The 144,179-nt window shown below is 36.9% G+C and overlaps 4 protein-coding genes and 1 non-coding gene across 8 annotated transcripts; 2 read left to right on the top strand and 3 right to left on the bottom strand.

Moving 5' to 3' along the window:
* Positions 1–11,022: 11,022 nt before the first annotated feature.
* LOC105052393 (AP2-like ethylene-responsive transcription factor At1g16060) lies at positions 11,023–14,080 on the bottom strand. Its single transcript, XM_010933188.4, has 7 exons — positions 13,513–14,080; positions 13,274–13,356; positions 13,072–13,080; positions 12,792–12,880; positions 12,548–12,672; positions 12,344–12,420; positions 11,023–11,640 (listed from the first exon to the last, which is right to left on the bottom strand). The coding sequence occupies exons 1-7, from the start codon at positions 13,728–13,730 to the stop codon at positions 11,138–11,140; spliced, it is 1,104 nt and encodes a 367-aa protein (XP_010931490.1). The 5' UTR covers positions 13,731–14,080; the 3' UTR covers positions 11,023–11,137.
* Positions 14,081–44,969: 30,889 nt separating this feature from the next.
* Positions 44,970–55,669, top strand: LOC105052394 (ABSCISIC ACID-INSENSITIVE 5-like protein 2). Its single transcript, XM_010933189.3, has 4 exons — positions 44,970–45,108; positions 45,805–46,836; positions 46,984–47,055; positions 55,116–55,669. Exons 2-4 carry the CDS (start codon positions 46,003–46,005, stop codon positions 55,194–55,196), a joined length of 987 nt encoding a protein of 328 aa, XP_010931491.1. The 5' UTR covers positions 44,970–45,108; positions 45,805–46,002; the 3' UTR covers positions 55,197–55,669.
* A 1,899-nt stretch (positions 55,670–57,568) lies between these two features.
* Positions 57,569–57,649, bottom strand: TRNAL-AAG (transfer RNA leucine (anticodon AAG)). The gene has a single exon. It is a non-coding gene; the product is annotated as a tRNA-Leu (tRNA).
* Positions 57,650–60,171: 2,522 nt separating this feature from the next.
* LOC105052395 (protein RETICULATA-RELATED 3, chloroplastic) lies at positions 60,172–61,754 on the bottom strand. The gene has a single exon (XM_010933190.4). The coding sequence runs from the start codon at positions 61,664–61,666 to the stop codon at positions 60,569–60,571; it is 1,098 nt and encodes a 365-aa protein (XP_010931492.1). The 5' UTR covers positions 61,667–61,754; the 3' UTR covers positions 60,172–60,568.
* A 26,118-nt stretch (positions 61,755–87,872) lies between these two features.
* LOC105052396 (uncharacterized) lies at positions 87,873–98,421 on the top strand. Of its 4 annotated transcripts, none has more exons than XM_019853165.3 (7): positions 87,878–88,020; positions 89,227–89,299; positions 89,409–89,892; positions 92,125–94,183; positions 94,729–94,935; positions 95,984–96,328; positions 97,693–98,421. In XM_019853165.3, exons 3-6 carry the CDS (start codon positions 89,522–89,524, stop codon positions 96,299–96,301), a joined length of 2,955 nt encoding a protein of 984 aa, XP_019708724.1. In that variant the 5' UTR covers positions 87,878–88,020; positions 89,227–89,299; positions 89,409–89,521; the 3' UTR covers positions 96,302–96,328; positions 97,693–98,421. The 4 variants fall into 4 exon arrangements, with proteins under 4 accessions (XP_073100570.1, XP_019708724.1, XP_029122657.1 ...); XM_010933192.4 differs by having other exon boundaries at positions 87,890–88,299; XM_073244469.1 differs by lacking the exon at positions 89,227–89,299 and having other exon boundaries at positions 87,873–88,020; positions 89,511–89,892.
* The last annotated feature ends 45,758 nt before the right edge of the window (positions 98,422–144,179 follow it).

Genomic DNA, 144,179 nt, shown 5'->3' with positions numbered 1-144,179 from the left:
TATAATTTAGATTTGATCTAAATTTTTACATATATGATATGTGAGTAGATTAGATGATCCGATTAGCAAGTATTTGGATTAGGTTGATCACCAGACTATCCGATCATAGGAGCAAAAAGAATTTAAAGGCTCTCACTTTCTATTCGATAGGATGCTCTTATGACGTGTAGGATTGTCATGTGATTTAATCCCATGAAGAAGAAAGCGAAAGGAAAAACTTACTTTCTGCAAAATCCTAAATGATGAAACCCTCAGATTTGTTGTATGTGATACAAAATTTGAGTTGTATGAAAAGTAAAATATCTAATCTATATGATTAAAATTATTTTAATCATAAAAAATAAAATTTAAAATCATAAAATATTTAGATATGATATAAAGTTTGTTATGATTGATTTTATTTCAGTTTATGTGAGAATTTTCAGATATGAAACTATGTGATACTCGTTGGCATGCCAACTGAGCTGACTAGTTTTGAACTATATCAATCCAGTCTCCTGATTTAATTGGTTCAGTGCTAACTGACCCGACCCAATTATCTCAGGCCGAATAGTGATGGTTACTATTCATGATCGTTAGTCGACCAAGTATCAGACTTAGTCGATCCACTGAAGTGATCCAACTTAGTTCAAGGATGAGCCATTCTAGTTTTCAAAATAAAAAATTTTGTATAAAACTGATGTAAAATTATTTTATAAAATTAAAATGATTTCAATTAATAATCTTAACCCATGTTAATGCTATACTTAATTAAGAATTAAAAAATATACTTTAGATCTAGAATTATAATTAAAGATCTAATAACATTACATAAAATATGAGGCATGCATGAGTTAGCTCAAATCAGGTCCTTTTAATTGGGTTAGACCTAAGGTCAGAATCAAAGACTTAATGGACTAAAAAGAGTAGTTAATCAAATCTAACCAATAGTTGATTTAGATTAGATCAAGGGTACTCTGGATCAAACATAATAGTTGTAGTTGATCGAGTTCATATCTTTGATTAAACCAAATGGATCTTAATTGAGGCTCAAAGATTGAGCCCGAGTCATCGGACTGATTAGATCACTAGGTGACTCAAGTTGATCCATGTCGTTAAGATTAATCAGTATGACTAATTTAGGTGCCCATAACTGACTTGTCTCTAGTCCTTCTCATGACTTGGTAAAGTCAGTGGGAGGATTAATGACCTGTCGATTGGATCAGCTAGTCACTGGTCCTTTACTTGATTTGGTGAAGTCAGTGGGAGGATTTATAACTTGCAGATCGACTGATTGCTTCTAAAATGCATTAATCAAATCTTCTAAATTATTAGGTCCATAAAATGAGATAGTTATGGAGATAACTAGATCATAGCCTCCCATTAAGGTACGTGATAATGAGTTCAAGATTTTAAATAGGCATTGGAAGCGCCACACGCCTAGTGTCTATTACGTATTGAAATTATCATCCATCATATGACATCTTATTGTACCTTTAGATTAATGCTCATGTTGGCTGAGCCACACTCGAACTTGGATATCTGTTTGTTGGATGCACTTGATGTTGTCATGTTAATGGTTGGATCTAACCAGAATTTTTAATGGAGGTGTCACACGCCCGCTGAAGAGATACCTAGGGCAAAATCTGATTGCTAGAAATTATTTGAAGAAACAATTGGTTATGAACCTACCCATGGATGTACTAAAATTGGTCGAGCCACACTCGGATCCGAATACAGTCTGTATGGATTCTAGTATCCATTAAAGAATTAAAGTAATTTCTCAGATTAAAGATAGAGACTACCAATTCGTATAAAATAATGAAAGAATCCTTAGACTAAAGTCCAAATCTTTAGACTTAAAATAGTTCGTATACTAATAGGTCAATTGTTCTCTTTTCAGAAATGGCTAGAATATTATCGTTTTATTCACTGTTAGACAGTGACAATGTTCTTGGATCTAACTACGATAGCCAATATCAAAAGTTGAATATAATTTTTTGAGTGAATTGATCAAAAAGTTTCAAGCTAATCCAAACAGGCTTAAAAGAAAAATCAACAAATAGTTGCTGATCAAGATAGTTATATGATAACTTCTTGAAATTTTTTAATTGGTAATACTACTACCTGAGTATAGGATACTGATAGTACAAGTCATATTTCAAATAGTTACAAAAGACTTCAGGATAGTAGAAGGTTTGAAAACAGTGAGAGACTCTTGAATGTAAGAGATGGAAGTCTGTTCCAGTCTTAACGTTAAGAATCGTCGAGCTTATTTTCAATCCTGAAGATATCATTTTAAGTGATTGTCACTATTATCCAATCTTATTGATGGGGTCAATAAGAATAATTACTGCAATATCATTGTGAATGATACTACAATAATGAGTGGGCAAATTAAAAATGATATAAACTCAGTACCATAATCTGTTAGTGTAAAGTATATATCTAACTAGCACTCTAGATTAGATAATGTCACTGAAGCCTATCTTTAGCATAATTGACTTAGTCACCTTTTATTAGAAAGGTTGAATGAGCCAGTGATATTCTGAGTTTAATATATATTGATGAATTTGCACTCATGAACATAAGTGCCAGAAGAGGGCTTACTACTTCATTAAAATCTCTGACGATCTATCTTGACATAGGTGCGTCTTGCTTATAAAGTATAAGTTTGAATCAGTTGAAATGTTCAAATGATTCCGTAATAAGGTAGAAAAATAAACTATAACGAGTATTAAAACTTATCGGTTAGATCGATGAGGTGAATGCTTTTATAATAAATTTTTTGATATATCTTGAAAAGAATTAGATTCTCTCAATAGATCTCTCCTGCGATACCACTATTTAAAATGATGTATAAAAAAAGGAATCAAACTTTGTTAGACATGGTTCGATCTATTGTGGATTTACTGGTTTGTCTGAGGTTATATTTTAGAGACTACTTGATATGTGCTCAAAAATATTCTGAGCAAATCAAAACTCTATATGAGATATGGACTTGGGAAATTTGATGCTCTCTTATCTTAGGATTTGGAGTGTCAGACTTATGTGAAATGTTTACATACCGACTAGCTTGGATCTTGATCTGATAAATACTATATTAAAGATATTCTTTCTACCTTCTTAATAGACATAAGATGTTCATGAATCTTAAGATATTTTTTTTAGAAAAGAAGTTCCTTGATGAAGGAACTGATACCGTTAAGACCAAGCTTGGTGAAGTTTGATAGGTAGAGGAATCGATTCTGACATAAACTAATAGAATCAGAGTTGGTCTAGAGCCTGATGTAAAGGCATCTCTGAGTAGATACGGTAGAGTACTGTGTCAGCCAAATAGCTACTTCGGTTTCTAAGTTTGGAGAGAAGATTTGATCTCCCATACTGATGCCATACAGGGATCTAACTTTGAGAAGTGGCTTGAAGCCATTAAATCTGAAATAAAATTCATGAAGATCGATAATGTATGGATATTCGTTGATTCACCTGAAGCGGTAAGACCCATAGGATGTAAGTGGATTTTAGATAGATAAGAGGTATAGACGGAAAGGTGGAGACCTATTAATTCTGTCTGATTTTCAAAGGATTTCATCTAAGTTATAGTGTTGACTATGACGAAAAATTTTTCTTGTGGCAATCCTCAAGTCCATTCAGATTGAATCAAGCTTCTCGAAGTTGAAATATATGTTTTGAATGTATGGCTTCATTGAGAACGAAGCAAAAGCCTGTACGTACAAATGGACTAATAGTTCTGTAAAAATATTTTTTGTGTTGTTTGAATGAAATTCTCTTAATCGAGAATGACATCCCTACATTATAGAGAAAAAAAGCTTGATTGTCATATCTGTTTTTCATAAAGATTTGGAAGGTTATAAGAACCATCCTTAAGTATTTATAAAATACTAAGGACCAATGGCTCATTTATGAAGAATTTGATGTAAAACCTGTAGAATATTGATTCCAGTTTTTAATCAGATCGAAATGACAAAATTGTATCAAGTTATATTTTTATCCTAAAAGGAGGGCGGCATGCTGAAAAAGTTTCATACAATATTCAGTAGCCAGTTTGTTTTACAATACGGAGTTCTTTGCGGTATTTGATGCTGGTAAAAAAGTTATTTGGTTATGGAAGTTCATTAACGAGCATAGAGAGGCACTCTCCATTGATGGTCCAGTCCTTCTGTATTGACAGCAGTACTGGAGCCATAGCTCAAGTTGAAGAACTGATGTTTCATCTAAGAATCAAACACTTTTTGTATTACAATCACCTTGTCTGATAAGATCGAAATAAAGTCGACTTTAGGAAGATCGATCGAAAGAAGAATTTGACCGATCCACTGACTAGAGCAATCGGATCTACATAGTTCGATGCTCATAAATGGAAGATGGGTATCTGATACCAATTTGATTGGCTTTAGTCCAAGTGGAAGTTGTTAGGAATTATGTCCTAAAGTCAATCTTTTAGGTTGTAGATGATTGTGCTCCATACATGTATATGAATTATAAAATGATAAATACTATCTGGTAAGATTCATCATAAGAAAAATATTTTTTTAAATAGAACTCATATGTTATGATGAAATCCTTAGAGCTACTTTCAAAATGATAAAAGAGGATTTATCGTATGGTTCTTAAATTCTGCTCGCAACCAAATGATACAATTATTACAAGGATGATAATTATATCGAGTGTAGGTCGTTGTGTGCTATATTAGTTGGTTGTCCTCTTAACCAAGGATATGGTGACACGGGTATGACATATGGATAATATATAGGAGTATATTTCACTGAGCGTGACTACTATCGGAGCAGTCTACTCAAGGGTTGCTCTAATAGGATATGGGTATATGTGTCCCTCTGATCTGAGGCTGCCTTGGTGACTTGCAAGCAACTCACTGTGCTTTAGTGCCAGACTATTCGAATTTTTAATTCAGTGATGAAAAATTTTTGGATACAGTCAAGTACTTGTGAAGTCTGAGTGTGAGTCAAGATGAGATTGACCGTTCCAAGTAAAATTAGAGATGATGCATCATTGTGTTTCAATTTAGCACAACTTTGGCCAAAATGATCCTAGTGAGGAGTCACAGAATTTTTGAGATTAAGACATAATGTGGACCACTCATCCTGGGTTGACAGTTTAATCCTATATCATCCTTGAGCAACGAGTGTCAAAGGGATGAATTATACGATAACTATATCCACATGAGTTCTAGAGTGTTGCTGGACATACATTCGACCTATCCAGACATCGAAAATTATTACTAGATGATAACATCGATTAGTACAGAAATTATTTTTGTGCTACCGACTTAAGTTCGAACCTATGGGGTCACACACATAGAAGTACCGTCTGATCAAATAGCTGATCGACGATTATGAATCATTGAAGGGTTTAATTATCAATGTGATTGATAATTAATCCTATGCAAAGGTTGCAATAAATTATTTACTAATTATTGATAAATTAAAAAAATAATTAATTAATAATTTGATTGTTATTGACTTAATTTGATTGAGCAATGGGGATTTGATCAAATCTAATTGAATTGGATTCAGTTAGGTTTGCTTTAGATTGATTGGATGCAGTCCTATTGGATAATAGGGCTTGTTCCAATTGATCTTAGGGATGCAAATCAAATTTTGAGTTGAATAAAATTTAATTAGTTTTATATATGCTTTGATTAGATCAAACCTTATTGGATAATAGGTTTGATTGGATCAAGCCCTATTATCAAATGCTTCCCTGATATCTATTAAGATGAGAAGAATCAATCTCTAGATCAATGAGATTTTGATCTAACTAATTTTCTAATTAAATTAGGGCCTAATTGATTTCATAATTGAGTTACGACCTAATTAGTTAATTTATTATAACTAATTTTTAAGTTAGTTAGGATTGGATCCAAGAATTAGTTAGAGCTTGACCAAGATTCATTAGCCCTATTTGGAAAAGGACTAAACCAACTAAACCCCATCTATTTAAGTAATCCTCCATGCCTCCACTCCCTTTCACCATGAGCATTCATGCCCCATATAAGGTCCCACGTCCTACCCTCTCTTTCATGATAAAAAGTGGGCATTTTCTCCTCTTTTGGTCGCCAAAAAAAAGGAGGGGTGTCCAAGAGTTGGACGCCCCATATCCCATGCATCTAGGCTTCCTTCCCAACCCCTTTTGAAGAAATTTTGTGAGGCTTTTGCTGTTGATTCTTAGGTATCAAAGAGGGCTTCTCTTGCTAGTTCTACAGCAAAAAATTGGAGGAAAGAAGTTTTTCCCAATGAGAGAAAGAGAAGGAAGAAGAAGGATCTTTTTTCTTGTGCGCAGCCTTGGAGAAAAAGAAGTTCTTCTTCTAGATTTTTTTTATTTTTTTTAAATAAAAATCAGATTGGATTTGATTTTTAATATAAAAATTTAGAAAAAAAATATCAAAAAAATCTGGTTGGATGTTAGGGGCTTCCTACAGTTCTAGATCAAGGAGAAAAAGAGAGAAGAAAAGAGAAAAACGGTTTTTCTCTTGGGTCTCTCTTTTGGGTTCTTCTAGAGCTTAGAATTTTATATAATTTTTAGCATGAGAAATCAGATTTGATTTGATTTTTATCATAAAAAATCAGAGAAGAAATTTTTTTTTTTAAAGGTGTAAAAAGAAGAGAGAAAGGTTCTCTTTTGTGCATGGGAGAATTGAAAAGAAAAGATTCTTCTCTTAATCTCTATCATAGAGATTTGATATGCAGATCCAGAAAGAAAAGGAGAGGGTCTCTTTATTCTTCATCTTCTTCATGTTCCTCTTAGATCAGCTAAAGTATGGTGTCTTCATGAGCTAGCATTCTCAAAGAGATCGATCAGCACATTGGTTTCGTTTGGATACCTGAAGAGGCCGGACACGTATGCGGCTGTCGAGCATCATGAAGAATCAACTATCATAGATTTCGAATGTGATGATTTACTATCCGTACTTAGATATGAAATTTTGAACTCAATTCATATTTAGATATGATCTAAATATAATTTAGATATGATCTAAGTACATATAGATGTAATCTATACTTGTTGAATTTTAGATTTCAAATTTACATACATGCATATTAGTTCATGTCATGGATCCTGTATGATAGTTTTAGATTTGATCTATATATGCATTGTAGATTAAATTATTTAATCTATGTATATTCTGCTATAAAATTTTAAAAATGCATGCACAAAACCACCACACTTCTCTTCAACAAAGGCATGATGTAGTGGTTTACATCACAGGAAGCATCCAGGGGCGTCAAGGATCCTGATACTGACAGGCCTGTGAGTGAGTCTCCTTGAAAAATTTTGAGAAAGCTTTTTTAAGGGTTCTTCTAGTTGAGGGAGATTTATGTACGAAAAGTTGAGAGTATGAGGATCTCCTCTTGTACTTGTTTCTTTCTCATAGTGAAGCTTGCATGCCCCATAGAAGTAACACTTAGACTATTCCACATACTTGATTGTGTGTTCTTGCTTTTATTTCTTCTTTCTTCTTGCTACAATGAGTGATACAGAATCCTGTCCAACAAGTGTTATCAGACCTAGATGGTGTCAGGATGGTGTTGAACCCCAACAAGTGATATCAAAGTTAGGAGGTACCAGCACAAGGTTGCAACAGCGGTGATCAAGATTGAAGATGGAGAAGACAGGCGCAATCAAGATGGAGATCAATCGTGAAAGGTTGATTGATGCTCTTTTGTACAAGGAGGAGCCGTCTACATGAAAGATGCCAGCAGAAGTTCAGTACGAGGTGGAGCTTCAGGTGAAGATGGATCGAGCACGAGATGGAAGACTCGGAAGGATGATAAGCGACATCGCCAAGTGGCTATCTCGAGCAGATCTCAGATCATATAGGATGAAGATGGGATCAAACGGCCTAGCTAGACTCCTATATTTGACCATCTATGAGTAGCAGGTATTTATCCTAGGGCATGGGGGCGAGAAGATCCAAAAACTCTCAAAGTTAGGTAGAGGTTGAATATCGAGTCGAAGTAGAGATTATTGAGAAAAATATCTCAAATTCGACCTACAAAAAGTCAAAATTCAAATGTAGAGAAGTCCAGTTTAAAGAGCAGATCATGAGGAGCTTGAAGATGTGGCCTGCAACACGCAGCCTAGTGGGGCTTGCAGCATGCAAGCCCATAGGAAACCAGTAGGCTGCAGCTGGGCACGGCCTAGGCCCAATGCACGAGCTCGACCTAGGCACCGCGGGCCTGCCACATGCAGGCACGCAGCCCAGCGGGCGCATAGCCCAATGTGGGGCATGCTGCCCTCTTCATGCAGTCCATGCGTGGTGCGTGGACCAGCCTGGTTTCACCACACATTTTGCATGGTCTACGATAGTTTGAGGCATTTCTTGCCTTGCTTCTCGTAGTCTATCATGGTCCATGGTGCTGATTTTCGTGATCGAATGGCTGTGGGTGCTTGCGGTCATGATCGGATGGGTCAGGAAGCTTCTGGAGCTCTAATTGAAGTATAACTCCGATCTGGGCTCGGATTGAGGTCTTTAAAAGGCCCTGTGGGCAGCAAAACTATGGGAGGCTCAGGCAGCAGCCAAGAGAAAGTTCGACAAGCACTGAGGGTGTGCTATTGGCAGAGCAGATGCAGACAGAGCACCGACAGAGAGTCGGTGGCAGAGCAGAGCATCAGGAAGCGTGCAATAGAGGCATGATGTGGCAGTTTGCATCATAAAAAGTATCCAAAGACGTCGAGGGTCCTGATACTGATAAGCCTATGAGTGAGTCTCCTTAGGAGATTTTAAGAGAGTTTTTATGAAGGTAGCTTTTAGTCGAGAGAGGTTCGTGTACAGAGAGTTGAAAGTGCGAGGATCTCCTCTTGTACTTATTTTTTTCTCATAGTGAAGCTTGCATGTCCCGTGGAAGTAACACTTGGGCTATTCCACGTACTTGATTGTATGTTCTTATTTTTATTTCTTCTTTCTTCCTACTACAACGAGTGGTACTGGATCCTGTCTAATAAGTGGCATCAGATCTAGGTGGTGTCAGGGTGGTGTTGGACCCCAACAACACTTTGAGGTCGAATCCATGATGTGTCAAAGTCCCAAAATTGCTTGATCAAGATAAAGAAGTAGCACTCCTTCTAGTTATGGACCAAGGAAGGAGCACCACAGAAGAGGCATTGCCTCGACTGAGGAGAGGCATACTATCATCTAGCCTTCTTAAGGTACTCCTTAAACAAGAAACACATCCTAAACATGTGGATGGTTGGTTCAGCTATGAGAAGGAGACAGTGCATGATGAAAGCTACTATTAGGCACTAAGAGTTCGACCCATGCAACAGGGTATGATTTGGAAGATCCTAAGCAATTCTATAATAAAAAGATGGAGAGGTAACCTATGACCGGCTTTTAAGGACTCTTCGTAAGGCTCGATCTAACCTCGAGAAGGTAGGGCAATCCGCTCCTCGATCTAACCTCGAGAAGGTAGGGCAATCCGCTCCTCGAGACCGACGAGCTCTAGTTTAAATTCTGGAGGGATCTGATATCTAAGGTGCAGGATCTCAAGTCCTCTTAGGTGAGGATGAAGGCCACCTAGAAGGGGCCAAAGCTAGGCATTACCCTAACCTTAGCACCAACCGAGGAGCACCCGACGTTGGATGTAGGGTCCCCATAGGCGGGGTTGTCACCCAAGGACCAAGTGGATGGGAATGAGCTCGATATGCTCATCTCTAAAAATACTCAAAAAGGAAATAGAAGAGAAAACCAACCTAAGGAGAAGACAGCCAAGCAAACCCAAAAGTAGGACTTCGGAGCCGGATGTTAGAGCTCGGCTACGACCGAGGTGGTGTACAACTATCGGAGACGATCACCAAAGTTCATCGAAAATCGCCTAAGGCACCCACCCCTTTCTTTTAGAGTCATAAAACAATGCAAATGAACTAACCAGGGGTGAAGCGGTGCCTATTTATAGAAGCTCGAACAGCTTTGATCTGGCAACGATTCATCTAGCCACCACTGATGTCCGTCAGTGGCAGCTTTTGACTGGCCATGATAGGGCTCACATGGATCTGGTGGTTCTACGGCTCAGATGGAAGGATTCAACCCAGTGGTGTGCCGATTTTCAACACGTATCAATGACTCAAAGGATGTCTCGCATGATAGCTCGTCAACTCGATCTCGATCTCAGGTTAATACTCTCCTCAACTGACCTCAGCACGAGCTTAAGCTCGAAAGTGGAGGGCATCTATTGTGGACCACCATACCTCAGCCTCGATCGATCATTCCTCGGCTCTTGTCGAGGATTGGTGGAGTTCAGACTTCGATAAGATATGTGAACAGGAAACTAGTTTCATCCAACTTGAAGACAGAAACAATGTGCTTGCATAGACATGTTACAAATGATAGCTCGGACATCAGCGTTAACCAAGGTGCTTGGTCTTTGGCCCTTATCTGAGGTGTTTGAACTCGTACCTCGATCAGGATGAGGTATTTTGATGTTAGCCAAAGCTGATCTAAGGAAGAGATGCATGAGGCAGCAATCCTGATTGAAAAAATCCCCCACCCTCACAATTCTGGAAAGTCTAGATAAAGAAAGAAATCGCTAGAATAAAATCACACTCTGAACGGAAATAATCGTTGCTAGCTTGATCTACACACAATAATTAAAAATTGATAAGTCTTGGAGACATGTGCTACTTCAACTCTCCCTCTATAAATAGAAGGGTATGGGGACCTTCAAGATAAGCTCTCAAAAATTATTCTCTCTTTCTCCCCGTTCTTCATCTTCTAACTTGAGATTTAAGATTAGGATTTTAAAAAGTCTATGCGGTTATATTTTAACAAATCATGTGTATAAATTAATATTAAGGTTATAAAGATATAATCAGGTCATAAAAGAATTATCTTTTAAAGTAGTTTCACATTGGCTATATATTTTGAATATTTATATAAGATCAAAAAATTTAAATAATATTTTTTGATTAATTTTTTTATATGAAATCTTGCATTGAAGTAAATCCTAAGTACTTACATAGGATCAAAAAAAATTAAATAATATTTTTTAAAATTAAGATTTAATAGAAAAATAAAATTATCATATATTCAATTTTCTGCCAACATTCTCCATTACGTTAAAACATAAACATCCTCCCTTCCTGAAGGGATAGGAAACAGACTCAAAGACATACGGGATTCCTAAGAGCATATACTAATCTGAAGGGGGTGGGAAACTGAGTTTACTTGAGATTCCATGTCCTCCTTCGCACCACCGTCCTTTATTTGCCCCTCCTCTCTTGTCAAAGTCTCAAACCCTTCAAAGAAGTGCTCAATGTCATCCTCAAAGCCGATATTGCCGGAGATGTCACGGAGATCGTCGGAGCAACCAGTGGTGAGATCAAGAACAGAATATGCATCAAAAAATTCATCCATGCTAATGATACTCGATGTGATGGTATCCAAAATGTCATCACTTGGCACGGTCTGATCAATGAACTTGGTTGGTTCCATTGGCACGACCCTGGCCTCTTGAAGTGGGCTAAACTCCTGGTGTCCTTGCTCCATCTCAAGCTTTGGTGGTAGCTCCATAAATGGCCGAGGGCAATTCACATAAGAACAACTATCAAAGTTTGTCACTGCATTTGGCCCTTTGAATTGTAGAGCAGCCAGATCATAAGCTTGGGCAGCCTCCTCTTCAGTCTCTAAGGAAGAAAAATGTGCGAGTCTTATAAAAATATGTAATAGCAATAATTAATTAATTAATTCATCTTAACTAGTTATTATTATATATTTAGTACCAAATGGTCCATGTGATAATCTCACACCTGAGAATTTGAAGTACAAAGAACTGAGAATTTGGTAATACACCAAGTAAAGGTGTATAAGCTCAAGCACATGAATGCTCAAATCTACAATGGGCAAACCAAAGGTGGAGATCCGACAGTGGTATGCTAAGGCCACGAGGGGGCCACTTTATATAATGAACACACGTGTATCTCACGTGTAACCAGCAAGGGTGTTCACGTGTTGCTTACAGTAATACATGGTGGCTCACATGAGTTAAGAGAAGATTAAAAAGAATAGTTGCATTAAAAGAGTTCAGTCAAAAATCTTAAATGCTACAACCTTTGCATAGGGATTTATGGACTCTTCTATAATTGGCATGACGTGAAATTTGAAGTCTATATGCTCCCAAGTGATGCATCTAACTATTACTCCTCTACATTTAGAAGCCTCACATTTGAGGATATAAAATTGAAAAATAATAGGATTGTGAAAAAAAAAAATGGAGGTGATATACTGCATAAAAAGTTTGTAACGGAGGGTAAAGATGATCTGGATGACGACTATTAGTCCAAAAATTAAGAAAAATTAGAGAGCATGAGGGTGAGAAAATATATATACCATATGTTCCCAAGTACAGGTATTTGTAGCCAAGTACCAGGCCAAGCCTGGCCTCCCACCGGCCATTGTTGTGATGCCTGCCAAAATCCGGTGATGTGCATGAGATGCCACCACAAAAAAGGTCTAGTTGAAAGCACTAGTTATTTAAATTTAATATTAAACAGGATATTTTTATATATTATATACAAAAATTCTATGATCAACCTGGCCACCCCACGGTACTTAGAGACTCCCCTGGCAAAGCCGTTGCTTCTGCGCCTAAGAGAAGCCACCCACTCTTCTCTGGACATGGTTTGCATCTCCCTATACTCTCCTGTATACATTTCCACCTGCATTTAATATAAGAAAAAAAAATTTTCTATAGATGATCTAAAAAAAAAAATTTCAAATAAAGTATTCATATGAAATAATAACAAAACAAGAGATTATCTTTTTAATAAAATCTTACAGGAAAATTTAAGATTGCTTCAGGACCGCAGAACTTAAGGGCAGCTAAATCATGAGTTCGGGCGGCGTCCACCTCAGCATCATAAGCTCCTACAACAAATTAACCAAACCATTTATGTGAAGAAAAATAAAATAATTAAAAAAAAAAAACTATAAGAGAAATCAGAAGAAGTCTAATTGAAAAGTAAGAATGGTTTTGTACTTCATGAATTTTATTAGTGGGAATCACGGGAATGCCACCGAAGTTGTAGCTTTTTTTATCAGACAGGATTGTGGCTTACCCAAGTAAACTATAAACGGAGACGTGAGGCATCAGGAGATGATACCGATCCAGATCACCAGGCAGATCCCAAGGAAAAAGAATAAGGGAACAAGTTCAGTCAGCTCTAAAAAAGTCGAGTCCAAAGCTATCAAATAAAATAAAGAACAACCGCATCGACTTATTATTTGTTTCATCTCAAGATCAGTGTTGGTGCTCTCTACCTTGTCTGCCTCTCTTGTTGTGGAGGGGGTGCTGCCAATTCTTGTCCCACAGGTGAGCTTCAAATCTCCCAGTCCATCGATGCCTAATGACATGCATTCAAAGTTAGCATCAAAATGATACATATATGACACAAAAAAATCATCTCAAATTCACAAAGAAAAAGGTTTATTTAGAGCCACCTTACAAAGAAATAAGGCAAGATTTTTTTCTTTTTTTTTTTTTTAAAAAGTTGGTTTACCTTGTGACTCCTCTGTAGATAGAGCTTCTTCTCCTGATACTTTCTGAATGGGCTTTATCTGGGTTCTTACCTTTCTTTTGCTTTGGCTTGGACTTCGACTTGGACTGGGGCTTGTTCACAGGGATCACATTGGAAGAAGAAAGGGGTGCATAGTTGGAAGGTGAAGAGGAAGAGGAACGAGATGATGGGGGAGGAGGAGAGGGAGGAGATTTCTTCATGTGGGTACTGTTCTAGTACCTAAGAAAAGGAAAGGAATTCTAGCTTGTTTCTATTATTGGGTTGGCTGATGGTGGTTCACCAAAGAAGGGATTATATATAGCGATGGGAGGAGGTGGAGAAGAAAAAGGAGGGAGTGGGCGGTTTGGCACTTGAGCTTTTTGTGAGGAGGATTTAACCCCACCTTTGGAGTGCTGAAATGGATCCGAAGGACAGAGTTGGGTGCTTGTTTAAGGTTTAATGGGGGTCTCCTTTTAAAAACCCACCATTACTTAGCTCAGAAGAGTCCAAAATCCAAATGACTCCAGGGTCGGCAAGTTGGCCGCAGGGGTTTGTATGAGAGAGCTCTAACACTTGGCCAAAAGGTTTCCCATGCTACCAAGGGAGCCCGTGGTCTCCACTACTCTCTTTTGCTCAAGCTCAGCTGGCCTGTGTCGGAACCCCTCTCTCTCTCTCTCTCTCTCTCTCTCTCAAGCAACCGTTCGACTAAACCGATGACTTTGAATAAGTAATGTGCAAGTGAAATAAATGGTAGCCTAACATTCTAAGGTTGCGTGTGGTGGCCGGCAATCTCTTCAGGTTGTCGGCAATTTAAATTAGACTTATCAGATTACTATATTTGATATATTTTTTGAATGATAATATAGGTTACTTTGATAATTTAAATTACTTCTCAATAGATAATCCAAATTACTTTGGAGAGGAATGATTATTCAGATTATTATTTCTGTGGTAATCTTGCAATATAATTTTTGAACAAAATTATCCTCATCAAAAAAATCAAACAAAACCTCTCTTTTTTTTCTTGTGAAGCCGCTCCTCTTCTTCCCTCAACCTCTTGCATCACAAAATCTAGCCCCTTTTTTTTGTTATAATGAATTCATTTTTTACTTGTCTCCGTATTTTAACATGCAATTTAATGAATATTTTTGCTAAAATTTTTTGTTAGGTTTCTGAATATTTGAATAAATATTTTATCCAATTTATTTTTTTATTAAGATGATTTTGAGTGTAAGTCATAATATATGGACTTTTAATAGATTTGACTTAAGAATATTTTGAAAATTTGACTTCATGTTATGAATAACCTAATTATTTTACCCAACATGTCAATTAAGATTCTAAATAATTTTACTGTGATATTTCTTATGTGTATCAAATACAGTAATCAACATTACTGATAATTTAATAGTAATAATCTATCTTGCTGGCAATCCAAATTATCTTTCAAAATTGTCTTGCGATGCACCAAACACAACCTAAGTAAAATGATGTATTCTAGTAATTACGTGATGGTCATGATCATTGTCCGGATGGCCTTATTTGCAAGTCTAAAACATTTTTATGCTAATGCTCCCGGGCTATCTTCAGGGTCTCATGATTTAATTTAATGGGGTTTTTAAGGCTTGGTCGACCGCACCTTAATTTTTAATCTCTGTTGGCTAATTTTAAAACTTCTAGTTCACGGTAAAGTTAAGTTAAACTTCCGGTCCTTATATAACCGAAATGCCCTCCATAAATATGATGTTTTCTGTTAATTTTGAGCTTGCATGCAAGGTGCCAAAGGAGTTAGTGGGCCGATATGGAGAGGGAAGGCAAGAGGGGGGTCGAGGAGGCCGCCCTTGTTGGCAACGTGAGTGAGCATCCATACTGTGATGTACTTTTTGTTTTTTTGGTAAGTTATTATGGTGTACTTCTAAAGCATCACATCACTTCAAGAGATTTTAGAGTTTAGATTCTAATTTCAGAGCTAAGACAAGCTAAATGTAACCAAGTCCTTATGGAACACTAAAGCATCACATCACTTTCAGTACATCAAAGCTCAACAGCAATAATCATCTATTTCCTCTGTAGAATCCATGAGAGACCAAAATCTTTCGTTATCAATCATCATATCAAACCAAAGAATCAGATTAATTAGTGCATTATTAAAATAAAGTATCAAAGAAAAAAAGGTATGCATTAATACACCTGTGCAACATTTTTCATGCTGTTAATGATGTCAAATAAATAAATAAATTGAGAGAGAGGATTCTAGATGATACCAAAGATGCTATGAATTGGGGCTAAAAAATGATGGTGATACTGATCTCAGTTCTAAGTAAATCTCCCTAAAGGAAGGTTAATGCCTCCAAGTAATTCGCCACTGGGATCCGACATTCACGGGCCAAATTTTGAGTGATCCATGTGTTTGGACCCACCTATGTTTTTAGATTCATTGGATCACAAATAAAGATGACAGTTTTGGCCTATGGTGTATTGCACCAATGATGCATATTTAACATATGGCTCAGAACATCATTAACATAATATGGCACACAATTATTATGTTCTAATATATAGTTATTGTAATTTGATACATATTTAATGTATCCCAATATATAGTTAATATAACATAGTATATATATATATATATAGTAATTTAACATAGTACACAGTTAATTTAGCATGATATATATAGTTAATTTAGCATGATATATAATTAAGATATCATAGCATATTGTTAATCCAGTATGATCATATACAATTAATCCAATATAGTACATAGTTATTTTAAATATACATAGTTAATCCAATATGGTATATAATTAATTTAGCATGATATACAGTTATACTAGCAGGGTTTATAATTATTCTAGCATGGCATACAGTTAATATAGAATGGTACATGGTTAATCTAATATAGATTAACAATGTACTAGGATAAAATAACTATACAATATATTTATTTAATGATGTACCATATTGGACTAACTGTATATTATATTGGATTGACTGTGTATTAGGATAAAATAATTGTTATCATATTTATTTAATTATGTACCATAAAATAATAATCATGTATCATATTGAATTAACTATTTATCAAGCTAAAATAACTATATAGACTATGACATTTTAACAGTGTATCAAGATAAAATAACTATATATCATATTTATTTAACTATATACCATGATGCATTAATTATATATTATGTTGAATTAATCATGTACCATGTTGGATTTAGTTATATGTACCAACCTAAAATAATTGTGTACCATACTTATATAACAGTACACTATGATATCTTAACTGCATACCAAGATAAAATAATTTTATACTATATTTATTTAACTGTGTATCATGATATATTAACTATGTATCATGTTGATTAACTATATATCATATTAAATTAACTAGGAACCAGGCTAAAATGATTGTGTATGATATTTATTTAATTGTCTACCATATTCAATTAATCATGTGCAAGACTAAAATAATTGTATACCATATTTATTGAACCATGTATCATGATATTTTAACTATGTATTATACTGGATTAAAAAATTATATGCCATCATATATTAATTGTATAAATATTGAATTAATCATATACCATATTCTAGAGGATGGAGTTGTTTTGTCCTTTATTTCTCTTTGAGTCATGACAAGTTAATCAATTAAACTACTCAAGTAAGTCACCATGCAATTACAAAGAAAAAAAGGAAAAGTAAATATCTATTGTACATATGTTAGCTCCAATTATCAAAGTTATTATACATGACTTGATAATAAAAAAAAATATTTTTCAGTAAAGCAATTATAATCTCAATGAACCTCAAACATTGATATACCCATATGCAATCCATTATCTTCTTAATATTAGCTTTACCTACTTTTTAAGTTTTGCATCATCTCCAATACATCCACATATCAAAAAATGGTTTATGCCCTCCTCATAAATTGCAAAGATAATTAAAGGAGACATAATCTTTTTCTAATAAAGATTGAGAAGCCAGCTTTACTTGGAGATCATTTTGGAGAATTGTAAGTAACAGGAAGGTGGGTGGAGGGGGTTAAAGATGAGTCTTTGGAGTTTAGGATGACAACAGGAAGGCCAAGAGGGGTGACGTTGGGCTAGGGCATGGAGACAGTGATGATGAGCTTAGCAATAGAGTCATTAACCTGCTTGAAAATCTCAGCAAATGGTGTAGAGGGGGTTGACAGCAGTGGGGATGATGCTGAGGGAATGGATGGTGAGAAAGTAGATGGAGAAATGGAGAGAGTTAGCCTAGAAAGAAGATAAGAAAAATGTTGAGGGAGGCAAGGCTAGCGATGGGGGAGAAAACGGTGAAGCGGAGCAAGAGAAAGATGCGGAAACGACTGGAGACGTTGGCATTAGTGAGGGTGAGGCGATCGAGGAAAACAATGATCGATGAATGAGGAAGGGGAGCATGGAAATGGCTAGGTTAGAGGGGAAGGTGATGGGGGAGGGGGGGTGCTGAGCCATAGCTGGATGACATTGCCATTAGAGGAAGAGGAGAAAGAGTGAGTTGCTACCATATGATGTGTATTCAGTCAGTTTAGATTTAATCATGATTAATGTTTGATTTAGAAGTCTAAATAGCTAGGGCACTCCACAGGGTATTTTTAGTTTTACCATACTTAAAATCTCACCTCAGGTATGATGTTATAAAATGGTCCATTTGGGGATTAAAAAAATAAATTTCTATCAATAGAGATTTTTTGTTACGATGCATCTTATAGAAGGATCACGAAATAGATATCTGTTTAATTTATGTTAACCCAATAATCTAGAATTTTCATGCTAAATTTGAATTCTTATGGAAAAATGTACGATAGCTACATGATGAAAGATGTATAATTTAAAAAGTAGGATAGTACGAGCCCAAGTATAAAGGGTGTGAAAGAGATGAGAACGAAGCATAGCATTTTCGAGTTTCCAAAAAGAATTAAGTATGGAATGACTAAAAAGTGAACACTGAAAAGCCGAAGTGACGTATGTGAAGAAATAAAATTTGTCTCGTAGGGTCCAATCGTATCCAGATGGCATATAACTCATCGAGTGCTTAATCCCGAAGTGACTTTTTTCTTAGAAAAAAAGGCGAGAATAACAAAATGAATGAATGATTAGCTCAAGGTATTTTTGGAGAAAATGATGAGTTAAGATTTTGATTTATCTCTAGACATGGTGAGTTGGGTGAATATATGAGTTTTCTTAAGATCTTAAGCCATATTATCAAAAATGATATTGGATTAGGGCATTGTCTAAGTTTTCTGACTGCATTCCGTTCATGCATGATCACCTTGAGAATCCTACATCATATACTGAGCAAGTGTTAAGGACCCAACATGCCATGCACGTATGAATCCCATAATGCACCGCGAAGGACAGTAAGGTATAGCACAAAGAATTTATTTTCTTTGAATATCTATTGTACTTAATTAATCATAGATAAAATAATGGCTATTAAAACAGTCTTTGAGTGGGTTTGTTATGATATATATATATATATATATATATATATATATATATATATATATATATATATATATATATATATATATATATATATAGAGAGAGAGAGAGAGAGAGAGAGAGAGAGAGAGAATTAGAGATAAAATTTTAGATCTATTTTCAACTTAAAAGTAGCTCTCCAAATAAATTTTATGTAAAAATACCTATCCATTCCAAATATAAGTTAAAAACAACTATTTATTTTGGCTGAAATTATCTTTATATCTTTATACTCTTATACCATTTAAAATATTACAGTATTACATTATTATAGTATAATATTTTTTTACAATAAGATAGTATTATATTATATTAGTGTAGTATTTTTTTATAATAATATAATATTATTTTATTATATTATATTAGTATAGTATTTTTTTATAATAAAGTAGTATTATATTATCATAGTATAGTATTCTTTTATTGTAATATTATTTTACGATAATACAGTGTTGCTTTATAATAATATAGTATAACTTTATAATAATGCAATATTACTTTATAATAGTATAGTATTATTTTTATTATAGTACAGTATTATTTTATAATAGTATAATATTACTTTATAATAGTGTAGTATTATTTTATAACTGTAAGAATAATTGGATCATTTCATCCCATTTGCATAGTTACTTTTAAGTTATGTTTCAAATGAATAGGATCTTTTACTTGAAACTTAAGTGAATTGTTACTTTTAAGTTTAAACTCAATTAGATATTTTTCATTAGTTACTTTTAAGTAATATGCATTCATACAATCATTATTTGATATTCATTTGTTGCCCAACTATGCAACCCAAGAGGGGGGTGAATTAGGTTTTTGAAAAATTTAAACTTAACTTACTACTGTGAATAATATTTAACAATGAGCAAGATAAGTATGGAGAGTGTAATTTATGCAAGGTGTAGAAGTTGGATGCAAGAATGCAAGAGGATAAAGAAATTTAAAAGGAGAGCAAGTAAGCACAACACAAACAAGAAGATTTATAGTGGTTCGGTGCCAACCTTGCATCTACATCCACTTTTCAAGCTCCTACTTGGGAATTCAAATCTACTAAACTGTATTCAACCCGAATACAACGTCGGAACCTCCGACTCTAGCTATTCCAAGCTAGAACACTTATTTTTCGGGTACAAACCAACCCAATACAACATCGAAACCTCCGACTCTAGCTATTCCAAGCTAGAACACTTATTTTTCGGGTACAAACCAATCCAATACAATCTGATTCAAGATTCGGATCAATCTTTCCATATTTTGGAATCCTTCTAAAATAAAAATAATAACTCAAAAAGAGTATTACAGTTAATTACGCAGAAATACAGATGAAGCTCCTTTAATGAGCGAAATAAACCTTTAAATACACTTTACACAATTAGAAGGAAGCTCTTTCTGATTTTCTCAAGGTGGTTGGAGACTTGAATGAGCTCTTGAGGAGTTGGTGAACTTGAAATGAAAGCTTCTTTAACTTCAAGAGGGCTCTTTGCTTAGGACTGAAATGTATGCTTGAAATTCTCTTCAAAACCCTTCTCTTATTTTGATTTCCTCCTTTAAGTGTCTTTTATAACTTCAAATAATGGTGGAGAGTAATCTGAGTTGAAATAGAGCTGTTAAAGTATATTAAATGGGCATTAAATGCAGCCAAAACGAACAAAAAACTAGCTGTTGCGAAACTTTTTCGTCGCAGGGGTCGACTCATAGGGTCGACTCATGCTCATGAGTCGACTCATGGGGTCACAGGGGTCGACTCATGGGGTCAGCTCATATGGTATAGAACAAAAATTGACAGTTCTGTATTTTTGGCTTGCACAACAATAGAGGTTGACTCATAGGGTCGACTCATACACAGGGGTCGACTCATGGGATCGACTCAATTGGGTGTGCCAGCTAAAAATAACGTGCCATTCAGTCTCTTTTGCCATGTGTCGACTCATGAGATCGACTCAAATTTATAAACATGATTTTCTTTCAAAATACACATCCAAAAATATTGAAATTGCCTCCAATAGATTAAAAATCTTGTGTTCTTGCTCTTGAGACTTTCAAATCAGAACTTGGTAAAATTATGATTTTGCCCCTGAAATACAATAAATCTTTTTTCAAGCCAAAATCATTAGTAATCCTCCTCAAATACTTTGTAATCATCAAAATCAATTCAAGGAGCAACAATCTTCCCCTTCTTGATGATGACAAAATACTTGAGCAAAAGCATATATAAAGTATTGAACATAAATTTCAAATTTATGAAGATGCATCACTTAAATATTATAGTCAAGTATTGGAACGAAATGCATCATAAGCAGTTTTAAAATAAATTTAAAATTTGCTATAAATCTGAAATTTGCTTATAAGTGCATTTGCCTGGAAAGAAAAAGCTGATTTTAATTCTTTGGCATATGATACATGTGCCCATTTGCTTAACAATTTACTTATTGCTCATTCTTTAATGCTTATTTCTCAATCTTGATTTTGATTTTTGCTTATTGTTCAATCTTTATTGCTCTTATTGCTCAATCTCGATTTCAATTTTTGAATTTTTGCTTAATGTTCAATCTTTATTGCTCTTATTGCTCAATCTCAATCTTAATTCTCTACTCCTCCTTTTTGACAGCATCAATTGAGATTCTCTACTTTTCTTTTTTTGAATATATTTTCTCTATTCCTTCCTTTTGATGGGATCAATTTTACTTCTTTAGCTTCCTTCTTTGATTGCATATTTTTTTTTTATTGCTTATTATTTTACTCCCCCTCAATATAGCAAACATAAAAGATATATCAATTTGTTCATTTAAAAGATATTGCTATTCAAGTATTTCATAATTTAAAAGCAACTCCATTTGATCACATTCAGAGATATTTATTGAGAGTCAAAGTCTATATATATATTTCCAAAGGATGAGTGAGTACAAAGATGTTTCAATACATAAGTGTTGACTTAGAGTACTAAAGACATGGATAGAAACTATCCAAGAGTCAATCAATCAACATTGCATTACATGACCTACAAGATAGATCCTAGACAAAAACTAAAGAAAAGACAGACTACACTGGATCTAATAGATATCATGACTGGATGGATCGGAGTCTGATGAATCAGAGATGGGGTGAGGAGATGAAGGATCATATCCACGAGCTCGACCTCGACCGCGACTGCCTCTACCACGGGTAGAGGTGCCAGCATGAGTGGACGGGTGAGAAGATCCTGAAGACTGAGAAGCAAAAGACTAAGCTACAAGAGAGAGTCTGATGGTGTCCAGAAGGTTCAAAGCTCTCAAAATAGATTATAGCAGTGCAGTGAACTGAGTGGAAACATGCTCACTAGAGCCCCTGATCTCTCTCCTCAGAAAGTCAAAATCACTCTCTAAGACTCCTCGCAGTCTGGCTGCCTCCGTAGATAGGTCTGAGACCTCAGTGATGTCCTCATATGATTGTGGATGGGCTAGAGCTAATACTTGCCTCTGTAAGTCAAATACTCTACCAGTCAGCCTCACTACACAACCCTCAAGCTGCTCGATGCGTACTAACTGATCAGAAATCATCTGGAACACAGTGGAGATGTGGGGGATCAGTATCTGATCAGATACATCGTGAGATGTCGATCCCTGAGCAAAAGCTAAAGTACCCAACTGACATGATAGTATGGAAGCTACACGCTGAGATATCATCTCTATCTGATCATCAGCCAATCTGATCTCTGAAGGATGTGCTCTGCTGTCCGACTGCTGAACTGAAGTGTGCCTCCTCACAGACTCTGACAGCCCAGCCTCAAGGTCAGAAACAAACTGAATATCTGGAGATACAGCCCTGTGATCACGGAGAGGTGATGATGGTCCTTCCTCCTCTTCTCTGTCCTCAGCTCTCTCTTCCACACTTTTTGTCTAACCACCATCAGTCTTGAAAAATCTCATGCGGTGCAGAGTATGGCGATTGATAGTGTCGGAGTGAGATAGCCTAGCTACTGCCTCCCCCTCAAAGCTAACTCCAAACCTCCTAAATACTAAAGTGAGAGCCATACCAAAAGGCAAATGTGCCTTGGACCTATTCAAGGTCTCTCTCATAGCCTCAATCATCAATGCCAGGAGGTTCAAGGGGGTTTGAGTAATAACATGATACATAATGCCGATATCCCGACCAGAGAGAAGATCATGTCTACCACTTCCAGGGAAGAATAACTTAGTTACCATTTGATGTAGCAGTCTCATCTCAATGGAAAGAATCTTAGCCTCTAATTTATTTAGGCTTCCAATGAAGGTTCTCCCTAGAATAACATTTATTCCCTCCTCTTTAACTGGGAGTTCCATATTTGTGTATCCCTCACAAGGTAAATGAAGAATTTTCCCTAAAAGCATAGGATCAAGGCTAATTTCAATACCCTTTACTGTAGTTTTTACTGTTTCATTGCTGTAACCCAAATTCAGATAAAATTCTCTAACAAGATCCACATAAGTATTTTCTTTTGGGGAGCAGTAGAATTTCCAACCTTGATCCTTAATTTTTGATCCGATAGAGAACCCTTCCTTTTCAAAAAATCTGAAATCAATGTTTTTGCCGGGTTCTACCTTCCTATCGGAAAGGGGTACCTTACTGGGGCTGATTAGAGACCGAGTTGTAGCTGGAGCAGATGCAGGAGCAAGGATTGAAGCAGAAGTGGTCTCGGTTACTTGTCTCTTCCGCCGCACACTTTCTTCCAACCCGCGAACTGATTTTCTCCTCTGTGGAAGCTTCATCTTCGGAGTCATTTGCACAAGCAGAGCTAGCAAGGAACTTAGGAGAGCAAATGTGGGAAGAGATAAAGGGTTTTTAGGGGAAGGATAAGGATTTTGGAGAAGAGGAGTGTTGATTTGGAGAAGACGGATAGAGTCTAAGGTAAGCTCGACTCGCTCCAAATGGAGAAGAAGAAAAGGGAGGAGCTTGGTTCCAAGAGGGTGATTTAGAAGGTGAGATACGGTGGGAGAAGAGTTTTGGGAAAAAAAAAACTTGGGTTTGAGGAAGAAGAGAGGGAGTCTTTTGGCTTGGTGGAAGGAAGAAGACGAAGAGTTGGATCGGCTCAAGGGAGATTTTCCAACAAAAAGAAAGCACCCGAAGGATTTAGTCAATATTACAAGTCTATCCTAGGGTCGACCCTGGGGGTCGACTCATAGCACAGAGAAATTCAGAAAAATGATGAAACAATTTCAAAAAAAAAAATTGAAATATTAGGAGAAGGATGTTTACTTTTGATCATGAGAATATTTATTTTGGGCTTTTGAGCTCAAAAAAAATGAGAATTAAGCTAAAAGAATTTTTAGCATTGATATCTTGGAATCAGAGAGACAACTAAGCAGATGGATCAAAGATTCTTAGTTCTCTCCTAATTTCACAAAATCTATCTTCACTTAAGGCCTTGGTAAAGATGTCAGCTAATTATCTTTCAGTGCAAACATAGTCAAAAATTATGTCTTTATTTTGGACATGTTCTCTTATGAAATGATGCCTGATTTCAATATATTTTGATCTAGAATGTTGAATTGGATTTTTAGTGAGACTTATAGCACTAGTGTTATCACATCTGATGGGAGTTTCATTAAGTTTGATACCAAAGTCTTCGAGTTGTTGCTTAATCCACAAGATTTGAATACAACAACTTCCGGCTGCAATGTATTCAGCCTCGGCTGTAGACAGAGCTACCGAATTTTATTTCTTACTAAACTAAGAGATTAGGTTAACTCCAAGAAATTGACAAGTTTCACTAGTACTTTTTTTATCTAATTTACATCCAGCAAAATCGACATCTGAATATCCTATTAAATCAATTAGTGAGTCCCTAGAATACCATAATCCTAAAGTTTGTGTACCATTTAAGTATCTAAAGATTCTTTTAACTGCATTCAAGTGTAATTCTTTTGGATTTGATTGAAAACAAGCACATAGGCAAATACTAAACATAATATCAGGTCTACTAGCATTTAAATATAGTAGAGAACCAATCATACCTCTATAAAATTTTAAGTCTACACTTTTACCTTCTTCGTCCTTGTCAAGCTTACATGATGGGCTCATGGGTGTGCCAATTGCTTTGGAGTTCTTCATTCCAAATCTTTTGAGTAATTCTCTTGTGTACTTGGTTTGGGTGATGGAGATTCTTTCCTTCGTTTGTTTGATTTGGAGTCCGAGGAAGAATGTGAGTTCTCCCATCATGCTCATCTCGAACTCCTCCTATATGAACTTTGCAAAATCTTGACAAAGAGTTTCATTAGTAGACCCAAAAATAATGTCATCAACATATATTTGTATAACTAATATATCATCTTGATTTCTTTTAATGAAAAGAGTTGTGTCTACATTTTCTCTTGAAAAATTATTATTAAGTAAAAATTTGCTTAGCCTTTCATACCGAGCCCTGGGTGCTTGTTTCAAACCATATAGAGCTTTATTTAATTTAACAACGTGATTAGGAAAAGTATGATTTTCAAAACCTGGGAGTTATTCTACATAAACTTCTTTAGCGATATATCCATTCAAAAAGATACTTTTGACATCCATTTAGAATAATTTAAATTTCATAAAGCAAGCATAAGCAAGTAGAAGTCTAATTGCCTCTAATCTAGCAACAGATGCAAAAGTCTCATCAAAATCAATTTCTTCTTCTTGATTATAATATTTTACAACCAATCTTGCTTTATTACATTTCCATGTTCATCCAATTTATTCCTATATATCCATTTTGTGCCAATTATTGAATAGTTTTTAGGTCTTGATACTAAGATCCATACATTATTTCTTTCAAATTGATTAAGTTCTTCTTGCATTGCATTAATCCAATTATAATCTTTTTCAGCTTCGTCTATAGTTTTAGGTTCAAGATGAGAGACAAAAGCAAAATGATTAAATGCATCTTTAAGTGAAGAACGAGTTCTTACACCATGTGTGGGATCACCAATGATTAGTTTCTTGTGGTGATTGTGATCATACCTCTATTCCTAGGGTAGATTATTTGTACCTTGAGATTGTTCTTGTTGTTCTTCACCTTTCTCATCCTGTTTGTCTTCATGTTCTTCATTATCTTGAATTGTTGAATCTTCTAGAGTGATCTCCTTTATCCCTTCTATAAGAGGATCTGCATCATCAAAATCTTCATTCTTCCTTGAAGGAAGATCGTTAGTTTCATCAAAGACAACATGTATTGACTCCTCTACTACTAAGATTCTTTTGTTAAAAATTCTAAAGGCTTTACTAGAAGAGGAGTAACCAAGAAAAATCACATCATTGGATTTAGCATCAAATTTTCTTAGTCTTTTTTTACCATTGTTCAAAACAAAACATCGACAATCAAAAACATGAAAAGTTTCATCTTTATGTGCCAAAAAGAAGATCCATGTAAAATGAGAAAAATCATCAATATTTACAAAATCATATCATTTTTCACCTAGACTAGTAGTTCTAGTGGATCCAAATAAATTCAAGTGCAATAGTTCTAATGGCCTAGAAGTTGAAACAATATTTTTAGATTTGAATAAGACTCGTGTTTGTTTACCCATTTGGCATGCATCATAATTTCAATTCTTTTCAAAATTCAATTTGGGTAAGCCGATAACCAATTCCTTTTTAATAAGTTTTGAAAGTGAATGCATGCTAATATATGCAAGTCTACGATGCCAAAACCAACTAGCATCATTAATCTTGGCATTCAAAGCTATTAGGCATTGCATGTTTATTTTAAAAATATCATTCAAATCTACCATATAAATATTACCATGTCTATGCCCAACAAATTTAATGCCTTCATTAATAGGACTAGTTACAATGCAAACTAGTTTCATATATCAAATATATAGTTTCATATCTAAATAAAAATGCATCACATATACATCAAATTCCAGATCTAAAACTAAATTTACACATATCAAATATATATATAATTAAATCTAAAATAATGATTAAAATATTTTAAAAATATCTTTTCAAAAATTGATTCATATCAAACTAGGACAACCTTTACAATATAGGGGGTAAACCCTATATCAGGACAACCTTATATCAGTTTGATGTAAATTTTTAATCATTCTAATTTTAGAACTAAACTTAAATTAAACATATTAAATATGCTAATTTTTAGATCTAAAAGATTTGATTTAATTATGAAGATTCAAAAATGACTTTGTATCCTTTATCATAAAATTGACTGATGCTTAATAAATTATGTTTTAAACCATCTACTAATAAAATATTTTTAATATACTTAGAGGAAGTGATACCAATGTTACCTATACCAATGATCTTTCCTTTGCCATTGTCTCCAAAGATGACCATCCCTCCATTTTTAGCAACAAGTGTGATGAATTGAGATTCATCACCAGTCATGTGTCTTGAGCACCCGCTATCAAGATACCATCTTCGGTTTGCTCCTTGGGATGCAAGACACACCTATACATAAGAATCAAGTTTTGACTTTTGGTACCCAAATTTTTTTGGATCCTTTTTGATTAGTCACAATAGTTCCTTTTGGAACCCATATTTTCTTTACATTAGAATTTATGAATTTGTTAGAGAAACAAGTGTATGACTTGTGTCCTACTCTACCACATTTGAAGCAAGTAATATTTGAAAACTTGTTGCTTGAAGAGTTTACAAAAATATTTTTTAGAAACTTTTATTTCTTTAAGGGGTTGTAGCCAAGACCAGCTTTATCATAAACGGCTTTTTGATTTTCAAGTATCATATTAAGTTTATTTGAACTTAAGGTAAATTTTTCAACCATTGATTTTAGCTTGGTAATCTCATCTTTTAAGTTTCAGATTTTCTTGAGACAGGATTGATTTTTCATTAAAAATACTCTCATTTTGTTTTAGTAAGTATTGATTCTTTGATTTTAACTTTTTGTTCTTTACCCCTAGCTTCTTTAGTTCATCAATTAAATCATAAAAAGTTTCATGAAGTTCTTCAATGGTAAAGTCTATAGAAGTTGCATAATTTATCTCATTTTCATATGCCATAAGGTACAAGTTGGCTTGTTCATTTGAGTCTTCTTCTTCGAAGCTTGACTTATCACTTCCACTCCAAGTAGCCATCATGGCCATCTTCTTGTACTTCTTGGGATCCTTCTTCAGTTGTGGAAATTCAGACTTAAAGTGTCCCGATTTCTTGCATTCGTAGCAAATAAGAGGTTGGTCTTTATCCTTTTCTTTGCTATGTTCCCCTTTTGTAGGTGGCCTCTTCCTCATTCCTTGTTTTCTTTACCTCAAAAATTTCTTAAACCTTCTAGTAATGAGAGCCATTTATTCATCCTGCTCTTCATTTTTCGTATCATCAGTTTCTTCATCAAGTTGAGCCGTTGATTTGAGGACGATTGTCCTCTTCTTTTAGACTTCTTCTTCTTGATATTGTTTCATGCTCAGCTCATGTGTCATCAGTGATCCTAGAAGCTCTTCCAAGGGTAGGATATTCAGATCCTTGGCTTCTTGGATAGCGGTCACTTTGGCTTCCCAAGTTCTTGATAAGGACCTAAGAATCTTTCTCATGAGATCACTGTTAGAATAAGACTTACCAAGACTTTTTAGACCATTTATAATATCAGTAAAATGAGTAAATATTTCAGTTATAGATTCATTATGCTCCATTTTAAAAAATTCATATTTATGTACTAGCATGTTAATTTTGGATTCTTTCACTTGATTAGTTCCTTCAGAGTTACTTCTAATCTATCCCATATTTTCTTAGCAGACATGCATGTTGAAATACGATTGAATTCATTAGCATCTAGAGCATAATACAAAATATTTATTGCTTTAATATTTAGTTGAGCCATTTTCTTATCAACCTCATCCCATTCTTTTTCAGATTTGGTTGATTCCACATCATCAATAATTTTAGTAGGTGTGTGTGGTCCGTTTACTATGATACTCCACATATCATAGTCAAGTGCTTGAATGAAGATTTTCATCCGAGCTTTTCAATAGGTATAGTTTGACCCATTGAAAAGTGAAGGTCGGTTAGTGGACTGTCCCTCGGCTAAAGAAGTGCCAACTTGAGTTGCCATAGATCTTTAGCTCTTTGATGGTTAAATCAAAGTAGGGCTAGAGCACCGAGCTCTGATACCACTTGTTGTCCAGCTATGCAACCCAAGAAAGGGGGGTGAATTGGGTTTTTGAAAAATTTAAACTTAACTTACTACTATGAAGAATATTTAACAATGAGCAAGATAAGTATGGAGAGTGTAATTTATGCAAGGTGTAGAAGTTGGATGCAAGAATACAAGAGGATAAAGAAATTTAAAAAGAGAGCAAGTAAGCACAACACAAACAAGAAGATTTATAGTGGTTCGGTGCCAATCTTGCACCTATATCCACTCTCCAAGCTCCTACTTGAGAATTCAAATCCACTAAACTGTATTCAACCCGAATACAACGTCGGAACCTCCGACTCTAGCTATTCCAAGCTAGAACACTTATTTTCCGGGTACAAGCCAACCCAATACAACGTCGGAACCTCCGACTCTAGCTATTCCAAGCTAGAACACTTATTTTTTGGGTACAAGCCAACCCAATACAATCCGATTCAAAGTTCGGATCAACCTTTCCACGTTTTAGAACCCTTCCAAAACAAAAATAACAACTCAAAAAGAGTATTACAGTTAATTGTGCAGAAATACAGATGAAGCTCATTTAATGAGCAAATAAAGCTTTAAATATATTTTACACAATTAGAAGGAAGCTCTTTCTGATTTCCTCAAGGTGGTTGGAGACTTGAATGAGCTCTTAAGGAGTTGGTGAACTTGAAATGAAAATTTCTTTAACTTCAAGAGGGCTCTTTGCTTAGGGTTGAAATGTATACTTGAAATCCTCGTCAAAACTCTTCTCTTATTTTTGATTCCCTCCTTTAAGTGCCTTTTATAACTTCAAATAATGGTAGAGAGTAATCTGGGCTGAAATAGAGCCGTTAGAGCACATTAAATGAGCATTAAATGCAGCCAAAACGAGCAAAAAACTAGCCATTGCGGAACTTTTCCATCGCAGAGGTCGACTCATAGGGTCGACTCATACTCATGAGTCGACTCATGAGGTCACAAGGGTCGACTCATGGGGTCAGCTCATATGGCATAGAACAAAAATTGACAGTTCTGTATTTTTGGCTTGCACAGCAACAGAGGTCGACTCATAGAGTCGACTCATGCACAGGGGTCGACTCATGGGATCGACTCAATTGGGTGTGCCAGCTAAAAATAACGTGCCGTTCAGCCCTTTTTGCCATAAGTCGACTCATGGGGTCGACTCAAATTTATAAACATGATTTTCTTTCAAAATACACATCCAAAAATATTGAAATTGCCTCCAATAGATTACAAATCTTGTGTTCTTGCTCTTGAGACTTCCGAATCAGAACTTGATAAAATTACGATTTTGCCTCTGAAATACAATAAATCTTTTTCCAAGCCAAAATCATTAGTAATCTCCTCAAATGCTTTGTAATTATCAAAATCAATTCAAGGAGCAACATCATTACAATACAATAGAATAATTTTTTTTTTGTCATTCATATGGTCCCCTAATATGATGTAAATTCTCTTTTAAAATTTTAATTTTTGATACCAATTTTTTTGCTAAAAAAAAGCATATTATCACCTTGTAAAAACATAGCATCGGTGGAAGATATGAATTAGTTAATGGCCCCAACATAGCGTGACTAAAATTAATTATGCTAAATTATTTGAAAAAATCCTGATAAAATTTAAAAAATTCATTGGAGCTAGCTATTGCGACGTGATAGGTAAAAATCTGGTATTATTGAAGTTGTACTTATATATTAAGGAGGAAAAATAATAAAATAGTAAATTTAGATAGTGGATTTTGTCTTCAATATAATGCATGAGAATAGCCTCGATATGTGATATGGCTTGCATTAAGTCGTTCAAAAGTTCATACAACATGGCAAAATTCATTAGCATTAGCCATTTGTATCCAGCAAGAAAAAATCCTATATGCCTAGAGCCACTCTCGAGAAAAGGGAAGGAAAAAAAAAAAAGATAGAACAATGGATTTAGATAGTAGATTTTGTTTCCAATGGAAGTTAATGTTAAGCCTTGCATGTTGATGTTATGTATGCTGATATAATATGATAAGATTTGTGTTGAACTATCTGAAGGAATAATTCATTGGCAGCCACTAGGTGATAGCCCGATGAAACGGGCTTTGCCTTCCACCCACATGATCGAGGTTCGAGATGCGAAATGTGCGATTAAACGCCAGCAAAAAAAATGATCTAAAGTGACCTTGCTTGGTGGCCTTGGCACGAGGGCTGGAAGCGGTATCTGATCCTTCGGCCCTCGACGGTGCTAGAATGATACACTCATACGTTGGACTTGATCCATATAGTAGGAAGAGGAGTCTTTCAAACTCGCTCATCGAATCGAATATTCTCTTACGAAGGTTGAGGCTCTATGATCACATCCAGAGATAGTTGCTATGTCGGGGTCGCCTCCTCCCATCTTCCATTTGTTTATAAAAAAAATAATAATTCATTGGCACAAACATCCACACATGTTAGAGGAACATCCTACATGATTAAATTTATTTTCAAAAAAAATTAATGGATTTAAATAATAAATTTTATTTATGATGGATGCTATGCATTAGATGATGGCTCCGATATAATACAATGGGGCTTCCATTAAAGTGTTTGAAAAATAATCACACGACATTGAAAAAATTCATCGGCACTGTTCATTTATAGGTGACAGGAAATATCTTACATGTCTAGCTTCCCTATTCAAAAAAAAAAAAAAGAAGTAATAGATTTTATTTATGATGGATGCTATGCCTTAGATGATGGCTCCGATATAATGCAATAGGGCTTCCATTAAAGTGTTTGAAAAATAATCATACGACATTGAAAAAATTCATCGGCACTGTTCATTTACAGGTGACAGGAAATATCTTGCATGTCCAGCTTCGCTATATATAAAAAAAAAATGAAGAAATAGACTAGTGGATTTTGATAGTAGATTTTGTCCTTAATAGAATCCATGCATTAGATAATGGTCTTGATATAATGTGACAAGACTTGCATTAACTTGTTAGAAAAATTCGTGCAAGATTGAAAATTAACTCATTTGTCGTAACCATTTGACATAAAATCTCGCAGAGTGGCAAATTTTAGTAGCATTTCCTTTTATGGAAACTATGCAATAAATAATAGCCCCGACACAACGGCACGAGGCTTGAATCAAGTTATTCGAAAAAAGAATCATACAGCATTGAATTCCCCTGGTATTAGTTATCTATGCATGACCGGCAAAAGTTCTACGCAACCAGAATTTATCCTGGAAAAGGAGGAAAAAAAAAAAAGATAAAATGACAGACCTTGGGATTTAGATGGTGGATTTTGCCTATCCGTGAAAGCTAGGCATTAGATGATGGCCCCACATAATGTGTGAAGACTTGCATTAAATTATTCTGGAAAAATTTCTACAAGTTTGGAAAAAGTTTGTATGATTTAGAAGTACGTTTGTACGGTAGGAGGGATCCACGGCCAATAGGCTATGTAGATATGTAAGGTAGTAGGTGGGGTCAGTCGACAATAGATTAAATGGTGAAGGATAGCCCTTGTATACTGTATTTGCTTTCGCTCCAACGTCTCCTTTACTTAAACTGTTTGTTGGTGGTTAGCCTTCTTTCCATCTACCTTGCTTCTGTTTATAAATGCCATCTATGGTATCACATTAGGTTGCCAAATTAGGAAGGAGGAGCATGGCTTTCCAAACGCTTCCATCTAACATCTCACCCCTACTATAGTGGTTTCTTGCAAGCCTTCCAAAAGAAGGCCACCCAGAGAAAACAAAGTTGGACTATATAGCACATTGGTCAAACCTATGAATACCCTTCCATCTTCTCAACAATTAAAGGTGTTCTAATGTGTTTGACTGGCTGTCTAATTAACAACAATCAATTGGGAATATATGCATGAATTAGTTGAAAAATTCATCATCAATTCATAATGAGATAGACTTGTAATGGTAACTATAAGTGAAAAAAATATTGTAAATATTTTTTACCGATATTTTATGAAATTTTCTTATGTATCATTTTTAAGATGATGTCGCCAATTAATTGCCGATATTTTAAAAAAAAATATTGATAAAAATTTTTATTTTCATAGTATATATAAGTGTCTTTAAAGTTTCAATTCCAGCATTTTATATAAGCTGGTAAAATATTCTCAAAAAATTCCATTATTGATAAAGGTTTTTATTCCAAATACTTGAATTTAAATTAAGAATTATACAGGTATATATATATATATATATATATATATATATATATATATATGATAGATGGAATAATGCTACGGAAAGATGTGTGCATGTCCTTTTTATGATTGGTGAGGGGTTCTTTGCTTTGGTTCCGGTGGTGACCATGGAGTGGTTGGAGAAAGGGAAGTGCAAGCTAATAATTTTAAGTGAAAGTGGGTTCAGGCCGTGGCAAGGTCACCGGAACCATTTGGTTGGGCCGCGGGGCAGCCCTTTTATTTGGATCTGGGCCCTACTGATAATGGGCAAGTTCAGGGCAAGCCTGCAATCACAATCTAGTCGAGGCCCATAGGTAGGAAAAAGAGCCGGATAATATTTGACAAGCGGTGCAGAAGGATGGGATGACCTCTTGGATTTCGTCTGATTTCATCCCGTGATGTTGCACTACTTGCTATTGGTCAATCATCTTAAGCTGCTGCTCGGTGATATTATGTCTATTTGACAGAATGCATTCTTGCTTCTAGAAATATTGTTGATAGTATAATTTTAGAAATATTATTGGAATGTATTCTCTGTGGTGCACGATTTGTACTGCAAAGAATGGTACAATTTTACATGGTTGCTACATCATCCAATCACGGCGATGGATAGCTACTAAAAAAAAGATGGCACTGCATGCCATACATAGTACATTTTGTATGTTGTTGTAGATCTGAATCTCATTATCGACTGTCACATCCTCAATTCCAGCCGAGCTATAGAAGATTAATACTTATTAAATTATGAATATAGAACACGACCTACTGAGTTAGCAGTAGTTTCTACTCCTTGGTTCGATCCTGGTTCTCCTCATCCTTAGATGACCCACTATAGCTTGTATATGGCCGATTAATCTCAAACAATCTAGGATCAAAGTATACTCCATGGTCTCCACTCGGCCCCAGATGATCTATTATAGCTCGTCCGTTGCCAAGCTAAGCTTCTTGCCATCAAATTTGTTTCTTTTCTAAATTGAAAAAGTATAGATAGAGTAGAATTTCTCCGCAATCGAGTCTCTGATAAAAGAAAAATATCTTATTTGAATCAATCTGTACGACAAATTCGAAAGATTATCCGAAATCCTAGACGGATACCACTTCAATTCCTCCCTTATAAATAAAAAGACTTCGAGACCCTCAAAGTAAGTTCTCCACTCCATACTCTCTTCTCTTATTGTTCTCCATCTCCTAACTTGAGCGTCAGAGGGTCTTCATTGGAAAGCACCCCGATGAGGACTTTTTTACAAGTATTTGGGCGGAGCTCTAGCAGCGATTTCACCTCGATCACATCCATCTCAGCGGCCGACCTCAGGCAGAGAGATCATGAGCAACATTTGACGCTAGAGAAAGGGTCCTTGACTGATTTCGAGATTCTATTTTGAGAGAAAAAAGCTCACCACCAGACACCATGAGGACACGAAGGGGCGCATCAAATGCGTTGTAATGCTCCAACGATAGGCCAACCAACAACGTCCCACCGACCAATGCACCATCGCCACCGATCCAAAAGAATCTCTGACCAGCAGCACCAATGATTTCTCAAGACCAATATAATGGTCTTGTCCCAAAAGTGCAGGCTCTATCAGCCGCGATGAGGAGGATGCAGTGGAATAGCGAACCTCGTCCCACCTCTAAAAATCTACAACTAGCTAAAAAAAGATCAGCAGACCGGCCTCCCTATAGTCCAAGAGTAGGAGCCAGCCATTTTAACTGCCCTAACAGCCACTTTGCCATCGACATAGGCGATCACCTACCCCGATCTCAAGAAAGAATTCGATTTTGAGTCATGTTTCTCCTTGGTACCGTCCAACCCGAGAGGACGATCTGAAAAGGAGGCTCCAAGAGATGCAGCAATGCATTGACGCACTACAAGCCTCGCAGCCGCCGGACGATGATTTAGGATTTAATACTGACCTGCTATTCACCCAAAGGATTATGAATGAGTCCCTACCACCTTGATTCAAAATGCCTCAGATGGAGCCTTACGATGAAACTGTCGATCCAGTGGATCATTTAGAGAACTTCCAATCTCTTATGCTCTTACAAGAGGCCAACGATGCAAATCTTTATCAAGCTTTTTCCTCAATCCTAAGGAAGGCTGTCCGCCATTGGTATTCAAATCTGCAGTCTAATACAGTGAACTCCTTCCATCAGTTAAGTCGGCTGTTCGTTGCACACTTCGTCAGTAGCCATCGACAGTGCCATAACTCGAACTTCCTTGTCAGCATCAAGCAGAGGGAGAATGAGCCGCTCCGGAACTATATCAATCATTTTAACATTGTGACCTTAAAGGTGTAAAACTTAGATTAGTTCGTGGCAATGACTGTATTACAGGCTGGGCTCCTTCAAAATTATCTCCTCTTCTCACTCAACTTAAATTAGTCGAGGGACTTCGTTAAAATGCTAGAGCGAGCAGAAAGGTATGCTGAAGCCAAGGAAGCTTGGGATCGGCAAGGGGAGAACCTCGACGACTGATCATAGCACAACGCCTGGCAGGAGATAAAGAAAGACTATCGGCAAATGCAGCATTGACGTATAGAATCAAAACCTCATCATTTTCAGACCCCACCTTCAGGCAACCGACCTAGATCCCCTATAGCACTTCGCTGATCTAGGACTCCTTCACGGAGATTTCATTACTTCACTCCGTTTAACACTTTTTGAGTTCAGATACTAATGGAGATAGAGTGGCAAGAAGAGCTCCCCCGACCAAATAGGATGCTCACTCTGGCACGAGTAAGAAATTCGAGAAAGTACTGTAGGTACCACCACGACCACAGACATGATATGGAGGAATGCTGGCAGCTCAGAGAAGAGATAGAAGCACTCATCTGAGGGGATGTCTTCGGTGCTATGTCGATGAACGATGAATCCAAGAAAACTCATGGGGTGATCCTTCGCGACAAGAAGTCCTCTACAGAGATCAATCAATAGCAGGGGCCATCGATACCATCTCTAGAGGACAGATCATACAAAATTTTCTAGATGATATTTATATATCCCTAAGGATATTGCACCAAAATTTGGGGGTTCAATTAAACCACCAAGCTAGAACGTGGCTCCGCCCCTACTTAGACGTTGCCTTGTAGGTTGCCTTTCCTACCTTGGTCTTGTTTCCAACCATAAATAGTCCACTTAGAAAGTTCTATATGAAAGAACACAATTAAGCCATCCATACAGTAACGCAATATCAGATGCCATACATCGGGTGTAGGAGTGAGAAAATACAGATGCTCCTTGACCAAGTTTGCCTCCAATATATATAAGATCAGCTACTACAGAAAAAATTAAAAAATGCCGAAATTTTTTTAATCATCTATCGATGCTTATAAGCATTGCAAGATAATGCTTCAATGTTATGGAAAGTGTCTAATGCTAGCGTGGAAATTAATGTCAAATCTTAGCTTATAAGCATCACACTTTTAGCTTCTATTATCAAATATTAAAAATCATTGGAGAACCGGAATGCTTTTGGATACAACAAATGGGAGTATTAGTTTCTTACAAAAAAAGAAAAAAAAAAAAAAGGAGAAACTTAGAACTTACCCCCTACATTGGGGTCCACTTTAATATTTTCTAAAACAATTGATCTAGAATTTGCATAGCCTTGCCATATCATTCTTAGTACCTGAAAAGAGATTCCTCCAACCCCAAAATTTTACTGTAGTTCGTGAGGAGAAAGAAGCTCCTCCTAAGATAGAGAACTTTTCTAGGGAGAGGGTACTGTGATGGAACCTGTATTCTTTTCCTTTATTTTGTTTTATTCCTTTTTCCCGAGGGTTGGGGAGGGGGACTGCGATCGAATTGTGAATGGTCCATTGACAAGAAAGCAACGAGCACAATAGCCATATTTGGTGGTTCTTTTAACAACAGTACATGGAGGTAGGCAAGATGAGAAGCCTCGGGCAGCTTCCTTAGCTTACATTGAGCTATCTGTGTCCAATTGCGAGGAGCGAGGATTCGCAGACTACGCCTTAGAAAATTTTAATTAAATATGTCAGAAGTATGATGGCTTTGCAGGCCATTAGCCATAATGAGTTTGAATACTTGATGTTCAATAGTATCTTATCACAATTATTAAATCCTCCTTAAAGATGCACAAAGGTGTAAGCTTCATTTGTGAATGGTTGCACAAGGGCTCATGTAATTCTAAGAGGTTAAGTTATTGCCAATTGTCATTAATTAACATGATGTCTGATCACACTCTAATTATTATAATCACCTTTTTCTAGGATGGGTAAAATGAAGGGAAACTGTTCTTTCTTTTAACTTCTCTTGTTTCTATTGTAGAAAGGTCCGAATGGTGTTGTTTCCTTTTCCCTTCAAATTATTATCCTTCCACAAAATACATTTGATATGTGGAAAATAGACTTATAAAGCTAAAGCAAGTAGTTGAGATAAAGTGAAATAAACTCCAGTATTACTCAGGAAATGAAAGAATCTTGAGAGGATCATTGTTGTAGTGCATGATCCTTCATTTTACTTATTTGCCGTTCACCATTTACAGTTTGCTGTTAAAGTCAAGTTAATTCAACTACCATTTCTTTATAAATGCATCTAATTGCTTGGATGATATTTATTGCTGTTGTTGTTGTAAGACTCCGAGAGGATACTGATGTGGCTTAAATTGGACACTATCTGGGATCCGGGTGGCCGGATGGAACCTACAAAGAAAGTTCATACTTGCCAGAGATGTTTCTACGGGAGACCCTTCGATGCCTAAGTTAGCCAAAGCTTGGGAATAACAAAGAAAAAAGAAAAAGGATGTGGGAGAGCAGAGTATTCTCCTTCCCGTTCTTCATCCAGTTTAGCTTGCTTAGCTCAGAATGCCCTTCATATCTCTTTTATATGGAGGTTGAGCCAGTAGGCTATTAGCCAAAATCTGTAGGTTTGTTAGACCTGATTTTCTAGGCCGTTGGGCTATATTCTAGCCATTCAATAAGGAAGAAACATTTTTAGCAAACCTTCAGATCAACTTTATTAGTTGTGGATGTTCATACCAAGCTTTACCCATGTAAGTAGTCGAGTCAATGGCCCTAGGTCCACATCTGGTGCAACTTCACCAAGTGTCCTTGGGCACGATCTAAAGAAAGGGATCCATCTGATCGGTGGGTCACCTCTGCAACACCTGCCCCCATTTTCAAGTTCGAAATAGCTTGTTGGCTTGGGTGAAGAAAGTAGTTGATCTTACAGCTAGCCGCTGATCTGGTTCCTTCTTGGAAACATCCACTTTATTATACTTGAAGGAAAGGGCTTTTAGGGGTTGACAATATGTCATTTCGTGATCCTTACCATCATTGTTAGAGAATGGAGCTCGAGAAGTTGCCGAACGATGTCTTGGAGGGAAGAGATCTGGAGATTGCTTCTGGATTTGCCAAGATTGGCCATGTGTTTGGTGCTGGTAGGCTTTAAGGTGTGCTTTACAGATTATCTCACGTGACTCTAGCTAGGAAGGATGCGATGAAGGGCCAAAATCCAATGCCTCCAATATTGGCTAGATGGCAGGATTTGGCAATTTGATAGCCGAATTCTCACTGTCAGTGGTCTGTATAAATAGACCACTCGTTCAGTCAGATTTCTTACTATTTAATCATCAATTGCTTTTTTGTCATTGTAGCTATCAGGGGAAGACTCCTTCTTCCTCTTGCTGACATCGTTTCTTTTTGGTGATCACCATATTTTTTTTATCTTGAAATGATGAAGCTATCATGCTCATCCATCAAATTGGTGGTGAAGAAAAGGATGAGCTCTTCAGATGAGGAGTCCTCGTTCAAATAGTCAAGGAGTATCTAATCAAAATTTCTTGCTCTAGCTCTGCTATGGTCTGTGGGAGCATCAGGGGTAAACCTGAAGGGGATCAGGGATGAGTTGGTGGCGGTCAGGTTGCCATAGCCTACTACATCGGTGGCCTCCCAACCATTTCAGGATCCTTCTCTTCTCTCTGACTGGGTCCAACCTTCTCTTGGGTTATCAAGCAGGATTGTGAGGATCAGAGCGGGCCCTACCCTGCTTGGAGGTGAAGAAGGTTTTGCCACCATATAGAGTCAACGTCAAGGGATCCCTCTGTGCTTCAAGACCATCAACTCATGTGGGAGTTGGTGGAGTCAATTCTAATACCAATCGATCGGTTGGAGAGGGGGGCTTGCCTCTTGGATGAGGTCATAAGGGCCTCCTATATTGGACCTTTTAGGATGAGTTGTTGATTCTCATGCTTGTCCTGATCTTTTGATCCTCTTTTTGGCTTTTGCTCTTTTCCACAACTGACACATGATATTGCTATCCTCAATTGGGAGCTTTAGGTGGTTGAGGCTCGAGTGAGGGCCATAGAGGAGGCCAAAAAGATAGCTGAGGACCAACTGAGGTTCGCTGAGGCTACGGATAAGGCTACAAATGGATTGGGTTGACCCATGACCTGATTTGATCTGACCCGCGTAGATCCGATCCAAACCATTTTAAAGGACTCATGGATCCGGGTCGAATTCTAAAATTGAATACATTCTATTTTTCGGATCGAGTCTGGATTTACTGAATTTTGACCCAATCCAATCCATGAAGACTTTTGGGTTGATTTGGATCTTGAGTTAAATGATCCAATCCAACCCAATCCGATATGATCTGAACCTATCTCTTATCTCTCTTTATTCCCATATTACATGAATGTTAATTTTGATCGAGCCTGCTTTAATATCTGTTGTTCTTAAAAAGAAGTTCTATTGATTTTTAGATCTTTTAAAAAATTTTATTAAAATATTTTAAATTTGGATTAACCAAGTCAGAAGTAATGGTGAGAAAAATATGATTAGACTTTTTGGATTCTTGGATGAAGAGTATGAGATATGGAGGCTCTAATAGTCTCATATCTTAAGATCAAAATTTATAGTGTAAATAAGATTTGTTTATAGATCTTCTACTTATTGATCTTGTTATTTATAACTCAAATCTGAATCGATCTAGATCTGGATCCGAACCGGTCAAGATTCGGATCCGAACCAAATCTGTATTTCATGGATCGAGGTGAGTTATATATGGATCTGATCCAACCTGAATGATCCATTGGGTCAAAAAAGGGTCAAAAAATTTGATCATGAAACTGACCCGACCCGATCTGATCTTCGTTGGATTGGATTTGGGCCCAATATTTAGATCTGATCAAAAAATCGGATCGGATCAGGATCACTCATGATTCGGTTCGATCCGACCCATTTACACCCCTAGCTACAAGGAGACCTGCCACCGAGGCTCGATCTAAATGCATCGAGTATAAGGCTCGATGGATTTTGAGAATGAAGTCCTCAAAGCATCCTTAACCACCTTCATTCATGGCTTCTAGGACTGCAAGGCATGAGTGCATCGGATGGTCTCCAAGTTAGACCTGAGATACCTGCATCCGAAAAATAGTGATGAAGAAGTCAAGGCATTCTCCTTGGACGAAGACTAATTTTTTTTTTTTTTTTATAGTTGCTCTTATGCCTTCTACTTTTTGGCAAACTTTTGTTAACAAAAAATATTGTGTTTTATCTTCTAAATGAAGTTCTTTATTTCTCCTTGGGTATCTGTGTAGATTGGTTCTTGTCACGATCAAAGGCTCGGATGGGTTGAATGGGTTAGTCTGTACGCCTAAGCTTGGGTCTCCCTTGACTCTCCTTGAAGTGCTCATTTCAGCAATGTATGATGGGTGAATTTTTGAAAATTATGGATTTGCTCGCACACCAGGTGTTGGATGTTGACGGACATCATACCATCTTCCATGGATCAGAGAAAGTGATCCATTTAGGAGGTCGCATGGTGGAGAATCATACGATTTAGAGGCTTAGTGGGGCGTGGCCTTTAATGTTGGTACCATCTGATAAGGATAGTATATTGGGAAGGACAATTGGAGCTCTTTTTCCCAAGGATCATGATCTTTGAGGCTCTTTAGGTGGCGACACTTCTCACACAATCAGTAGGGCATTTGAATACATCTAAACCTGTCCCCCTGTAAATAGGGATCCTTGTCACTCAAGATCAGTCTTGCCTTGGTCATTTTCTATAATGTCGTGGTGGCAGCACCTCGTCTGGTATCAAGGGATCATCAGAGTTTTTCTTTGTCTAGGGGAGGCTCAAATCTCTTTCCTCTGGTCGGTTGTAAAGCTCTCGAGGAAACACTCCAATGAGCATCCCACTTTGACATGGGAGGTGTTGAAAAATTCTACTGTTCTGACCTTGAAATCACAACAGCGGTCATTTGGGATTTCTAATGCTTTATCCTTCACAAAAAGGTCTTGGACCTTTATAGAAGACCATCTTTTACCTCCCTCAATGTAGCTTTTTGACCCTTCTTGAAAGAATATTCCGAAGGTGGTTAGATTTTCAATGTGAAATTAATCATGCCATACCCGATATCCTTTAGCGGGGGCCAGTGATTGTCGAAAAAGGACTTCTTTTTGTGTGCATCGTTAAGGACGACATCGAGTGGTGTTCGGTTCTTCACATGAGGATGTTGGTTGAGCCCGTGGAAGCTGAGTGAGCCCGAATCTTATATTTTTTTCTTCATTGTAGCGAGTCTTGCTCGATAAGTTTGATTTGTAATAAACTTTCTCCAGAATATATACAAATCTTTTGAATGAAGTATTTTTTTTGTTAAAATTTTCATGTGTCTTCTAAGGTTCCTTCTTCTTTGAGGTTGGATTTTTGGAGGATTGGCCCCTTTGCTGTCATTATTGCCAACTTCTGTTGGTAGCACAGGATCCCCAAAGGGTTAGCCTCTATCGGTCTCAGTCGGATATGTGGGATCCCTAAAGGATTAGCTCCGACAGTCGATCTGAGTCAATCATGTAAGGTCTTCAGAGGGTTAGCCTATATCGGCCTCAATCAGTCGTGTGGAGTCTCCAGAGGATTATCCCTTCATCTTCATCATCATGTTCTCCGCTTCGATCCATCCATAGCAGAGAGCACCAAGTGCCTAGTTGGATCTTTGAAGGGTTAGCCCCTTCATCTTCATCATTATGGCCTCTACTTCGACCTGTTAGTAAGCAGGGAGCGCCAAGTAGCCTGGCAGGGTCTCCGGAGGTTTAGCCCCTTCGTCTTCATCATCGTGGCCTTTGCTTCAACCCATCCATGGGTAGGGAGTGCCAGAAGGCTTGGAGAGATCTCTGGAGAATTAGTCTCTTTATCTTCATCATCATGGCCTCCACTTCGATCCACTCATGGGTTGGAAATACTAGACGGGGTCTCTGGAGGGTTGCACCTTCATCTTCATTGTTGTGGTCTCCACGTCAACCCGCTCATGGGTAAGAAGTGCTAGATGGCTTGGCGAGATACTTGAAGGTTCATGATCCAGAACGGACAATACCTCACATGCCAGACCATAAGCCTGTTGCCATAATAGTGGCACGTCGGAAGGAGACTACCCCTGCAATTGTGGGCCTCCTCCTACCCGTACATCAATCTGTGAAAAAAATAAGGATACACAAACTCTCTCTTTACTGAAAGAACTATGATAAAAATAAGAAGGAGAGCACTTTTCATCCGTATATAGGCTCCTCCTTGATCGGAAGACTATGTTGTAGTATAGAAGGAAGCATCATTAGTCTTATATTGGTTGTGAGTCAAAAGAGACTTCGATTTATATAGGAATGGACCATCTTTCCCACATGAGGTGTCTTTTGAAGGATAAAACCGTGAAACCTATGGGTCAGAGTAGACAATACCTCATATGCCAAGCCATGAGCTCTTGACCATAATAATTATCATTTATAATTTACTAGCTAAATTCTTAAGCATAAAAAAATCATCCAACTAGTTGATCGAAACATATTGTCCAAATTTCCCTTTAGGTCAAAGCTCTCTATATATTCACTGTAAAATCTCAATTATAGAAGGTAGGACTCGGAGATCAATCTCATGTCAAACAGCCAGCAATCATGGGTCATTACAATTTTGCTATTACGATTTGAATGCTGGACTTGCCTTAAGAGTATGTACTTGGAGAGAGGTGCCAAACATTAGACCTGAGTGTGCCAAACACAACAGACTCCACAAAAGAAAAGAGTAAATATTTCAAACAAAAAAAAAAAATTAAAGAAAAATGATCCACTGATTTGTCAGTTGCGTTGTATCTATGTCATATAATTCCTATTGTAGAATCCAATAGACAATGCTGTAACAAGATGGTTGGATGTTAAACAAGAAAAATTGAATCCTTTAGTGTGCTTGACAGAGTTTTCATAGGCTAGTGTTAGGTCTTCATTGATGCATAAAACAAAGGTTGGGGCCTCCCACCCACTCTCACTCACCATCATAACATTGCAATAAGAAGGCAGGCTGTCCTAGGTTAAACAAAAGCTAATGTCTTAGATATAAAGGAATCTGAAAGCACTCAAATCATGCAGGCATTGTCAGGATTTAAAAAGTGGGTTAAAAGTAGCAAAGCAAGTTATCTGGGCCTCATCTAATTAAATTGCACTAGACCTAACAGACATGCCCTACTACAAAATATTGTTGAGTACGGACGTCAAATCTAAACCAAGATTTCCAAAAAGCTTATATATGAATTGGACACAAGACATGATCAGACCTGACTGGACCCAATTAGAGGCAAAAGATTAAACAAGAAACATCTGGGTGTTGAAATGTAATGCTTCGTGGACTTTACTCGAAACCAACAAGTCCTGAGCCATCAATGGATCAAATCCAGATCTAAACTGTTGGCCTGTAACTGTTGAAGTGGCTTAAGATTTTGGGGAAGGGAACATTAGTTCCCGGCCCTTGGCTATTATTTCCGCCAATTCTATTTTCTCTTCCATTGACCCATTCCAGTTTGTTGGAATGGTAAAATTACTCCTTTTCTGTTCGAACCTGAGATGCTAGCTTTACAAAGTTTTGCAAGGGGCAATAGACTCTGATGCAAATAATTACAAATCTATAGTTGCTGCACTATTTCTTTTTTATTTATTGAGATAATGATTAGATTTTAACCGCACTGTTACTTTATGTATAAATATTAGATCCTATCTTCACTATTAAAACATCAATGCATTTGTGTGTGGAAACAATGCTATTTATTTATAACTTTGCGCGTAAGTTTAATCAGCCTACATCATTTCATTGCAACAAAGAAGTCATCATAAGAGTCAAAGCATAACATGAGCAGAGAGCGGAGAACAACAAACAAAAAATCCATTGATTCTTCATTCACCATAGCACCACGCAGCTACCATGAGCACATAAAGTTGTCGCAACATTTAAAATTGTAAAGATATAACATAGATATAGATGATGAGGAAATTGGCTATACATTTTTGTTACACCGTCATGCATCAATATTTCGCTCTATCAGATCTTAAGTGATTCACTTTTCTCACCAATTAGACGCGATAAGATTTGCTGATTTTTTGTCATATTGCAAGAGCTTGATCTTGGGGCAGGGCCACCAATATCAAATATCTTGGTAAAATATCTTACCTGTGTTTTTTTGGTAAAATATCTTTACCTGTTTTTAGAAAGCCATTGCCAGCGCAAATATCTTGGGGGCCATATCTCCACATTGACCAATGGCGTCACATTCTGACCAAGCTGCAATGCATCTAGTCCGATTGGATACATGGTATGTCCGATGAAGGAGACAAATCGAAAGTCCACCTTGGTGGGGCCCATCCCCAGCAGCCCCTACCCTCAAATATATAAACTCACCGTTACCGCGGTTGAAATCATAGGTTTTGTCCGTGAGCATTTGGTTTTTGGCTCTCCCTCTCTTATCGTCGCTCCTTCTCACTGCGACTGGATTTGAGGAAAATAATGGAGAAATGGGTGCTGGTGTTCGGAGGCTCTAATCCAATTGATGGTGAGTAGGAAAAGATTTTTTGGAGTTTGCTTTATTTGTACTCAGATTTTCTCGCGTTTCGGGCTCTTCTGTAGGTTCTTTGGGGGTGGAAATTTGGGGGAAAGAGTTTGATGACAAAGTAGTTCTTATTCGCGGAGGCCTTTTTGGGAGGGCCGAGGTCACGGCTTGGGTGATGGGACTTGCTGGATGTGTTTGGTTCTCTTCCAAATTAGATGTCCTCAATCTGCTTTTATGCCTACTGGGTTGAATTCTGGTTCCGCGGGGTTGTTTTCAGTGCAGACTTTACCCTTCTTTTGGGTTTTCTCTTGCTTTCTTTTTTTTTTTTTTTTGAAATAAGAACCATGTTTCTTTGCTTAAAATGAGATCTTTTGTCCGTTTTAAGATGTTCTGGTTTGAATTCCAGATGGGATTGTTCTGGTTTTGGGATTTGGGATTGGGGATTGGATTGGGATTTTAAAGGGATTGGTTCGATGTGGTAAAGTTGGTATTTTTAGGGTTTTTTAAATATTTTTGGGTATTGGAATCGATGAAAACTTTCAGCCCCTTTTAGTTTTTTTGTATCCGGGAATCTCTTTTTAAGAGCATCTTGAGTTCTTTTATGGCGGACAAAGATGAAGTCTTTTCAACAGAGTTCTCAAGATCACTGGTTTTGTTTTATTGTAAGCTCTTTCTGAGTTGTGTCCTTTTGATTTGCAGATTGGTGTTTGGAAGGATAGAAGGTATTTCTAGTTGATCTTATCAAAAGAGAGGAACTTTAGAAGAAAAGAGAAAGACTTGTGCATTTAGGTTCTTTTTGTATTTTGGAGTTATTCAAATATTTCGCATGTGGGGTCTGAGCCTGAAGCTCTGGCCGCTCAGATTTGGTTGTGGAGTTGGTGAATGGGGATTTAGACAATGGCGTCACAGGGTGGTGGCGGCAGTGGAGGGCAGCGATTCCAGATTGAGAGCTTAGCGAGGCAAGGATTTCTTTATAGCCTTACCCTCAATGAGGTCCAGAGCCACTTTGGTGAACCCTTGACCAGCATGAACCTTGATGAGCTCCTCAAAAGCGTGTTCCCAGAAGGCAACCAATCCTTGGGAATGGACCTGGACGCTGCCACCAGCCAATATACCTCTAGTTCTGGCCTCCAGCGCCAGGGAAGTATTACCATGCCACAGGCCCTAAGCAAGAAGACAGTGGATGAGGTGTGGAGAGATATCCAGCAGGGGCAGCACAAGAGCATCGAGGAGCAGAGATCAGGTCGTGAGAGGCAGGTGACGCTTGGAGAGATGACACTGGAGGATTTTCTGGTGAAGGCCGGGGTGGTTGTGGAGGGCTCTGCTAAGGATGCGAATGATATGATGAGGAGTGTGGGTCCTGTTGGAAGTGCCAATCCAGTGGGTGGGCCGCAGGATTTTGGACAAGGGGCACATTGGTTGCAGCAGTATCGTCAGATGTCTGCCATGGATCAGCATCAGCAGGGGCAGCAAAGCATGATGGGTGCTTATGTGCCAAGCCGTCCGGTCCCTCAGCCTTTGGGTCTTGGCGCCAGCCCTATTTTGGATGCTGTCTTCCCTGATGGCCAGATGAGCATTTCATCTCCTGGATTGGGGGCACTCTCTGATCCACAGACACCAGGTCGTAAACGAGCAGCTTCAGGGGACAAGACAGATAAATTAGTGGAGAGGAGGCAGAAGAGGATGATCAAGAATCGGGAGTCTGCTGCCCGTTCAAGAGCTAGGAAGCAGGTTGGTCTCCATGTTTTGTTTTTCTAAAGCTTGTTTTTTTTGTTCACCATCTTCAGTCTGCTATGGTGTGGCATACAATGCTTTGGTATTTACTATAATTTTATTCAATCATTCATTATCTAACAAAGGTTTGAGTTGCAATGCTAGGCCTACACAAATGAGCTGGAATACAAGGTTTCCCGTCTTGAAGAGGAAAATGAGAGACTGAAGAAGCAGAAGGTATATATTTTGTTGTCGTCTGTTAGGATTTTGATGGATGTAGCCTTATGAGTGTTTGGTTTTCCATATCATCATACCCAAATTTCTAGTTGTAGTTATTGGTGCATTAGAAAATTATGATTCCTATATGTGATGCAGAAACTTTGATTTCTTGACTCATTTTGCTTAAGATTCGGTATGATGTTGAATCATTAACCAAAATTTTTTGCAATAAGGTGAATGTATTTATTCTGGCAACTTGTCATTGCTTGACTTCATCAATGATTAAGTTATGTAGAACTTAATGTTGAGAAAGTGGTCCTTCAAAACTCGGATCCCTGGCACATGGATGTATACTTTATTCATCCTTTTTTAACTGAATAGATAAGCACTTCATCTGACATTTGTCAAGTGTTTGTATAATTTTCTGAAGTGTGAGGGCAACAAAGTACTTTGAATTGGTTATTTACTTAGACAAATTGTTGATGAATGTATATTTACTTCAAAAGATTAAAAATCTTATGATCTATGACTTGCTCCCGTTAATTTGCATTCTTCTAAGGCTTAGACTGAATATTCTCCTACCATTATCATGCTAAACTCAAAATTTTTTATTGCTTTATTTGGTTGAGAGATTTGTGACTGGTATATTTATTTGTGAATGTGTTCTGATTGTGAACATGTTCCCTCTAATCAACTTTAGAAGGTAAAAAATGCCACCTTGAATATAGGAGCAAGCACTTTATTATGTACTTGTCATTCTGAAAGCTCTCTTCCTTATGTAAAATAAATTACAATCAGGAGGTCAGAGATTTTAGCACATTGCTTATCATCTACTCTTTTTATTTTTAAGTTGTTTGTAATGATCTCTGCATAATCATCTTAGAAAATCTTATCTTCCCAACACCCACCAAATTATTATTTTTTTTATTATCACATACTGTGTCTAAGAGGACAAAAAAGAAAAGGCATTTCTGGATTTTTCTTTCTTTTGAATTATTTAGCTATTGAAATAAAATTTCCCAAGTAAGAGGCTCCAATATTTGACCATACTACCAAATATACTTGTCACCGATCTTAATCTACATCATCATCTGTCTACCATACCTCTTATAGTTTGCCATGGATGAACACAAACCAGCTTTTGTCATCTAATTTGACACAATAATACTTATTTAATCACTTTATAGGTCAATCATTTTTCTAATATCTTGTATGATAAGCTAGAGAACTACCAAGACTTTCTGTAGGCCTTTGATGCACATGCATTCCCAATATGAGATCTGTGTTTTCTTTGACAAACCAGCTAGAAAACCCCCATTTGACAGACCTTCAGTATTTCTTTTACTATACATACTAATGCCCAGAGCAAGATCTGTGTTTCTAATTATCCTCTTCTAATTTAGGTAACTTTAGATTTCACCATGAGTTCATAAAGTAACAAATGCTAAACATGTGTCTGCATGCATGCATGTAAATATGCACACATGTATCAAAGGTGGATGGCTAGGTATGGTATCACAGTTGCTTTAGTAACTCTGGTACCAAGAAATGTAGCTGTTCTTCAGACTAGATTTTTCTAGAAAAGATCCAAATCTTTGATAACCCAAGAAAAAGATAGAAGTAGGTGGATAAGGCTTGCATGTATGTTGTTGTTGCTGTTTTATCTTGCTTTAAAAAAAAAAAAAAAAAATTAAGTCAATTGTTCAGAATATTTCTTGCAATTGTTCAAGAAAGCTTTATGAAAACTTTGGGTCATCACCAAGAATTGATGACCTTGCAAATAAAACTCTCACCCTTCTGATGTGGAAAGAACAAGGGCTATGGGCTGTTTTAATTCCAGCTGGGATCTCATATCTGTAGCTTGAGGTACGGAGTTTTGGGATAGTGGATCTTCTAAGAAAAAGATAGAAGTAGGTGGATAAGGCTTGCATGTATGTTGTTGTTGCTGTTTTATCTTGCTTTAAAAAAAAAAAAAAAAAATTAAGTCAATTGTTCAGAATATTTCTTGCAATTGTTCAAGAAAGCTTTATGAAAACTTTGGGTCATCACCAAGAATTGATGACCTTGCAAATAAAACTCTCACCCTTCTGATGTGGAAAGAACAAGGGCTATGGGCTGTTTTAATTCCAGCTGGGATCTCATATCTGTAGCTTGAGGTACGGAGTTTTGGGATAGTGGATCTTCTAAGAAAAGCATATCGATCATGCATGGGATATGTGCATCAAATTGGAGGGGGATGGACAGGGGCTTAGATTTCGTTGGTTTGCGGGTCATGCCTTGTGTGTGTGTGTGTGTGTGCAGCTGCATGCATGCATGCATTTGTCGGTGCATGTATGTACTGTTGCGTATCCTTGTATGTGGGAGTTGCCATCAAATTTTTTGAATTTTCAACCATTGCGGTTGAACTCTTCATGGTAGAAGTTTTATTGGTTTGCACCAAACTTAGCTTGTCCGCATGCAAATATTGTTTGAGAGATTCCACCAACAAGAATCCCTTTAAGAAACTCACTAATAATAAGAGGGGAAAAACCGTAAATAGAAGTTTTCCGACTATCTCTGATATTGTTTTCAATTCTTCTATATTTCTCCTCTTCTTGATAGCTTTCCATTCTAGTGGTTCCTTGGGATGGCTATTATATGGCCCCAGTTCACGTTCTGTATAACATGAACTAAAATCTCTTAATTTCTTTAGTTTTTTAAATGAAAAAGAATGTATTTGATGACAATAAGGAATCTTGCAAACTTATGATGTGCAAATGTGGGCACATGACATGTGCTTATGCTTTCACAAGCTAGACCTTTAACCCATGTCTTTTACCTGATGTTGCAACTCTCCAAGTTATTTTGATATGAGATAATGAATATGGTAGGTGAGTTATCAAAGATGTGGTCAATAATGTGCTGAACATATCTGATGACTGGAAATTATTTCAGAAGCTCTTTGGGAATAAAATCTTGTATTTTTGCACCCAGCCCGTACATTTTTAGCAGGTACTTTTCTTGGCATGTGGCCTTTTGCCTACTTTTCTAAACTTTCCTAGTATGTAATTTATTTTCACTCGTCATTTGCTTAGGCTGCTTTCTAGGTCTCAGAGTTGGTTGCTTAATAGGTCTCAGAGTTATCTAAATAATATCCTTATTAAGATACAGTTCCTGTCATGATTAACCCTTTTTTAATGAAAATAAAAGATAAATAAATATGAGAAATATTTATAGTAGTAAATAACACACCACATCATCGAAATATTAATTGCCTATGGTAAAACCAGTGCCATAGGTAATAGATAAAAACACCAATCAGCTCCTGTTTATCACCCATAACTTCATCTTCACTTTCTGTCTGTCCCATTTTATTCGTCAATCACATTATCTGACATTATTTCTGGAAAAATAAAAGCAGGATTTTCCCAGTATAACTACGAGCATCCTAAAGAAAGCATCTTGTTCAAGAGCCCAAGAAATTTCTTTCCATTTATCCCCTTTCAAATCATTATATCTGTATGCTTGCTTGGAGGGCTCTTCTTGATCAATCCTCCAGTTCCATCCTGAATCTTGGAGAGCAAATTGCACCAATCACATGCAGTGTTCTAGAAGATAAATTATTCTTAAATTTTTATTTTGTTTGAATGAAATCAAATTTCCAAATCCTTATTTCATCAATAATGTTCAGTAAGCAATATATATTATTTTTTCTTAACTTTATAAGAAACTTAGGGAATCAAATCACATATAACCTAGTCATCCATTTCAGTTTCTAATCTTAACATAGACTTCCATTGCTTTGAACTTAATAGATATAAAACATGCTTGTACAAGGAAAAGTAAACATTAGTGGCTGTGAACAATGTCATTTTGATTTCTCTTCGTCTATATTTACAATAAATGAAACTTCTAGGTGATTTATATTTTCAGTGAAATATATCTATGTCAAAGTAAAACATGAATACTTATGTGTTTTAGGAGAATCAAAATGTAAGAAGCCAATAAGAATAATGTCTACTATTGATTTTGATAAAATACATGCTCTATTGAGCTTTGTTTGCCAGGAATAGCCTTTTAGTAAACATCAAAATGAAACCAATATTATATTTAGTGATGACAAATCTCTGTTGTGGTACTTTCCTAATAGCAAATTATGATCCATCATCTTTGAAGAATTCGCTTACAGATATCATTCTTAAGGACTATTCACCACATTTCAATATGTCATTTTTAGCAGAAGTTTTATTTATGCCCTTGAAAAGGAATACAAGCATGTGTCAGTAGAAGTGTCAAGTACTTTTCCATCTACTCTGGGTTGGATTTTTCATCTTGCCCTAATATTCTAATGCTCTTGGATAGAGCCATGAAGTTCCAATTTTGAAACGACAATATTCACCTTTTGTACTTGGTATACCAAGATCATTAAAATATCTCCTCAGCACAAGGATCATCATCATCATCATCATCGAAGATTTATCTCATCAAAATGGGGTTGGGTGTAAGAAAGTGCTCTAATTTGATAAGGGTCCATGGATGGATGAAAGAGATTTTCACAACTATTGTCATCTGGATGTTACCGCCATGAATTCATGTCACATTCTGAGTCAAGGTAGTTTTGGCAATACAGAGGCCTGCCATGAAGACTTGAAGGGTAATTGTTAGATATGGATGCTTGATTAGGTTTAGCTTTAATTCATGCAATCTGGGATAATTAGAAACTTTGCTGAGTATAATTCCATGAAGTTTAGTAACTCAGTTGCGATGACAAACAAGGGTGCAATCCTTCATGTTCACCAAAATTTGTACTGTCATAATCTAAATCATGATTACTATATTGGTTGACACCATTTCAACTCTAAAACATGACTTGAGCTATAAGACCTTTTTACTACAAAAGACAGTCAAAACTTTCTTGTAATTGCAAATCCCTTTTATGAAGGCATTACAGGCATCAAAACTACTTGAAAGCACAAACCTTATGAATTTAGACATTCCTAACCTGGTCTACTCCTAAAACAGGACCTGTTGAAACTATTCCTACTCAAAATAGGTCTGATAAAAGGACTCATGCATTCAAACCCAAAATTGCAATAAAGTCAAAATGAATTTGCTTTGATTACTGCTGATCCGTTTCATATGAGAACAATGAAAACCTTATCAAGTAAAAGCAATGATCTTCATCAATCAAAAATAGGAAGGGTCAACTTCTTCAGGTAATGAGAGTATGTTGGGATGTCCCATTTGAAAATGAATCATATAAACATTTACAGGAGCAGAGGAGGCTTTGAAATAGGTGTTGCGTGTAAACTATGAGCTAGGGATAGATGTTCTGTAGTCTGCCCCTTTGGGTTGAGTAGTGTGATATTTGAAAGATCCTGTAAGGGCAAGGATGATTGGTTGAGTCAGCATAAGCAGTAACAGGAGGCGAGTCATTTGGAGTGGGCATTAGTTTGAGTAGTATATAGGAGTAGGTTGTTGGTGTAGTCTGTTGCTTGGAGTTCGTGTTCTCAAATTAGTGAAGAGGGGATGCAGATATATGGTTTCCCATCCTCCCTTGTCCTCTAGATAAACTATCCTCTGATTGAGAGATTAGGCACACGTTTCATACTTGAACTTTTCAGGGCTACCAACATTATGAATTTAGAAAATGCTGGAGGAGGAGGAGGTTTTGTGTGTTGTGTGGGGGGGGGGTGTTGATTGAGTGAGGTGGTGCTGGCGCTATTTGATGTCTTGGTGAACTCCTTTACCATTTGAACTGATATTGGGCATGTATGTGATTTATTTGGAGTTCTGTTGCCCTCTCAAGATTTTTGAGTTTCTGATTTGTTGCTTTGTGTTGGTTTTGCTTCACAATCTTCCTCATTATGTTTTGTGGATGATAGATGAGCTCATTTCCTTCCAGCAAGTGCAGCATTCTATCAAAGTGAATATTGTATTTCTTTCTTTTTTTTTTTTGGGTCATAGTTTGATGATGTGGATTACTTAGAGGGAACAGAAATACATGACGAATTAGGTGACATTGAGTGATTGAGGTGTTGATAATTCACTTGATTGATATGGGAATCTTGAAATATGTTTGCATTTTTTCTTAAAAAAAAAAAAACTAATATATAAATACATTTTAAAACTCTTGCATCAGTTGACCTTTATTGATGCCCTAGTTTGTATCCATTTGCATTTTAATATATGAGGTCGAGAAGCCAATGCTGGGTACTTACCTTGACATTATAAGCTTCTTTATCTGTATTGAAATGCTAGAAGCTTTTCATATGATGATATCATCAGCCCCTTCACCTCCATCTGTAGGTTTGCTGCTTGCTCGTGCTTTTTCAGCTTGCACTGTGTTGAGAATACACTACCTTTTTGCATGTCTGAGAACCTTTACCAGTCAAGAAATTTCATGTTATTGACTTTTCTTTCTTCCATTATTTAGATCTTTCATCGGAGAAATTTGGAATGGTTCTATATCATATTCTATGATCAAACAGCTCCAGTGAAATAGCAAATAGTAAAGAGTGATAAAAGGTGGTTTCAGCTATTTTTGGTCTCCATTATTGTGTTCTTTTTGACCTAGGCACCTTTCAAAACAATGAAGTCTTGTGACCAATTTTAGGTATGGGAGAGTAGTAGCATGATGATGATGATGTAGACAAATTGTTTTGACTGCTTAAGACCGCAAGCATAACTATAGCCAACATATCTTAAACCATCAACCATGGCTAGAGTTATGAATTTTTCATCTCAGGCTATTCCGAGCTTTATGTTCTTTCTTCTCAAGCTGCACTCTGTCCCTATTTCTGCTTCAGCCTAGGTCCTTCCTGTCTCTTCTCTGTATTTTTTTAGATCCATCAGTCGAAATCAGAATGGTCGTCCTCACTGGGTCACTTCTGCTCTCCATTTAGATGCTCTAAAAAACTATGCCATATTCATATCATGTGTTGATGCTACCCCTTGTAACTTAGTGGAACATAAAATCTTTTTAATATAACTTTCCTAATGTTTTATCTCAACCACTTGAAAGCATCTTGTGCATGTGGTCGTCAAACAAAACTGTGGGAACGGATCAGTTTACTTTGTTGGTCCAGTCCTGCAGAATTTTCAAAAGCCAAGCAGAAGGTAGGCTGCGTTAGCCTCCACTAGCATGCCAAAGCAACGACTGAGAGTGAATCATCACCAGGTTGCATGTGGCGTGGATCTTGACTCAACCCACCAAGTTCTTCTCATGTAGGTTGAACACACACACAAAAACAGAGAAGGAAGAAAAAAAAAAGAAAAACAAGAACCTGGAAAAAGGGAATAAGATGTAACATGACTTCAATAACTCCTTTTCCCATGCTGTACCTTGGTGATCCAATTGAGCATTTTCCAAATAGTAGGTGGGAAAAGTGTTAAGACATCAATTGCTCCTAAATTGTGTAAGGATGAGAACTTAAGCTATATGATAAATATATATATATATAATTATAGAGTATCACATGATTGGAAAAGGATGATATAGAGGCACCTGCAATCAGAAGAGTAGTTGCTCAAATTTGTGAATGGTCCTATGCCGCGGTGATTGCTATTGGAACGGATGTTGAAAAGAAAAAACGATGATGTGCTATCAGTTTCTGCTTAATTCCCCTTTCACATGAGAATGTCTGGCTAGGTGGTTAACTTTCTCATGCTACATAAAATGCTGCAGGACTAATTATGTCATTAGTTCTTTGAACTTATCGCTTCAGAAGTACTTCTTGGTTGCTTTTTTCACAGAGACACCTCTGCGTCTCACCATGCATATTATCAAATTCATCTTCTACAATCTTGTGGCTGTTTCTATGTTTGTTGTTAAGAAATATTGCTATCTGGCTTTTACAAGAAAATACTTAGTTTCTTATATACATTCTTCTTTCCTAATTGATTTAGTGGGAAAACCAGATTATGCTATAATTTCCAAACCATAGGCATTCCATGTTGCAGGTATAAAGAAGAACAAAGTGATCCATGACCGGAGTTTTAGTTTTAGCTTATAATTTTTGGTGAAAATGTTTCTCTTCTGAAGATTGAGCTTGTACCCCACACCAGAAAGCTGACTCTATTTTTCTATTCCCTTGCAGGAATTGGACAAGATACTGTTCTCCATGCCTCTGCCAGAACCGAGGTATCAACTTCGGAGAACAAGTTCAGCTTCCTTCTGATCATGTTCATATTAAATTTTGTAGACTGGCATGTGAGTGTTATATTTGCCTCTTGGGTTAGAAATATGTGGTAGCTTTGGGTTTTTAGCTCTCCTGCTTCAGGGTTTTAAGATTGTGAGGGCCCCTACGTATGCTGCTCCTGCCCCTTTTCTGTCGTCGGCTTCTACTAAGGCTTTGTTCGTTGTAAATCTGCTAGGCACATCAGCACATTCAGAGTTCTTTTATGTATTTCATGTGCCTTTTTTCAGCATTTTAGCTTTGATGGTTACCGAACTAGTGGATAAAAGTTGGACGTGTGCAGAACTGCAGCTCTCATAGTTTCTGGGCATAAGATCTATCGAAAGCAGCAGCACTCAAGTGTAATTTTCAGTACTCTTTTTATATAAAGTTGCTACAGGATTAGTGTGATTCATTTGACTTGTAAATTCTAACTTACCTTTGGAGTTAAAAGTTTGTGTATATTTGCCATACTAGCTCAGTTGGTAAGCTCATGCAATCAGAATCATATTATGTGGCTGATACCCCATTATGTTTATAAAACATTTACTAGATTGATGAGATGAGGCATTAATACTGTTTACTGTAGAAAGCAGGTGGGGTTACCTTTCAGACCGCTTGGATTTGAAGCTAATGCATGAAGTTAGTAAGATATCATGTTGATAAAGTTAGTAAAGCCAACGCATGAAGTTATGGTGTTAATTGTTTTGGAGGAGGAGGCAATCCTTTCTAAGACACATCCTGATCAAATGTTTTGCCCAAGTAATATTATTATGTATAATCTAGAGGAAATTTATGCTTGGTATTGTAGCCAATGGCCCTCGAAATCTTTTTGTCTCACATGGTATTTATCGACGGCTAGGGTAGGGTGTGGTAAGCCATCTTCCTGCTGGAATTTGGTTCGCCCAAGAGCAAAACATCTTTCCATTGGTGTTCAAAGCAATGCTCTTTAGAGATGAGCAACACAAGAGATAGATCGGTCACTGCAAACTACAGCATAGTGTCCACTTAAAATGGGAAACTGCAAGGGAAATTACTTGAAAACTTTTATCATCATATCGTTGCTATAAGATTTATCAAAGTCTTAGAAAACCTTGGAATATTTCTTTTATCTTGCAATGAGGTGCAGTGCTTACATTAAGTAAAATACCCGATGAGATAACATATTCTACAGCACGATTATCCAAGTTCCTCCTTTTCTAATATGTTTCTGAAGAATGTCAAGGCCAAGGTTGTTATCAAGATGTAGCCTGGATGATCAACTAAACAGAAAATGGAAAATTGACCATTATAATCTTATGATTGTTTATTAGACTCAACAGCAGGAGATAGGGGAAATAGAAGTCCAAACAAAACAAAAGCAACCCAAAAACACTGTACATATATCCCCGAATCAAACTCTTGTTGTTGTATCTCTACTATTACACACATCAATTCTAACAGCGTCTTGCTTCGGCAGGACTTGACTTGGATATTTCCATGAAGTGGGGACAAAAAGACATGCAGTATGCGATTTATACTTTAGCGGAAAAGCTTCGACAATAATGAAGTGTGACACTCCACCATCCTACCCTCTTCCAAATATCCCTAATCACACCATCAGCTAAAGATTTAATTAGTTTTGAGCTAAAACAGCAAGTAGTCACGTCATGACGTAACATTTCCTAATGCATCATACCATACCAATTGGTCTGTCATGAATCAACTCTTAGATTCATGAAGTTCGTATTATATATAGTAATGTTTTTGAGAAAAATATTGTATGTACTAAATTGAAATTCACAATAACACTCTCTTGTGAAACTTAGTTCAATTTTCACGCACAGGTTGATCTTACCCAGCTCTATGGGCGCTCGTGGGTGGATAAACAGAATTTAGTTTGAAGGCAAGACGACATGAAGAAAAAAAAACAGAACAATACCAATGTGGCATTTTCCTCGTAACAACCAAGTCCAAATTGCCACTTCTATATTATATCATATATATACGAGAGATATTGGCAAGGTGGATTCATCTATTCAAGAATCTCTTCATCATCTATATTTCCGAGTACTGATGAGCAAGGAATGGAGAAAAGATTGTTATTATTATTATTATTCCACTCCCCTATAAGCATCTCTAATACTTTGATTTGAACAATATAAAAATGTTTGCAACTGTAATAATTTGATTTGAACAATGTAAAAATTGACTTTGGGATAGCCTATTTGAATAACCAGGAGGCTGACTCAAATGAGGCAAATTGACAACATTCACTCCACGAACAAAAGGTTGTGTCTTTAAAAGACTTTGCTAATATATTTGTAAGTTGTGTCTTTAAAAGACTTTGCTAATATATTTGTATGTTACAAATTTTAAAAATAATAATTTTAATATGTTGAGAGTGGGATTTGAACCCACGCCCTTTCGGACCAGAACCTTAATCTGGCGCCTTAGACCAACTCGGCCATCTCAACGTTGTGTTACTAGGAGTAATAATTCTAATTGGTAATTCTAGACCACCATCATACAAAGAGCAAAAATATTTATGCACCACACAACAATATACGAAAATTAAGTGATTTGCATATGACAAATATCTAGGTGAGTACGCATCACAGGAGCTATTCCAAGCAGGCTCCTTTCTTACCCATGCAAGCCATATTGTTGTTTCCTTTCTTACCCATGCAAGCCATATTGTTGTTATGCCCTATGCTGACTCTACCGTAAGCCTTATCCCCCTAGCTTTTATGGTAACAAACCCATGGATATCCCATGGGTTTCACCGAATGTATCATCTCCTGAGAAGAAAATATGGTCGCTGTGTTCACCTGTTAGGAACAGAGTCTCCTTGCTTGATGTCCCCATAACCAAGATACTGAAAGCAATTTTATAGCAGTCATCAAACAAATTACCTGTGTGATGCTGCAAGCAAAAACATCTGACCAATGCAATGGGAAAGCTATGCAGGACAGTTGTATCTTATTTACAGTGAAGTTTTAGTGATAGGGGTTGCAAATCCATGCATCAAATTCAACTACATTTTTATTAGGGTTTGGAACAACTGAAATAGGATGTACCATAGTTGCAAGACCTAATCAGATTGCAGCAGCCAAATGCTTTGGAACTACATAACAAGGTTCTTATATGCTTACCTAAAGCAATCTAAAATTGTTTCACAGATGCTTGAATTCTATTCCAATAAAATAGTTAGCTATTACACAAGTTATTTCAGTCTTACCACAGTCAGTCTGGAATTGGCGGAGCGATATTTGATAAAGGTGTAAAAGTACAAGGAGTTTGCAGTTTGCTGCCATTAAAAAGAACAGGAACCAATGATTAAGCTCCTAAGATTCCAGAATTATCACTCTTAAGACATGTTTGGTCGATTGGATATAAGACAAAGGATTCCTATTAACACAAACACACCTTGCGACTCAATACTGGAGTAGCTTCTCCAAGAAAGATTTCACCTCTCAAAAAAACTCATTTCAATACACAAACAGGATAACGCTGTAAATGTAGGTAACCATAAAGCAAAGGCATCAAAACCCCACTCCACTATTAAAAGACATTTGAAGAACTTAAGGATATCATGGATGATTGAAAACACTCTTTAATCAACATTCCTTAAGTGAACCTTCAGTTTTGATGTCTGTGCCCACTTGACTGCCTCTCTCTCTCCAGGTATCCAATTGTCATAAAAAATATTCTATAGTTGAATTTTTATTAGGTGAAGCAGACCAGTACTTGGAGTCCTTGGCAAATGATAACAGCAGTAGTAGTAGCAGTAGCAGCAGTATACAAGTATTGGAATTCTTAGGGAAGTCAGCGCATCTGTACTGAATGGGGAAGCACATAATTATTTGTACTAGTATATAAGACCACAACTCCCATGAGGCTGTGAAAGGATGTCAAGCATGTTTCACCTCAAAAGCTAATAAATACATCACTTGTCAGCAAATATGCTTTATAGTAACTTGTATTTTAAGAAGAGGGAGGAGAGTTCAACTAAACAAAAATTGTTTATGCCACCAGAAAAAAAAAATTGAGCGGGGGGCAGCTAAATGACTGTCTATACAAAATCGGCCAAGACCATCCAGAAATATATGGATTTCCAATAGTATTTCACTCTTCCAGATTATAAGCTTACAGAAGAGTTACTTCTCTACATAATAAATTGAATAAATCAATTTAAGCACAGAATATGTGCAAAAATTGGTAAAATAGTTGGAGACTCTTTTTCTTAAGAAAAAGATGCAGACATCTGGTTCAAACAAGGCAGCACTCTCCATCATATGATGCCAAGTGGTATGACATATAGTATCATCTTAAGGAATGCATCCTTCAATCTCACAAAAATATGCTTCTCTCAACAACAGATTTGAAGGAAATAGGTACATTCTCAATAAAGATGTTAATATTTTTCGCTCTGATCAGAGATTCAATAATTATAGTCTCAGGAAGAAAGGTCATAGAGTAAATAAATCATGGAAGGGTGGTGTGCAGAGGTAGTTGCTGTTTCCTAATCTTTATTTTGGGCAGTTACAGACTTAAAACCCAATCCAAAAAGGCTAAAGTCTCGTCAATCATACTAAATGCAGTTAATATAAATTCTGTGACCATTTATTTAGATTCCAAACAATACCTTCAAGAAAAATACATCATGTAATAAAAGGTATGAAAGAGATGTTTATGCTGTCAGCAGCATTACTTCATAAAACACCAAAATGCATAAGAAAAGAGAACCGTCACTATTTTGCCACTCTATTTCATTATTCAACTAAATCAATTGCTATCTTGTCTGGCATCTTTACAAGAGAAGCAACACCTTTACAGATTAGAATACAATTGAAGACTTGTGCACCGCAACCAAAATGACTAACCTAACATTTATGAACTTTTAACATCTTGTCATCAGCAGCACCAGATAGTAACTTGAACCTTCCTCTAGTTTTATCTCAGATATTCATGGGACTCAGAAATACCATACATAATATTCATGAAGCCAAATGTTTTTTCTTAAATTAAAAACATTTAGGTCATATAACATTAAAATTTCAACATGAATAGATACAGACTACATAACTGAAAAGCATACATCGACAATCTAATCGCCTCATAACAGACGAACCTCTAGGCAACACAAACGTTCTCATGAATCATGTCCATGAAAAGGAAAAAAACTGCAGTGGTGTTCTCTCATTCAGAAGTTTAAATTTAGCACACAAAGGGCTTGAAATCCCCAAGTTATTCATTGTTCCTAAATGAAGTTGATAAGTTACACCAAACACAGACCATTCCTTCAACAAAATCTCTTTGTTGCTTCATAATCAATTCCACTTTCTTTCTCATCCTTCTTAGGAAAAGGATAAGTTAGAAACAATAGTTGGAATTCACTTACTTGACTCGCCCCTCTGCAACTCCCCATCTCGAACCTCTGCCAATGCCACCGGTGCTGCCTCATTCCCCATCAGCCTCCTCTTCTCCTCCCCCTTCTCCTTCTCCACCTTCTGCGATCCTGTCAACCTCGCCAGCACCACAAACGACATCCCACCCAACACATTGTTCATGCACCTCAGAGCCACCACCGACGCCTTAAACCCCGCCGGCGGCAGCACCTTCGCCATCAAAAACTCCACGCCATTCAACGTCTGGTACCGGAAATTGCTGCTGATACCCATATGCAACGCCCATGTCAGCGCATTTAACAGCGTCGGTGGCGGCTTATTGGGTGTTTCAAACTCAGGATCCATTTTTTTCCTCAACGCGATCAGCCCATTCGAAATTGCGGTCCCGGCGAGCCCGGCGGCGAAACCGACGGCGGCAAAGGTGGCACCTTTATAGACAAAAGTGCCCAGCCGGGAGAGGAGCGAGTAGGGGCCGGTCTCGAACATGTGGCTGGGGGGGCAGGCGGCGAAGACGCCGGGGAGGGTGACGGCGGCGGAGGCGGAGGTGGGGGCGAGGAGGTACATGAGGACGAAGTTGAGGATGGATCCCACGACGAGGGTGGAGAAGACGAAGTCGAGCTCGTTGAGGCCGAAGTTTGGGCGGGTGGCCATGTCGCCGAGGACGCAGGCGCTCACCCCGACGAGCTCCTCCATGAGGACCTTGAAAGGGAATTGGGGGTCGGCGGCGACCCGCGACCTCCATCCACTGAGGAGGAGAACGAGGGGGCCGGCAGCGCCATCAGAGGGCTCCTCGGGGAAGCCATCGCCTCCGCCGCCTCCACCACTCCCAGGGCGTTTTCCATCGCCGCCTCCCCCGCCGAGATCAGGGGCATCGGGTGAGGGGAAGGCGCGGCAGAGGTTAGGTTTTGAGGAGCTGAGGGAAAGGAGGGAAGAGGCGGCGGTGGCTGAGGAGGAGAAGAGGCGGGAGGAGGAGGGGAGGGAGATGGCCGGCAGGAAGGGGTTTCGGGCAGGGAGGCTGTGGTCTCCGGCGCGGTGAGCGGCAGAGACGTCGCGGACTTGGAAGTAGCGGAGGGGGACCGCCATGGCGTTTGGTTTCTTCCCTTGGGTGAGGAGACTGAGAGAGGGTTTACTTCTGGGTGTTCAAATGGATTTTTTTTTTTTTTTAAGTAATTAGATGTGCTAATTTCCCGTATCACGGGAGGAAAGCAGGTGACTGGATGCACACGGAAACATTTCAAACCTCATGAATCCAGACCGAAATGCCAGACAAGTTCAGCTATCTCTATTTTTGTTAAGAGCCCCAGGGGATCTGCTACCTTGATAGGAAGGCCGGTACATGGCCAAGATTCTGTCTCTCATACTACACTTGTCAAGTAACGTGCAACTATTTGGTAGATCATGGCCATGAATTAGAGTCTTCCTCTATAATCATCCATGCACCTCACAGATGTCAAATTTTATTGATGAGTTATTGAGGGCTTTTTTTTTTCAAATTCCATTTAGCTTTCTTTGAACATCTCCCATAGATTAAAAAAGAACATTGGATACTACCTTGATTGGTTCATTAAACCTTTTGTTCATTATTATGAAAAAATTTAAAAGAACTAGACAATAAGAAATGTTGAGGCAGTAGGCTTTTATGAGAGGAATCAAAAATTTGTGGCTTTGAGGTGTGTATAAACACTATCTTTAAGATTATGTGTCTCCACTCAAATGAGTTTGTTGCTGGGTTTGTGGCAAATTCCCTTCGTGATGCAACAAAGCCATCGGAAATCTACAGGCATCAATTTTAAAGATTTATCTTCGGAATTTCTCTACAAATCTGTAAACTTGACTAAAAAAAGAAGAGAGTCAGAGGAAGCATGGGAGTATGCTCTCAAATTTGTGATCAATAGCCTCTATTTATAGATATTGACACACCTATTCATGAAATGAATTGACTGTTCAAATGTACTTGTCTATGAGACAACGCGACTGTTAATATTGTTAAAAGGCATCACATTATGCACAGACAGTATGGTGTTATCAGACTTCAATTAGCTTTTTCCCTGGATAACATCCCGTTTATCAATGCACAACTACATGGTTAGATGGAATTTTCATTTTATTTAGAGAGAAGGCATCATTTCACATAGTACCACCTTGCTTGAGCGAAGGGTGGCTTCACATGAGTGATGCAAATAACAAAAACTACTTCAGCTGTCTAACTACGTCTAAAACCAAGATTGATTTTGTGGCACATCTATGCTCTATCTTGGCTTGGCCGTGTTGCTGATCTAGTCACCAAATTGCTAACCTACCATGACGCATTCATAAACATGTTCTTCACAAACCAAGTCATTTCATCACGACCGTCAATGTTGTATTAATCTTCAAGATAGCAGTCTCAGGTCCATGCCATAAAACATTGGATGAAAACAAAGAGCAGCGACTAGGGACCTAATGGTGCAAGGGTTCTCAGAAGACCCCATTGATAGGTCTATCATCACAAAGGAGATGAAACTTCCCAGCTCTCTCATGATGTTCATTCTCTAATAGGAGGAAGGTGTGTTGCAGGATCGACATTGGGGTTCAGGAGGACAGGTGAGATGGTTGAGAAGGATGAAGTGGACTTGGTGTTGCAAAGGACTGCCTTGGTGCTCAGGCACTAGAGCTGGGAACTGTCATCCACTCTTTGGTGATAGGCCTATTAGTGGGGGGCTTCTGGAACCCTTGCACCATTAGAACTGTAGTGGCTTCCCTATGGTTTCCATTAAATGTTTGAAGCCATGGACCTTGGCAGTTGCATTCTCCAGCATTGGTTTTGTAGCTGAAAAGCTTTGGCTGACACCATGACAAGATAGTGTGACTTAAAAGATCTGGAAGAAAAAAAAAAAAGGAGAAAGCATGGCAAGATAGACAGAAGAGAATGGGCTCTCCATGCGAGTCCTTTAACTTGCTATATAATAATGAGGTCACAAGAGATTAGATCATATAATAATGTTAACATGGTTGCAACAACTCATACAATGATTACAGCAATCTAACTATATATGGTGGTTACCACCGTATCACATAACAACTTATCCAACACATTATGAGACTGGCAAATCGCAAACAAATAACAAAATTAGGAAGGGGATTTCTCTTGGAATCAAAAAAACATTGGTAAATCAATTAAGGTTTAAGAGTAATAATGTTTTTGTATTTGGTTTTCATTTACAAATACATAACATTTCAGGAGAGATTTTAGAAAATCCTCCACGAATCATTCTTATGGAGGGAAACTAAGAGCAATTCAGAGGAGCATCTTATACTGGTACCTATGGGGATCGGACATTGATGTACATCAGTGGCGTGACTTCATTCTCTTAATTGGAGCGTACTTAATAATATATTTAGGATTCATTTTTTTTGGATAAAAATTTATCTAAAAAGTTATATATATGTTTAAATAAATATTTTTTAAAAATATTTAGAAAAAAATAATTTATCTATATTCTTTTATATATGAGAAAATGAAATTTGTTATCTATATTTTTTTGGATTATTATTTTTCTGAGTAAATTACTAAAATTTATCTATATTTTTCATAATACTTTATATGCTTTCTAAATTTAAAGAAAATAGATAACTAAATTATTGGATATTGAATAATGAAAATATTGAAAATAAGGATGAGATATTTTAGAAATAAAATTAAATATCTAATTTACTAGCTAATAAGAAAATGATTTAGCCATCCTTCGATGGATGAGATTTTCTTCCATTTTATAGATAAATATTATTTATAGAAAAATAACTTATGCATTTTGAAAAATGTGAGAATATAGATAAGTTGATCAAAAAAAAAGTTAATCAATTTTTTCATAATATTTATCCATCAAAGAATGGCCCTTATATATCTGAAAAATGATACGACTCATAGATGGTCAAGGAAAATGCATAGGTTGGCCTGGATTTCCTACATTTAGGTTGACTTCTACTAGTTCATGAACAACTCATCCAGCCAGGACAACTGATTTGGCGAGTCTTAATCAACCAATCCTTGAATTTGGTACCAATTCCCCCATGCCATGTGGCGTGAAAAAGCAATTTTATATGCATGCAGGGCTTTTCACTGCATTACTCTTCATCTTATAAAGATGAGGTATCTTTCTAGAAACTACAACAAGATATATACCATTGCGGCCAATCTCCTATTGCGCCTATCATCGGTGTGAGCTATCTGCAAAACAAGTCCACTGGCTGGAGTTGTGTCCGTCGAAAATCCTTCGATGCTTAAATCAGTGGAAAGTAGTCGAACAACAGATAATTTAGAATGACAGAATCTAGTCCAAAAGTATCCTACCATCGCTATTCTTTTACCTCCCTTTTATAGATAAAATATTACTAACCATCTGTAATAGTTAGGCATGTGGGATCTCGCTTATTCCAGCGTTATGTGATCGTGGGATGGACAGTTAATGCCCCCTGATAATCATGGTATGTTGCCATTACGCGTCTTTTGCGTTGGCGGTTTCTAATATGCCAACTATGTGTTGGTAATCTTAGCATACCGACTACATATCGGTGTCTCGAATGTGTCAACTGTACGTCGATCACACAGTCGATCGGATCGTTGAGATAAGTCGCTATTTGGGAGATAGTCGAGAGCCATCGCATATTAGTCGGGTTACCGATTGACAGCTGACAATGTCTCATGAAGCCGATATTATGTCGGATGATGAGCCTTGTAAATGCTATAGTCGAATTGAAATTTTTATGGTGATCCGGCTTTGGTTATCCATCACCAATTACCGACACAGTCAGAAAATCAAATGTGAATCAAAGGAAGCAAGTCCAATTGTCCCAACAGTTGCCCCCCACTCCCAAGTCCAAAGTGGCTCGTCATGTGGTCTGACACATGACTTGATATGTTGGACGATAAAAGTTATCACGTATCATCTCGAGCCCCAATTCTGTGATCGTTTCGCCTGTAAGTATTAATTAATGATCCTCTCGAAAGTCAAAAAATCTTCAGTTATTTTATCATTTCGATAATCGTGCGATCATCATTAGCACGTCTAATCGAAAAGATGGCTATTAATACTACAATCGGTTAGACGATCGGACAATCCGATCAATTTATTTTTGACCAATCGGTTGCCGCCATGCATCCAATAACTATTGGTCCCCGACTATTCACGCTGATAGTGCTGACGCGTCAGGATCAGATGGTAGGTGCGTTGAATGGTCTGAATGATGGTCGGTCCAGATATTGCCATGCATCAAGATTTGGGACAATCTTGTTTTGAATGAGTTCATCCCGATCGTCGGTGAGTTCTATATATATAAAATTGCTTTCTTCCTTTTGGATCTTCTACTGCTATTCTGAGAGCCTAAGGACTCGTTTTGCAACTGAGAGCTTTTCTGTTGCAACCGAGAGCTTCTCTATGGGTGTCAAGGGCTTCAAGGGTCCAAGAGTCATCTTCTTCCGTGTGTCTTTGTGGTCTCCAAGAATCCTATAGCTTTCAGGTTAGGCTACTCGTTTCTTTTCCTTCTTCCACTCCTTTGCCTTCTTTTAGATTTCTTTTCCACCATTGCCAATGGCCACTAGCAATAGGAAAGGGAAGGGTGAGGCTAAGGTTAGGGAAGAGAAAGACAGACCAGTAGATAGAGCCCCTAACCCTTTTCAGGGTAGTCAATCGGCTGATCTGATCGACAATTCTCTTTCGAGACCGACGGTGGAGGTTTCTTCTTTGATTGAGCCCGCAGTCGCTCAGCTCCGGAGGCAGTATTGCATCCCAGAGCAATTTTTCCGCACCTAGTTCGTATGTCCGAATGATTTCTCCTCCACTAGGTCACGTAGCTTTTTACTTAGAGAACCTTCGAGCTAGCCTCCATTTTTCGATTCTGGAGTTCATCTGGAATGTTTTTGACTATTACGGACTATGCCCAGTCCAATTTGCATCCAATTTCATTCGGCTTCTCACTAGTTTTGCTCTTCTCTATCATATGATCCCAACCAATCCTCGAGTAACTCTCTTCCGATCCTTCTTCATCCTCTGACCCCATCCTAAGGCCAAGGGTTGGTGGTTCTTTTGCCCAAGGAAGGGTTTGTCCTTCATTACCGGCCTTTCGTCTTCCGTCCATGATTGGAAGACTCAATTTTTCTTTGTCTCTTCTTCTCTACCATGGGGCTTTCTTTCCACCTAGAGAAATCTGAAGGTAAGCCCGAATGAAAATAATTGAGTCGATGCTGCTGACCGAGAAGACTTCCTCCAATTAAAGGACATAGAAGTCCCTCCACAAAACGAACTGTTGATGGAGTAGGCTCTTTTCGATGCCAGACTTGGTTTGGCATCCATCGCAGGTATAGCATAGTATAGCTCTTTCTTTTTTTCTTTTTCGTTTGATTTCAAATCTGTGACTAAGTTGTTATTGTCTTTTATTCGCAGCTATGGAATGACCATCAGTAGACGAGATCCAATGGTTTGCCATCAAGAAGAGGCCGACTATTGGTGCGGATCCCTCTCGGGTTCCAAAGAAGAGTCGAACCGACTGTAAGCCGATGGTGGCAAGCCAAACCGACACTACGTCGGTAGTCGCTCTAGAGTCCCGCGCTCAACCAATTATCGCACCGTCAGCTCTGACAGGGCTTCCACCCATCGAAGCACCTTCGCCTGTCAGGGAGACAAGCGGGCAAGATGATGTTGTTGTGGTTGTCAATTCAAAGCCGGCGAATGAGGGGCCGACTACCTCTCGCACACCGCCTATGCCCGTTCCAGAGCCGGCCAGCATGGGGCTGATGATGTCTCGGGCAACTCCCATGCCTGAATGGATGGGTGCTCCAATCGAATGACCATCTCCCCAGGAGCAAGGGAAGGCTCCAGCAGTTTCTGATGGCAGTGAGGCTCCGAAAGACGGGATTGAGCACTACAACATTCGAGTTCGCATTGGTGAGTTGGCATTGACGAACCTAAAGCTGGCAAAGTGGCTTTTGGAGGTTGCATTTCTCCCGACTAATCGAAAAAATAAGAAGAGCCAGATCATTGCCGACATATTTTTGTCTTACTACCCAACGATCCTCAGTGTAACTAGATATTCTATCTTCTGTTTGTCTTTTCTACACTTGCTTTTTCTAACTAAATTGCAGCTGTGAATGTTGAGAAAACTGTTATCGTCGAACATCTCCAAGCGACAACTGAGTGGGAGAAAGCGGTGGCTGAGCGAGAGAAGGACCAAGAGGAGATCTCCCATATGAAGGCCGAGTTGGAGTCAGCCCGAGCTAAATTAGGGTCGGCTCAGTAGACTGTCAAGTCTCAGGAGTTTCGAATCAAAAAGAAGAAGCATGAGGTTAATCAACTCCGAAAGAAACATAATGGTTGCACTAAAGAACTGGAGGAAGAATGAAAAAAGCATCGGCTCACCGAAGCACGGCTAACACCGATTGATGCGGAGTCGATGTCTGTGAAGGAGGAGGCACGAACTGCCTAGGAGGCTCTCAGTCAGGCCAATTCGGATTATAAGAAGATAGAAGACTTCAAGAACGAAATCCTCGAGGGCAGCCACAAGACCTACTGGATTGGGTATGCGGACGATCAAAACACAGTTGAGGAACTCTATTCGGAGCTGGTCTAAGTAGCATCACAATTTCGACCCAGGAGGAGAGGCCATTTGAGGTAGCACCAATTGCTGAAGGAGCTACCCTGACTGATGAAGTTACACCGACTGCTGTAGAGGCTACCCCAGCTGTAGAGGAAGTCACATCAACATCAGTCGAAGTTGAGCCTGCCACTGTTGAAGGCCAAGAGACCGAAGTTGCGGTGACTATCAATACAGTGGAGGAGGAGATCGATTGATAGTCGGTGTAGATATTATAGGTTTATCTTTTTCATTATCGGATGGTGGTCTAATTTTTATTTTTGTATCTGGACTTTGATCCAATTTTGTAATCCCTTCTTTGACAAATGAATAAAAAATTTTCTAAGTGTTGAACCTTTTGTGTGCAATCATCTTTCATGATAGGTAATTGCTGTCAACGTAGTCGAATAGTAGTTTTAGAGATTGTCAAATGTCCTTCGATACATTGTTCCGCTCGATCGTTATCGAATCAGTATTTTATTCTACTCGACCGTAGTTGAGCTGGCATTATTGGATTTTGGAGTTTGGTGCATACATATATGTTTCAAAACTTTTATTTTCTAAACACCGCAGTGGAGAATAAGATTAAAATATTTTTAATCTGAATTTTGCATGCATAAAAAATATAAAATCACATGGATCTATTTCATATGTTGAAATTGATATATGCTGAAATTCAAATTGTGATCAAATCACATACCCGTTTCGCAATTTCTTTCTTCAAAACTAGATCTAGAAAAGATGAAGCTCTCTGTTAGCCGTGCAAGTACAAATGTCTGGCCTCTACGAGTATCTACTCGGGATCAGTCTAGAACAGCCTTCTATAATCTGAATTTTGATTCTCCAAAATTCAGCCTATTGAATCTGAATGAAGTCTGGATCGAGATCAACACTTGATCTTTCTCCTTGATCTTCTTCTTCTCCTCTTCTCCAGAGTTTCTCCTTGCTATGTGCTACTACCAGATACTAAAAACTAGCAAGAAAAAGATACCCAAATTCCTTTGGACATAGAACTCCTTGGGATGCACGTCCCAAGGAAGGGGTGTATAGAACACCCAAGAGAAGAGAAAGGGAGAGGAAGAGAGGACGTGGAGAGAGCCTTTGGGTGTAAAGGGCTGCTGATTTTTATGCTCTAGGAACCTTAGGGAGGTCCCTTTAAATAGGCATAAAGATTGAATCCTATTCAATCTCATAATACAAGTCCTACTTGCATTAGGATTTCTATTAACTTAAGTTATCCAACTTACATTAGAAAGTCCATTAGGCGCTAACTATTGGAGCCCTTGCACTCATAATTAGACACTCTCTTTTGCACCCAAGAGATACCTCATATGAAAATCAAAAGCCCTCTAATTAATGGACACGCCCAAATTGATCAAATCAAAATGACATCCCATAATAACTGTCAAGGAGATTCATAAGAGACTTGCACCCTTAATTTATATAATTCATAATCTTAGACACCCAACAATTGCAGTCTCATAAATTTTATTCATATAAGTTATTAGCAAGTAATTAAGTTAGAATTATCTTATCAAATAAGTAATCTCAATAGAAGAAGAATTAGGTCTAACCATGTGCTAGCAAGATTACCATGAATCCAATAAATTTATCTAAACCCAATTGACACTTCATAAGCTTAATTACTTATTCCAGACCTAATCCCTTTGTTGTGTGACCTCATAGGTTCAATTCTATCTAATAGTGAGACATACAATAATCTCTATCATCGTATCATTGAAACTCTTTTCAATGGATTAGAATAATTTTACTCTAACTCAACAAGGATTGTCGATCCAGAACAACCCTAGTGAGCTCTCACAATTCACTAATGACACCTAGCAGTATGTAGTGACAATCCAGTAGAAATGAAATGAACCTCTAGGTGTAGTTAACGTGTGATTTAGTCTCTCTATCGTGAGTCTCAATTAGATGGTAGGTCATGGATAAATCGTCAAACCTCAACATCGGTCATATAATAGATTCAATCGACTTAAGTCCATATGTGATTCTATGAAAATTTTTTTCCATCAATCACACTGCTATAACCATAGACTTAAAGACTCAGCCTCTTAAATTTCATAGGACTACTCCCTTCTGCTAGGATGATAGATCCCATCTTGATGCACATCCCACTTCTATAGTGGACCAACTGTCGCCAACATCCACTACAAGGGCTCCTTGAGATCCATGTTGATGTGTCAATCAAACTCCAACAGTCTCACTGCGAGCAGTAGTGTCAACTCAGGTCAAAAGATCAGTCATACAACTGCAGCATTGAAAAAATCACTAACGAGTAAGCAAATATCTATGTGACTTCTTGTGTTGGTCACGCTCAGTACTAGTTGTTCTCTAACAACCATCGCACTCTCACTCCAGTGTCTCTATACTGCAGACTTGAGACCTATATGTTCGAAGGAAGCGATTTGTGCACTGATCTATCTAGATCAATCACTATCTTCATGATGATCTTATGACCAGGAGCAATTTAAGAATCAACCATCAATGACATATGCCTCAAATTCTCAACTTTTTAAAAATATGTGTCATCATCTTGTTAATCTCTTAAATGATTCATGGACATATAGACATCAATGGTAATATAACTGTCCAGTAAGTACAAAATCATGTCTTAAAGATATGAAATGTGTCAAGCAAGATTGACTTCTAGAGCATACATTTAACAATCTCCCACTTGCACTAAAGTCAATCTGCCATGTATCAAGCCCTATCTTCACAAGACAGGCTATAGTCTTAGGCTAGCCAAGTAACTTAGCAGTAGGTCATCTACATCACATGTGGAGTTTGCTCTTTGCATCTCTATATATTTCTACTCGAGATAGTCGCATGTTCTGCTGTTCTATGTGCTTGGATATCTGGTGAGGCCTAGGCTCCTTAGCAAGGGCTATGGTATTATTATCTTTGCAGTATAGTGTCACGACATCTGATCGTATGACAACTAATTCTGCAACTAACATTACAACCAGAATATATCCTACACATCTACAGTGTACTCAGCTTCTATTGATCGATTATTTGGAATCCTTTCAAGATATCGACATAGAAACACATCCATGATGTAGATATTCTACCATCAACATCAGACATAAAATCTAAATTGGTGTATCCTCCCACTCCTAACTTTGATCCTTCTCCGAACATGTCCTCGGTTCTTCTTAAGAGCTTAAGGATATTTTCACAACAATCCAGCACTCACAGTCTGGATACAACTGATATCTACTTGTGACAATCACGATATAAATAGTTCAAGTACTTTATGGAATACAACTATGTCCAAGAGGGTAGCAGATCCTTCTCTGAGATTTCTATACGAAATACTTTCAGCATCCGATTTCTGTACTTTATCTGTGAAAATATAAGCATCCAATTGCATCTATCTCTATAGATCTTTAGGATACTCACTTTATGTCTTTCATGGAGAAATCTATATTCAACCATATTTTAATCGATGTCAGAATTAGACACTCCCACTGACCTTTTTGAAATCTATAATTTCTTATATCTGATCAAACAATTTGATCATATCATTGAAATGAATATTCCAACTCTAAGGGTATTGTGGTCTTTGTGATCACCTATCATAAAAAGTGAAATTCATAGGCTATTTCATATAGAAATCTTCAAAAGATCTCTACTCAGAAAAGCTATTTCACATCTTTTCTTGGAGTCGATATCTCACATCGCCTTGTTATAGGTTCTGGGATCATTTCTATGTTCCCTAACTCCTATGAAAAATGATTTTCTCTACATCCTCTGTTAAGCATACTCAAGTACCTTTCAAAAAAATTAGAGATCCTACTACGTGTACGAGGTGGAGGAGAAATACACGTCTACTAGCTCATGATTAATATGTTCTTAAGGTCCCAAGGCTCCCTGCTCTTCAGAGACACTCTTTTAAAGCTTAACTTTTCTCCCACTGCTTCATCTTGATTAAAGAGTTTTTCAAGTAGATAGCATTGAGTCACAATCATATTGTAATCACATCAAAAAGTAATATCTTAAACTCTTTTAGAAAGAGATTTATAGACCTATCCTCTAACATATCCACCTACTGTTCTAGACACAGGCTGGACATCCTTAAATCTCAAAATAATTAAGATTCAGTTCTCATCATGTCATATCTTATATGGTGTGGTAGGAACAGGTTTAGAGAGAACCTAATTTCATAGAAATAAAGTATATCCCTAAAGAAATATAAATAAATCAGTGAATTTTATTATGGATCAGATCATATCTCATATAGCCCCATGGCTCTTCTTATCTCATTGAGCTGAGATTTACTAAGAGGGGTCCAATATGAAACAATGCCATTTTATGAGATAATCGAAAAAAAAATTTCAATGATATTGCATCCTCGATTCGATCGAGGTACCTTTAGAAAATTTTTGATTTATTTCTCTACTTACATCTGAATTCTTTGAACCTTTCAAAAATTTCAGATTTGTATCTCATATATAAAGTAGAGACAACTCTTTGGTTAGCACATCACATGGGCTACACACATCAAATGTGTACAAGAATAAGTATCTCAGTGGTCTTTTTCTTCTCGTCTCACAAGAGTAGCTTGGTCATATTTCTTCAAAGAGATGATGCACAAACTAGATTTGACTCAACAGTCAATAAGCTTAAGTCCATATTTTTTCAGTTTGTTGATCATTTCTTCTCCAATATGACTTAGCTATAGGTTTTACATATACTTTAAATTTTATCTCAATTTTGGATCTCTCAAATCCAATGACATTCACTGATTGCTCAATTAAGTTTACATATGCATCAACATACAAATGATAGAGACTGTCTTTAAGAACTAAATCTAAACGATGATCACAAAGGACAGATATCCATGGCCGCAGCAGCAACTGTTGCCCTATAGCCAATTCAAGGGTTACTTCCTCAGCCCTCTACCTTCCCATCGACTCTACACTAGAGTCTGTAGCTCAACTAGGAGAAGAAAAAATTATAAGGATAGTATTGAGCAATTTCGACATATCTACTCTAGGTATATCTTTGTTTCTTGAGGCTCTCTAGGTATTTATCTCTGATCTCTTTCAAGGTTCCTTTGTTATCAACACTTTGCCCAATTCAGATAAAGTACCATGATGGTCTTTCATATGGTAGTTTATCATAAACTATCCATATAAACTAATCAGGAATTACAGGATCAAATCCATAAGCAATCCTTTATGCATAGTCATGTCGAGCCTTTTAAGCTCTTTAATATCCTCGATCATTATCAAATAACGATCATAGACTGACTGTCTATCATGTATGTATCACATGCACTGTACGACTCTGATCATCTCACAACACTTATGGATGAATCAACATATCGTTGGCAGTGTACATGTACTCATGTATAGCACCTATCTTTATTGTCATTGTCCATCCACTCATCAGATATAGCTCCTTGACTATGGGTTGGACGGGTTGTTAACATTAGAATAATGTGGTAGAGAACATTGCTTAATTTTTTAAAATTAAGAATAATTCTTAAGTTTGTAAGCCAGTCTATGTACTCGATTATGATTAATTTTAGGATTCAAGCTAGAGGATTGGAAGCTGACACAATGAACAGCAGAGACAAAGATTCTAATTGGATATTTATACTTATTTTATAATTTTGCTCTAAAAATTTTTAGATGTAAAAAGATACTCCCACTATTTTATCAGAACTTCCACACTCTCCGGATGGAGAAATAAAAATTCTAACGCGACAATCGAGCTTTTAGTGGATGCTGCGGTCCCATCGATGTCGTGCACCTCACCTAACAGTTATTAGTAATATAAATAAACACCGATGCGTGGACAACTTTTTGCCCAGATGCTTCTCTAAGCATATTGCAGCCACTTGATCTCTAAGTCATGTAGGCTCACCTAACAATTATTGCCCGCACTTCTTAGTTAAGTCAGACTCATCATTCATAAGCAGGAGTAAAGCCATCATTGGGTCTCTCACCTAACAGTTATTGGACCCAACCCCATGTTTACCCAGCAGCAACCCTTTGATAATAGAGTGGTTGCATGTTTTCGATGCAACTGAACTACTATGACCAGTCGAGAACTATCAATGTCGGTAGCATGCCCGCACATATACAATGGTGGAAGATCTTGGACTTAATATTTTGTGGAGAGATTTGGATTTAGGTCTCATCTAATCAGTCATGAGATTTAGATTTAGGTCTCCTCTAATCAGTCATCACATAACTGATATAATTGACATGAGCTAAATCAAACCACCAAGCAACCATATTTGTGACTCAATCTTTCAAATTGGCCAGATAAGTAGAGATTAGTGGAGGTCCTCCCATTTCTTTCTTTAGAGTACATCAATAAATTGAACAGATAAGCAAACAGAACTAATTAAATAACCACCTTTCAATTACTTACCTTGGACACCAATTGGACAATTGATCAAAATTAATTAGCTCAAGTGAATCGGGCTCAAATCAACAAGTCAAATTAGATCTTTAGGTTAATCGATTCTACATATGAGACTCAATCAATTTGATCAACAATAATTGTATAATCATTAACTTAATTTATTTAACTCAATTTAACATGACTCGAATTAACCAATTACTTAATCAAATTAGATCCATATGACTCAAATCAATAACCTTAGACATAATCCTATTACATGACTTAATTTTTTATTTTTTTATGATCAAAATTCTTATGCACAAATATAAAATTCAGATTCTAAAATCATATTTCAGATCTAAATACTTTACATGAAAGTAAGTATTAAAATATAAAAATAATTTTTAAGTTCTAATGTACAAACATATATCACATATATGCATGTAAAATCAGATCTTAAATAAAATTTCAGATCTAAACATGATATCATATATCTCATATACTAATCGTAGATCAGATTAAAGTCAAATTTATGATCTAAATATACAATCATATATCATACATATGAATCAAAATTTAGATCACAAAAAATTCAGTTTTCATGCATGTATCTATTTCACATGAACTAGAACTCTTTCTAGAACAATTTTCAGATCTATGCATGCATCAACATATCAACTATATATTTTAAAATTAAATCTAAAATTAAATTTTAAATTTAAAAATCCATCCATACATCTCATATATCAAAAAAAAATTGATTTTAAATTTTTTTAAAATATATATATATTAAAATTCAGCATATGAAAATCCGTGGCTCTGATATCATTATTGAATTTTGGAGATTGGTGCATGCATATATGTTTCAAAATTTTTATTTTTTAAATACTGTAGTAGAGAATAAGATTAAAATACTTTTAACCTAAATTTTACATGTATAAAAAATATAAAACTATATGAATCTATTTCATATGCTGAAATTGATATATGCTGAAATTTAGATTGTGATCAAATCATATATCTGTTTCGTAATTTTTTTCTTCAAAACTGAATTTGAAAGAGACGAGGCTCTCTGTTAGCTATACAAGTATCCAGCCTCTAGAGTATCCACTCAGGATCAGTCTGAAACAGTCCTCTTTAATCTGAATTTTGATTCTTTAAAATTTAGCATGCTGAATCTGAACGAAGCTTGGATCGCGATCAACACTTGATTTTTCTCCTTGATCTTCTTCTTCTCCTCTTCTCTATAGTTTCTCTTTGCTATGTACTGCTATCAGATACTAGAAATCAGTAAGAAAGAGGTGCCCAAATTTTTTTAGGCATGGAACTCCTTGGGACGTACGTCTTAAGGAAGGGGTGTATAGAACACCCAAGAGGAGAGAAAGGGAGAGGAAGAGAGGGCATAGGGAGAGCTTTTGGGTGTGAGGAGCTGCTAATTTTTATGCTCTAGGGACCTTAGGAGAGGTCCCTTTAAATAGGTATAAGGATTGAATCTTATTCAATCTCATAATACAAGTCTTACTTGTAATAGAATTCCTATTAACTTAAGTTATCCAACTTACATTAGGAAGTCCATTAGGCGCCAACTATTGGAGCCCTTGCACCCATAATTAGACACCTTCTTTTGTACCCAAGAGACACCCCATATGAAAATCAAAAGCCCTTTCATTAATGGACACGCTCAAATTGATCAAATCAAAGTGGCGCCCCATAATAACTATCAAGGAGATTCATAAGGGACTTGCATCCTTAATTTATATGATCTATAACCTTAGACACCCCACAATTAGAGTTTCATGAATCTTATTCATGTAGGTTATTAGTAGGTAATTAAGTTAGAATTATCTTATCAAATAAGTAATCCCAACAGAAAGAAGAATTGGATCCAACCATGTGCTAGCAAGATTACCATGAATCCAATAGGTTTTTCTAAACCCAATTGACACTTCATAAGCTCAATTACTTATTTTAGGCCTAATCTCTTTGTTGTGTGATCTTATAGGTTCAATTCTATCTGGTAGTGAGATATACAATGATCTCTATCATCGTATCATTGAAACTCTTTTCAATAGATCGAAATAATTTCACTCTAACTCAACAAAGATTGTCGATCCAGAATAATCATAGTGAGCTCTCACAATCCACTAGTGATACCTAGCAGTATGTAGTGACAATCTAGTAGAACTAAAATGAACCTATAGGTGTAGTTAACGTGTGATTCAGTTCCTCTATCGTGAGTCCCGATTAGATAGTAGATCATGGATAAATCGTCAAACCTCAACATCGATCATATGATAGATTCAATCAGCTTAAGTCCATATGTGATTCTATGAAAACTCTTTTTCATCAATCACACTGCTATGGCCATAGACTTAAGGACTCAGCGTCTTAAATCTCATAGGACTACTACCTTCTGTTAGGATCGATAGATCTCATCTTGATGCACACCTCACTCCTACAGTAGACCAACTATCACCAACATCCACTACAAGAGCTTCTTGAGATCCATATTGATGTGTCAGTTAAACTCCAGCAGCCTCACTATGAGCAGTAGTGTCATCTCAGATCAAAGGACCAGTCATACAACTGCAGCATCGAAAAAGTCACTAACGAGTGAGCAGACATCTATGTGACTTCTCATGTTGGTCATGCTCAGTGCTAGTTATTCTCTAACAACCACCTGCACTCTCACTCCAGTGACTCTACACTGCAGACTCGAGATCCATCTGTCCAAAGGAAGTGATTCATGCACTGGTCTATCCAAATCAATCACCATCTTCATGATGATCCTATGATCAGGAATAATTTAAGAATCAACCATCAATGACATATGTCTCAAATTCTTAACTCTTTGAGAATATATGTCATCATCTTGTTAATCCTTTGGATGATTCATGGACATATAGATATGAATGGTAATATAACTATCCAGTAAGTACAAAATTATGTCCTAGAGATATAAAATATATCGGTCAAGATTAACTTCTAGGGCATACATCCAACAGGCATATCGTTCCGCTCAACCATGATTGAGTCGACATATGGTTCCACTCAACCGTAGCTGAATTGGTATATCATTCCATTCAGCCATTACTGAATCGACATATTATTCCACTTAGCCATAGCTGAATAGGCATATCATTCCATTTAGCCATAGCTAAGTTGGCATATCATTTCGTTCAGCATAGCTGAGTTGGTATATGTAGTCGTCTAACCTGTGTTGATATGTAGACTCATTCGATCAAAGTTTGGTCGACATATACATTAGACGATGAGCCGTCGGTCAGACACCATATTTATAGACAGTTGAGTATTCAAGAAAAGTCAAAATTCGATCATATCATTTTTAATTTGTTGTACATGAGGATAACTTTATTGATAGTACATTCTTAGATTGTCAGCATTCCATGTTCGGGAGACAGTTATTCCATCGAGGATCTCTAATCGATATATGTCCGGACGAAAGGTTTCGGTTACCTTGTAGGGTTCTTCTCAATTTGGCGATAATTTCTCTTGATCCAAAGATTTTAAAATTTTTATTTTTCTCAAGACTAAATCTTCAGGATGAAAGACCCTCGGTTTGACCCTTATATTGTAATACCGAACTACTCTTTATTGGTATGCAGCCATTCGTATTTAAGCTTGCTGTCAAACCTCTGGGAGCAAGTTCAAGTCGGCTTTTCGACAATCAGAGTTGTTTGGTGCTACATATCCTTCGACTCTCATTGATGGCAGTTCGATCTCTACTGGGATCACTGCTTCCATCCCATATGCCAAGTTGAATGGTGATTCTTCCATTTAGATGCGAGGAGTTGTCCGATATGTTCATAAGATCGGATATAACTCTTCTATCCATAAGCCCTTGGCATTATTTAGTCGGATCTTGAGACTATATAAAATCATCCGATTTGTTACTTTCACCTCACCGTTTGATTGTGGATGGCTGATAGAAGTGAGTTTGTGCGTGATGTGAAATTTTGCACAAAACTTCTTGAACTTCTAATTGTCGAATTGTCGACCATTATCAGTGATGATGGTGTATAGCAATCCGAATCTGCATACAATAAACTTCTGAATGAAGTCTTCCATCTTATCTTCAGTGATTTACATCAGAGGTTCAGCCTCCACCCATTTGGTGAAGTAATCCATGACAACCATCAAAAATTTTTTTTAATCGAACGTCAGAGGGAAGGGACCGAGTATGTCGATTTTCAATTATGCAAATGGCCATGGCGTAATGATCGATATCAACTGATTGGTCGGTTGATGCGTATGTTGGCATATTTTTGACATGCCTCACACCTTCGAATAAGCTCAGCTACATCTTTTTTCATGGTGAGCCAATAATATCCCTGTCGCAGAACTTTATAGACTAATGACTTACCCCCTAAGTGATTTTTGCAAATTCTTTCATGTACTTCTCGGAGAGCATAATTAGCATCGGTAAATCTCAAACACTTTAGCAGTGAAAAAGAGAACGACCTTTTGTAGAGTTATCCATTCAATAAGACATATTGTGAAGCCGTCCATCTTAATCGTTTGGTTTCAATAGAATCTCCTGGTAGAGCATCATCAGTCAAGTACTGAATGATCAGATCCATCCAACTTGGTTCATTATTTATTTGTAACACTTTATTGACCTTGTCAATACTTAATTGTTCGAGATATTTGATGAATGTTCAATCGAGTAGATTGAAAGAAGTTATTGCTAGTCGAGAAAATGCATTGGCCCACACATTCTCAATTCTCAAAATATGAGAGGTCTCAAAATATTTGAAACTTTGAATGAGATCTTTTACCTTCTAAAGGTACTTCATCGTAGTCGGATCTCGAGTTTCAAATTCGCTTTTGATTTGTTCAATAATCAGTTGTGAGTTGGTAAAGACCTTCAGGTTGTCTATTCCAAGCTCCTTAGCAATTTTCAAGCCAGCTAGCAAGGCTTCATATTCGACTTGATTATTGAATTTTTTGAAATTAAATCGAAGGACGTATTCAATTACTGTCCCTTCAGAGTTGGTGAGAATGAGACCGACTCCACTCCTTTGAGCATTGGATGCTCCATCAATATGTAACACCCAAACTAATTATGTTTCGACCTCTGAGCTTTTAATTTATTCTGACTTATCATCAAATTTATTGTCGGGTCTATCGTCGAGTACAATACACTCAACGATGAAGTCGGTTAGGACTTGAGCCTTCATCGATGGTTGTAGGCAATACTATATATCAAATTTACTAAGTTTAATCACCCACTTTGCCATCCGATCAGAAGTATTTGATCGATGTAGAATCACCTTCAAAGGTTGGTCAGTCAGGACAACCACTGAATGTGCTTGAAAGTATGGTCAAAGGTGTTGAGTCAATATGATAAAAGTATAGATCATCTTCTCTACCTTCAAGTATTTGATCTCATCATTGTGGAGCACTTTACTGATATAGTAGATAGGCCGTTAGATCTAATTTTCATCCTCACGGATAAAAATCGAATTGACTGCTTCTGATGATGTAGCCAAGTAGAGATATAGCATCTCTTCCTCTTATTTTGTAAGTAGTGGAGGAGATGTTAAGTACTTTTTTAGGTCTTCGAATGTCTGTCGGCACTCGTCTGACTATGAAAAATCGTTTGTTTGCCATAAAGTCTTAAAAAAAGATAAACATCTTTCGACCGACTTCGAGATGAATCGGCTAAGTACGGCAATCCTTCCATTAGTTACTATAGATTTTTTTTGGAGTTGGAATGCTTTATATTGAGTATAGCCTTTCTTTTCTTTAGATTAGCCTCAATTTCTTATTGCGATACGAGAAAATTAAGAAACTTCTCGATCGTCATGCCAAATATACACTTAGTCGAATTTAGCTTTATCCGATATTGTCGAAGCATGTAGAAAGCTTCTTTTAAATCCCAGATATGGTCATGTATTTTGGCACTTTTCACCAGCATGTCGTCTACATAGACTTCCATGTTCTGTCCAATTTATGACTTAAATACTTTGTTGACCAGCCATTGGTAAGTCAGTCTGATATTTTTAAAGTCGAACGGTATTACTTTGTAGCAATAGATGCCCTTGTCGATTGTGAAGGTTGTATGCTCTTTATTTTTGGATGCCCCTGTGAAGACATCCATAAAACTCAAGAGTTGGTGCCTCGATGTTGCATCGATTAGTTGATCAATTTTTGACAAAGAAAAGCTGTCTTTCGAACATGCTTTATTCAGATTGGTGTGCTTAATATAGATTCATCATTTTTCGTTGGCCTTTCTCACCATTAGGATATTGGCGAGTCAATTCGAGTAGTTGGCCTCTCTGATGAAGTCGGCTGCAAGGAGCTTATCAATTTCTTCTTCAATGATCTTCTGTCTCTTAGGGGCAAAGCGTCTTTCTTCTGTCTTACCGATTTAACTTTTGGATTAATATTTAATCGATTAGTTATTTCTTCAGAGAGAATTTCAGACATGTCAGTCATCGATCAAGTGAAGACGTTGGCATTTGCTCTCAGTAAGTCTATCAATTGCTTTCGCTTCGGATTAGAAAGTTGCAACCTAATTTGGATAGTCTTTGTAGGGTCGTCTTCTTTCAATGGGATCGAAACCAACTGTTCAGCTGGTTTGCCCCTTTCTTCACTATCTCTCTGATCTAATTTATCAATTGACAGAGGGTCTTCAGGTTTGTTGACTTCAGTAAAAACTATGAAACAGTGTCGGGCTAGTTGTTGATCCCCACGCATTACTCTGACTCCGCTCCTTGTTGGAAATCAAATAAGTAGATGGTAAGTCGATACCACCGCTCTCAACGCATTGAGTCCTGATTGTCTGAATATGGCATTATAAGCCAAAGAAACTCGAACAACCGTGAACATTAAGAGGATGATGCTTTGTCATGGTTCGGTTCCTATCGATCAGAGAGAGAATAATTTCTCCTTTCACACTGATTGCATCTCCAGTGAAACCAACTAAACGTGTAGAGACTCTTCTGAGTCAGTCAGTCGGTAGTCATATTTATGAGAAAGTCGAGTAGAATAACACATTTGTGGAGCTTCCGTTATCTATAAAAAAAAAATTTATATCATAATTTGCTATCGTCGTCGAGATAATAACAGCATCATCATGAGGAGTTTGTATTCCTCGAACATCATCATCCGAAAAAAAAATTACATTATCATCAAGTCATTGCTTCTTAGATGATTCTTCTTTGAAAGTTGCCCCCTAGTCTATCGATTGTCTTGAAATCATATTGATGACTCCCGTCGTTGGTCGGTTGTTGTTTATCTCCTCAGGTTGGGGCTAAGATTGTTGGTCGACAGGAGGTCGAGTCGGACGATCGCATCAAAACTTTTTGAGGTAGCCCTGTCGAATGAGATCTTTTATCTCATCCTTCAGTTGAATACACTGTTCGGTATCGTAACTGTGGTCACGATGGAACCAACAGTACTTTCTCTTATTGTGATTCTTTGAGGGCACTTTCATTGGCGAAGGACGTCGAAGATAATCTTCTCTCTCTATCTCCATCAGGATCTATCCACGAGGAGTAGAGAGAGGAGTATAGGAGTCATACCTGTAATTGTAATTTGATTTTGGACTCCATCGACGAGGTGAAGCTCCCTTATTGATTGGTGGCTAACTAGATTCGATCGAAGCTCCATTCTTTTGCTTCCTTTTTTGACCTTTCTTTTCTGATTTACGTCAGTCAGAAGTGCTTTTCTCCATGCACATGTACTTGTATGCACGCTCTAAAAGTTTGGGATAGGTTTAGGAAAATATTTTATCAAGCGACCAGGAGAACCTGGAGCTCTTGAGTCTCCTCTTCATGGCTGAGATAACCATGTCTTCATTGAGATCCCAAACCTCAAGTGTGGCCGCGTTGAATCACGCCGCAAAGTCTCTAAGTTTCTCTCCTTCCAGTTGTTTGAGGGAGAAGAGGTTGTCGGACGTCCATGGCATCTTTGTGTTGGTGCTGAAATATGCTATGAACGATTGCTCCAACTACTCGAAGGAGTGGATGCTTCCTGACTGGAGCCCAGAGTACCAGATCCGAGCAGCTTTTCAAATGGTAGCTGAAAAGCCAAGACATAGGAGGGCATCGGTCACTCTTTGGATCATCATGAAAGTCTTGTAGGTTTCTAGGTGATCCATTGGGTTGGTGGAGCCGTCATAGGGCTCTATTTATGGCATCTTGAATCGAGTCGGGATCAACTCATTCAGGATGCATCGGGAGAAGGGTGGAATGGTGTAGATGGCAAAGTCATTAGATGACCCTCGGCCATCCATCTAGAGCTGGGTGAGTTAACGTTCGAAATCTTTGAACTTACGTTCATAGTCGTCGAATCACCATTGTTAAGAGAATACAGGAGTGGAATCCACTGAAGAACTGAAGGACGAAGAAGTCGAAGCTACGCACGGTCTCTTCCCCTTCTTAATACTGTGGCGGAGAGAAAGAGAAGGAGACCGCCGCTGGTGGTGGTCGGCACGGTAAGAGTGCCGAGATAGTGGTGGCTCGACATGATGGGAATGTCGAGCCGATCGCCATTCCGAGGATAGAGAAGGAGATCGTCGAGGGGCACGGTGATGTGCCTGGATGGCACAATATAAGGTGCTTGCTTCTCCACCACCGGTTGCTGCTGCTGCTGCTGTGTTTATTGCTACTAGAGGCTATAGACTGCCTCTATCAAGATTTTTACTTGCTACACTAGTGCATTGAGTTGTTGGACATCCATTGTAACGACTAGATGCGAAGGACTAGGCTCTGCCGTTGGAGGATGTGGGAGACCTTCTCGGTGGGAAGACTGCCTGACGAAGTTGGTGGAGTTGTTTTGGTCTTTGATTTTCACCATCGTGATTGAAATTTCTCGCTCCTATTTAGCGCGTTAATCTGTTGCGTCCAATCTCCTATTGCGCCTATCACCGATGTGAGCTACCTGCAAAATAAGTCCACTGACTGGAGTTGTGTCTGGCGGAGACCCTCCGATGTTTAAGTCAGTGGAGAGTTGTCGAATAGCAGATAATTTAAAATGATAGAATCTAGTCCAAAAGTGTCCTACCATCGTTGTTCCTTTACCTCCCTTTCATAGATAAAATGTTGGTAACTATTTGTAATGGTTAGGCATGTAAGATCTTACTTATTCCAGCACTATGTGATCATGGGATGGACAGTTAATACCTCCTGATAATCGTGGTATATTGCCGTTACGTGCCTTCTGTGCTGGAGTTTCTGATATGCCAACATATGTTGGTGATCTTGGCATACCGACTATATATCGGTGTCTCAGGTGTGCCAACTGTACGTCGGTCACACAGTCGATCGGCTCGTTGAGATAAGTCGCTATCCAAGAGACAATCGGGAGCCATCGTATATTAGTCGGATTGTCGATTGACAGCCAGCAATGCCTTATGAAGCCGATATTATGTCAGGTGATGAGCTTTATAAATGCTGTAGTCGAACCGAAATTTCTTTGATGATCCGACTTTGGTTATCCATCACTAGTTGCTAACACATAGTCGGAAAACTGAATGTAAATTGGGAGAAGCAAGTCCAATTATCCCAACATGTACCATGCATATTGAGGAAAAAAATTTAAAAAATTATATATATAGCATCTAAATAAAAAATTTGATAGTTTAATTCAAGAAAAATATGACTAAAAATTTTTTGAATTATTTTTATTTAGAAATATATTACTAGAAGTTCCAGTGATCATTGATACTTGTTATAACTTAAATAAGATTGAATAATAGTAAAATTATGAAATCATTTGGTAGAAATTTTGTTCACCTAAGAGAAAATCATTTTTAGCGGGCATAGACATTTTCGTTAAAAACAGGTTTATCAAATAACAATCACTTATTTAGAATGGTTAAATAGGAATTATTGTATAAATTCAATAATATAAAGTAACACAAGCGGAGGCCTTGGAAACTGTAGAGAAAAAACATTACAGCGTTATACTAGCTGTTATTGTTAAACCTAGACCTGGACCAACAACCTTCATGTAGGGACATTTTTCTTGAACAAGGTTATGAAATTGGTGAACCGGACAACCACGCATCTCGGTTTCCTGCTCCAACCGATCATCTTCAATCTTTTTTTGAATGCAATTCTATCATAGATTATTGGGTGGGCATTTGCAGTCTCAGAGACTTTAGTGGTAAAAAATGAGTAACATCTTAGGTTTGTCAAATCACCGTGGCAAAACCATTTTTATGTTCCACGTAATTAATATTATGGTCAAAGTACAACTTGTAAACATAATTAAGTGGATCACTAATCCCATTTTGCGTTATTCTAAATGGATCACTTGCCAGTAAACAAAGAGAAAAGAAGGAAGCCTCCTTAACACGATTTGATTCCTACTATGATATGACTGAGATCTAATATGGCTTCATTGTTCTACCTACATAATCAATCTCAACATATATTAACTCATGAAGGTATATTATTGTAGAATTAGGCAATTGGGCTTCTTAATAATAAATTAGAGTGACACTTGAAATTGTGTTAGCTAGTTGGCAACTCAGTTCTAACATAGTAGATGGGATATATGCATTATTAGCATATATGAAATTTGTGACCTCAATTAGATGGATAAAAGAAAAACCATGACTTCAATTTTGATAGAATAAACAACCGTTATTGCTTCTTTAATCTTGTTAATAGATTTCAATGATAAAGTAGATCTCTAGTTTTACATCAAAAAAAAAAAAAAAAAAGGAGAAGATCTATACTTAGAATAAAATTAATAAGATCATTCATTGTTGTTGAGAGGGCTAAAGTTTACTTGACTAATAAAACATTGTCATCTTTTGTTGAAAATAAATATAATTTGAGTATAACAAAAAAAAACCCACTACTTGATGGCTTGCTCCAACACCTCAGGGACCCAGATAAATTCCTAGTTGGATTATTATAGGTGTTCATAATCATTTACACCATTTAGTTGATGGGTGAAGTAAGCAAAACCTATTTATATTTAATGTACAGTATTTGATAAAACATTGCCAAATCGGCAGCCCATAGACAACTTTCATTGTATATGTTTCAATAAAATGAACAATCTCAAAAAAAAAAAAATGTTAGGGGGAGGTGCTGTTGTCAAGGAAAACACTGAAACTTGCTAACTTTGACATTTGGAGACTATACACCTACCTTCATATTAAATTATAATTTTTTATACCAATCAGTGATAACATGGGTCAGGTTAGTATACTTTTGAAAGCTTTGCTTTCAATCCTTTTCAATCAGAATCAGTGGAAGAGCTCTCCCAATGAAAATCAGCAGCATTAATTAGTATATACGGTATTTAAATTGGCTGGAAAATCAAAATCATCATAATTAAGGACTGTCCTGTACGAAATCTAGACGTACTCATGTTAGGCACAAATACAAAAATTTAAAATTATTTTATTTGAGAATTAGAGAATTCTATTTTTTATTTAAATTTCAGGATAAAAATTTTATAAAAATTTTAATATTTTATTTTTATGCAAATTCTAATTAGGATTTTAGATGTATATAAACCACTTGCTATAGAAATAAAAATATAAATTTATATTATTAAGATTTTAGATGCAAAAATATTTAGTTGCCCTCATTCACTGTCTTCTCCTTCCTCTTTGTCCCTTTCTTCCTTCTCTTCTTCTTCTATACTCTCCTATCCTATGTCCTACAAACTTTGAGATTTTTTTCTCAAGTATCAAATAAAAATAAAATAGATAATTTCAACAATCTAATATCATATTTCAATTTAATCTATGCCTAAAAAATATATAAATTAGTTAAAATTTGATCTCCACAAGTTTTACAATATTCGGATCACAGACAATAGTTGAAAATCGCAAGTTATATAGAATATGCAATGTTTTTATCCCATCACTATATTGCTACTATTTATGTTTATAAGCACTAAAATAGATAAATATTAGTTCTTATGTATTTTATACATATTAAATCTTGACTAGTGGTGCTGAATTTATTTTGAAAGTATTATCACTAAAAAATATTTGAAACAAGTGATAGCATGATACTTTAAATATCAAATAATCGCACCAGCGAATATTCTTTAAGATACAATTATAGGGGTAAATGATGTCCCTCAAATAAAAGAATTTTGTGGTAGGCTCAATAAAAATGGAGAGATCAACCACATCCAAACCTTATATAAATGGCCACTTAAATTTAAATAAATTTTAGCTCAATTAGATGGAGTTATGAAAAGAGTGTTGCTATCGGTAACCAATCAATTATCTCTCAATTTATTGGGCTCATGTGGCCATCAAGGATTAATACAATATAAGGATGATTACTATTTAGACCGAATAAAAATCACATGGGATGAGCATATGATAAAAAAATATAGGGTGGGCTTCTTATTTTTATATATATTTTTTAGTGTCCATCTTAAAGTAGAAATTCAAAAGTCAAGGATTTATCCAGAGCAAATTTGTTATTTAACAATCTGATACACATCTTCAGATAAATTATTATATAAATTTTAAAATATTATATTTATTAGTACATACTACATGATTTGATGATATATACTTATCCATTTTTTGATACATATTAAAAGCTTCTTTGATAGTAATATAATAAGCATCTCTTGATAATTTGATATATACTTTTCAAAGCATATTTTTTACCTATATATATTATATGATCAAATAATACATGCATGACAAATTAAGCCATCTAGTAAACTAAAAATATACTTTTAGATAAATCGATGTATAATTTTAGAATATGATGTTCATTGGTATCAATATATAGTGCACAGTTTTCTAACTTTATATAATATTAAAATATTTATACATCTCATTCTTTAGATTTTATGAATATTTAGATTTAAAGATCTTAAAAAAAAAATGAAAGTGAGGAAAGAAATTCGAAAAGAAAAAAAAATCTTAGAAATAGAAGGGACGGCCAGGCAAAAAAAGAAAGATGGAGAGACTTGGTACTGAAGATAAAAAAAAATGTTGTGTGTGATTTTTTTTATTATTTTTTTAAAAATGATAAAATTAATGACTCTGTCTAGAGAAAACTCCTCAATTTTTGAATTTTTATTTTAAGATGAATATTATAAATATGATAAAAGAGGAAGCCTATCCCATCTTTCCTTCTTTAGTCCCCGCCGCTCCACCACGGGATTTTCGTTCATTCATGGCGGTCTATTTTCAAACACGTGTATCGAACCGGTGTGTCGAGTGATGTTGTGGGCCACATGTATCTAGCATTCGCCTTAAAAAATAAAAGAAGTTCAAAATCGGGGTATAATTGTGAATATCTCCAAAGTAAATGGCAATCCCTACGTCCTGCACCACCTGCCTTCAAATCCTCCAACGCCGCCGTTTCTCCTCCGTACTCTCTCCTTTTCCTTCCATACGAAGAAATTTATAGAAGGAAAAAAGAAAAAGAAAAAGGCTAAAGGAGCAAAGAAAGTTTCGTTCGATCGATTCGAACAAATCGGTACGCTTTTGCGATCATTGGGAAACGATATATGTGTTCTCGAATCACTTGGAATTTCTTGAATTCTTTAAAGCTCGGAATTCAAAAAAGCGAAGGATTCGGAGAATAATCTAACGGCAACTTTCTTGCTCTGAGTGATTAATGAGAGAATAAATGGGATTCCGATTCCGTTTGCTTTCATTGAGTCCCTAAAAACTCGTCGTTTTTAGTTCGCTTTAGTTTCCGGGGTGGCTTTGGTTTGAGTCCTTTGGCAGTAAGCAGAAGAGAGAGAGCTTCTAGGTACTCTTCTTTTCTTGATTTCTGAGTCTTTTCTGAAGTTTATTCAAGTTTTTATTCGTATTCTTTTGGATCTTCTTGGGGGTTTTGTATATTGGATTCTTTTTCTCACGTTTTTTTTTTTTTTTTCCGAGATGTTAGATTAAGGAATTCGGAGATTTTATTTCGATAATATTTTAATCGAATAAATTCGTTTGGAGCATCGTACCTTAGCTCGTTCTTGGTTTTATTATTTTTGGTTATTCTGAATATTAGTTTTATATGGTTTACGAGAGTATAGTGAAAGTAAGTTTTTTTTCTTTTTCATAATTGGAGAACGAAATTTATTTATTTGTAATCTGATTCTATGATGAACATGTTATGTGGATTAACCAAAGTTTCTTTTGAACTATTTTTCTTGTTTCTTCTTTCTTAGTATTTCTTCTGTGCCCTTGAATTAAAAAAAAAATGGTTGTTGAACTCTATATACGTCCATTTTTTTAATCTTTTTTTACTTTTTGTGTCACTCTTTTACAATATTATGCCCTTTGGATGTTCCAAAGGGTAGGGATGTTCTTCTTTGTCTCATCTTGGTTGGTCCTATTTCTATCATTGTTGCATATAGTAAATTCTTATAAGTCTTTGCTCAAGGTTATTCTTAAGTTTTATATATGAATTTAGTTTCTACTTCTGGTTTTGAACATATTTTACATCATAAACTATGTTTTTATCGATTTTACTGACTCAGGTTTCTTCATATCCTCAGATGGGATTCTTTCACATTTCAATTGCTTCTTTGCTCTCTTTTTCAGATTTTTCTCCTGATTGCTTAAAAAAGGACTTTTGTTTGACCATTTTGTGTAGGTCTTGTAGGATTTTAAGTTAGTTGTTTTATTAATTTTTGACATCTGATAATTTTAGCAATCTTCTCTGTGCTTATATCTCATACAGGAGAAGTGATTCTTACACAGCCTCATCTTTTTACTGGAGATTGTTGGGGTTTAAGAGAGGTTCTTCACCTCTTGTAAGACCTATTTCAATGTTTATATATGGGTTCTAAGCTTCTTTTTTGTTTTCCTTTTTGGATTTCACATGGTTTTTATACTCTTATTTTTCATATATTTCTTGATCAGGGATTTCGCTAGTCTCCTGATTGAAGCCGTTGATAAAAGAGAAGTGTTTAAATTGTTCTTTGAAAGATACTTTCTATGCCTCACGTGAGCATAAATATACAGGGTTTTCAGAAATGAGGAAGTTCTTTTCCTTCAGATCTTCTTCATCCAGCAATGCAAACAGAAATCCAACACCTACAACTCCTGTATCTTCCAGAAAGGTCAACAGCTATCGGGAGACACAAGGTCAGAATGATGCAAAAATTCCAGTGGTTGAAAAGATTCAGGATGGCTCTCAAATGCTCAAGTATTCTGCTTTTAAGCCAGTGAAACAACACCAGGAAAGTGATATTTCATCTTGTTCACATCGTAGAAGGAGCCTTTCATTTTCCTCTGCAATTCAAAGTGGCACAGGAGAAGGAAATACGCATTATTTAAGCAATTTAAGAAGATCACCATCTAGCTGTGGAAGCTCACCCTGTCATGTGACTGAATGCCATTCACAGTAAGTTACGGAAGCATATGTTTGTTGTTCCTAGGGATTTTCTCTTCTTTCTGTTTGATCATTTTTTTTTAGTTGAATTGTGATTATTAGCCTATTTGGGTGTTTTTCTTAGTTTCATTTGAAGCCAACTTTTAGAATGCTATTTGTATGCATGCATGAAACAGTACTTGCATCTTGTAGGCACTCTCAGATTTCTAGTTTTAATTAACTAAATAGGTGATATGATTATTTCTTTTTATGGTTAAGAGTGCTTATATCTAGATCAGTTCACACAAAGATACTTTATGTGCTTATTTTAGTGTTGCATCATTTATTGAATAGAATATGTGGTGCATAATTACATCACCATGATGATGTTCTTAGGTAGAAGTGCTTTTAAGGCATTTCTGTCCATTTACTCCGCCTACATTCATTAGGAGAAAAATGGACTTATAAGTCATGATAGTCAAGCAGTTCATATATCATGATCTATAAATTTATCAAGCCAAACATGCAGTCTGGTGATGCCAATGCATCTGCACTTATGATCATGCTTAGACTGGCATATCGCCATATTAACCTTAATTCACTTTAGATTGCTGCTGAGCCGCTTGCATGCTACTCTAGTTGTTTTGATAATCAAGGGTAACTCATAACAAATAAATAGTTTTAGTTGATATATGTATATATGCTATAAGGTTGTTCTATTTTTGCTTTCTACTTCCTTTTGATTAAATCCTTACGTTTTCTAATTCTTCTGCATTCCTCTTGTGCAAGAATAAAGAACATTTCCTTTCTTTGTTGTTCTAAGTTTTCTGATGCATGTTCCTCTACAGAACTTCATAGTATGTTAGAATTGAAAAGAATTGGCTCTCACTGCAGTTGCATGCTGTCACTTCCTACTCATAATTTTTTTCCCTTAACTTTTACCTAAGATGTGGAGTAACTATTTTATTGCATATTTGATTTATTTTCACCTGCCTTGTCATAATAGCTGATGCATTTTACTTCATCAGCTGGTTAAACAGTATATACTTAAGTATGATGATTTATCCATTTGCTGAAAATGGCATTTGTATCACCTTTGGTTCTTTGATTGCCTTCATACTTTCCCTTATATAAGAATCAGATAAAATTGAAACATATAAAATTCAATTAGTAACATATGTTGCATGATAATGATGACCCAACAATACAGGCAGCTTGGTTGCCTTTTATATTTCTGAAAAGAAATGATGATAACATTTTCCATTTGATGTAAAATAGAAGATGGGTGGATGAGAATTCTGATTTTTGCAGAAGTCATTTTCCAGATGTATTAACTTTTTATTGCTTTTAGTAAAATAGTTATAAGGAAAAATGACATAGTTATTTCTAAAAGCACCTTGTCTCTGATGTAAAACAGAAGATGTGGGCGGGCATTTGCATTTTCTCAAAGAACTTGGGAGCCAAACAACTTAGAAGTTTTAAATTATGTTCCTCAGCACTATTTGTGATGTTGCAGATTTTGCTGTCTTGACTTTCATCATTCTTAAATATTATGATGGGGAAGCTCAACTAAGCTTTAATTTAAAATTACTTAAACTGTGTAATGATAAGTCATGTCTCTGACCTTATTAGCAATTTCTTGGATATGGGCTTCTCATTGATAGCAATTTTTTTTTTTTAAAAGTACTTTCCTGATGTAATTCACTATTATGTGGGATCCCTATTATTTAACTCTATAAGAGTTACACCATTTGTAAACTGAACCTGAACCTATACACACACACACACACACACACACACAGCCCCACACATATATAACTATATATTTATATATCGATATATATGTGTCTGTGCGCACGTGTGCAAGTGTGTGTGTGTGTGTGGGTGGGTGGGTGTGTGTATACGTATAGATACATATACACATACATACATATACACATACATACATATATACATACGTACGTACGTACATATGTATGTATGCGTGTGTGCGTGCGTGCGTGTGTGTGTGTGTGTGTTTGTGCATATAAATACTATCTCCCTCTCAGACATGTGCTTGTGCACTACAACTCACAAACATGATCATTTTTAGACATGAAGCAGACTTGCTTGTGATGGATTCTACTTTGCCCTCCCAAATTGGAAAGGTTTCTTGGTCATAGAACTAACCATCTGGAGATGCTCCTTATTTGGTGTTTCCACTGTTAAATTTCTTATTTCATTTCAAACTGTTTGGTCTGATTGTGTCCCATTTTTTTACTCTAGCTGCAATCCTCAGAGTCCGGAAAGTTGTACAAGACCTAAAAGAGGTGGTCAGTCTGTAGTTCGGCATTTGCATGCTGTTGAGGAACTGGATTCTTCTTGTTCATCCAAAGGTTGTCAATGTTTATCAGGAAATTCACCTTACAAGTCTCCAATTCCACTAAGATGCAAGGCTGCTCGCCTAACTCAGGTTTTAGATAGAAACAGACTTCTAGACCACTACATTGATGGAGAGCATCAGGAAATCAAATCCCAGAAGGATTCTCAGAACCATTTTCCTGATACTGAAAATGATTGTTGTCTAGCAAAGAATAAAGCATTTCCCTGCTCAGGAAGGTCACCATGTGCTCAATGTGTGGTACCATCTTCACCATCATATAGCAAAGAGAACCTTAGAACCTACTCATTTAGGGAAGTAAAAGATATCTGTTGCCACCTTTGTATGCAAGATTGGACAAGAGATGATCTCAGGCCAGCATTTACACAGAGGCATACAAAAAAGACTCAAGAGAATCCATTGCATGCATTGCATGAGAGATCTATGATGAAATCACAAGATTATGACTCTGAAACTATTACAACAATTGAAGATATATATGAGGATTCATCAGACCCACAGCCCACTTTTAGTTCAAATGACATTGGCCAACATTGTTCTACTGATTGCTCTCCACCTTATGAGAATTTTAATGACTATTGTAATAAGGAGTTGTTGGGTTTTCAAAGTCAAAATTGTTTTCTCAAAAATAGTTCAATGGGCAATAAAAATGATAAATCCACAAGTTCTGTGCTATTGGAATGGGATATAGACGAAGAGTTACTTAAGAAGGTGAAGGAGGTCGAACAAATGATCGTGCTTCTATCTGAGGAAGACTTGGAGCTGGTAGAACTTCAGAACTGCAGCTTAAATGCGCCAGCATTGCTGCAGACAATTAGGAATATTAGTGAAGACAGGAAAAACTTGGCAGTTGAGCTCTTATCACAGATAAAGTTCCGACTTGCAGAGAGGTCTGATGCAAAAGAGGGGTGGAAACTGGCTAGGTTAGAACTAGACATTCGAACTAGGAGGCTGGAAAAGGAGAAGAATGAACTGCAATCGAGTTTAGAGAAAGAATTGGACAGAAGGTCCAGTGACTGGTCCTTGAAGCTTGAAAAGTTTCAGTCTGAGGAGCAGAGGCTTCGGGAACGGGTAAGAGACCTGGCAGAGCAAAATGTATCTCTTCAGAGGGAAATATCTTCACTTAAACGTTTTGAGGTGGATACCAGAAATCGGATGTTGAATTCTGAAATGCAAGTAAATGATCTGACAGCTAGTTTGGAGCAAGCAAGGACAGAGAATCATGACTTCCATCAAGCCTTATCAGAGTTGCAGGAACGCTTGAATGGCACAGAAGAAGATCGGGATTCTATAAGAAGAAGCTACAAGGAGAAAGAAAGGGAGAACAAGGAATTGCAGAAAGTGGTTGTACATTTGCAAAGGGTGTGCACCGAACAAGATAAGACAATCAATGGTTTGAGACGGGGCTTTACTGATGAAATTGGAAAGCAATCAATAGAGAGAGTCGATCATGAAAGTATGTTGCAGATGGAGATATTGAGATTGACAGGTGTGGAACAAAACCTAAGGAAGGAGATGGAGTCTTTGAGGCATGAACTGGAATCCCTGAGGCATGAGAACATAGGCCTTTTGAATCGCCTGCATGCTACTGGAAATGGCTGCGGGTTCTCCACAATTAAACTTGACCAGGAGCTTTGTGCACAAGTAGATTTCTTGCAGAATAAGGGCTTGTCCTTGCTCCATGATTTTGATCACTTTACTGGTGAGTTATTGGGCTTTATAAATCACAAGAAGACGTGTGAACATGACCAACAAGCTAACAATGACTTTGATGAATATCCATTTGCTGACTACACTATGAAATATCAGAGTTTAAGGAGAGGACATGAAAATTTTAGAAGAACTATGCAAACAATAGCAGCAATATTAGCTGACAAGTCCAGTTCACAAGCACTGGATTGTCAGTCAGAGACTGCAGAACATGGTGGATCAAAGCATTCAAAGGTACAGTCCACATTTTACTGTCTTAGAATATTATAGGTAAAACTGAAATTTCAATATTTTAAATCCAACCCCAGTTTTAATATTATATCAGGAACTGTAAAAGTATCTTTGTGATCTGGACAGTTGATATTTGAAATGCCTGTCCAGGGTAGTCTTGCATTACTGCATGAAATACCAGACAGATTATTCTGTTACATATTGGTGGCATATGTGGGGACATGCGTTCCATTGTCTGCTTCTTTCTTCGTGCCATCACTGCTAACCTGTCATTCAAGGGCCGTGGGCAACAGCTATGACATGAGGAGAAAGTATACATGGATGGCACCCGCCCACTTTTGTGTCTAGGAAGAACTGTAATTTTCAGTGTTGGAGCTGGAATTTGATATAAACAGTAATGGTAACAAAAGTTCTACTAATTTGCGGATTAATATCAGTGTGCAGTTTTGTGATAATAGGCCTGTGTGGGGATCCTACTCTGCTGATGTTATCTAGGTTTTTTCTTTTGAAATCCTTTTTTGCCTAATGTTTTCATTCTACTTTTCTAGGATGAATTAGAACATGAATTGATGGCAGAAACTATGCTAACGAGAGTACTGCGAGAGAAGCTATGTGCCAAAGAACTGGAAATTGATCAACTAAAGGCAGACTTGGCTTCTTTGGTAAGGGTTCATGATGTCTTGCGGACTGAGATTCAGAGGCTGCAGGACGAACTATCCTGTCTCACCCACAAGGTGAAGGATACAGAGCTTCAGGTGTGGCATTATCTGCTAAACATATCTTCCATTATTATTATCTTGTTAACGATATGCATGTGTTGTGTATTTGTACACTATAACAACCATGATGCTGACAATTTCCTATGCATATCAAGAATTGAAGGCACAAGTACCGAATGTCTACATATTAATGGCATCGCAAAATGCTATACCGCTTGAATTGTGTTTTTAGAATTGATAATTGTATTCTTCCATATTTGTGGTATATTTGATGTGTATGTCTACATATTAATGGCATTGCAAAAAGCTATACGGGATCTAGAATTGACATTCATATTCTTCCATGTTCGTGATATATTAGATGTGTATCTGCCTTGTATGTTATGATATGTTTGTCAGCATGCCTAATGCTGCTGCTTGCAATCTAGGTCAAGCGTGCATATTGCAAGACAGAATGAAAATGATTACTAGATCATTTTCTAAATCTATTATTTTTAAAGCTGATTGGATGCGGCAACTGGATTTTACAAGTTGAATGATTAACCAGTAGCTGGCATAATAATAAAGCATATGAATGTATGTTTGTTTCATCCACAACTATACATAAATGTATTTGTAATTTTTTTCAATTTCTTTTTTCAAAATTTTCGTTTGTTGTAAATTTACATCGTTTGCTTTCTTATGGACTTCGTTTTACAGACCAAGAAAATGCTTCCCATCTTTTGTCTTTTTGACTGTCTTAATATAAAAATTACATTGTACAATCTTACTAGCAAAGCATTTATGAATTGTATTAATAGACCAGCAGATGCATCCTATTTGCTTTGAAGACCATAGACATTGTTCAGTGCCAGTCTATGTCTTAATGAAAAAATCTACATGGTCCATTGTTAGCAGGAAAAAATTATTTGAGTCTATAGGCAGATGCCTGTCACCATGATCTGCACTATGGCTTTTTTTCTTTTATTTAAAACAGAATTGAGCAAAGTGGTATGTGTTAGCTGCTAATTACCGATCTAAATTATGGTCTTTTCGCTGAGTTATTTGTTTTATCTCCAATAATTTAAGTGATAATAATAAACAGATGCTGAAGAAACATGAAAGCATTAAGCAGCTTCAGCATGATCTTCAAGAGTGCACAAAGGAACTGACTGCAACCCACAATATACTTAGGAAAGTTTCTGAGGAGAGGGACCATATGTGGGAGGAGGTGAAGCGTTCAAGAGAGGCAATTATGCTTCTGAATCACGAGGCTCTTTCTCTTAAAAAGAAAATTGAAGAACTTGAAGAAGATGTTCTCACCAAAGAGGGTCAGGTTGCTATCTTGAAAGACAGCCTTGGTGACAGGCCATTTGATATCATCTGTAGTCCTAGATCAGTGAAAGAATTTTCACTGGAATGAGTAAAAATGAGATGAAGGCTGATGAATGTAAGTCCATTGTTAATCTTTTTGGTGTTGGTTTCCTTTTCCTTTTATTTTAGCATGTCTTTCTTGTTTCTTTATTAAGGTGAGAGTATCTATTGCTGTTAATGTTTTTCTTGTCATAAACTACATGTTCTTTTACAATATTTTTTAGAAGTAATTATTGCTTAGATTTAAAAGAAGTAACTGTTCGAGGAGAGCTTTTTTTTGTGCTATTAATTTATAATACCTGTATTTCATTATGAACCATATATTTCCTAATTGTGTATGTTCTAGTTTCTTTGTACAAGGCAGTTGTATAAATAAAACACTTGGAAATGTACATGATGTTTAGATGCTATCTGATGGGCTAGGCCAATTATGTGAACATTCTAAGAAGTTCATCGTGAACCTCAGATGGTTGTTAGTTGCATGTTTTGGTAATGGTGTTGATTATGGCTCAGGCTGTTAATGATGGTTTGGGTCACAGGCATGCTGTTTTGGTTCAGGTCCAGGAAAGCTGGAAGATGGTGAAGGTTACATGGTTAGAATGAATAATTTCTTAGGGGATTTTTTTTTCTTTATTAGATTGCACTAGACCTATGGTTGCTTCTATGGATCTGTTGATCTAAAATAAGGTTGGTTAGTCATGGGTGTGGATGCTTTTCAGTGGTCATATTATGGTGAAAGGGGGGAACTTGCTTAGAAGGAGAGGTACTTGAAAATGTGTTGAAGGATCTAGAAAGTGGGCTGAAAGGCCTACGATGGCATTAGTGGAAGTCGTGAGAAGGGCTGTGGAAAACCTTGTACTAATAATAAAGATAAAAATTAAGACAAGTTATCAGAAGAAAAGATTCATAAAGCTAACCTCAAAATAATGGTTTTGGTTATTAACTTTTTGATTATGAGTGTATAGATGGCTTGCCTGATATAAAGTAGTAGACTTGTATATGTACATTCAATGTGAGTACCTGCACTTATCTTTGGTATATTTAAGAGTGGATATGTGTGGTGCATTTACCCTGATGCGTGCTTCTCGAGCTTTCCACACACATCTATGAAACTTGTGCAAGTGACTGGCATGAATGCCAAAAAAATTGGTAGTGGTACTTGTGTAAATTTAAGACCCAATTTCACCGGAAAAAAAAAAAAAAGATCTTAGCACCAGCAGCAACATGCATATCTGTCATACAATAATACATTATTCAACAGCAATTCTACACTAATCACTATGTGAGAAATACCTGATTGGCTATATAATTCAAATTGCAAATCTTGCATTTAATCATCCTTTATAGAGTAAGTTTTAGCAATTTAACACACCAAAAATATATTGATGTTCGCAATCAACTGATTCTGCTTTGAGCATAATTCAGGCCTTGGTTTTACAGGTTCATTTTATTGGGATGTTGTTCTCGGCTTCTGGAGCTAATATCAAATATCAGAAGAAATCTTTCAAGGTTTTACAGTGTCATGCTGGGTAAACAACCATTATTGATAGATACAGCTTGTACATTTCATATAGTTTGTTTTTCTTTTTCTTTTTTTTTTTTCTTTTTTTCTCTTTTCCATTTTTGTGTTTTTCATTGATTGAGCTCTTACAGAATAAGTTTGCTGGTGTCAGGTTTTTTTTTCTTTAGTTTCTTTTCTAGTTATCCAAATGTTTGATGGAGAAAGATTACTGATACAGAAAAATGAGGGTTGTTTGATATTTTTTGTGTACATGAATGAGTTCGATGGCAAACTTTATGCATTAATTATTGCATTACTGAATTTCTGGTTTTTTTGAAAAAATATTATTGTTTCTTCTCTTGGGGGATAAGCTACCTAGGTCTGAATGGGCAATTTCAAAAGGTGGTCTTTCGTTGCTGTGGAGTATTGACAAGGACTGCATTGTTGGATGTGCCTCTCATAACACGTTGATCTGAAGACGCTGTTATTTAAAATAACCAAGAAGCAAATGGGCTTCCTAATGATAGACCTCTTTCATATGAATGTTTCCCTCTTCTCGTTTTGATATACAAGATCACTTATATACAGTAAATTGTAAAGCCAAGATCAACATTGGTCAAATAGAATGTCACAGAAAATTTTGTTGTGAAGTATAACAGCCTATCATGGCAGATATATTACCGTTTGTTCATTCATGTCACAATTGATATGTAGTTCATATGCACTTCAAAGCAATTATGGATTATACTTTTGTGAATTGCCAATAAAATGTCATATAATCAACAATGCTGCCTTGGTGTAAGATCCTACTCATGAACGATGAGGCAGTCTTTAATATAATGGGCTGCGAATGGAGGAGGAACATAGATGGATGTGGAAAATGCTCAGTTCATAAAACTGTCCTGATTTACACATCCAACCTCTATTAATAATTGTTTTCTTGTATTTGAATACAGAACTAGGTTAAAGTAAACGGAACCCTGGATTACATGGTTTTCTCTTGGATGCTTAGAGACAAAAACCCTGTATGTTTTTCAAATCTCTCCTGAAGACTGGAGAAATACAGAGATCTTGATGTGTTTGTTCTCTTTTTGATTGCCCTCCTATCATGTATGAAGGAATATTGTAATGTCTGAAAGTAGGTAAAAATAAAAGCAACCTCCTAAATTCCTAATAGTAAAAATAAGCAGAGATAATCCCACTAGTGATGCAATGATGGAAAGGAAGATACTACACAGCAGAAGGAAAGCTACTATTTTGAGGAAGCATCATTATATATTTGTCCTCCGAGATGGATGCTGGTTTTAGGCATGTGAGTTCTATTAAGAAGCCTAAAAATTTCTGAAATCCATGTTCCATATGCTATCCACCTCTGAGAATCTTTAGAAAAAAAACAAAGAATAAATCTGCAGGAAATTGTCCGAGTTGCTGCCTGAATGATTGAGTTCAACAAAGAGGGTATGGTTAGAACTCGGCTGTCACAAAGTTAGCGGTGGCGACATGACCTAATGTCAGTCTAACACTCTTCCGTTTTGCATGTGTAAGTCTATATACTGGTTTCTTCCCACCAGTCTCATGGCATTTTCATTTGGAATCTACAGGCCAAAGGAATCCAGAACATGGTATTTTTATGTCTTACCTGATTGGTGTTTTGATATGCACCCTGGAAAGCTGGCTAACCCAGCTAACCTAAGCTAAGCCAGCCCATCTAAATCTAGAGCTGCCTGCAATTAAAATATCAGGGGCTAAGACATCAGTGGCATGGTCACATGACTCCTATAAACTATTGTGATGAGGATTGTGTTGGGATCAGAGATATGGAATAGTCAAATGAGCATCACATGATCAGCCACTTCCAAGTCCCAACCTATATTAGAAAACAAAGAATGGATTATTTTTTATGATTGCTGCAGAGGGAAATTTATTTGTAGATTCGTATTAGGTTGTAATAACCTCTATGTGTTGCTTGATTGAAAAGTCTAATAATGCCACACCGAATTCAGAGGTTTGGTGTAGATGATAGGAATGGATTAACAATACGGCTGAATCTTGTTGTTTTGTTATTGTTACTATCCATAATCATGAAGGGGATTTCACCGAATTCATTTACCTCAGTTTAAAATAATGGGTAGTGTCTTGGTTATGCTTACGACTATTGTTCCAAAAAGATAAAGAGTGAGGCTTGCTTGTTATGGTAGCTACCTGGCCTTTCTAGAGAGTCATGTTCATACAAAGCAGTGAATCAAGGTAAACAGTACATACCATGCAGCGTAGCATGTTCGTACAATGTAGAATGGACTGAAATGGCATGCTTCAATGTAGGGAGTTATTTTAAATTTTCTCTGCTTCAATGCTAATCCATGTGATGCCTAAATTGCATATGACACAAAGCAGGCTATGATCCAAATTAAAATGGGTATCTCGCAGCTGAAAGATAAATACAATTTTGTTGACCATGCTTTGTGTAATCCTCTTGTCACATGGTATCTCTTGCCTCTCAAATACTTTGCTGTTTATTCAGTGAGCTGAAAGTGTAATTTTTCTTTATCTATTGCCTTTATTAAACTTGTCTTTTTAAGGTGTAATAGTGGGCTCAGAGTTCTTATATAAATGGACTCCACCATCATCTTTTAACCATCCCAACCAACCATGAAAGCCAACTTCAGAGCTCGCTGTGTCCTTTCTGTTTTAATTCTCCTGCATTTCTATCTGAGCTTTCCATCACCTTCCTCCTTTCAGAGAAAATCTTTTGGAGAAAAGATCCACCTAAGAAGGCTGTTGGAGCCTGTGGCTACCAACCCTGTAAATCTGAAAGGCTTCCATACAGCAGCAGACAGGCAACCAGAGATAGAGGTCAGTGCAAGCTTGAGGAGGCTGCCGCCAAGCAAGTCGAATCCAACTCAGAATTAGTGGAAATATTAACAGGAAAGAGAAGCACTCTCTTCCAATATTTTTGCACCAAGCTTTAATTCCTTGTATGTATTTTATGACTTTTTGTACGGGGAGTTTGCTCCTTGATCTTCTCCTTCAGCTTTGATGACTTTAAAGAGTTTTCTTTGTAGGCCATGGTAGGGTAGATGACAAGGGAGGTAAATTTGTAATGTTTATAGCAGAGATCAAAATATTGTTTCTCTTATTAGATTGGAAGACCATCAGCAATCTATGACACAGTTACTAGGAAAATAAATGGAAAATTAGCTGCAACTTGCAAGACAAGTTCAAATCAAAATTTTGTGTTCAATAGTAATGATGTTTTACTAATTCAAAAGGCAGTGGAGGGAAATTAATAGTAGTGTATGAATGCAATCTTGTGCATTCAAAAATATACCAGCTTTTTTCCTTATAAAACCCTTGTGGGAAAAGGTGGTAAATAGCGTCACCGACTTTTTAAGTGATTATGATTGTTTTTATTCATTTTTCAAAGGTATTCTATTGAATAAATGTAAGACAATAAGATTCTGCCCCAGACCCCAAAAAAAGATAATTGAAAGGAGAAAAGATACATATATGGTTAATTTTTTCTTGTATAGGAAATGGTGCTATGATGCAACTATGATTTTTACCAACAAAATAATACAATTGATGTCATTCAGTGATATAATCAAATACCATAAAAGACGCCCTTCTATTACGCAAAAATTAAAGAATAAAAGCCTTAGATTTCCGACCGAAGAACCACAGGATGAGGACCTTAGTGGCATTCCTCATCTGCAGAAATTTATCATTCTAGATAATTCTGCAGATATCTCTAGTTTCACTAATTGTTCACCACCTAATAACATAGTTTCTGCTCATGTAAACTAATTCGGGAAACAATATGGAAGTGAAAATGGAGAAAAAAAAATTGCTAAGAAAAGAACCTGGTATGGGAAACAGAAAATGGAATCATTACCGAACTAAAATATATTATAGAAAATGCATGTGAAAATGTATTTAAACTATGGGACTACGTTGTGAACTAATTTTAAATGGATTCTCAAATTGGAGTCAATTTGATATGTAACTAGAAATTTAATTTATGGATATTTGCAATAAACTCCACTCTTTTTCTGCTAGTAACAACTAAACAAATATGAAAAGTATAACACGCTGCATAAAAGTAGTTTTATTAATACTACTAAGAAAACCTTTATTTTTGCCTTTTCCTTTCCTTGTTCCCTCGTAATCAATGAACCAAAAATTTTGAAGTCAGAAGGAAAAGGATCGGCAATGTATATAAAGCTTAACATCCAATAACCAAGATGACACATAACTAGCGATAATTAAATAGATAACTAAATTACGAGAAGGATCCAAACCCATGACCTCCATCCAATTAAAGCTTTGATATCATGTTAACCAACTAATTGACCCCAGAAACTAAAGCTCATAGCAAAGGATCAACAATGAATGTCAGGCTTAACATTGGTCACATCCCTTTTTCAGTGTTAATTAGTAGGGAGTTTGTTCCTAGAAATTTACTTTCTTTCCATGTTCACATTTCGAAGCAAGTTTCTGAAAAGAATCATTTTGATTTCCCTGATGAAACTGGATTCTTGATAATCATGTCTAGTACTAGAAAGTATATCATAGTTATTAAATAAAATAAAATAAAATAAATAAACTCAGTGATTTTCTTCACTCATTTGAGGACAAGGATAGGTGATAGCTTAGTCAGTTTTGGAACCAGAAAATATAATCGCCACCTGCTCTTACTAATTATTCTTTAGAAAAAAAATTTTGCTTAATTTCCTTTCAAGCACCAATTTATTGGAAATATTGATTAATAAAAATTAAAAGCATAATTTTTCTTGTTGTTTCACATATTTTTTTTTCCCATGTTTCTTGCGAGTGCACTGGTAGCTTAAGATTTGCAAAGAATGGAGGAGATGATTAAGACCGCAAATGGGTTGAGTTGACCTGTAACCTGATCAGATCTGATCCGCATAGATCCGATCCAAACTAATTTAAAAGATCCGTGGATCTGGATCGGATTCTAAAATTGGATCTGTTCTATTTTTTGGATCGGATCTGAATTTACTAAATTTTGATCGGATCCGATCCGATCCGATTCGTAGAGATTTTTGAGTTAATTTAGATCTTAAGATAAATAATTTGATCCAACCCGATCCGACCCGATTTGATGCAAATCCATCCCTTATCTCTCTTGGTTCCTGTATTATATGAATATTAATTTTGATTGAGCCTGCTTTAATATTTATTGTTCTTGAAAAAATATTCTATTGATTTTTAGATCTTTATCTTTTAAAATTTTATTAAAATATTTTAAATTTGGATTAACTAAGTCAGGAGCAATGGTGAGGAAAATATGATTAGACTTTTTGGATTCTTGGATGAAGAGTGTGGGACATGAGGGCTCTCTTATATATCAAGATCAAAATTTATAATGCAAATAAGGTTTGTTTATAAATCTTCTACTTATTGATCTTGTTATTTATAACTCAGATCCGAATCGATTCAAATTCAGATTCAAATCGGATCTGTATTTCATAGATTGAGATTGGATTATATATGGATCCGATCTGAATGATCCATTAGATTAAAAAATTTGAGCAGAATCCGATCTTCTGTTAGACTGAATTTGAATCTAATATTTAGATCTGATAAAAAAATGAATCAGATGAGATCACATATGATCCAATCCGACCCAACCTATTTGCACCCGTGGAGGTGATTGGTTTAATGCATATCCCCACCAAAATGCTTTGGGACGCAGTCGATATGCTGGAAAAGTACAAGGGAACAACAAATCCAGCCTATCAAGGCTGGTAAAAGGCATCTCTTTCTGAGACCTAAGGTTAGGGCAACACATCCACCTCCCTATTTCTTTCGTACAAGTGATGCACATGTCGTCTGTCCTTCTTCCTGGAAGCTTGTGGCTGTAAGCTTCCCAATCACTAAACCATGCCACGGCTTCCCCAAATTAGTTATTTCGGAGCTGCAATGATCCAATACCATCCAAAAAATTTAGCTAAAAAGGTCCTATTTAAATTTTTTTAATTCTGTATAAATATCCAAATCTTCTCCGGTATACAATTGATGTGAGGCTAAACATATATTTATACGAGTCTTCATCTATATATATATATATATATATTAGGACATTCTCTTCAAACTAAGAGTGCAAATTCAATCTCAAACGTCATGATTAATCTATACGAGGACCTAACTACAGGTGCTTGCTTAGTCCCATTTAGTTCTACACCATGAAGATTTTGAGTGGGCTAAGAAATGCAAATAGTATCTTTTGGTTGAGTAATTTCCAATAAGATTGGACTATTACAAATAGTATCAATGTAGATCCGACCCATGGCTCATGCATCAGTAAGAGATACTATAATAATGGACTTGTGCAATATGTAAGGATCCAATGTGGATATATGTGTAGTCCTACGTAAGGATCCGATGGGGAGCTTATCCAATATGATTAAAGAAATTGAAGCCAAGACTCCGGTTGCATTATTTGCTAAATGTGTTGAAATTTGTTAGCACAATTTGAGTCAAACAGAGGGTCTCTTTCTTGGGGGGGTGGGGTGGGGGGGGGGGGGGGGATGAGGGTGGTGTGTTTGGCTTAAAAAAATTCTGAACATACAGCTCATTTGTAACCATGTTGAAAAATTGGAAACCTACCCAATCCATTTGTCTTATATTCATCCATAGATATCCACCAATCATTTAAGTTTTTACTCATCAATCATACATATGGCATGCAAATAAAGCAAAATATGGTGTGTGTTACCATTCTCAAACAGTAAAACAAATTTGATTTCAAAAATATGCATTACATTAAAGGGGAAGCCAGTGCTTTCCCAACGCAACAAGTATCGCACATCCAGCATCCCACATATCCTTGAGTTCATCTGTCACGTATCAGTCATCTAATGGCTCATTTATTTACATTTAAAATATCAGACATTAAGAATAAAAAAATATAAAAATCTATCAAATCCACATGCTAGGTGGTAGAAGCCACTTGCTGGTCCTGTCATTCAGCTCATCTACCATGTGTTATCCAGTCCATTGGTCATATAGTTTTGCATTTAAGATACTAGATATTTAAGAATAAAAAATAAAAAACCACCAAAATCACATATATCATTATAGTCATAATAGGCTCAGAAGTTTAAAATCCATGACAATCATAAACTAAGCATGATACTAGCCAAAAATGTTTCTCAAATAGACTAGCTACAAGGTGCAACTCCATATTCCAAAGAAAAAGTTTTTGTGCACCGCATGCGGTATAATAAATTTGACGTGAAGAGCACCACCTAATTACCTTAAAGCATGCAACCTACTTAACAATGGGACATACATTTAATGCCATCCAGCTTTTTCTTCCTCTAATTTTTAATGACGAAAATACTATTTTCTCTATACAACAAAGAAGGTATAGTATTATTACTTTCTAATATCTTGTATGATTTTTCGTAAATATATATGACGTCCTGAACCATATATATGACTTCCTATATATTTATGATATCCTGAATAATATATATGGCTTCTTAATATCTTGTATGACTTCTTATAAATATATATGACATTTTGTGAATATATATGATATCTTGAACAACATATATGGCTTCCCAATATTAGATGTATGTCCTAAAAATCAATATGGCAGACATATTGTAATAATTTTTGGACATATATTTATACTTAAATTATCAATTTATCAATAAAATAGGTATTTTACTATCTATTCTTATTTAATGTGTCCAAAAATTATTCTAAAAATTAATAAATTAAAGATGCATATTCTCAAGAGTTGATGATGGTGATGCCGATGCCGATGGCGGTGCTTTCTTGGGTGAATATTGTCATGGCTATGATTCCTGGAGCGGACCATTTTGGATTTGGAGATCCAGAGGGAAATGGGAGCATTTTTATATTTGTCTTCAATCTTGATGGGGAAGAATCATTGGAGGTTTGAATCTCCTTCACGAGGAAGGAGAAAGAGGGTTGCTGTTGTGGAAATCCATGGGCCTGAATGGTTGTTTTGCAACAAACTATAGGTCAGGCAATTTCGGAGAAATTTGTGGGTGCTTATTTTTTTGAAAATCTTCTACAGATAAGACTGGACTGATAGAACATTGCTTTGCAGGTGCTTGTAGTAGGGAATCCAATGCTTAATAGCTTGTACAGAGTTACAGAGAATCTTATGCTTTTGCAGTCAAGATTTGTTTTGATTGTATTGGCCAGTAGGAGGCTTGGTTATTGTATTTCTTCCTCTGTATTGAAAGGTGCTGTAGAAGAGGAGCTAGAACTTGATTTGTTGAGACTCTCTACTTCTTCTTCAATTTGAGCCAGAGTTTCAAGGAGTAGTTTTTTGGTACTCTAGCTTGGATTTGGCACCAGCTAGTTTGGAGTTTGTAGAGGATTTTTGTTGGAAGAATCATGCTGTAGGGAGATCAATAATAGGAGGGTTTAAAGACTGACGGGATAACCAATCCAATACTTGAGGCTTGGTGGCTTTATTAGGATTGAATCCTTGCCACTACTTTTCTCGAAATTTTCTCCCTAGAAAGTCTGAGAGCAGAGTATTTCGGATAAGGATGTACTCCCAGCAAAGAATCTAGGATAATGCAAATTAGGAATAGAAATTGAGAAGAATTGAGAATTTTTTATTTCTGGGGCCTAATTGAACATTTTGTGAGTAGGTATCAAAGCCTTCCAGAACAACTGGAGGAAGAATTTTTGTGGTTGGACCAAAGTTGTATTCCCACTAGTTGGAAAATCAGTAAGGGAACTTGAAAGTGGTTCCAAATTTGAAATAAAATAACCATGAGTGTTGAAATCATGGTTTTTGAAGAGAAAAGCAAGATGCTATGCATTCTGATAATCCTAATAGTTGAAAAATTATGGATTAAAATCTTGCGATAGTCTTTTGAAATTGCTGGGACTATCTGTCCATTCAGCTGGGGTTAAGACTTTTAAAATTTGCACTACTGAATGTGTGATTTCAAAGAAATTTATCTCATTTTTATATTGCTTAATTGCCATAGACTCTGTGTCTACTAGGATAAATTCATTAAACTTCTGAGTTTTTGAATGATCCATTGGCTGAAAATGCCACCTAGGTGGAAAAACCTTTTTTGCAACTGCGCTGGGGAGTTTATCAAAATATTCATCCTCTATAGTGAGGATTAGTTGTTACTGATTTTTATCTATATACTTTGAAAAAGATTTTTTGGGTAGGAACGATTGAATTTTGGTGTAGGATAGAAAATTCTCACAATTGATTTTTGTTTTAAAGACATTTGTAGCAGGCTATCTCTGCAACTACTTTTTGAAAAATTTCAAGACCCATGAAGGCTAGGTTGGCCTTTGCTAGGTCAGCTAATTGTTCAGTGGATAGGTTTGGAGAATGCTCAAGTGAATTTGCCTTTTTTATTCTTCTTCTTGAGTAACAATCTTATGCCAGGTCAATGATTTTGAGAATGGGATTTGTCCTAGAAAGATAAGTCTCTGATTTTGAGAAGAGGAGGAGGATAATTGGGCATAATCAGCTTTGGTCTGTTTTGCTTCTATATTTGGTTTCGATTTATCTAAGGGAGGTTTTGTGGCTAAGATTTTCTTAGGAGGCATTCTCGGATAGGTCTCCCTACAGAAATTCACCTGAAAGGAAGTCAGGTAGGGTATTATCTTTTTCTTTGATAAATTCAATGTCAAAGTCAAAAATTGATAAAACCGCTTGCCATCTAGCAAATATTTGCTTTGATGCCAAACTTTTAACATTCTTTTTCAAATTAAGTTTTGTGGAACGACAATCAACTCCTAATAAAAACTTCTAATTTAGCAAGTTGCTTTGAAACTTGAGAATGCATAAAACAATTGAGAGTAGTTATTTTGTAATAGTTGAATAGATTTTCTGGGTATTGTTTCAAATTCCAGAATGATATTGGACTAATTATTCTTGTTTCTCATGTTTTTGCTTGAGAATTCCCCTGTATCCAATACCAGAGGCATCAGTTTTAACTATTTTGGATAAATTTGGATCAGCTAAATGGAGACAGGGTAATGATTTTATTTGATTTTTAATTCTTTTAACTATTTGAGTGTGATTTGGAGTCCATGAGGTGGAGACTTTTTGAGTCTTTCATAAAGAGGTTTTGTTAAGGATTTTAGGTCTTTGTAATAGTCTGCAACGTAATTCAAACTTCCTAAAAATCTTTGTAGTTGTTTCAAAAATTTAAAGGTGTTTTATATATTGTTTAATTCAGTTTGAAAAGCTTAAAATGTCATCTATATAAACAATAATAAACTTGGAAAAAGGGCTGAAAGTATCATTCATTATCCTTTGAAATTCTAAAAGAACATTCTTTAATCCAAAAGGCATTACATTCCATTCGTATTGGCCGAATGGAATGATAAACACAGTTTTGTACCTATCTTTTTCTTCTATTTGAACTTGCTAGAAGCTTGACTTCATGTCAAACTGCAAGAATATTCTTGCTCCTACTATTTTGTTCAACAAATTTTTTTTATTTGGCAATGGATATCTTATCCATTGGAGAGCATCATTTAAAGGCTTGTAATTAATTACTAATCTTGATATTTCTCTTTCTTGTTTTGCCTTTTTTTGAACATAGAAGGTAGCAAAAAACTCCATAGAGACTTATTTTTCCAAATAAGTCCTCTAGCAAGCAGAGTTTTTATCTCATTTTTATAATATTTTAATATTTTTTTATTCATTTGAATAGGTCTGGCTTTTGTAGGAATTTTTCTTTCGTCAAAGTCTTGTTCATATGGCAGGCTAACCGAGTAATATTTTCTATTCCAGAAAGCATTAGGTAATTCTAAAGAAATTATTTTTTGTAATTGGTCTCTAATCTCTTTAATGGTTCTTACCATGGTTGGACTGTTTAATTTTTCTTCAATTCTTTGATGATTAAGCTCTTCTTTTAGATACTCTAGCTATCTTCTTTTTCTATTAATTTGATTTATTGTTTGAATTTTAAGACTATTCAGGTCTTTCAAATATGGCGGATGTATAATTTGAAAAGTTACATCATGTCCATTGATTTGGGTTGTGACTCCTTGATCATTCACTATAAAGGGTTTGATTAGATTTAAGAATGATGTTCCTAAGATCATGGATTGGTTTAAGTTTTTGACTAAAATGAAGGAAATTTTTAAACAGATATCTTGATTGCATATATATGCATATGTTAGTTTGTATTTTATTTCAAGTGTTGATCCACAAGCAATGTTAAGTTTTTCTTTGTTTTTTTCAAAATATTTTTTTGGTATTAGTCTTTCTTGTACGCAATTTGAGTCTGCACCTAAGTCTATCAGTGCTATAGTATCAAGCTTGAATTCTTCTCCTAGGACCAAGGTGACTTTTACATACCACTTTTAAAAGGTCATTTGAGTTATTGTTTCTATAGAATCTTGTTCTTCCAACTCTTCATTAGTTTCTTTAGTTTCTGCTTTATTTAATAATTTGATTTGAGTCTTTATATTGTTTATTTTATTTTTTATTTGTCCTATTTCTGCTTGGAGATCTTGGATTGACAAAGGTTTTTTATCTTCAAATTCAAACCTTTTTAAGATATGGTTTAGATTGTAAAATAGTCTTATATTTTTTGTAAAACTTTCTCTGATTAAAGACTCTTTAAGTTTTGACAAATATTTTTTTCTTTGCTCAGGATTTTCTATTTTATCTATAAAGTCTAGTTGCAAGTGTTGTTCTTTGGTGATAACACAAATTTTTCCTTCATTTTTTGGTTCAAAATCCATGGATTCTTGGCTCTGAGTTTCTTTAGAGTCAGGACTTTTAGAGTCTGATTCAAGGAGGAGGATTTTTAATTACTTCTTTATTGACTTAAGTAGGTTCGATTTGTCTATCTCTATATTGTTGATTTTTTTTCTTAATTTGCATTTGTTACTATAGTGTCCCATTCTGCCACACTTGTAGCAGATAGGAGGTTCGATTTTGATTCTAGGCTGAGAAGATTGTGATTTTGGCCTGAAAGGCACTTTGCTTTCCTTGGGCCTCTTTATGGGGACAGGCTTAGGCCATTCTTTTTGGGCCTGACTTCTTTTGTAACATTTTCTACACATTTTTTTAGTTTTTTTGAATTTGTTGATTTTTGGTTTTCTAATAGGTTGAAGGTCGAATTGTTCACAAAAAGATTCTAACTCCCATTTAGTACTTAATTATTCTCTTTTTAACTGTTGTTTTAGTCTTAAATCATTACAAAGCAATAGACGTTCTTTATTAGTAATGTTGATTAGGTCTCCGTAAGTAAGTCTATCATACGGGATCCTATCATTATTTTGGTTTCTATTACAATAGTATCCTGAATGCCTTAGATATGGCATGTTGTCATTAATACCTCAGATCAGTGGGCTGTCTACACAATCGTCGGCCCAAGTACAGAACTGAGATACATAGAGCAGAACTATTTACTTCTGGTCTATTGCATGGGCTATTTGCCTTAGCCAGCCTTTCATAGTCTCAGTCAATTAGCTCTCGAGTACGTGCTACAACTGTCCACCCTAAGTGCATAGGCTCAAGCATAACCAACTCTCCTGATTTTGCGGGAGCGATTAAGGGCTGAAATATCTCATCTGCTATGGTATATTGAACGGCCCTGCAATCTCGGGATAGCATGATCTCACAGCTGTTCAACCAGCTATTCGATGATATTTTTTATAAATCATCAAAGTCCCGAGGACCGAGGTGAGTTAAGTAATCCCTCTCAAAAATTTCGTTGCTACTCCCTTTGCTCTCTAAATCTGACTTAAGCATCAGAGGGTCCTCGTAGGAGTGAAAATATCCTATCCGGACTTCTTTTGTAGGTCACTCTAGCACTCCCTATGTGAGGATCAGATGTCCACCTTCTGATCTAGCGATAACGAATAGCAACACATAGAGGAAGGGCCAACTTTTCACATCTTCATGCCATCGAAATGAGTATCATCTCATCTCTCCAATGCCGCCGCCTCCTGCCAAACGAAGAGTCAAGATGCCAGCTAAGCGCACCACCGACGATGGTGACTCCTCTGTCCATCCAGCCAGCACTGGTCATGGCAGATCAATTCAATCTACTCTTTCAACAGGTTCAAAATCTGACAGTTGTTGTTCAAGCGATCTAGATTATTCTGGTGCCTCCGTCAATGGTGCCACAGCCTACTCTGACTATCCCTGCATCCCCTCCAATGGTGCAATCGAGTCTTTTGGTAGTGCCACCCGCACCTCCTGTGGTGGCATCCCTGCTAAATCTGGTCTCTCAGCCACCACCACAATCAGAGCAACCAAAGGTGCTTCCTCAGAATCCAGAGAGGAGATAAATCGGCCAGAGCCTCCTAAAGGCCCAGCAACCAGCCAAGCAACGATCTTCTAGCCCGCAAAGAAGGCACAACTCAACCTCGATCATCACTCTCCTCACCAATCAGAGGCTTGTACCATCTGAGATCTTACTATAGAGAAGTGGTTCCAAGCACTCGAAGAAAAAATCGACTATGCTCTCAATAATGGTTCCTCAGTGTAACCCTATGATGGGTTCAACAGCAAGCCACCTTTTGCATCGAAGATAATATGGGAGCCACTCCCTCGGGACTTTAAAGTGCCCCAGTTGAGGTCTATGATGGGACCGCCAACTCTATCGATCATTTAAAGATCTTCAAGGTAGTAATACTCCTTCAAAGAGCGGTAGATGCCATCCTCTATCAAATATTCTCTGCTACTCTTAAAGGAGCCGCTCGATAGTGGTATTCAAACCTGAAGCCGGTCTCCATCCACTCTTTCGAAGATCTGTGTCGGTCGTTCGTTAGTCACTTTATTAGCAGCCGGTGATAGCAGAAACAGTCTGATCATCTCCACACCATCAAACAGAGGAGGGCGAATCAATCTGCATTTTTGTTAATCATTTCAATACGGTGACTCTAGAGGTCTACGACTTAGACCAATCGACCACGATGGCCATGATGATAAGCGACCTATCAAAGAATGACTTAAAAAAAATTATTGACTAAGACTTATCTCCAAAATTTTTTGAATATGTTTATCTGTACGGAGATGTCTGCACGAAGGAGGCTTTCACAGAAGAAATCCTTGCCAGTTTTGGTGTGGCAGGTCAAAACAAGGAGCGCTCTCAAAGATGGAAGGAGAGAACCTATGAACACTCTCAGTCTCCATTTTAGAGGTAGAAAAATAGGGGCCGAAGCCATCGATCTCAAAGCCCTCCAGGAGGGGATCGACGACCCTCTCTTAGGTGTTACACTAACTACACACCTTTGAATATTTTCAGAGGAAAGATACTGATGGAGATTCGAGCTGAGCTGCTCAAGCCTCCAATGATGCGGATGAAGCCAGAGCACCGCCACAATCCAAATAAATACTGCCTCTACCATTGCGACCACGATCATAATACTAAAGACTACATGCAGCTTCGTGATGAGACTGAGAGGCTCATCAGGAAGGGGAGATTAAACCATTTTGTCTGGGGGAGAGCCCCTCCATGACAACCTCCTCCAAGAGCTCAGCAGCCATCTCCTCTACCTCAGCAGCCATTCCTTTTGCCTCAGCCACAGCCAACACCAGTGCAGCTAGTGAGACAGGAAGAAGGGAGACTGACGGTAGTAGAAGATTGATCCAACTGAGGTGAAATCCATATGATAACTAGGGGATTGATCGATCGGTGGAGCTTTTAGGAGTGAAGAGGCTGAGGCTCGAAGATGAGCACGAAGATGCCATTACCTTCACTGAGCGGGATGCACAGGGTGTACTAGCCCCACACAATGATGTGATAGTTGTAACAGCGAATATCGCTAACTTTAATGTGCATCATGTATTCATTGATCATGGAAGCTTGGTTAATATTTTGTATTTCTCTGTCTTCATCCAAATGGGCTTTACACCAAATCAGCTAGGTAGATTTGATACCCCGTTTTAGCATTTCTCCAGAGATTCCATGATCTCGGAGGGAATGATTAGGCTGCCTGTCATAGTGGATACTTGATAGCTCGCGATGTTGTCATTAAGACATCGAGATTATCAAATTAATTTTGATTTTTGAAATAATATTAAAATACGTAAAAAGTAGCAAGTCGGGTCGAATCCACAGAGAAAGCAGTGCTTTTGATTTGAAAACTTTAATTTTTTTTAAAATAAAAAATTTTTGAGAAAATAATTTAAATTAAAAATTAAAAATTAAAAAGTATGAAAAATAAACTTGGTATCGAGATCTACTAATTAGATCTTAGCTTCTACTTACAATAAAAATAAAGAATAAGAATTTAAAAGTGTATAAAAATAAATTTTACATTAATTAAAATTGAAGTTTAGTTATAAAAAATTTAAAAAAATAATAAAATAAAATAAAATTATAATAAAGATCTGAAGTTGACCAATGTAGCCTTATTGGAAAGATGATTGACGATCTCTCCTTTTTCCTTCGTACTTCATAGAGCAAACTGACTTCTCTCCTTCTTCTCCTTGGATCCTTATACCTCTCTTATTTTTTTCTTTTTTTAAATTTTTTTTACTATTTTTCTACTCCTTTCCTACTATTCTTGGACTCCCCTTTTATAAATGGATTTTTTTTCAAATTTTGGTGAAAATGGAGTCCCAAATCATATCAAAATCGTATCCAACCTACGTCCCTTACTTCTGAACCGTCGGATCTCGCATCAATGCTCCAAATCAGCCCAAAAATCACTGCATCATGCCTTTTATCAGTCAAATTCAATATCAGCCATTCGATCATTTTCCAAATTTGATTTGAGCTGTTGGATCGTGCATCAGATCTCCTATTCAAAGTCGGGATCAATGGCAGTCGTCGGATCTCGCATCAGATGGTTTTGGACCGTCGGATTGTGCCTCAGATCTCTTCTTCTATTGGTTGTCAGGTGCAACAAATGCCAGCTATTGGATCGTGCCTCTGGATGGCTTCGGACCATCCAATCACGCACTAGATGTGGGCCACCATTGATTGATATGGGATAGTGCATTATGGACCATCCGATCAGGTGTTCCATGGCCTCTCAGTCATTCGATTGTACAAAAACTCATCTGCCCTCCCATGGACTGCGACAAAGATCGATGATTTTTTCTGTGGATCGCACCCTAATTCTATGGACCAATCGGTCGGTCCATCATACACTGGGCAGTCAGTTTAAATTAATTTGGGCTGGTTTAATTTGATTTTTGGATTGATTTTGGGTCTATTTTTAGCTTAGATTTGAGTCTTCATTCGGATCCGTTTTAAGTCCAATTTGCTTTAATTTTCTTCATTTTAACCTATAAATCGGGCTCTTTTTATTGACGATCATATTTTCTATAAAAGATAAATAAAATCATCAATGCTTAAGGAATAAATATAAATTATTGTATAAATTAATATTTTTATTGATATATTTTCAATACTTATCACACCCTCCAATTAGAACTTTACTTGTCCTCGAGTAAAGAAAGAATTTAGAGTTAAGTACTTTTTAACTTAGAGTTTTGAATTTTACTAGATAATTTTCAAAAGAGCCATCGATGTTCCGTAAAGCGTGAGTGAGATATGTCACTGGGATATTAGTACTAATCAATGTAGGAGTTAAGTGAAGAATATTAAATTTTTTTCTAAATTTTTTCTAAATTATCCCTACCTTTATTTTCAAATCATTAACCTTCAACTGGACAAATGTATTGTTACTTCCGTCTTTCATTTATTGATGATTTTTTTTTAACATTGTATCCTATTGAGTGCCTTAACCTCGTAAGCTTTCTGTCTGATCTGTGTAGCGAGTTTTCAGTCAATGACTCCCGAACCAGATGACTTTAGGACATTAGGTATAAAATACCCCTTGAACTTACTTGCTCGAATCAAACAAGTTACAAGTTAAAACTAGCTTTAAAACAAAGCTTCTTTTCTCTTCATACCTTTTGATGTCAAACTCAATGTTTGCTTAGGCAAAGAGATCCGATTACTCAGCATAAACTATTAAAAAAAAATTTTAAATAATAAAATAAATTATTTTATGAAGAAATATATAGTTATCCTATACAAATTCATAGGAAGTAAACTCTTCTTTGATGCTGGTAAAAAAATTTAAAAATACTCAAAAAAAATATTTATATTTTAAACTTAACTCTTTATTAGATTTTCTTAATACTTGATCCCTCGATATCTCACAAACTCTCTAGTCTATGCATCAATTTTTTTTAAAAAATGCTTGGTTCAATTTTGATTCTTAAGCATAATCAGGTACTTAAATACTAAATACTAACTTATTTGAGGACTTCAAAAAAAAAATTATTATTCTCTCCCTAATTTAATGGACATTATCCTCAATGGAGTAGAAAAAATATAAGGGTACAGACAAATAAGAAGAAAAGAAGAGATGTCACCTGACCCATATGTCTTTTCAAAATTACTTCTCCCTTCAACTTAGCCAACATTATCTTCAAATCTCTACAAAAGATACTAAGCAAGACTCGATGAACCTAAATAAAATACAAAAGATATTAAAAAATAGAAGCTAGATTACCTTCTAGAAAGTGCTAAGTTTACCGTCTTCAGTCAGACCAATACGGAGTCTACCTCACCTATCTCGTGTCGAATATTGGATTGACAAATTTTTATGATTTTGGATTGCCAATCTCAGAAAGATGGTCTACGATAAATTTTAGTATTTTATTGCTAATCTTCAAAAAGTATTTCACAATCCCATTCTTTGTCAGTTTTATCTTTCTAATATTAAGAAGATAATTTATAAATCTATTCACAGATCCTTGTTTGTTGAGAATTTTTTCTATTTATTCTTCTAAAATGCTCATGAATTGAGTTTCTGGGTTAGGAGTTGAGTTCAATACAATGGATACTGAAAGGGTGTTACTTGATTCTAAACATACGTACTCAGATGTGACCAAGGACGACTTCAGTTCGAAAAAAGATGATGATTCTAGAGAGGAAGAATCGACTTCTAGGGCTGAAAAAAATGAGACTCTAGGTTCATATATCTTGGATAACTCATCCGCTCTCTTCTTTCTTTTGTCTTTCTCACTTAAATTAGAACCAGCATCAGTACCAGTTCTGGACTTAGGTTCTTCTATGTGGTTAGTCTCAGTATTAACCTCTTTTTTTAAGTTCTCATTTTGACTAGCATCAGTACTAGCCTCTCTCATCTGATCTTGATATGGGTCCTTAAGAATCTTACTACTTCTAAGCTCAAAAATTACTTTGGCATTCTCAAATTGAAGATTCTTAGATGGGATATTGGATTGATGACTAGGTCTAGATGGTTGGTGGGTGGGTGGGTTATTCTTGAGATTTGGTATTGATTGACTCGATAATTGATCTGATTTTCTTCTCATGGTGGACTCAACTAACTATCTTATTTGTGCTTCTAGCCTGACGATGGATTGCTATTGGGTCATAATCATTTGTTGAAGTTGGTTAAACCTATCATCGGCTAGAGAGGTCTGTTGAGGAGGTGAATATAAAGACTGATTGTAATAGAATGGCTGGATAGGATGATTAGACTGACCTCTATTATAGACATAATTTTAGTATTAGGGCCTATTTTGAAAGTATTATGCAAGTGGACTATGGGTCTGAGCCTAAATCTGTTGGGGTCTCCAAAAAAAGTTAGGATGGTTCCTCCAACCTGAGTTATATGTGTTTGAAAATGGATCATTAACAGGTTTGAAGTAATCTTGGACAGCTTGAACTTATTCTTGGATGAAAGATGAAAACTATACAGTCGTAGGACATTCACTCACATGATGGGTTGGGCTCACACAGATAGAATAAATCTTCTGATAATTAGAAGGTGATGCGTATTGTGCAGGAGATTGTTGACCTAAGGCTAGGACTTGATTTAACTTCCAGATAAGAAGATCGACTTTATCTAATTTATGAACTATCAAGTTCAAGTCAGCCTTAGAACTAGAGTCTGGATGTTCGATCTCATAGATTGCCCGCTTTTAGTGAGGGATTGCCTTTCATAGGAAGATAAAGAAGCATGGTTGATCGAATTTTTACTCAAGATTTCAAACAAGTCATAGACTTCATCCTCACTCTTGCTCATGAATGTACCTCCGTATGATGTATTTACCATCTGTCTATATTGGTCTTCTAAATCCCCATAGAAAGTATAAACAATTTGCCACTTAGATAGACCATGGTGTGGGTATTTTTTAAGAAGTTCCTTAAGTCTGTCCCATGATTCATGAATTTTTTCTCCTGAAAGCTGAGTAAATCCAATGATAGCTCGCCTCATGATGTTGGTCGACCTATGGGATAGAATTTCTTAAAAAATTCATGCTACAATTTAGCCCAAGTTCGGATTGGTCTTCTTATTGTGCCAAATCAGTATTTGATTTTGTCTTTAAATGAAAAAGAGAATAGGATCAGTCTAAGTGCATCATCAGAAAAATCTTGGATCTTTATCGTGGAATAGATTTTTAAAAACTCATCTAGATGCTAGTAAGAATCTTCATTAGTATTTTCATAGAAAGAAAGGAGCATCTGGATTGTGGTTGACTTGATCTTATAATGGCTTGCAGAAATATCAGGTAAGTAGATACAAGTTGATAGGTTATAGGTGGAGAGAATAAAATATTCTTTCATCTGCCTAGATGGTTCAGCCATTTGATTGTCAGGTTTAACATAAATCAGCTATTCAATTTCAGGATTGGGTTCAACTAGATTCGAAAGAGATCTCCTACTATGTATGTATTAGTACAAATCCTAATATGTGTGGTTTAGATTTATTTATTTATTATTATTATTTTATTTTTTTCAATCATAAATAAGTTAGCAAACAATTAAACCGAGATACCTACGAATTCTTTAGACTTTATAGTTCGATGTAGAGTGGCTCAGCCTAAATGCAAGTTGGGTCAGTTCTCACTTTCTTCGACTAGCCAGATAAGAGGTGGGGTCATGAGAGTCCCCCCATTGCTTACCTTAGACATCAATTAGATTGGCTAGATAAGCTAATAGAATCAATTAAATAATCATGAGTCTATTTAGGCTTAATCTTTTTAACCTCTTGCCTTAAACACCAGTTTTAGGGATGAGTTCAAACTTATTTTGTACTTAATTTCACCATAATACTCGAAATAAACTTAATTGATCCTAGGGGTCAACATCTACTGAATTTTAATTAGGCTTGAGTTAATGTGGAATGCTGGTTGGTTATTTTTGGGCTAAGAAAGGATGATGAAATCTTCACCTAATTTTGTTAATGGGTGTTACCCTTAAGTTGATTTGAGATAAATATGCACAACCAATTTCAAACTAGAGATTCTATGTAACTAAATTAGATACATGAAACTAATTAACTTGAGAGGCTTACCTTATCTTCAGCAATCACCAAAAAAATAAAAATAAATAAATCTAATGATGCATGCTCTAAGTAATTAGGGTTTCTACTCTAGTCATGAAGTTTTTATTAGGTTTAACTGGGCTATTTTTAGATTAATTTGAAAAGAAAGTAAATAATGCTAAAAAGATATCTAAGATTAGGGTTGATCTCATCAAGCAAAATTGAAAGCTTTCTATCTCTTTTTTATTTTTTTTATTTTTTATAAAAAAAATAAAAAAATTAGTAAATTATATTTATAAAAAAATAAAAAAAAATTAAATATTAAAATTGGTGCTTTTTCTGACAATGGCATCAAAATTTGATAGCTCATGATGTTGTCGTTAGGAGACCATGATTATCAAATTAAATTTAATTTTTAAAATAATATTAAAAATATATAAAAAGTAGTAAGTCGGATTGAATCCATAGAGAAGACAGTACTTTTAATTTAAAATTTTATTTTTAAAAAAAATTATTTTTTTAAAAAAAAATAAAAATATAATTTAAATTAAAAATATAAATTTAAAAATATAAAAAAATAAATTTGGTACTAAGATATACTAATTAGATCTTAGCTTCTACTTACAATAAAATAAAGAACACAAATTTAAAAGTGCATAAAAATAAATTTTGTATTAATTAAAATTAAAGATCAATTACAAAGAATTAAAAAAGAATAATAAAATAAAATAAAATTGTAATAAAAATTTAAAGTTAATCAGTGCAGTCTCGTCAGAAAGATGGTTGATGACCTATCCCTCTTCCTTCGTACTCTATGGAGCGAACTGGCTTCTCTCCTTCCTCTTAGATCCCTATATCTCTCTTAATTTTTTTTATATTTTTTATTTTTTCTACTATTTTTCTACTCCTTTTCTACTGTTCTTGGGCTTCCCTTTTATAGATGATTTTTTTTTTGAATTTTGATGGAAAACAGAGTCCCAAATTATGTCAAAATCATGTCCAACCCGCATTCCTTGCTTCTGACCATCGGATCTCGCATCAATGCTCCAATTCAGCCCAAAAATCACCGCATCAGGCCTTTTATCAGTCGAATTCAATGTCAGCCATTCGATTGTTTGCTAGATTTGATTTGGGCCATTGGATCGCACATCAGATCTCCTATTCAAAGTCGGGATCAATAGCAGCCGTCGGATCTCGCATCAGATGGTTCTGGACCATCGAATGGCGCCTCAGATCTCTTCTTCTGTTTGGTTGTCACCTGCAGCGAATGCCAGCCATTAAATCGTGCTCCTGGATGGCTTTGGACCATCCGATCACACATTAGATGTGGACCACCACCAATTGATATGTGATAGGATGTTCTGGACCGTCCAATCGAGTGTTCTAGGCCTCTCCATCATTCAATCGTACAAAAACTCAGCCACCCTCCCATGGACCGTGACAAAGATCGATGATTTTTTCTGTGGATCACACTCTGATTTTATGGACCGATCGGTTGGTCCGGCGTACATCGGGTGGTCGGTTTAAATTAATTTGGGCCAGTTTGATTTGATTTTTGGACCAATTTTGGGTTTATTTTTAGTTTGGATTTGAGTCTTCATTCGGGATCCGTTTTAAATCTGATTTGCTCCAAATTGACTTCATTTTAACCTACAAATCGGACTCTTTTTATTGACAATCATATTTTCTATAAAAAATAAATAAAAATATCAATTTTAAAAAATAAATATAAATTATTATATAAATTAATATTTTTATTGATATATTTTTAGTACTCATCAGTACTGCATCAAAATGGATGACCATCCAAGTCAGTTTTTTGGTGCTCAAGCTCCCTTCAATTTATAATGCAATTCTTAACTATCCAAACTTATAGACTCTAAAGGCCATGGTGTCGAGCTACCATTTGATGGCGAAGTTTCCAACCTCGAATGGAGTAGGACAAATCAGAGGCAACCACGCCATGGCTCGATAGTATTTTGCTGCCAAACTTCAAGCAGAAAGCCAGCCATCCTAATTAAAGGTCCAACCTAAACTTTCTATTAGGTTGGATGCCCGAGATGATCTGTCTGAGAAACGAGCCCAACTATCCGAGGACCTCCTAGAGATTTTGCTGAGGAAAGAGAATCCCCAGTAAACAGTGAAGATCGGATCACACCTAGATCAAGTAACAAAGGGTCAGCTAACTGCTCTTTTACAAAAAAATACAGATCTCTTTGCTTGATCGGCTGTAGATATGTCCCGCATTGATCCGGAGGTGATGTCCCATCATCTGAAGGTGGATCCAACCTGTCGGTCGGTGAAGCAGAAGAAGCGAAGCTTCACCCCAGAGCGTCAGAAGGCCATATCCGAGGAAGTGGACAAACTACTCAAAGCTAACTTTATCAAAGAAGCAATGTACCCGGATTGACTGGCGAATGTTGTCTTAGTCAAAAAGATGAACGAAAAGTGGTGCATGTATATCGACTTCATTGATTTGAACAATGCCTATCCCAAGGATAGCTATCTATTGCCTCGAATAGATCAGATGGTAGATGCTACTTTTGAGCATGAGCTCCTCAACTTTATGGATGCCTTTTCTGGCTATAATCAGATCCAGATGGTGTCTGCAAATGAGGAGAAAACAGTCTTTATTATTGATCGTGGGCTTTATTATTACAGAATGATGCCCTTTGGCTTGAAAAATGTAGGGGCTACCTATCAACGGCTGGTGGAAAAAAATTTTAAAGATCAACTTGATCAAAATATGAAGGTGTACGTAGATGATATGCTGGTCAAGAATCGTGCAGTCACAGACCACATTGCTGACCTTCAAGAGATTTTTGACATCTTTCGTTGATTCCAAATGAGGCTGAACCCAGTGAAGTGTGCCTTTGGAGTTATCGCTGGAAAGTTTCTTAGATTCATGATCTCATGAAGAGGCATCGAGATAAATTTCAAGAAGATCAGGGCAATTCTTGAGATGACTCCATCAAGAATGATTGGGGAGGTGCAGCATCTCACTGGCAGGATCGCTTCGCTCAACCACTTCATCTCCAAATCAATCGAGAGGTGTATCCCATTCTTCCAGACCCTCAGGCAACCAAAGGATACTAATAGACTATTGAATGCCAAAAGATATTTAAGGATTTAAAGCAATATCTGAGCTCTCCACCATTGCTTATGAAGTCTCAACCTGATGAGGAGCTGCTGCTATATCTTGCTGTCTCTCCAGTAATGATCAGCGGAGTTCTCATTCGGAAAGAAGGATGGATTCAAAAGCCAATATATTATACCAAAAATATCTTTTATGATGTCGAGACCAGATATTCAAAGTTAAAAAAGTTGATTTTTGTGTTGGTCATCATGACAAGGAAACTTAGGCCTTATTTTCAAGTCCATACTATTGTACTGCTCCCTGACCAGCCAATCAAGGCCGTTCTCCACCATCTAGATACCTCGGGATGAATTGCAAAGTGGGCTCTTAAACTTGCCAAGTTGGATGTGTAGTACCGTCCGAGGCCTTCCATCAAAGCCCAAGTGCTGGCGGACTTCATTCTGGAATGTATCATCTTGAACAGATAGAGTTCACAAGATGGAGAAGGCTCAAGAGCTGGTGAGGGCTCAGAAGCTGGTGAAAACTTAAGGAATGAGGAGGTAGATATAGGATCTGATCTTGAGGAGTTATGGACACTGCACGTCGATGGCTTATCAAATGCTTCTAGAGCTGGGGTTGGGCTGATCTTAATCAATCTGAAGGCGATGTTATGGGATACACATTGCACTTTGAATTTTCAGCCACCAATAATGAGGTAAAATTTAAAGCTCTACTTGCTGGACTCAAGATGATGAGAGAAGCGGGAGCCCAACATCTGAAAGTCTTTAGCGACTCCCAACTGGTGGTGGGGCATAAAAAGGGTTAATACGAGGCACGAGAGGAGAATATAAAGAGGTATCTCTGAAAAATAAAGGATTTAATCTTAGCCTTTTTAAGTTGTGACATTCGACAGGTCTCTAGAACGAAAAACATCAGGGCAGATATACTATGGAAGTTAGCAGCCTTGCTACCGACCTAGAAAAAGGGACTTACTTTGAAGTATTAAAAATCTCGAGCCTTGAGGAGCCTCTTGTCATCCAACAAGTTGACGAAGAACTCTGTTGGATCGATCCCCTACTGAAGTATCTGCGATCAGGAGAACTATCATCTAATCATAGGGAGGCTCGAAAGATAAGGAAGCAAGCCACTTGCTACATCCTATATGATGACAAGCTCTACAAGTGGTCATTTTCTCTACCTTTGCTAAAGTGCGTACTCCCGTTCAAGGTTGATTAAGTATTACGGTCCATGAAGGAATCTGCGGAAGTCACTTGGAGGGTAGATCCCTATCCTACAAGATCCTTCGATAAGGATACTACTGACCCATAATGCAGCAAGATGTAGGTACCTTTGTCAGGAAGTGCGATCGATGCCAGAGAAACTCCAACATCTAGCACCAGTCGGTAATGCTTCTGACTCCAATCAACGCCCCATGGCCATTGCTCAATGTGGTATGGATATTCTTGGCCCCTTCCCTCTCACATCGAGTCAACACAAATTCCTCTTAGTGGCCATCGACTATTTTACAAAATGGATCAAGGCTAAGCCTCTTGCTTGCATCACCGAGATAAGAATAAAAGACTTTGTTTGAAAGTCAATCATCTGCCACTATGATCTTCTCAGAGTACTGATTACAAATAATGGCAGACAGTTCAGTGGTGCTCGACTCTGCAATTTTTATAGAGAACATGGAATAGAGCACCGCTTCACCTCGATGGGTCACACATAGGCAAACAGAGAGATGGAGGTGACCAATAGAACTCTTCTACGGGGCTTAAAGGCAAGGATAGAGTGGACTGAAGGGTCTTGGGTAGACGAACTCCATCATGTACTATGGGCTTACCGAACCACTCAAAGGCTCCCAACTGGCGAGACTCCTTTCAATCCTACATTTGGGACTGAGGTAGTTATTCTTATGAAGTTTGGGCTTCCATCATTTATAGTGAAAGAATATAATAAAGATACCAACTCAGTGTGGCTCCGGGCTAACCTCAACTTGATCGAAAAAAGCAGAGAGCGCACCACTGTGAGGATGGCCGCCTATCGCCAGAGAGTAGTCAAGTACTATAATGTCTGAGTCAAAACCAAGGAGTTTCAAGTTGGCGACCTGGTATTACGGCGAGCTAAGGTATCATAACTCATTAAATAGGAAAAGTTATCACTTAATTGAAAAGGTCCTTATCAGGTGGTGAAGTAGTGCACCCTGGGACATATCGACTGAAGTAGCTTGATGGCACTCCACTTCCTAGGCCATGAAATTCAGTCAACCTCCATGTGTATTATCAATGAAGATGTTGTAACATCTTATTATCACGTACATGAAGTTTTAGATTTATTAATTCTTATTTGCATATAACGATGACCTGAAAAACTGACCAATACCTCAACGACTTAAAGGCGGGGCTAACTTATAAGACCCCTGCAGAGCCCAAATCATGTGAGAAATGGAGGGAGATCCAAAGGGATCTCCAAAGGGCTAACTTATAAGACCCTCCATCAATAATAATATCTCAACAACTTAGAGGTAGGGTTAACTTATAAGACCCCTACAGAGCCTAAGTTGTGTGAGAAGCGGAGAGAGATCCAAAGGGACCTCTGGAAGGCTAACTTACAAGACCCTCAATCTACAATTATGAGCAGAGCACAAGCTACTGCTCACAAGATGAGCAAAGCACAAGCTGCCTCTCACATTATGAGCAGAGCACAAGCTGCCGCTTATAAGATGATCAGAGCACACGCTACCTCTCGTGTTATAAGTAGAACATAAGCTGCCACTCATAAGATGAACAGAGCACATGCTGCCACTTATAAGATGAATAGAGCAAAGTTTTTCTGTTTGGATCCAGCCTTATCTCCTATGCTTTCATGATGGAGTTGTTGTAGCGAAAATTTAGTGCAGGGGCAAAATGGTAATTTTAAATTTTTTCAAAATTACTATTTTACAGCAAAATTATTAATTAACCTCATTAATTAATACTAATTAATCCTACACTAGAATCTAAATATGATACAACAGCATGCATTTAAATTTAAAATTCAAATTTGAATCAGTAAACCTTTTACAGTATTGTGTTCAGAACACATCACCTTTTGCGGGTAGTCGATCATCGCAATCTGATCACCGTCGGGGAGCTCTGATCATCATGTCACAGTCACATAAATATCTAACCTCTGTGGATTGTCCACACGAAGCTCCTGTCTAATCAGCTCCTCACGAATGCTAGTTCGTGATTTCACCCTTTTGATGGCAGATGTTGATCGAACTCCTTCGATCAATGTGTGCCGACTCTTCAGATGCTCTGGATCATTTGCACGGTTGCTTGAGAGGCTGATGTATTTCTCCCTAAAATTTGGTGGACTCACGACACTCATGGCACACCAATCTCACTTTCCAAACCCTAGGTAGAAACCCTAGGGTACACACTAGAAACCCTGCACTCAATTTTCTTTCTTTTCTTTCTTTTTCTCTCGGAAGGTTTTGGACCTTCACCTTACGCACAAACTTTTCTCACGCCCCAAAGTTTCTCTCCTAAAATTTCTACGCACGTCCCACCTTTCTCCTCTTTTTAAAACAACGTCGAACGTGTCTTATCCGCGTGAGAGGATAAAGATAAGTGGTTGCACATTTGAATTCAAATCAAATTTGAATTCAAATGCAAAACCAACTCATCCCTATCCACTTGTGTGTGAGAAGAGAAGGGGCGTGAGTTGATTTGTGCATGGAGAGTTTACACGAGAAACATTTTCTCGTGTAAAATATGGGGCGCACAAGATAAGACCATGGCGTATGGATTAGTTGGTTGCTCATTCAAATTCAAACTTTCTTTTGAATTTGAATGGCCAACCAACTTATTTTTATCCAGATATTTGGTGCACAAGGGTGGGCATGGGATGGCTTCTGCATGGAGAAAATTTATGAGAAGTTGCTTCTCGTGAATTTAAATATGCATAGAAGAAGTGAAGTGGCGTAGGGAGAAAAGTCAAGGTGGTTTGAACCTAATTGAACCAACCTAATCTAAATAGGTTAAGCACAATTAGAATAAATTAAATCTAACTTAATTAGGCTTAATTAGGCTCAATAAAATCCTAATCAAATCAGAAATTAACTAAACCTAACCTCTGATCAAATCAGGGACTAAACCACCTTAGCGATTAGGTCAACATTTAACCTAATCGGGTCAATCCAAACTGAATCCAATTCAATTGGACTTGATCCAAAAATAATTACTTAATTAAATTGAGTTAATTAGTGATCAAATCACTAATTAAACCTCTCATAAATATTGAGTCCAAATCCGATGGGCAATCAGGCATCAGAGACCATCGATATGAAACCCTGATCAAAGAGTTCAAATTTCAAATTCAAAATTTAAAATTCAAAATTTTGACCCCGGCACCCAAAATGTGTGGAACTCATGATCAGAGAATCCTAATTCTCAATCATAGAGTTCCAGACACATAAGACTCATAATCAGCCATCTGATCAGAAAGGAACCACTAATGTGTATGACCCCGCAGGTTCGAACCTAAGTCGGTAGTACAGGAACCAATTTCTGTACTAATCGAAGTGACCATCTAGCAATGGTACCCGATGATCGGATAGGTCGAATAATCGCAATCGCAACATTCAGAACCTACGTGAATATGGTTACCGTATAATTCATCCCTTTTGACCCCTGTGTTTAGGACGACTCAGGGTTAAACTGTCAACCCTGATGATATCATCCGAATCGTGCTCAACTCAATTAGTCCTGTGACTCCTCACTAGGACTACCCTGACCAAGATTTTGCTAAATTAAAACACAACTGTACACAGCTCCTAAACTGAAGTGGTCAATCCCATCTTGACACACGCACCGATAAGTCAAGTACTTGACTACACCCAGCAGCCTTCCGTCATTGAATTAGAAATTCAGGTAGTCCAGTGCCTAAGTGCAGTGAGTTGCTTGCAAGTCACCGTGGCGGTCTCAGGTCGGAGGGCATTTATACCCATATCCCATCGGAGCATATCTTGACAGCAGAAATAGCTCCGGAGTTGGTCACGTTCAGTGCAGATGTACCATTACATCTCACCTGTATGTCATAGGAGTGTCTCCACACTCTTTGGTTATGAGGACAACCAACCCATATGGCACACAACGACCTATGCTCGATAAACGTTGTCGTCCTTGGTAACAACGTATCATTTGGTCGCGAACATGTTTAAGGACTAAGCGACAAATCCTCCTTTGTCGAGTCTAAATAGTCCTAAGGACTTCACCACAACACAGGAGTTCATTAAAAGATGAAACATTTGTGATGAAAAAATACCAAAATAACTTTTATTTATTTATAATTCATGTACTAATACAAAAGGAGCACAACCGTCAACAGGCTGACGATTGGCTTTGGGACACTATTCCCAACAGTTGTCTCCTAAACCAGAGTAGATTTAACTAAAGCTCCTAAGGTCAGAGTTGAGTCAGATCGAAGCAATTCTAAATTCCCTAGGTTGGAACAAATCTCTACGATACCACTGTATGCTAAATGAAAATATACAAGCACGAATAAAGAAGATGCAGACATCACGAAGATGGGATAATTCTTTTTCATTTATTTTCATTCAAATATTTACAAGGAGATAGTGCTTGTAGTGCCCAAAAAAAAAGAAAAAAGGAAGATGAAAAGAAGAGATGAGGAAGCTCAGTCCTCATCTGATGAAAAGACCCCTTCCTCCTCGTAGCTGTTTCTGAGCTGAAGAAATTGGAGCTCCAGATATGGCATCATCTGCAGCAAACGGGCCTTGCAGTTCTTAAAATCATCACTAAAAGTGACAACAGCAATGTCGAGAGCCTCCTTTGTGAACTCCATAGAGGCTCGAAACTTTTGAATGCAGCGAGCCAGGATGTCAGGAGAAATCTGCACAAACTGGAGGGTGCGTCCACCTCCAAGAGCTGATGGTGACCATGTGATTGAGGGTGCCCTATGAGAAAAGAATGAACTAGCATGCCTAGCTCTCGCTTGCTCCCGAGCTGCTCTTATGAAGGCCCTCCCCTCCTTCACACTGTCCTTAATTTGTACTAAAGTTGGTGCCATGGTGTCAGAGGGGAGAAAGATGAAAGTTGGGTGGTTCAACTGGCTTTTGGCCCCTATTTAAAGGCATCAGTGCCCCTTCAACCGCCAATTGATAAGCTCGAAGAAACATAACTATCCATCAGGCAATAAATGGCGTATCTTCCCATAGGCAAGAATAAATCCAAGTGACGCCTCAAGAATCAAGGCATGGCTATGTGGCGATTTCCTATAGGCATGGCATACTCCTATAAGTCTTACACTCTTTTCTGGGTGTTATTCTACCAGAGAAGTCAACAGTCGTCGTTTCTCCTGACCGCCCACATTGAAAGTAAAGCAAGAACGCCATTCGAACAATTTTCTCAAATTGGTCTTCGCGAATGATTGTCTCAGATCGACAAGTGTGAGTAACTACCTTAGATCAATGTGCTAAATAAAAGTATACAATCACAAATAAAGAGAGGATATGAAGACAAGTGAATCTTATTCATTTCTTTCGAAAGTTTTTACAATGATTTAAAAAGTCCTGAATACAAAAGAAAGAAGAGACAAAAAATCTAAGCCAAAGAGGTGGCATTCGGAGCAAGGCATCCACTGCAGGTGCATCGATTATAGTGGGATCCTAGACTTCATCCAAAAAATTCAGATTGAGCTTTGGATACTTGACAGTGACTTTATCTCAGACCGACTGCCTCCCAGCATCATAGACGTCAATGAAAAGTTTAACCTTCTCATCCTCATACTCAGCTGATGTCCGAAAGTCCGCAATGATCTTTGAAGCAGCCTCAGCTGCCTTCTTCTCTGCTGCCTTGATCATGGTCTTGCTCTCCTTCAATAAAGTTTCAAGCTCTTTTATTTTCGCCGCTTGAGCTTCTTGGATGCTTATTAGTTGGTGATTCTTCTCGACAGCTCCTTTCAAGACCTTCTTGGCATCCTCAGCCCTTTTGATGGCCTCGTCAGCCCTGATAGCTGCCTTCCCAGCTTCCCTCAAGGCCTAGTCTTTTGTCATTTTGAGTGCAGCAGTGATTTGGTATTTTCTTACCTCAACCAAATGCTTATGGGCACTCTCCATATACACATTCAGGTAATGGACGAGCTGCCAAAAGATACCTCTTATCAGCAAGGCTTTGTGAGTATATGTTTAAACTGAATAAAACTACAGAAGTATTGGCTTACATAGATGACGGTCCCCACGATCGCTTTCCTCATCTTCCTATGCAACACGGCTAGCAGCTTAGTCGTTTCAGTTGGGAGGAGCATTTCAGTGAACAGCTTGTGCACTAGCTTGTAACCCTCTAAAACTGAAGCCTCTAGCTCCAGTCCGACTGACACGGTTCCAGAAACTCTAGTTGGCACTGTCCTAGAAGTCCCAGCTGTCTTGATCGGCACTTCCTCAAAGAAAGAGTTAACGACTTGGGGGCTTGGCAAAGCTGGCAGGCTGAAAGCAACCTCCTTGAAGCCACGATCTGTGTGGCTTCCTCAGTTCCTGTCAGAAGCTGAGGCAGCCGACAAGCTGACCCTCACAATTCTAAAGTCATCCACATGAAGAGGCTCAGGATCTTCTAACCCAAAAGCTGGCAGCATGGAAAAACTTGCAACCCTGCTGCGGGTGCTCTGGCCACCCACAGGCTTGGCCACCCTTTTCTAACGGACTGTCTTCTCTAACTTTTTGATCTTCTCCAACTTTTTAAGGGGGGCTCATCTCTATCTCTATAACCAAAGCAACCGGATGGTTAGCATAAAAGGAGCCAGGGCACGAGACTCTAAGGTAGGCAACCTGTGCGCACCTTGGAGGCCGGCCCGACTAATGTCAATGTTGAATAATGTCTGAGCAGAAAGTAGCTCCTTCAGCTCCAGAACTTTGAAGCTGTGCAGGGTCTCCATTTCTTGCCTCAAGTGCTGGTCTAAGATGGGCTCTTTTAGCACAGCTTCTTGAGGTTTGCCCCAAACAACGAACTCCCGATCTTCCTTGGACGTCTGAGAGACAAAGAGAAAGCATTCCTTCCAGCCATAGACAGTGGTTAGGACATCTTGGATCAGCGATCAGATATTTTTCTTCCTCCTTGATGACACATACCATCATCCGTGGGATTCTAGATGCCTCTTGAGGCTGAAGAAGAGGTGAAAAAATATGATGCTGGACTCGATCCCGGTCAGCATTCATACCACGATGAAATCACAGATGTGCTGCCATGAATTGGATACCACCGAACACAATGATATCTCGAAAAATCGAAAGAAGGCAATGAAGAATAGGTGAAGGGGGGCCTCAGTTCAGCTCGAAAGCATTCTTCATAAAGGCTCATCTGGCCTGCTGGAGGTTGGCAAACTCGATCGTCCGATCCTAAAATTTTTAATTGAAACCTCAGAGAAATTTGATACCGCTCTTGGAGTAGAATCACATCTCTCTCCATCAGCTCAGACCGAAATTTCAGTGGCACAAAGTCGAAGCCTCTAGAAGCCATTCTCCTCATAGAAAAAATATGGAGATTCTAAAGCAGAAGATGATGGAAGAAAATAAATGACTAAGGAAGGAAAAGACAGTCCATAACCCTAAAAGGCTATCTCCTCTGGGGTTTATATAGATTCGAAGATCAAATCATCTCCAAACGATTTATATCTTCAGCACTAGTTATTGAAAGCACGAATCGACGAAGCGCAAGTGGATGCTCAACGCATGGCAGCCATTGATAAGATGTGACTTCTGCCATCGATATGGAAATTAATGCTGGTAGCAGGTATAGCATACTCTGCGCCACTTTTGAAAAGATGTGCATGGACGTGCAGCGGTATCCACCACGTGGATATGGTTTGAATTTCAATTCCCTTCAGAACCTGCATAATAGGTATGAGTGGTATGGCTCGGATCGTATTTTATTATTATAGTTAAACTTAGTTTAGCTCAAAATATAGCTTATGCCACTCGGAATATGGTTTATGCATCCATTCAAATACCGAGTGCCAATAACAAAGATGAACTTTATCCATTTGCATCCAAGATGATTACAAAGTTTGGTTAAAAAAAAAAAAGAAAGAAAAAACACATCACTTCTTTAGAGCACCATTGGCACGACTTGCTTTGGAGCGACATGTTTTGCTGTCGATAATCTCTTCAGTCTGGATGACTGAATCGACTTTGCTTGGCTCAACAGGATACTGAGATGCTCTTGCAAATCTTTCGGTGCTATTTACTATTATGGCCTTCAAACTTTTATCCAGGAGGTTAGCCTTCAGAAGCTCTGCATGTGCGGCAAGAAGATGCGGCTCAGTCATTGCTTTGCACATCTCGAAGCCAGTGAAGAATGCCGACTTGCAGACTTGGTTTATAACCTCAACTCCTTTCTTTGCTAATCGATCCACTCTCCACTGAGCCTTCTCGGCCAAAAACTCCTGGTCTGTGAGTCAGCCATGAAGAAGAGCCTTCATTTCTCTTTTATCCTTAACTTTCTTTTTCATACGCTCCATTTCGGAGAGAGCCGCCTGAAGCTCGGCCTGAGGTGCAGATGGCTCCGGAGACACTTAAGTCTCTTTGGAGGCAGAGCCTCCACCCCTCTGTGATGTTTTCTCTTTGTGGCTAGCCCTATCTGAGATCTTGACCCTTTTAGCTAATCCTCTGCAGGGGCTCCCTTGAGAACGGACCTCGGAGGAGGTGTAGTCATGGCCTCTCTTCCCTCCGAATGTTCTCCTTAAGCACTCTATATCATCAAGAGCTCGGTGCCAGTCCCTCTCGACCGTAGACCTCTGCCTCTCAAGATCTGGAATCCTCCTTTCGGCCCTTCTAATCTCGTCATCATGATAATTAATTATTTCTTGGGCTTCTTGAAGGACTTCTTCAGAAGAGTTGAGCTCTTTGGTCAGCTTGGTGTTGGTTCTTTTGCCTACTCCAACTGATACTTCAGCAAGTCAATCTCCTCCCTCACTGCTGTAAGCTCTAGTGTAGATGCATCAGAAGTTGAGCCAACGAAGCTATCCAGATGATGCCCAGTCTGCACAAAATTAACATCAAGACTATTAGATGTCGCAAGTCACAGGAGATAGGAAGGGACGTGAGGGTGCACGCCATCCGTTGCTGAGCCCCTTATTCTTCAGGGAATAATTTCTCAATAAGAGAAAGAAAATTTCTCAGAAACTCCGCTGCAAATTTGAGATTCTCCACCGTGGGCAGAGCAACGAGCACAAGCTGTGAGAGACCTACTTGAGAAGCAGTCGAAAGAAGATGATATGCAATGGGCACTACTTACTTCGAAGGATTCTCAACTTCTATTACAACCACTGGAGCCTCTCCCGGATGATCGACTGTCTCCTTCACCCATGTGCCTTCCGCTGGAGCCTCCTCCATTGAGATCTTCTCTGCTAGAGTCTCCTCCATCAGGATCTCCCTCACCAAAATTTCCTCCAATAAGGCTTCCATCGCAACCTTCGGAGGGGGGACCACATATTGAATGACTAAAGGGGGATTCACATCCCCCACAGCCGCAAAAGTTGATTCGATGGCCGGAGCCCTGACATTGCCACCCATTGGAACCAGAGGATCAGTCGGTGGATCCTTGATTTGTCTTTTTTGAGCCAATCTCAGTTCAATCTTTTTCATAAAGTCCAGATTCTTCATTCTATCTTTCGGAGCATCTGTAGGCCAGATTTAAAAAGAGGATAGAAGAGAAGACAGAGAGCTACCATTTAAGAAATTAAACCTTTGAGAAAATCACCAGCTGAGTAGTCCCATCAATTGTGATCATTCACAATAGTTCTTCATTAGGCTGCATCATCAAACTCAAATGCTGGGGGCGCATGGAAGCATGAGCGCACACATCCCCAGAATCAAGAAATCACTTGAGATACTCCTTTTGTCTGATTCTCAGCCTCAAAAATAGAGAGATAGTATTATGGTAGTATCCTAAATGCCTCGGATCTTGCATGTTATCATTGATACCTCAGATCAATGGGCTGTCCACACAGTTGTTGGTCCAGGCACAGAACTAAGGTACGTAGAGCAGAGCTATTTATTTTTGATCTATTGCATGGGCTATTTGCCTCGACCAACCTTCCATAGCCTCAGTCGATCAGCTCCTAGGCACGTGCTATAGCTGTCCACCCCCCGAGTAGATAGGCTCAAGCGTAACCAACTCTCCTGATTTTGTGGGAGTGATTGAAGGCTGAAATATCTCATCTGCTATGGTATGTTAAACGGCCTTGCAATCTTGGGATGGCACGATCTCACAGCTATTGAACTAGCTGTTCAATGATATACTTTATATAAATCACTAAAGCCTCGAGGATCAAGGTAAGTTAAGCAATCCCTCTCAAAAATTTTGTTGCTGCTCTCTTTGTTCTCTAAATCTAACTTAGGCATTGGAGGGTCATCGTAGGAGTGAAAACCTCCTATTCGGACTTTTTTTACAGGTCACTCTAGTACTCTCTATGTGAGGATGATACGTCCACCTTCTGATCCAGTGGTAAGGAGCAGCAATAGTTTCTAAGTTTAGTTCTTATTTTTTTCAAGAATGTAGATGGAAGTCCTGCAATAAATTTTTCCTTCCAGAAGGGTTGATTACAATCTTCCACAATCATAACTCTTGTAAGAAAGATATCCTTGTACCATCTAAAATCTTGATATTTTTTACATTTCAAATTTGATAGAATTTCGGAGGTTCTATCCCTGAGTTTTGTAGGATCTCCTAGGAAATATTTGACAATTACAAAGATAAGAGTTGGAACAGCATCTTGTATGTCCGATCTATCTTCGTCTTTTATCACTATTCCTTCTTCAGTTTTTCTAATTGCAATAAAGATTTGTTCACAATCAATGTCATCCGAGTAATGATCCCACCAACCTTTCAACTGGCTAGTGAAACCAACTATTAAGGCTTGGATGATAGCATGATCAGAAGTATTCCTAGTTTTGTAAGCTGTTGAGACCATTGTCATTTCTTGAAGAACAATTAAAAAGTTAAATTCGGATAGACTATCTATGTTCCATTTGTAGATGGTGCTAGCTGAGTATTGATTTTAGGTTATTTGACCTCTTTCTTCTAGTACCATGGTAGGTAAGATCGGTCTTGGATAGTGCACTTTTCTAGGTTGTCCACCCCAATCTCTGATTTTGTTTATTTCTAGATTTTAGTCTTCATTTTCACTTGATTCCTTATCAGTCTCTTCCTCAGAGGCTTCTAAGGTTTGTTGATCTAGGGTTGCCACTAACCTTTGTCAATGGATCATTCTAGTGTATCCTCTACTCTTTGAAAGATTTCTACTGCTTCTAATCTTTTATTTATTTCATCTAGTAAATTGGTGGTCTTAAATTCTTTTGATTGTTTTTTGGATATTTCAAAAGGTTTAAAAATTGGTAAGGAACTTTTTTTATTTGATGTCTCACATTTTTCTTCCTTAATCATTTTTTCTATCCTAATTAGCTAATCACCTATGGTTTTGAGATTTTAGTTTGTAAAATTATTTTGTTCTATTATATTTTTATCTTGAACAGAGAAGCTATTATGTGGGTTCCCTTGACTGGTATTCGAATTTTCTAAAGAGGCGGATGAATTTTTTCTATCACTCTTTTCTTGCCATCCTGCCAAGATACCATGATTTTTGTGTCAAGGGTTCCTACAATTTTGCTATCTCTGATCATATTGACATCTTTCGATGTGTCTTTTACCAGATCATACCAGATAAAGAAAGGTGTTTGTGTTTGGATTATTTCTAAAAAAGTATAATATTCATATTGCAGTTCATCTCTTTGAGGCTTGGAATAGGTTTGGAAGAATTTCTTTTTTTTTGGGTGTTCTCCTCCGAAAAGAAAACCTTCTTTAACGTGGGTTTGTCAATTTTGAATTTTGTTTTGATTACATAAATCTTTGAGTCTTTTAGGTCACTCATTTGGGAATAAGTTGGTGATACCAGTAGAGATGATTAACTTTCTTCATATTTTGTTTGAGGGATTTTTCATTGAAAGTTTACCCCACTAAGTTTGGAGGGTGATGGGTTTGAACAACTATGTCTTGAGGGATTTATTTATACCTGGACTAGTTCTAGCCTACAGCTTGTGCTCCTTTGAAGGTTTCTTTGAAACCTAATTGAAACATCACCTTCAAAATTTATTATTATTGTATCAAGCCTACTGTGTTCTTTCCTAATTGTGGGTACTGACTTTTTTAAAAGCCAATCTTTTGGTAGATTAATTTGATCCCACTCTAAGGTTTTTGGAACAAAGACATTTCCTTTACTATGATCAATTTGGAAGTAATCGGTTGATCCTAAAGTTCTCTTATTGACTACTCCTATGTGATCTAGGGTATTTAGGGATCTATAATATACCCTGATCATAACCACCACTGGGTATGATCCAGGTAACATATTGAATCCATCTAGCTTGACTTCTAATTCTAGGCTTCTTAAAATATTTTTATCTCTGAGTTAGGTCTGTGTTACAGTTAAAGTATATTGGTCCATTAAATAGGCTAGATTCTATCATACCAAGTAAAGCATCTTGAAAATAAATAAACCTGCCATTCTTCAAACATAAAAGAATAACATTGTTTATTTCTTTCCCAATAAGAGGCTTTACTACAACCTGGACTAAGCCTATGTGAATATATTTAAATTTAAATTTTTAAGCTATTTTTATGACTTCTGATATAAGGATTGTTATTAATTCATGTTCTTTTTCTATTGGAATTGTCTTCTTTATAATCTTAATTCTATTGTCTGATAAAAATCAGTTTCTTTTGTAAACAGAGCTACGAAAAAACTTTGGAACTATCCATTGTTCCAGCTACTTTCAGCTCTATTAGAACATTGTCCGAGCTTGAACCTTCACCATGAGAAGAAGAGCTCGTAGAAGATTGTCTCGATAGAAAACTCATTTTGGATAAATTAAGACTAATTGCTTGCACTTTAGTTAACGACCTATGCCATAGCAACGGCCTTTAACACACGGCCTTTAGAACGACAATGTGACAACATGCTCGCAACAAGTCCTAATATATTCCAAAAGGGTTCCCAGGCTCAACTATATTCTACTCCTTCTCCCTCCCAAGCCCTGATACCAAGGCATCTAAAGTATAGCCATGACCTAACTGCTTGTCATCTAGCAAATATTTGGTTTGATGTCAAATTTTTAACATCCATTTTCAAAATAAATTTTATGGAACGACAGTCGACTAGTAATAAAAATTTTTGATTTAGCAAGTTGCTTTGAAACTTGATGATGGCCAACTTGACGACAGCCAACGGGATGATGGCCAATTTGGCATGCTATTTGACAAGTAGAAGCCTCGAAGGTTTGGTAGAACTCATAACTAGGTGAAGCGAAGTATCTTCTGAGAATTACCATACTGATCCATCAATTTGATCCGTCATAATCTTGATGTCATGCATATTGAAAAGAATATATTTGATAATGCTTTCTGCATTGTTATGGATGTCAAGGATAAGATGAAAGATAATTTCAAAGCTTGAGCAGATATGAAGAACATATGCAAATGTCCTAAATTAAAGCTGGTTGAGATGTCGCCTGAAAAATTTCTAAAGTTAAAAGCATCTTATACCTTAATAAAGGAGCAATCGAAGGACGTTTGTGAATGGTGTAAAAGTCTTAAATTTTTAAATGATTATGCAAGTAATCTAGTTTGGTACGTAATGTCAAAGATTACAGATTCTATGGATTAAAGAGCCATGGCTGTCATATCTTCATGCAATGATTACTCCCATTAGCTTGACGTGATCTCCTTCCCAACTCCATATGGAGGTCTTTGACTAAGCTTAGCCATTTCTTCAAAGATATTTGTGCTACCAAACTATCCATCGACCACATCTCTAATCTTCAGGCTAGCAGTGTAAAGACCATATACAAGTTAGAGTAGATATTCTCTCCTAGTTTCTTCGACTCCATGGAGCACCTCCTGATTCATCTGGCATATAAAGCTAGGATGGAGGGACCAATGCAATACAAATGAATGTATCTATTTGAAAGATACATGCACAGTCTCAAGAAGAAAGTAAAAAATAAAGTAAGAGTTGAAGGTTCTATTATAGAGGCTTATATAATAGAAAAAATTTTAAACTTCAGCTGACATTACTTTAACCCCAATGTGCAGACAAAACTAACTCAAGTGGATCAACATGATGATGGTGGTGAGGGATCAGAGATAGAAATCTTAATATTTGCCTATTCTGCTCATGAATTTGGGCACAAGGTTCATCGGGTACTGAATGATACTGAACTTCGACAGGCAGAGATATGTTTTGCTAAACTATATGGAGGTCAACTCATATATTGAGTAAGTATCTATCACAATCTCAACTCTTTAATCACTTATGATCCTATATTTATTTTATGCATGTATAAGCAATATGATGAGATATTGAGATGGGATAATCCGATGATAAGCAAGAAAAAAATTTTCACTCAGCTCTCACAGAACTTTGCAAATTGATTCCATCAACTAGTAAGCAATCATTGTTATTTTATTTGATTTATTTTTTTTAATTTTTTTTTTTTATAATATGCAAGTCATGCAAGGCAGAGATTCTATATCTAGGAAGCTAAGACCATTAAGTTACAGGTCAATAAAGTATATGATATGTTATAATGACTATAACATAAATAATTTCAAATTTCACATGCAACAATATGGAGAACATAAAAGTACAATGAACAATGATGTGTGCATAAAGGGCATCTGGTGGGTAGAGACGGAGAGTGACCACATTCTATTTAAGTGCCGAGGGTTTGATACCGATGATTATATAAAGGTTGATCCACGACAAGGGCTTATTGAAATCAAATATGGATCAAAAGCATATGTCAATGACCTCTTTGTGCTAATTTAATAGGCTGCTCAAATGTATTATACTCCTGTTCCATCAAGGGAGAGACAAAGGAAAGATTAGTGGGCTGTATGTATGGTTAACTCTCAAGCCGTTTATTACGCGCTCAAAGAAGAAGAAGAGCCCCAATTAGCAGAATACTTTCAGGAGGATGAAACATTAGGGTTTCATTGGTCTTCAATGGATGCTGAGTTGGATGCTTCAAAACTTCTCGTACATGATGACCAACATAAGGAAGTAGATCCAACTGATTTTGTTTTAAAGGATAATCCTATCTAAGAAGGAAAAGAAGAGGAAAAAGAAGAACTAAAAGAAGAGGTAGAGATGGAAGAAATAGAAGAAGAGAAAGAAGTGAAAGAAGTGGAAGAATCGGAAGAAGAATCTGAAGGGTATCAGAAATCTGAAGAGGTCGATGAGTAATGCTAAGTATATAATCTTTAAATCATTTTAAATCTTGCATTGCCATCCATAATTGTATAATTAATTTGATGAATATATTTATTTTTATTTTTCAAAATTATACATCATGTCTTCTAGAGGTCGGAGCCATGCAAGTGAAGGATAGAGCTCTCGAGGATAGAGCGATCATGCGGCTTGCTCGCAGGGTTCTGCACCTCTCACATCCTGTGATAAACTCTAACACTTTAGATATTCTTATTTATGTTATTTTATCTTTTGCTAACTAATATAATATTCTTTATATTAGATATTTTACGCTCAAGTTCAGATAATAGGGGGTCACAGTGACCCCACAGTCATACACACCAGCGACCGACTCCCAAACACAGAGGTGTGGTAGAGGATCTACCTGGCTTGTGGCACCTTTGACTCAATCAGAGGATTCAAAGCTCATCCACATTCAGAGCCGATCGTAAGTGCTATATCTGTACTAAATATGTTTAAAATCTAATTATTATAGAGTCTAACATTTATTGTTCAAAATTAATTTTGCAGCATATTTACAAAGGGCTCCGTGCCTCATGTGATTACCGGAATCATCCGATGATTGATGCCGGGACTGGTGAATGAGTTCTCCAGTTGGCTGTTGGAGGCTTGTGATGCAGCCTGGAAGATGTTCCTAGTAAGTCAAAAGTGTTTAATTTAATAATTCATAGTGGGTTTGTATTCTATTTATTAATACACACTTACTTCTACTTGCAAGGGTACTATCGATTCTTATCTCCTTAGGATGAGGAGACTAGCTGTTCAATCTTCAAGCAGGTGGCCACACACAGATTTTGAGATGGGCTACATAGCCTACGGCAGTCTGCCATCAAGCATTCCAATTCTCAATCACCATCGGACTGAAAGTCCTACAAGGATCACTGGATGCGGACAGACATATGGAAGGTCCTTTGCAATCAGTAGAGTAGCGAGGAGTACGTCAGTAGGTGGCAAAGAGTCCGACAGAATTGAACTGTCCAACAGGATCTGATCAGACACATGAACAGCTCCGTCGACACATATATTGTGGTCGACAGACTGGTAAGAAATCTATACAAAACTCTTCACTAGAACTGTAAAAATTCTTATATGTATGCTTTAATTAATTTAATTTTATTATTTATTTATTATAGATATAGCAGCTAGGTCATCTACCAAGCCAGCTACAGTTATGGGAGGCACACATCAGTCTAGGAGGACTAGTGATTATTTAGATTCTACATCACGACAGATTGCGATAAGAATTTCAAACTGTATTTATTAAGTTATTACAGGATCTGATATATATTTTAGAATTAATATATTTTTGAATTGTGTATGCAGATTATACGGAGTATGTCATTGCATGGCACAGCGATCACCCATCCACTTAGCCCCTCCTTGATCTTGAGGGATGGCTCAAGGTCACCAAAGGGGTGAGTAGGAGCCGGATCATAGGATTCGGCCATAACTTCGACCCCTCAGCAGTTCGATACTCTTCGACGTCCTCACAGGCCTTGACGTCTCAGACTTGGAGTGATGCGCACATGGAAGAGGTCGTATAGAGGCTTTTGAGCCAGCGATCTTAGAGCTTCTGGGATGCCGTCCATGATACGGTCGTGGAGATTCTTCGAAATCTACAACTGCATGACCAACTAGACTCATTGTCCTAGCCATCACATCAGGTAATTCTATTAGTAAACTCTTTTACTTATTTTAAGTTTTCATATTTAGAAGCTTCACATATTTAGGCTTGAGTCGGAAAAGGGGTTCTAGGGGCTAAAAAGTTAATCTAACCATCCAATTGATATGTCGGAGGTGTCTATTATTCCATATCATCGAATGAAATATGTAGAAATAATTTATTTGAAAATCAAAAAAGTATATCAAAAAATATACCTCCGTATCGAAAAATATGCTTCCATATCAAAACTTATTAATAATATATTATTTTTTTTTATTTCAAGATGCTAAGATATCCAGGTCTCATCCACCAACTGTTGGAGAGGAGCAAGAGGATGACAAGGAAGATCTGGGCTGATTTTCTTTTATTTTGATGTATTGTATTTTTTATACTACTCATAAATTTATATAATTTATATTTTTAATATAATATAATATAATTAGTTTTTGATTTGTGATTGTAAAATTATCTTTGGATTTTAATTATAACAGGTGTTAGGAACCATAATTGATTGTGATTAATTAAAATAAATTTTAAAAAATATTATTATAATTTTTTTAAAAAATAAAATTAACTATTACCGATGACATTAGTGTTGGCTTACAAATTTTTTAAAAAAAATAAAATTAAATATCACCGACAGCATTAGCAACGTGGTCGCTAATACTTATTAACGACGGCATTAGCGACAATAAAGCCGACACTAATTTTTTAAAAAATTTATTTAAAAATAATAAAATAAATAGCGACGGACTTTAGTCATCGCTAATGTCGTTACTAATACAGTTATTAGCGACAGCTAGAATGCTCATTGCTAATAAAAACAATTAATGATTGAAATTTTTTCGATCATCAATTAGCAACGGGGTGCCATCACTAATAGTATTAACGATGGCAAAATGACTATTAGCAATGGTAATTAGCCATCGCTAATAGTCAAATTTCTTGTAGTGAATTAGATTAGGACTGAGTCTGAAACGAATCAAATTCGAATCGAATTCGAATTTGATTCGAATTGAGCTCAGATTGAGCCTAATTGGATAAAAATACAAGTCTCATATTTATTGAAATTCTCTCTCCTCTCTCATAGTAGAAAGGAGGGGTGTGCATGGGGATAAACATGCAAGAGTCCCCATGCACGCCCCCTCTTTTGGCTTGTGCAAAAATGGAGAGAAGCGACAACTTTTGTCGCCCCCTCTTCCCTAAGTCTCTCTTTCTCCTTATCTGATTAGGTTGGATTGGTTCAAGTTTAAACTTGAACTCTTATCAAATAAGAGTTCAATATTAATTGAACTCTATCCCATCCCCTGGTCATCAGTTATAAAAAGGAGGGTTCTCTTCGGTGCAAAAATGACAATTTGATTGAACCCATCTATTCCGCCACCCTTCTCTTCCTTCCTCCTTTGTTCCACACGCCCCAAAGCTCCTAGTCGGCCATTTAGCGGGAGAAAAATCAGAGAGAAAGAGAGAGAAAAGAAAGAGAAAAAGAAAGAGAAAGAATTCTCCTAGCATCTCTCTATGTTTCTTTAGTGCTGCTCAACAACAGTTCGCATATATATCTTCGGATCTTCTTCTACAATGGTCGAAGAAGAAGATCAGATTTAAACCAGCGAAGCAAAGATTTGAAAGAGAGCTAGCACCTCGATAAACTCTGTACTTTTGATCTGCTTCAGTCCTGTGTGGATATCCGTAGAAGCTGGACGCATGTATGGTTTCAACGGAATCTGCAGACATCCTCAGATTCAAATCTGAAGAAGGAAACCAACACTACAGATAGGTGATTTGATCGTCAATTTTATTTTTGTTTATGAAATCATATGCATATTCTTTTTATTTTTCATCATATGAACTAGATCTAGAGGTATAAGATTAGATCTATATATGCATAGATTAAAAGTAGTTTTAATCTATCTTTCGCTGTATTTTTCAAAACAGTTTTAAAAATTCTGCATGCATGACACCTAATGCAATCTAACATCTAACGCCTTATATGACTTTCTGTGAGTATATATGATATCTTGAACAATATATATGACTTTCTATGAATATATATGACATCTTGAACAATATATATAGCTTCCTAACATCTTATATGACTTCCTGTAAATATATATGATATCTCAAACAATATATATAACTTCCTATGAATATATATGACGTCCTGAATAATATATATGACTTTTTAATATCATATAAGACGTTAAGAAGTTATATATATATTATTCAGAATATCTTATATATTCATAAAAAATTATATATATTATTTAAGATATCATATATATTTACAAGAAGTCATTTAAGGCATTAGAAAGTAATATATGTTGTTCAGAATGTTATATATATTTATACAAAATCATATATATTGTTCGAGATGTCATATATGCTAATAGAAAGTCATATAAGATATTCAAAAGTCATATATGTTATTCAGAATGTCATATATATTTATAAAATATCATATATATTATTCGAGATGTTATATATATTCACAGAAAGTCATATAAGATATTAAGAAGTCATATATATTGTTTAAGATGTCATATATATTTATAAGAAGTTATACAAGACATCAAAAAGCGATCTATATTATTCAAGATGTCATAAACATACAGAAAGTCATATATATGGTTCAGGACATCATATATATTTACGGAAAGCCATACAACGCATTAAAAAGTAATAATATTATTTTTTCTTTATTGTATAAAGAAAAAGATATTTTCGTTATTGAAAATTAAGGAAAGGAAAAAACTAAGCGGCATTAAATGTCTATTCTATCTAAATACACTACATAACCTAATATTATTGGACGGTGCTTTATTTTTGCACCACATGCGATGCACAAAGAATTACTCTATTCAAAAAGTCTCATGGCCTGCCTTATCCATCACTCTCAGTAACCCCTTTTTTTTAGTGAACAATACTACAGAAAATAATTGGAAAACACACAACTTTGCACTTGAGAGTTGGTTCCCAACCAAATTATGCCGGGTGACTGTCGGGTTCAAGGGCTAAACCCAAATGCACCTATCTATAATTAGGTTGATTTTGAGTTAACTTTGAACAGACTCTACTTCAAAGAAACCCGACCAAAATCCATTTAATTCATATGGAATCATGTGGGTTAGTGGGTGCAGGTCAGATTTTGCCACCCCCACTTGGCTGAGGTTGATTCGTGTAAGTCTTCACCATCGATAGAGACAATATTATCTTTATCTCAATATTCCAATATAACAGCCAACATGGTATCAAAATCTACCAAGAGTTCCTAATCAGATTTTCATAATATTAAAGTAATTTTTTTAGTTACAAATATTAAATTATTTTCTTGATATAATACTTTATTCCTAATGCACTTTATTTATCAAGATTATGATATTGAGATTCCTAAAATATCAGCAAGATTCCTCAATATCTTGAGATCTCATAGCTTCAAAACCTCAATTAAACATGATTCCAAACTAATGTGCAGGCGGTGCTACCACAGTCACATTCTTGTTTCCCAGTTATCTATGAAAACTTTTACTTTTTATGTGTTCAAATGGCAAAGTTGCATTGAACTATTAAATCAAAATAAGTGCTAGAGAAGTGGAGCCCTATCCAACCAAAACAGGACAAATTGTAGCTTGTAATTGTGAACCCAAACAAAAGAAATCCCATTCTACCAAAAAAAACAAAAGAACACCGCCTTGCCCTGGTCCTTTTGTGGATAAATCATCCAGCGTGACCCCACTTCTTTTCGTTCCAGTGGCTGCTGCTTTAAGCCAATTAATACGGATGATGGATCTTTTTTATTAATTCCTCGCCTTGAGTACCAAACATGTTATAGCCCAAGCTCAAGCCCATGACATCAAGATCCAAACCCACAAAAAAAAAAAAAAAAAGAAAAAAAATAGAGAAAAACCGGGAAGAAGACTCCCGAAAGGAGTCTTCTTCTCCGGCGAAACCCGAGCGATTTGGGAGTCCTAGGACCTCTCGAAGTCCTAGGACCCTCTATAAGAAGATCCCCCCTCTCCTTAGAATCGACCATCGACCTTCTCTCTCTCTCTTTCTCTCCGTCTTTCTCGATCGGAGCCGCGGACACAGTTCGGTTTCTCGCCGTGATTTCTCACCGGTGAGCTCACCGGAGGCCGGGGTGAGTCTCCCTCTCCTTCCTCTCTTCCTTCCCTTTCTTCCCGTACTTTTGCTTGAGGCTGCCGGCGACGAGTGTCGCCGATTTTTGGTCGAGAAAGAGACTCTGTTTTGAGCCTTTTTCCTTGGATTTTCCGGCGCCAACGATCGAAATCGACCGCCGGCCATGCTCCTCCGAAAACAGGGGAGTGTCCTCCCTCAACCGCCGGTCTCCGCCGCCGCGGCTGCGGCCTGAACGGCCGGCCAATGAAGGATCACGCCAGTCCCCTATTCCGGCGTGGGAGGGCCGAGAAGAAGAAGAAGAAAAAGAAAAAAAAAGAAAAAGAAAAGAAAAAGAAGAAAAAGAAAGAAAGAAAAGAAAAAGAAAAAGAAAAGAAAAAAAAAAGGGGAGAGAGAAACTCTCTGCTCTGCTCTCTTTCTCTCTCTCTTAGATTTTTAAGATTTATGGAAATAATTAAAAAAAAATATAAATAATAAAAATAAATAAAAATAAATAAATAAATAAATATAATTAGGATATCCATGGATTAGTCCGAAAATCCTGGATGCTGTTGTCAAGTTGATCTTCGTGGGGACATTAGATTTTAACAATTTTAATTAGTTTTAATTTGATGAAATTTTGATTAAAAACATGATATTTGACGTATCAGGTTCAGAGAAGGATTTTCGAGATTCCTAGAATTTCTAGTTTGGATTCTCTTTCGAGGTAAGTAGTGTTTACTTTTATTGAATTTATCTGGTAAATTATAAAATTTTGAATTAAATAAATTTATGCATGCTTGTGATTGAAATTATTTATTGAAATAGTTGTTGAAATTATTTATGATTAAAGTTAATTGTAGAAATTATTTATGATTGAAGTTATTTGTTGAATAATTATTATGATGATGTATGATCACAAAGAATGACATGGTTGATTTGACTCAAATATCATTTATTTATATTATTTTGAAAATAAT

Source organism: Elaeis guineensis, chromosome 10 (genome assembly GCF_000442705.2).
Source record: "Elaeis guineensis isolate ETL-2024a chromosome 10, EG11, whole genome shotgun sequence".
Taxonomy (NCBI): domain Eukaryota; kingdom Viridiplantae; phylum Streptophyta; class Magnoliopsida; order Arecales; family Arecaceae; genus Elaeis; species Elaeis guineensis.
Note: the sequence above shows the minus strand (reverse complement) of the source record. Positions and strands in the feature narration are given on the sequence as shown.

Bases quoted from the DNA above. Each gene is read 5' to 3' on its own strand.
- LOC105052393 (XM_010933188.4), bottom strand. From the start codon at position 13,730: ATGAAGAAATCTCCTCCCTCTCCTCCTCCCCCATCATCTCGTTCCTCT. The intron at 13,357-13,512 runs GTAAACCAACTT...GCATGTCATTAG, and splicing joins ATCTACAGAGGAGTCACAAG to GCATCGATGGACTGGGAGAT. The intron at 12,673-12,791 runs GTAAGATTTTAT...TATTAAATGCAG, and splicing joins AAGCAATCTTAAATTTTCCT to GTGGAAATGTATACAGGAGA.
- LOC105052394 (XM_010933189.3), top strand. From the start codon at position 46,003: ATGGCGTCACAGGGTGGTGGCGGCAGTGGAGGGCAGCGATTCCAGATT. The intron at 46,837-46,983 runs GTTGGTCTCCAT...TTGCAATGCTAG, and splicing joins GTTCAAGAGCTAGGAAGCAG to GCCTACACAAATGAGCTGGA. The intron at 47,056-55,115 runs GTATATATTTTG...ATTCCCTTGCAG, and splicing joins AGAGACTGAAGAAGCAGAAG to GAATTGGACAAGATACTGTT.
- LOC105052395 (XM_010933190.4), bottom strand. From the start codon at position 61,666: ATGGCGGTCCCCCTCCGCTACTTCCAAGTCCGCGACGTCTCTGCCGCT.
- LOC105052396 (XM_073244469.1), top strand. From the start codon at position 89,522: ATGAGGAAGTTCTTTTCCTTCAGATCTTCTTCATCCAGCAATGCAAAC. The intron at 94,184-94,728 runs GTACAGTCCACA...CTACTTTTCTAG, and splicing joins GTGGATCAAAGCATTCAAAG to GATGAATTAGAACATGAATT. The intron at 94,936-95,983 runs GTGTGGCATTAT...AATAATAAACAG, and splicing joins TGAAGGATACAGAGCTTCAG to ATGCTGAAGAAACATGAAAG.